The 135000-nt window shown below is 40.7% G+C and overlaps 7 protein-coding genes and 2 long non-coding RNA genes across 10 annotated transcripts in view; 2 read left to right on the forward strand and 7 right to left on the reverse strand.

Annotated features, from left to right (window-relative positions):
- Nucleotides 1-6396: 6396 nt before the first annotated feature.
- LOC134084577 (CMRF35-like molecule 1) lies at nucleotides 6397-65849 on the forward strand. Its single transcript, XM_062539886.1, has 7 exons — nucleotides 6397-6590; nucleotides 6834-7160; nucleotides 7479-7799; nucleotides 7920-7991; nucleotides 61665-61763; nucleotides 65008-65054; nucleotides 65356-65849. The coding sequence occupies exons 1-7, from the start codon at nucleotides 6464-6466 to the stop codon at nucleotides 65710-65712; spliced, it is 1350 nt and encodes a 449-aa protein (XP_062395870.1). The 5' UTR covers nucleotides 6397-6463; the 3' UTR covers nucleotides 65713-65849.
- On the reverse strand, nucleotides 44170-57183 carry LOC134084635 (uncharacterized). The gene is made up of 3 exons (XR_009939757.1): nucleotides 57049-57183; nucleotides 45545-45632; nucleotides 44170-44427 (listed from the first exon to the last, which is right to left on the reverse strand). It is a non-coding gene; the product is annotated as an uncharacterized LOC134084635 (long non-coding RNA).
- Nucleotides 65850-69766: 3917 nt separating the features above from the next.
- Nucleotides 69767-74238, forward strand: LOC134084609 (uncharacterized). Of its 2 annotated transcripts, XM_062539888.1 has the most exons (5): nucleotides 69767-70029; nucleotides 70152-70220; nucleotides 71451-71549; nucleotides 72468-72505; nucleotides 73933-74238. In XM_062539888.1, exons 1-5 carry the CDS (start codon nucleotides 69861-69863, stop codon nucleotides 74206-74208), a joined length of 651 nt encoding a protein of 216 aa, XP_062395872.1. In that variant the 5' UTR covers nucleotides 69767-69860; the 3' UTR covers nucleotides 74209-74238. The 2 variants fall into 2 exon arrangements, with proteins under 2 accessions (XP_062395872.1, XP_062395873.1); XM_062539889.1 differs by lacking the exon at nucleotides 70152-70220.
- A 910-nt stretch (nucleotides 74239-75148) lies between these two features.
- LOC134077200 (adhesion G protein-coupled receptor E3-like) lies at nucleotides 75149-85013 on the reverse strand. Its single transcript, XM_062532662.1, has 13 exons — nucleotides 84609-85013; nucleotides 84376-84410; nucleotides 84106-84171; nucleotides 83166-83322; nucleotides 82672-82791; nucleotides 81604-81785; nucleotides 80989-81150; nucleotides 79851-80045; nucleotides 79201-79433; nucleotides 78404-78470; nucleotides 76463-76542; nucleotides 75793-75955; nucleotides 75149-75289 (listed from the first exon to the last, which is right to left on the reverse strand). Exons 1-13 carry the CDS (start codon nucleotides 84871-84873, stop codon nucleotides 75149-75151), a joined length of 1866 nt encoding a protein of 621 aa, XP_062388646.1. The 5' UTR covers nucleotides 84874-85013.
- Nucleotides 85014-90909: 5896 nt separating this feature from the next.
- On the reverse strand, nucleotides 90910-100141 carry LOC134077206 (adhesion G protein-coupled receptor E1-like). Its single transcript, XM_062532675.1, has 11 exons — nucleotides 99874-100141; nucleotides 99533-99564; nucleotides 99068-99142; nucleotides 98204-98360; nucleotides 97776-97895; nucleotides 97363-97544; nucleotides 96709-96864; nucleotides 95367-95561; nucleotides 94960-95189; nucleotides 92829-92895; nucleotides 90910-91035 (listed from the first exon to the last, which is right to left on the reverse strand). Exons 1-11 carry the CDS (start codon nucleotides 100139-100141, stop codon nucleotides 90910-90912), a joined length of 1608 nt encoding a protein of 535 aa, XP_062388659.1.
- Nucleotides 100142-103545: 3404 nt separating this feature from the next.
- LOC134077215 (putative adhesion G protein-coupled receptor E4P) lies at nucleotides 103546-107117 on the reverse strand. The gene is made up of 6 exons (XM_062532687.1): nucleotides 107110-107117; nucleotides 106205-106319; nucleotides 105333-105539; nucleotides 104973-105205; nucleotides 104234-104300; nucleotides 103546-103641 (listed from the first exon to the last, which is right to left on the reverse strand). The coding sequence occupies exons 1-6, from the start codon at nucleotides 107115-107117 to the stop codon at nucleotides 103546-103548; spliced, it is 726 nt and encodes a 241-aa protein (XP_062388671.1).
- Nucleotides 107118-107119: 2 nt separating this feature from the next.
- On the reverse strand, nucleotides 107120-109020 carry LOC134084646 (uncharacterized). Its single transcript, XR_009939758.1, has 3 exons — nucleotides 108969-109020; nucleotides 108033-108146; nucleotides 107120-107291 (listed from the first exon to the last, which is right to left on the reverse strand). It is a non-coding gene; the product is annotated as an uncharacterized LOC134084646 (long non-coding RNA).
- A 9003-nt stretch (nucleotides 109021-118023) lies between these two features.
- LOC134077222 (adhesion G protein-coupled receptor E3-like) lies at nucleotides 118024-129082 on the reverse strand. The gene is made up of 14 exons (XM_062532700.1): nucleotides 129043-129082; nucleotides 128441-128752; nucleotides 128062-128099; nucleotides 127133-127213; nucleotides 125582-125738; nucleotides 125189-125302; nucleotides 124605-124786; nucleotides 124234-124395; nucleotides 121084-121290; nucleotides 120515-120747; nucleotides 120311-120377; nucleotides 119589-119680; nucleotides 118880-119042; nucleotides 118024-118233 (listed from the first exon to the last, which is right to left on the reverse strand). The coding sequence occupies exons 1-14, from the start codon at nucleotides 129080-129082 to the stop codon at nucleotides 118024-118026; spliced, it is 2058 nt and encodes a 685-aa protein (XP_062388684.1).
- Nucleotides 129083-134766: 5684 nt separating this feature from the next.
- LOC134069297 (adhesion G protein-coupled receptor E3-like) overlaps nucleotides 134767-135000 on the reverse strand; it is an 11162-nt gene continuing 10928 nt past the window's right edge. Inside the window, exon 16 of the mRNA XM_062525285.1 lies at nucleotides 134767-135000. This exon is cut by the window's right edge and continues 1192 nt beyond it. The gene's annotated coding sequence lies outside the window, so the exon portion shown is untranslated.

The following is a 135000-nucleotide window of genomic DNA, read 5'->3' on the forward strand; positions in this document are numbered from 1 at the left end:
AGGCTGTGCTTGAGAGGGACAATCTCACTGATGTATTTTCCTTCACAACATACAGTATCATACTCTCTTTCTATCTATCTGTAACTTCATTCCAAAATCAACTTCAGAGTGCAGCAGCACAATTCTTAATTTTCAGTTTGTTAGTTTTCGTTTTGTAAACAGTAACTTTCCAGAGATGTAGACATGATGTAGACATCTTGCTGACGTGCTGATAAAAGTGCAAAACCACAAACACGAAACGACTGAATGAGGAAGAGACATTAAACTGCAGCCATCAGAGACACGGACACACTGTACCGAAAACATCGACACAGAGAAGACGGTTCTGCAACACCTGAGCTCTACAGCTGAAGATGAGACTCCTTCTCTTCACCCTCTACCTGTTCACAGGTAACTGTCTGTTCTTATAAAACAGTGTCTGACATTAGAGCATGATCATGAGTAACTTAACAGGAAGCTATAATTTTACATTTGATTATATTACAAACAAATAATTTGGCCTCAACAATAACATAGTAAGCATCTTATATGTCTGCACGAAAAAGATGTAATATTCATCAGAAATGATAGTGTTGCCGTCTGCGTCACAATGTTTGCTTACGTTTGTGCACAGTAACTTTCCAGAGATGGAGACATGATGGAGACATCTTGTTGACGTGCTGATAAATGTGCTAAACCACAAACACGAAAAGAGTGAAAGAGGAAGAGACATTAAACAGCAGCCATCAGAGAAACGGACACACTGCACTGAAAACATCAACACAGAGAAGACGCATCTGGAACACCTGAGCTCAGGTACTACAGCTGAAGATGAGACTCCTTCTCTTCACCCTCTACCTGCTCACAGGTAACTCTCTGTTCTTATAAATCAGTGTCTGACACAAGAGCAAGATACTGACTAACTTAGCACTTTGCAGGAAGCTGTAATTTTATATTTGTTTATATTACAAACATCTCTTTTGGCCTCAACAATAACATATACACGTTTGATGTCTTCTGTCTGTAAGAAGATGACGTTATGGTGACAATATTTATAAGGAATTCATCCTGCATTGACAGCAACTCATGATAGAGTTGCAGTATACATCACAATGTACTTTGTCCTATTTCAGACATACACATACAGTAGCCTATATGACCACTCCTCTACTCAATATAACTTTCCAAACTGTTCTATTTAACATGGACACATAACAAAATAGACATGTATGTGAGTGCATACGTACAGATGGTACGGGTTGAGAATGCTCCTTTCTTTCCCGCACATCGGGACTCCCGAAGCATCGGGAAAACTGCAACCGCAAGGGGGCAACATAGACCGCCCTAATAATATGAAGGTTCGGCTCATGGAAAAACCCGAGGACACCGCGCTGGTGACGAGCGGAGAAAAGAGACATCACGCTCGGCATGTCAGATTGCAGTTTCAGAGTTTTCGAATGTTTTACAGCCTACCTCACAGCTGGCTCTCTCACTCGACGTAGCCTATAACTCAGTCAGTCCAGCAGAGATGCCAGAGCAACGTTTTGGTCAATGGAGAGGGAGAGAAATGCTCCGCATATCCGTCTCATTTAATCCGTCTCATTTAATCATTAAAATGAAGGTGATGACTGGCGAAATTATAATCAAACGACGTTTCAATAAACCATTGTTGAAATTAATGAAAATGGTTTTAGAAGCCTTCAATTCAACCTGAAAGACTCGATAGGCAACCTTAGATTAATTCATTAATTCATTACGGTTACAAACCGCATTTCCGTGAATAGGCTATTATTGTCAAGGCGAAGACGAAAGAGATGGTCAAGATGGACATTTAGGCTACATTTATGCTAGGAATACTTAGAAATGTGTAGGCCTATAGGCTATTTTAAAACGGAGGCATGTTCATTTTAACCGGCGACGCTGGGTAGCTTACCCAGCACTTTATCACAGATTTTGTCCCCACCACTTTTGACAACTGAAAATAAAATGTATTTAACAGAAATATCTTTAATAGGCATACATGCCTATCATGTCACTTTACTTATAACCGTAGGCTACATGCATGGAGAAGATCGCGCATTTTGTAACATTGTATGGATGGTCAGATATGCGATAGGGCAGTGAGGGTGATTCATTGTAACCATCGAGTAGTAGGCCTAGTTCCGCAAAAGAAGTTTCTAGCAACTTAGAATATATGGATCTCGTTATGCATGTTCATGTTGATTCAGAGATAGACATAGACTACTGTGGGCTACTGTGCGTCAATATAACAGCATTTTATCATGTGGTGAATTAATGACTAACGTCAGTTTAACATGTCAGAACTTTTGATCGGCGTTTCAAGTGCATGCTGCGAATAAATGAACTCGACTGACTGAATCCTTTATATTTCTTGGCTAAGTGCGAAGATATTGATACTCGAACGGTGGCGTAACTGCTGGATGAGGCATCTTAATCACACGTCAGCGACCGGGGTTCAAAACTTACTCTACGAACCTCCGGAACCCATTAAGACAAGAGGCATTATTTTATTAAAAAGTTTTGCGATTTTTTTTATGATTGCGATGTTTGCTGAAAAGAAAAGTTAATATGTGAATTCGTGGTTCAGCGCGCGCGCGCACACACACACACACACACACACACACACACACACACACACACACACACACACACACACATTTTTACATTTACATAATAGGGCTCGGGCACACGCCTTGAACTCTAGGAATATCGCCGCCATTTGGTAGCGCACTGAACGTAATATCCATTCATTCAGATGCACAAGACAAGAAGCAGAAATATAGTAGCGATTTATTATTTTCCTCTTGCGATCGTGGGTTGCACTGTTACACCCCACTACACAGCAACATACGACCAAGAAGGCAAAAACTAAGTAACAGGAACACACTAAAAGGCGGGAGTAAATCCATAGTAATCCATAGTAAACTAAGGAGTGAAGCTGCCAATGTGGCTGTGCCCGCGAAGTTTTGATGTCATGATCCCGAGCCCTAGTGTCAGGAAGTGTCTGTCGAGAGAGAGGGGGGAGGGAGGCAATCTATAATGTCTAGTGAACTGGTTAGACCAGTGTGGGGGAGGGGGAATGATCGCACAAGACAATTGCTCTTCATGAAATGGGTAGTCTCACAGACGTTTGTCGATGTTTAAACGTAGCCTACTACATCACTTGCGAAATCGGACGTGGCACATAGAATTATTAGGCTACTGGATTTAATATAGCAAGTCCATATTTGTTCATCCTATATTAAAATGTAATGTGCTGCGTGGAAGCATTGGGGAAGTCAGTTTAAGTTGTCCTGTAACAATTTGCCTCTTATTATAATCAAGAGTAACACGAAAAACACAAGTATCATGTATTGTGTCGTAAACAGTTAATGACTTCGTGGCCACTATGCGCAACTGCATCGCGCAGTGAGCTGAAGGATAGGAGGACCGACACTTATTAACACAAAGCTTTGTAAAGCACTAACAACCACCCCTCAAAGTTCATTGTCCATAAGTCCAAACAATAAGTATAAAAATTCGACAATCCAAAACGATAACGAGATCTCCCAGAAACGAAAAACAAGTTTGTTGAGTAGCCTAGTCCTTCCAACAATCTCAGCTTTTGCGTTTGTTAGATAAAAGGCATTCTGTCCTGCTGTATTCCAATGAGAAAAAATCATCCACAAGGTAGGCTAAGGGTCACGGTAATTCAGCATGCAGGAATCTATATACGCACAAAACGAATGAATGGGTTATATCGGCCAAAACGAATGAATGGGTTGGGAGAGTCGTCTGGCTGTGTCAGCAGACTGCAGTCGGTCTCGAGGGGTTAAATAACGCACGTACTTGAATTTTAATCTGAAGAAGACCACACGGTCGAAACGTCATTCCTTTGTGATAAAGAAAATAAAATAAAATCAAAAAAGAAGGATTTCAAGTGTGCGAACCTTTTTCCATTTTTTTATGATTTAGCCTACTCTTGTTCTGCACCTTGACCGGGGATGTGCACAAACTTTTTTACTACACTTGAATTTTAAACCAACCATCCTATAGCCATACTTTAATAATCAGATGTTATGCTCATTTTTGTAGGCTACACCTCACCGGCAAGCACGCACGCAAATGCTGCTTTTATTGCACATCTACAATATTGGCCAGGCTATATAGAATAGGCTTTTAGGACTGTATTTTGCCTTCGTGCAACTTTAGTTGTGCTCAATCTAAATTATTGTCAGTAAGAATAGGTCATATTACCAAATGGCGAACCTCGAAAATTATTTAGGATATAGAGCCGTGTCCATTACGCATGCAGTTATTTTTTAGGCTATTGTTTTATTTGAGTATTTTTGTCTACCATGGCAAACATAGTTGAAACGTTCGCTCTAAACTTATGTATTTCCAATCGGCTTTCACAATCAGCTACAGCTGCGCATGAAAACTTGCAATGTCTTTACAGAACTGCTTTCACTTCCCCGAGTCGCGAACGCAACATGCACAACAACCGATATTTAGCAAACACATGCATTTCCAGCTCTCAAAACCGATGAGGTCCAGATCTCAGTGGACTCAAAGCTGCCTACAGCCATGCATAGTAAGCCTAATGATAGCCTAATAGTTATGACATTAATAGCCTATTAATGACCTCATGTCGGAATGGCACGTTGTTTGAAAAAAAAAAAAAAAAAGTTAAATAGGCCTAGGCCTACCGCCGAGTGGGGATATGTCGGAATGAACAGCGGTTGTAAAACATTACTGTATTCGTTGATCTGCACCTGCAGCAGTGCTTATGGCAAGGCTATTAACACCTGTCACTGAGCTATGGACAAGCAGTTATGCTCGAAAATTATCATAATAACAGACACACCTAATTGTATGGCTCTATGTTTGAACACATCAAATTAGCAAGCATTTCCTCCCGATAGCAGCAACGTTTGCTTTTTTTTTTCTGTCGGTCCGCGGTTGCTTGGTCAATTGCGCAGCAAATTATCAGATGAAGCGGACCTAATTTCACTCCATGTCTCGCGGACCAGCAGCCGTCTCCACGTTTCGCGGCCCATAGTTTGAGAAACGCTGCATTAAAGTGTCATTAAGTTGTAGGCTATATGTTTAGTGTTTTCTTTGTGTGTTTTGCATTGTAGTGTGTTTGCATTGAGTAGTTCCTTAAAATACGGAACAAAGAGCGTCCCGTAGGCTATCTGTTCAATACAGAAGAAGACTTTTACTTATATATTTCTTATAACGAAACGCGAAGAAAAAATACGAGGACTGACCATCTCGCCTCTCCGCGTTTCCCCCAATATCATGGCGACAAAGAGAAATAAATATGATTGGACATTTTAATGTTTGTAGCGCGCCAGTTTACCCAGTGTGTGTGCATTGAGTAGTTCCTTAAAATACGGAACAAAGAGCGTCCCATAGGCTATCTGTTCAATAAAGAAAAATACTTTAACTATTACTTATATATTTCTTATAACGAAACGCGAAGAAAAAATACGAGGACTGACCATCTCGCCTCTCCGCGTTTCCCCCAATACCATGGCGACAAAGAGAAATAAATATGATTTGACATTTTAATGTTTGTAGCGCGCTAGTTTACCCAGTGTGTGTGCATTGAGTAGTTCCTTAAAATATGGATCAAAGAGCGTCCCGTAGGCTATCTGTTCAATACAGAAGAAGACTTTAACTATTACTTATATATTCCTTATAACGAAACGCTGCATTGAATAGTTCCTTAAAATAGCCTACGGAACGAGCGTCCCGTAGACTATCTGTTTAATACGGAAGAAGACTAACTATTACTTATATATTTCTTATAACGCTGGCTGTAGGCGATTTCTATAACCATTTTCATTCATTTCAACAATGGTTCATTGAAGTGTCGTTTGAATGATTTCGCCAGTCATCACCTTCATTTTAATGATTCAATGAGATTAAGGAGTCGACTATTGACGGATATGCGGTCTTCATCATTAAATGCAGTTGAAACTTTCTGCCACCTGGTGGTTGTTTGGGTACATTGCCTTAGCCTCGAAAAAAATCGGCTTGACGCACTGCGGGATCTCTTCGGGAGTCCCGCGGGAGAAGGTGCATTCTCAACCCGTACCCACTGTATGTGATGATTCCTGTAAAACATCCACCATTCAAAGTAAAATGCAACAGGTGTACACGAAAATGGCACTTCCAAGGCATTTATGGTTGTCAGATAAATGAATACTGTGCATGTAAATGTAACCAATCTTCACATTAATGTTGTATGTGATTATTGGATTTGTGATTTTAAGGTTGGGCAGCTCTGTGTGATGGGGAGTTGATCTCAGTGACTGGAGCTCTGGGAGGATCTGTGAACATGAGCTGTCAGTACCCTGAGTGGTATGAATACGAGAACAAGATCTTCTGTAAGGTGAAAGGTGACATCTGGGACAAAATTTTTTCCGGCTCATTCTTGACTGGTCGAATATCTCAGACAAAGGGAAGATTCACCATGACTTATGACAAAGAGAAAAGATCATTGGTTGTGAGCATCAGTGAGCTAACTGAGGAGGACACAGCTGTGTACTGGTGTGGAGTCCACTCTCCAATGAATATGATAACTCGAGTGGAAGCCTTGGGTATGTTTTGTAGCCAATGTCACGCTGTCACTCTCCGTATTCTGTGTTATCTATTGTTCTATCTCCAGTGGAAAGAGATATGATATATCAAATAGAAGCCTTTGGTATGCATTGTGGCCTATATGTCATTCTGTCATTTTGTCTTCTCTCTCTGTCCTCTGTGTGGTTTGTTGTGTACATCAGTGTCTGCTGTGTCTGTGCTTCATCATCTCTCTCCATCTCCACTCTCCTCTTCCTCTCCAGTGCTGCATGTGTCTCCTCTGATTGGTTATGAAGGAGGAGAACTGAGGGTCCGATGCCCTTATGATAAAGGGTATGAGAAGAATAGGAAGTATTTGAATAGAGTGGGATCACCTCACCATAGTGAATCAAAGACTCTCATTCAGACCTCCTGGTCCCAGACACAAGCTGCAGAAGGGAGATTCTCTCTGTCTGATGATGTCACTGCAACAGTCTTCACTGTGACCATCACTGGACTCACTGCTGAGGATTCTGGGAAGTATGAGTGTGGAGTTAAGAGATACGGTCATGACGATATCCGTAATGAGCTGCAGGTGTTGGTTAAACAATGTAAGTATTTAAGCATATTATTTTTCATAATGCCTTTGCCGAGTAATTTAAAGTACAGTATTTACTACATTTTGGTGCATTTGTTTTGACTAACAACTGACACTGGATATGAGAGTGAATGAGAAGTATCAGTGTGGAGTTAAGAGAACAAGTCATGATGTCATACATGATGTCCATAATGAGCTGTTATTGGATAAAGCATAAAAGTGCATTGAACAATATTATATTTGTCATACTTTACAAAGTGATTGAGAGAATGTTGACACTAATACAAAGTTAATATTTATTACATTTTTATACATTTGTCTTGACTAATAGTGGAGAATATTATTGGATATGAAAACAAAAATGCCTCCATCACCTGCAAGTATCAGAGGAAGGACACTGGAAGAGATGAGTACATGAAATATTTCTGCAAAGGACAATCACCTTCAGACTGTATAAATACCGGTGACAAAGTTCAATCCGGCATGACGCTAGAAGACAGATTCTCTCTGAGAGACGACCCAACATCTGGAATCTACACTGTGACCATCACTGACTTGAGAAAAGAGGATGCTGGGATATATTGGTGTGTGGAATTGTGTAACAAAGCAGGATACATCAACACCACTGCAGTGAAGGTGGAGGTAGAGCCAGGTGAGATCCAACTTCATTATACACATCCCTCATATCTCCCCTATTAAACTGAACCAGTAACATGTTATACTTTTTCACCATCATCATGATCCACAACAACAACAACAACAACATAATCAGATGGTTGGGAGACAACAACAACGCTGCCATCAGTATCGACAATTTCCGTTGACAATAAATTTCACTTTTCTGGTGAGAATTTATTTTACTTCGTTTTTTGTTTTCATTTAGTATTTGAACTAATTATTATGAAATTCTAGTTGAATGTGTGTGTGTCCACACATCTGCATGGCATTGTGAGTTGTCCCGTTCACTTTTTCCTTCATCATGTCATTGGCTGGGTGCTCATCTTAATACCATGACTTGGAGTTTGGTATGTCTATTTATATACATCCAATGAGTGACAATCAGCGCTCAAAATACCGTAATAAAACTTTACGGTATTCTCCTGATAACATTAGTGGAATGGATTTAATGAGAACTTATAGGCCTACATAAAAAGACGCAGAGTGGCTATATGATACAGCGCATGTTTGCGGTGAAAATGTTCCGTCTGTTTAAAGCAGGTGTAGCCTACACCGAATCGTGGTTAAATCCATAATTTAGACAACAGAATCAGTAGGGTACCATTTTTTTTTCATAGTAGCCTACCAGGCCTATGTCAAATGCAGGCTCGGGTGTAGCTGAATTTAACACACGGTTTCTACACTGTGTTTATCAACCGTGATAATAATATTTGAAATGAACACGGTAATTGTTATAGTCAGCATTTTGATCATGGTTTACCGTTACACTGGTAATCATTACATCCCTAGTCACCAACTGATTGCGAACAGATTAAGACAAAGAAGAATGGATTTGGAGTGACATTTCTTGCGTGTGCGTGAGAGCGCGAGGTTGATGCTGAAAGCGTGAGTGTCCAGCCAGGTGCGTAAGAGTTGTCGACTCTGAAATTTGTATACAGATGCGCGAAAATTTTACTATACTTTGATCCACTTTGTGTGCATTCATTTTAGGAGCAAAATGCGAATGTGTCAGATTCAGAGACTGGACCCAAGCGCAGATACAGTTCACTACTTTATTGTAGGCAGGGGGAACAGTTTGTGGCCGAGCCACAGGCAAATAAGGCAGTCAGTCAAAATCAGGCAATTCCAAAAAGGGCTAATTCCAACACAGGCAGATTCTAAAACAGGCAGTTTCCAAAAACGGGCAGATCCAAAAACAGGCAGATTCAAAAAACTGGCAGATCCAAAAACAGGCAGATTCAAAAATCAGATTCAAAGTCCAAACTTACAAACTTGCAGTTTCAGTCCACAGAGGCACAGGTACACACACCACTGGAGGAAGACAATCTGACAATGAGGCACCAGTAGAGCAGGGTATAAGTAGGGCAGGTAATACAAACAAATGAGAAACAGGTGAGAGCCAAAAAGTGGCGGGAAACAGAACAAAGGCAGGAGGCAGGGGCGTGGCTAGAGCACATGGTGGACAAAAACAAAAACAAGCAGTGATACAGGCAGACCAGCAGAGGGCTACAAATAAACAGAGTCCCAGGGCAGAATACTGACAGTACCCCCCATTCAACGTACGCCTCTTGGCGTCAGAGCGGGATGGTCGGGGTGCCGACGACGGAAGTCCTGAACAAGAGTCTTATCCAGCAGCTGACGAGTAGGCACCCAGGAGCGTTCCTCCGGACCGTATCCCTCCCAGTCAACAAGGAACTGGAGACCTCGCCCCCAGCGCCGGACATCCAACAGCCTCCGGACAGTGAAAGCAGGAGCCCCATCGATGACACGGGGGGGAGGGGGGGCAGCCACAGGTGGAGAGAGAGGGCTGCGACGGACCGGCTTGATCCGCGAGACGTGGAAAGTCGGATGCACCCGTCGGAGGGACAGGGGTAGCTGAAGCCGGACCGCCGAAGAACCGAGGACCCGCTCGATCAGGTAAGGGCCGATGAATCGAGGAGCCAGCTTCCGGGAGTCCACCTTCAGAGGCAGATCTTTGGTTGAGAGCCACACTCTCTGCCCTTTCCGGTAACGGGGTGCCTTGACTCTCCGTTGATCAGCCAACCGCTTCATCTGGGACCCTGAGTGCAGCAGGGCAGCACGAGCTCGCCTCCAGGTGGACTTGCAACGCCGGATGAAGGCCTGGACAGAAGGGACAGAAGCTTCTGCTGCCTGGGAATAGAACAGAGGAGGTTGGTAACCCAGGGAACATTGAAAAGGAGACAAACCAGTGGCGGCAACAGGCAAGGAGTTGTGGGCATACTCAGCCCACGCTAGGTGCCGACTCCAGGAAGTCCCAGAATAAGTCATGTTATTCTGGGAAGACAGACACCTCAGGACGCGCTCCAAGTCCTGGTTGGCACGCTCCGTCTGGCCATTGGTTTGTGGGTGGAATCCAGAGGAGAGACTAGCGGTGGCCCCAATGTTCTTACATAACTCCCTCCAAAAGGTCGAAACAAACTGAGGGCCTCGATCAGACACGACATCACACGGCAGTCCATGTATCCTAAACACATGATTGACCACCAGAACAGCAGTCTCTTTGGCAGAGGGAAGTTTAGACAGTGGCACAAAATGCACAGACTTGGAAAACCTGTCAACTATAGTGAGGACAGCGGTGTTACCATCAGAGGAGGGAAGTCCAGTCACAAAATCCAGGGCAATGTGTGACCATGGTCGGTTGGGGATATGGAGCGGCTGCAGGAGACCTGCAGAGGGTCGATTGGAGGCCTTGTTACGTGCACAGGTTGAACAGGCCCCAACGAACGAACGGACATCATCCACCATTTTGGGCCACCAGAAGCGCTGCCGGAGACAGGCCATAGTCCTTCTGACACCAGCATGACATGCCAAACCAGACGAGTGACCCCACTGCAAGACCTGGGAACGAACAGATCTGGGAACAAACAGACAGTTAGCAGGGCAGTTATCTGGACCAGGCTCCTTCTGCAGTGCCCTCTGGACCCTCTTCTCAATTCCCCAGGAGACAGCCCCCACCAAACACCTAGTGGGCAGAATAGTCTCCGCAGCAAGAGACACCCCAGGATCACTGAACTGCCGGGAGAGGGCGTCTGGCTTGACGTTCTTGGAGCCTGGACGGAAAGACAGGGTAAAGTCAAAACGACTGAAAAACAGGGACCACCTAGCCTGACGGGCATTAAGACGCTTAGCCATCTTCATGTACTCCAGGTTCCTGTGGTCTGTCCAGATGAGAAAGGGCTTCTCGTCTTTAATCAACTAACCACCTTCCTAACATCAAATGGGTATTTTGATTACTTTCAGTCTGGTTTTCGGGCAAATCACAGCACTGAAACAGCTCTCATTAAGGTTTTCAATGACATACGTCTCAACACAGATTCTGGTAAAACATCAGTCCTAGTGCTACTGGACCTTAGCGCAACATTTGACACTGTTGATCACAATATTTTACTACACAGACTAGAACACTGGGTTGGATTTACAGGCATAGTTCTAAACTGGCTCAAATCATATCTACAAGAAAGGAGCTTCTTTGTTGCCATCGGCAACTGTACCTCAACACCAACATCTCTGACCTGTGGTGTTCCCCAGGGGTCGATCTTGGGGCCACTATAATTCAACCTCTATATGCTCCCACTTGGACAAATCATCCAAAATAATTTGATTTCATATCATAGCTATGCAGATGACACACAAATTTACTTAGCTCTGTCACCAAAAGACTATGGTCCCCTTGAATCTCTATGTCAGTGTATAGAACAAATCAACACTTGGATGGCTCAAAATTTTCTTCAGCTGAACAAAGAAAAAACTGAAGCAATTATATTTGGTAAAAAGGAGGAAAGGATTAAGGTTGCCACTCTCCTTGAAACAAAAGGATTGAAATCAAAGGATACTGTTAAAAATCTCGGTGTATTAATCGACAGTGATCTAAATTTCAACAGTCACATGAAAATGATAACTAAATCAGCTTTTATCACCTCAAAAATATTGCCAAACTGAGAGGGCTAATGTCAAAACATGACTTAGAAAAACTCATTCATGCATTTATCTCTAGCAGGGTTGATTACTGCAATGGGCTTTTCACAGGCCTTCCTAAAAAGACTATCAAACAGCTTCAGATGATTCAAAATGCAGCTGCTAGGGTTCTCACAAAAACAAAAAGAACTGAGCACATTACTCCAATTCTTAAATCTCTGCACTGGCTTCCAGTATGTCACAGAGTTGACTTTAAAACACTACTAATTGTTTATAAATCAGTAAATGGAGCAGGACCTAAATACCTATCAGACATGTTTCAGCAGTACACACCTTCTCGTCCTCTGAGGTCTCAGGAGAAAAACCTCTTAGTAAAGCCTGCTGTTAGAACTAAACATGGCAAAGCAGCTTTTAGCTGCTATGCGGCTCAGCTTTGGAACCAACTTTCTGATGACATTAAAAAGGCCCCAACTGCAGCCTGTTTTAAATCTAGACTTAAGACCAAATTGTTCTCAGATGCTTTCTGCTAACTGTCTCTTAATTACTCCATCTGGAGTCTTTTATGTTAATTATTCCTTATTGATTTGATCTTGATTTATGCTTTGTTTTTATTTTCTATTATGATCTTTTTATTATTATTATTATTATTATTATTTGTATTACTATTACTCTTTGCCCATCTATGCTTTTATCTGCTATAATTACAGTGCATGAAAATGCACTGTACTGTTCTTCCTCGGTCTTCTTCTTCTTATTACAGTGCATGAAAATGCACTGTACTGTTCTTCCTATTCTTCTTATTACAGTGCATGAAAATGCACTGTACTGTTCTTCCTAGGCTTCTTCTTCTTATTCTTCTTCTAACGTATTTAATGCAGCTTCAACCGTTTGACGTAGAAACTTCATTCAAACTTTGTAACGTAGGTCTTGCTTAGGACACCCGTGCTATGAATGTTTCAACTTTGTAACTTTTATACTTTTTAAACTATTAGTTACAAACTATTACAATTTCCCCCATAGACTTAACATTGCTCATTATGACATCACGGCAGCAATTAGAATGTTACCCCAGCTGGTCAGCCACCTGGGCACCAACTGTCAGTTTCTCTCAGACTTTAAGCATACAATCTCTCTGAAGACTACATATCCTGTTAACTGTTTCCTCTGTCCACAACTGTTTCAAAATATAAGTCCTCACTGCAATAATACACTATTAAATCATTTAACCATTGAAACTACTCAACTATTTAACTGTTCAACCATTCCAACTGTCAGTTATCATCAACTATGCCTCCAGTCAACTACATGAAACCTCCATGTACCTAGCAACCAACATAGCAACCATTGAAATTAAGCGTTTATGACCGTTTCCATAGCAACCAACATGATTATACTGCAGTAACTTTTTGCTTCCTGATAGTGGCCACCATGGATAACCTAGCAACAAATGTTTCAAAATAAAAGTCCTCACTGGCAAGTTAGCAAGTTACCATGGTTAGCATAGTTAGCATTATTAGCATAGTTAGCATAGTTAGCATTTTTAGCATAACTGCAAAAAATCATCAACTAAGTCAGCTAATCAACCTGGTTAGCATTGTTAGCATAGTTAGCATGTTTAACATTATTGCTAGAAATCATCAGTTAAGTTAGCTAATCAAACTGGTTAGCATTGTTAATAAAGTTAGCATTGTTACCATAGTTAGCATTGCTAGCATAGTTAGCTTTTTTAGCATAACTGCTAGAAATCATTAGCTAAGTTAGCTAATCAACCTGGTTAGCACTGTGAGCATAGTTAGCATAGTTAACATTTTTACCATAACTGCAAGAAATCAGTAGCTAAGTTAACCAATCAACCTGGTTATCATTGTTGCCATAGTTAACATTTTAACAGGAATAGAAATCATTAGTTAAGTTAGAACTGGAATGTTTCAGCTTTAAACTGTCTACCTTCACACTATCAACTCTCTGTAAACTATGCAACCACCATGTTTACCCTAGCTACACCTTAATAACCATATCCACATTATCTATCTATTTTTGCATTTTCATGCACTGGTAATTCCTTGGAATTGCATTTCTAGTTATTATTTTTCTTCTTCTAACGCTCTTAATGCAGCTTCAACCGTTCAACCTAGAAACTTCATTCAAACTTTGATACGTAGGTCTTACTTAGGACATGGGTGCTATTTATTTTTCATCTTTGTAACTTTTATACTTTTTTAACTGTTAATTTAAAACTATTAACAATTTCCCCATAGACTTAACATTGCTCATTATGACATCACGGCAGCAATTAGAATGTTACGCCAGGTGGCCAGTCCAGGTGCAGCAGCTCTCTCTCAGGCTACATACACTGGCTCTCTTAAGACTAGCCAGTTAAATTGATTACACCTGTATCTGTATCCACTACTCTCAGTAGAGAGCTGTGTCTCTCCAGTCTACAAGAATATAAGGCACATTCCATCCAACTTTCTATCCATTCATCTTCTTCAGACCATTCACTCATCCACCCATTAAACTGTCTATCAACATCTATTAAACAATCTGCCTATCAACATCCATTAACCTCTCTGTCTATCAACATTAATTAGAGTATCTACATTCAACTTTTAAATGATTTACTCTGTCTCAGGCTTTAAGCACACTCTCTCTTAAGACTAGCCAGTTAAATTGATTACACCTGTATCAACTACTCTCAGAGAGCTGTATCAGTGTCTCTCTTAACAAGAATATAAGGCACATTCCATCCAACCTTCTATCCATTCATCTTCTTCAGACCATTCACTCATCCACCCATTAAACTGTCAATATCAAGATCAATATCTATTAAACAATCTGCCTATCAACATCCATTAAACATTCTGTCTATCAACATTAATTAGACTATCTACATACAACTTTCAAAGTATTTACTGTGGGTGCCTCTCAAGCAGCGTTTATATGTCCTCCCTCGCTCCTCGATCCTCAATGATCTACATAAAGAAAGATAGAAGAAGGGCTAGACTATCCCATTGTTGCCGCTCCATCATTCTTTATGTAGATCAGTGAGGATCGAGGAGCGAGAGAGGACGCGTAAACGCTATATGAGAGGAACCTTCTGTCTCAGGCTTTAAGCATACAATCTCATTTAGACTACAGATTCTGTTTCACTACTTCCTCTGTCCACAACTGTTTCAAAATAAAGGTCCTCACTGCAATAATACACTATTAAATCATTTAACCATTGTAACTACTCAACTATTTAACTGTTCAACCATTCCAACTGTCAGTTATCAACTATGCCTCCAGTCAACTACACGAAACCTCCATGTACCTAGCAATCAACATACCAACCATTAAAATTAAGCGTTTATGACCGTTTCCATAGCAACCAACATTATTATGCTGCAGTAACTTCTTGCTTCCTGATAGTGGCCACCATGGATACCCTAGCAACAAATGTTTCAAAATAAAAGTCCTCACTAGCAAGTTAGCTAGTTAGCATGGTTAGCATAGTTAACATTGTTAGCATAGTTAGCATTTTTAACATAACTGCAAAAAACATCTAACTAAGTTAGCTAATCAACCTGGTTAGCATTGTTAGCAATTTTAGCATAGTTAACATTTTTAGCATTATTGCTAGAAATCATCAGTTAAGTAAGCTAATCAACCTGGTTAGCATTGTTAGTTTAAGTTAGCATTGTTACCATAGTTAGCATTGCTAGCATAGTTAGCATTTTTAGCATAACTGCTAGAAATCATTAGCTAAGTTAGCTAATCAACCTGGTTAACACTGTGAGCATAGTTAGCATAGTTAACATTTTTACCATTACTGCATGAAATCAGTAGCTAAGTTAACCAATCAACCTGGTTATCATTGTTACCATAGTTAACATTTTAACATGAATAGAAATCAGCAAATCAAAATGTTTCAGCTTTAAACTGTCTACCTTCACACTATCAACTCTCTGTAAACTATGCAACCACCATATTTACCCTAGCTACACCTTAGTAACCATATCTACATTATCTATCTATTTTTGCATTTCATGCACTGGTAATTCCTTGGAATTGCATTTCTAGTTACAGTGCATGAAAATGCACTGTACTGTTCTTCCTAGGCTTTTTCCTATTATTATTAGAGTGCATGCAAATGCACTCTACTGTTATCCGACATCTTCTTATTATCGATATTATTATTCTTCTTCTAACGCTTTTTGTGCGTTCAATTCAGCTTCAACCGTTCAACGTAGAAACTTCATTCAAACTGCGCTGCGTAGGTCTTACTTAGGTGACTTCAGCTATGTAATTTTCAACTTTGTAACTTTTATACTTTTTGAACTATTAAATAAAAACTATTAAAATTTCCCCATAGACTTAACATTGGATTATGACATCATAGTAGGGCAATTAGAATGTTATGCCAGGTGGCCAGCCCCACCTGCAGCAGCTCTGTCTCTCTCAGGCTTTAAGCATACAATCTCTCTGTGAAGACTACATATCCTGTAAACTGTTTCCTCTGTCCACAACTGTTTCAAAATAAAAGTCCTCACTGCAATAATACACTATTAAATCATTTAACCATTATAACTACTCAACTCTTTAACTGTTCAACCATTCCAACTGTCAGTTATCTTCAACTATGCCTCCAGTCAACTACATGAAACCTCCATGTACCTAGCAACCAACATAGCAACCATTAAAATTAAGCATTTATGACAGTTTCCATAGCAACCAACATCATATACTGCAGTTACTTCTTTATTCCTGATAGTGGCCACCATGGATACCCTAGCAACAAATGTTTCAAAATAAAAGTCCTCACTAGCAAGTTAGCATGGTTAGCATTGTTAGCATAGTTAACATTTTTAACGTAACTGCTTGAAATCATTAGCTAATTTAGCTAGTCAACCTGGTTAGCATTGTTAGCATTTTTAGCATAACTGCTAGAAATCATCAACTAAGTTAGCTAATCAACCTGGTTAGCATTGGTTAACATATCTACATGATTTATCTGTACATTTTTGCATTTTCATGCACTCGTAATTTCCCTGGAATTACATTCTCTAGTTATTATTATTCTTCTTCTAACGCTCTTAATGGAGCTTCAACCGTTTAACGTAGAAACTTCATTCAAACTGCGCTGCGTAGGTCTTACTTAGGCCATGGGAGCTTTGTATTTTTCAACTTTGTAACTTTTATACTTTTTGAACTATTAATTAAAAACTATAAAAAATTCCCCATAGACTTAACATTGCGATTATGACATCATAATAGGGCAATTAGAATCTTATGCCAGGTGGCCAGGCCAGCTGCAGCAGCTCTCTCTCTCTCAGGCTTTAAGCATACAATCTCTCTGAAGACTACATATCCTGTTTCCTCTGTCCACAACTGTTTCAAAATAAAAGTCCTCACTGCAATAATACACTATTAAATCATTTAACCATTGAAACTACTCAACTATTGAACTGTTCAACCATTCCAACTGTCAGTTATCATCCACTATGCCTCCAGTCAACTACATGAAACCTCCATGTACCTAGCAACCAACATAGCAACCATTAAAATTAAGCATTTATGACCGTTTCCATAGCAACCCACATGATTATACTGCAGTAACTTCATGTTTCCTGATAGTGGCCACCATGGATACCCTAGCAACAAATGTTTCAAAATAAAAGTCCTCACTAGCAAGTTAGCTAGTTAGCATGGTTAGCATTGTTAGCATTTTTAGTATAACTGCAAAAAATCATCAACTAAGTTAGCTAATCAACCTGGTTAGCATTGTTAGCAAATTTAGCATTGTTAGCATAGTTAGCATTTTTAACATTACTGCTAGAAATCATCGGTTAAGTTAGCTAATCAACCTGGTTAGCACTGTTAGTAAAGTTAGCATTGCTAGCATAATAAGCATTTTTAGCGTAACTGCTAGAAATCATTAGCTAATCAACATTTTAACATGAATAGAAATCATATGCATGTTAAGTGTAACATGTAAGTTAGAACTGGAACGTTTCATCTTTAAAACGTCTACCTTCACACTATCAACTCTCTGTAAACTATGCAACCACCATGTTTACCCTAGCTACACCTTAGTAACCATATCTACATTATCTATCTATTTTTGCATTTTCATGCACTGGTAATTCCTTGGAATTGCATTTCTAGTTATTATTATTACAGTGCATGAAAATGCACTGTACTGTTCTTCCTATTCTTCTTATTATTACAGTGCATGAAAATGCACTGTACTGTTATTCCAAGTCTTCTTCCGCAACTTCTTCTTATTATTCTTCTTCTAACGCACGCAATTCAGCTTGAACCGTTTAACGTAAAAACTTCATTCAAACTTTGTTGCGTAGGTCTTGCTTATGCCATGTGTGCTTTGTATTTTTCAACTTTGTAACTTTTATACTTTTTAAACTATTAGTTAAAAAGTATTACAATTTCCCCCATAGACTTAACATTGCTCATTATGACATCACGGCAGCAATTAGAATCTTAGGCCAGGTGGCCGGCCACCTGGGCACCAACTGTCAGTTTCTCTGGCTTTAAGCATACAGTCTCTCAGAAGACTACATATCCTGTTAACTGTTTCCACTGTCCACAACTGTTTCAAAATAAAAGTCCTCACTGCAATAATACACTATTAAATCATTTAACCATTGAAACTACTCAACTATTGAACTGTTCAACCATTCCAACTGTCAGTTATCATCCACTATGCCTCCAGTCAACTACATGAAACCTCCATGTACCTAGCAACCAACATAGCAACCATTAAAATTAAGCGTTTATGACCGTTTCCATAGCAACCAACATGATTATACTGCAGTAACTTCTTGTTTCCTGATAGTGGCCACCATGGATACCCTAGCAACAAATGTTTCAAAATAAAAGTCCTCACCAGCAAGTTAGCTAGTTAGCATGGTTAGCATAGTTAGCATTGTTAGCATAGTTAGCATTTTTAGCATAACTGCAAAAAATCATCAACTAAGTTAGCTAATCAACCTGGTTAGCATTGTTAGCAAATTTAGCATTGTTAGCATAGTTAGCATTTTTAGCATTACTACTAGAAATCATCGGTTAAGTTAGCTAATCAACCTGGTTAGCATTGTTAGTAAAGTTAGCATTGCTAGCATAATTAGCATTTTTAGCAAAACTGCTAGAAATCAATAGCTAAGTTAGCTAATCAACATTTTAACATGAATAGAAATCATTAGTTAAGTTAGAACTGGAATGTTTCATCTTTAAACTGTCTACCTTCACACTATCAACTCTCTGTAAACTATGCAACCACTATGTTTACCCAAGCTACACCTTAGTGACCATATCTACATTATCTATCTATTTTTGCATTTTCATGCACTGGTAATTCCTTGGAATTGCATTTCTAGTTCCACTTCTTCTTCTAACGCACGCAATTGAGCTTGAACAATTTAACGTAGAAACTTCATTCAAACTTTGTTACGTAGGTCTTACTTAGGACAGGTGTGCTATGACTTTTCAACTTTGTCACTTTTATACTTTTTAAACTATAAATTAAAAACTATTAAAATTTCCCCATAGACTTAACATTGCTCATTATGACATCACGGCAGCAATTAGAATGTTACCCCAGCTGGTCAGCCACCTGGGCACCAACTGTCAGTTTCTCTCAGGCTTTACAATCTCTCTGAAGACTACATATTCTGTTCCCCTGTATCCTCTGCGCACAACAGTAGGCTATCAAAATAAGTCCTCCTAATTCCATTCAACTTTATATCCATTCATCTTCTTCAAACCATTCACTCATCCACCCATTCTAAACAGTCTGCCTATCAACATCAATTAGACGCTCTACATTCAACTTTTAAACAATCTACTCTGTCTCAGGCTGGCTCTCTTAAGACTAGCCAGTTAAATTGATTACACCTGTATCTGTATCCACTACTCTCAGTAGAGAGCTGTGTCTCTCCATTCTACAAGAATATAAGGCACATTCCATCCAACATTCTATCCATTCATCTTCTTCAGACCATTCACTCATCCACCCAACAATCTGTCTATCAACATCCATTAAACTCTCTGTCTATCAACATTAATTAGACTATCTAAGGCACATTCCATCCAACCTTCTATCCATTCATCTTCTTCAGACCATTCACTCATCCACCCATTAAACTGTCAATCAATATCTATTAAACAATCTGCCTATCAACATCCATTAAACATTCTGTCTATCAACATTAATTAGACTATCTACATACAACTTTTAAAGTATTTACTGTGGGTCCCTCTCAAGCAGCGTTTATATGTCCTCCCTCGCTCCTCGATCCTCAATGATCTACATAAGAAAGATAGAAGAAGAGCTAGACTATCCCATTGTTGCCGCTCCATCATTCTTTATGTAGATCAGTGAGGAGCGAGAGAGGACGCGTAAACGCTATATGAGAGGCACCTTCTGTCTCAGGCTTTAAGCATACAATCTCATTAAGACTACAGATCCTGTTTCACTACGTCCTCTGTCCACAACTGTTTCAAAATAAAGGTCCTCACTGCAATAATACACTATTAAATCATTTAACCATTGAAACTACTCAACTATTGAACTGTTCAACCATTCCAACTGTCAGTTATCATCCACTATGCCTCCAGTCAACTACATGAAACCTCCATGTACCTAGCAACCAACATAGCAACCATTAAAATTAAGTGTTTATGACCGTTTCCATAGCAACCAACATGATTATACTGCAGTAACTTCTTGTTTCCTGATAGTGGCCACCATGGATACCCTAGCAACAAATGTTTCAAAATAGAAGTCCTCACTAGCAAGTTAGCTAGTTAGCATGGTTAGCATAGTTAGCATTTTTAGCATAACTGCAAACAAATCATCAACTAAGTTAGCTAATCAACCTGGTTAGCATTGTTAGCAAATTTAGCATTGTTAGCATAGTTAACATTTTTAGCATTACTGCTAGAAATCATCGGTTAAGTTAGCTAATCAACCTGGTTAGCATTGTTAGTAAAGTTAGCATTGCTAGCATAATTAGCATTTCTAGCGTAACTGTTAGAAATCATTAGCTAAGTTAGCTAATCAACATTTTAACATGAATAGAAATCATTAGTTAAGTTAGAACTGGAATGTTTCATCTTTAAACTGTCTACCTTCACACTATCAACTCTCTGTAAACTATGCAATCACCATGTTTACCCTAGCTACACCTTAGTAACCATATCTACATTATCTATCTATTTTTGCATTTTCATGCACTGGTAATTCCTTGGAATTGCATTTCTAGTTATTAAACTTCTTCTTCTAACGCTCGCAATTCAGCTTCAACCGTTTAACGTAGAAACTTCATTCAAACTTTGTTGCGTAGGTCTTGCTTATGCCATATGTGCTTTGTATTTTTCAACTTTGTAACTTTTATACTTTTTAAACTATTAGTTAAAAACTATCACCATTTCCCCCATAGACTTAACATTGCTAACTAGAAATGCAATTCCAAGGAATTACCAGTGCATGAAAATGCAAAAATAGATAGATAATGTAGATATGGTTACTAAGATGTAGCTAGGGTAAATATAGTGGTTGCATAGTTTACAGAGAGTTGATAGTGTGAAGGTAGACAGTTTAAAGATGAAACGTTCCAGTTCTAACTTAACTAATGATTTCTATTCATGTTAAAATGTTGATTAGCTAACTTAACCGATGATTTCTGGCAGTAATGCTAAAAATGCTAACAATGCTAAATTTGCTAACAATGCTAACCAGGTTGATTAGCTAACTTAGTTGATGATTTTTTTGCAGTTATGCTAAAAATGCTAACTATGCTAACAATGCTAACTATGCTAACCATGCTAACTAGCTAACTTGCTAGTGAGGACTTTTATTTTGAAACATTTGTTGCTTGGGTATCCATGGTGGCCACTATCAGGAAACAAGAAGTTACTGCAGTATAATCATGTTGGTTGCTATGGAAACGGTCATAAACACTTAATTTTAATGGTTGCTATGTTGGTTGCTAGGTACATGGAGGTTTCATGTAGTTGACTGGAGGCATAGTGGATGATAACTGACAGTTGGAATGGTTGAACAGTTCAATAGTTGAGTAGTTTCAATGGTTAAATGATTTAATAGTGTATTATTGCAGTGAGGACCTTTATTTTGAAACAGTTGTGGACAGAGGAAGTAGTGAAACAGGATGTGTAGTCTTAATGAGATTGTATGCTTAAAGCCTGAGACAGAAGGTGCCTCTCATAGCGTTTACGCGTCCTCTCTCGCTCCTCACTGATCTACATAAAGAATGATGGAGCGGCAACAATGGGATAGTCTAGCCCTTCTTCTATCTTTCTTTATGTAGATCATTGAGGATCGAGGATCAAGGAGCGAGGGAGGACATATAAACGCTGCTTGAGAGGGACCCACAGTAAATACTTTAAAAGTTGTATGTAGATAGTCTAATTAATGTTGATAGATAGAATGTTTAATGGATGTTGATAGGCAGATTGTTTAATAGATATTGATTGACAGTTTAATGGGTGGATGAGTGAATGGTCTGAAGAAGATGAATGGATAGAAGGTTGGATGGAATGTGCCTTATATTCTTGTTAAGAGAGACACTGATACAGCTCTCTGAGAGTAGTTGACACAGGTGTAATCAATTTAACTGGCTAGTCTTAAGAGAGCCAGAATACTCTTAAAGCCTGAGACAGAGTAAATAATTTAAAAGTTGAATGTAGATAGTCTAATTAATGTTGATAGACAGAGAGTTTAATGGATGTTGATAGACAGATTGTTTAATAGATGTTGATAGACAGTTTAATGGGTGGATGAGTGAATGGTCTGAAGAAGATGAATGGATAGAATGTTGGATGGAATGTGCCTTATATTCTTGTAGAATGGAGAGACACAGCTCTCTACTGAGAGTAGTGGATACAGATACAGGTGTAATCAATTTAACTGGCTAGTCTTAAGAGAGCCAGCCTGAGACAGAGTAGATTGTTTAAAAGTTCAATGTAGAGCGTCTAATTGATGTTGTTGATAGGCAGACTGTTTAGAATGGGTGGATGAGTGAATGGTTTGAAGAAGATGAATGGATATAAAGTTGGATGGAATTAGGAGGACTTATTTTGATACTGTTGTGCGCAGAGGATACAGGGGAACAGAATATGTAGTCTTCAGAGAGGAGCCTGAGAGAAACTGACAGTTGGTGCCCAGGTGGCTGACCAGCTGGGGTAACATTCTAATTGCTGCCGTGATGTCATAATGAGCAATGTTAAGTCTATGGGGGAAATGGTGATAGTTTTTAACTAATAGTTTAAAAAGTATAAAAGTTACAAAGTTGAAAAATACAAAGCACATATGGCATAAGCAAGACCTACGCAACAAAGTTTGAATGAAGTTTCTACGTTAAACGGTTGAAGCTGAATTGCGAGCGTTAGAAGAAGAAGTTTAATAACTAGAAATGCAATTCCAAGGAATTACCAGTGCATGAAAATGCAAAAATAGATAGATAATGTAGATATGGTTACTAAGGTGTAGCTAGGGTAAACATGGTGGTTGCATAGTTTACAGAGAGTTGATAGTGTGAAGGTAGACAGTTTAAAGATGAAACATTCCAGCTCTAACTTAACTAATGATTTCTATTCATGTTAAAATGTTGATTAGCTAACTTAGGTAATGATTTCTAGCAGTTACGCTAAAAATGCTAATTATGCTAGCAATGCTAACTTTATTAACAATGCTAACCAGGTTGATTAGCTAACTGAACCGATGATTTCTAGCAGTAATGCTAAAAATGCTAACTATGCTAACAATGCTAAATTTGCTAATAATGCTAACCAGGTTGATTAGCTAACTTAGTTGATGATTTTTTGCAGTTATGCTAAAATGCTACCTATGCTAACAATGCTAACTATGCTAACCATGCTAACTTGCTAGTGAGGACTTTTATTTTGAAACATTTGTTGCTAGGGTATCCATGGTGGCCACTATCAAGAAACAAGAAGTTACTGCAGTATAATCATGTTGGTTGCTATGGAAACGGTCATAAACACTTAATTTTAATGGTTGCTATGTTGGTTGCTAGGTACATGGAGGTTTCATGTAGTTGACTGGAGGCATAGTGGATGATAACTGACAGTTGGAATGGTTGAACAGTTCAATAGTTGAGTAGTTTCAATGGTAAAATGATTTAATAGTGTATTATTGCGTTGAGGACTTTTATTTTGAAACAGTTGTGGACAGAGGAAACAGTTAACAGGATATGTAGTCTTCTGAGAGACTGTATGCTTAAAGCCAGAGAAACTGACAGTTGGTGCCCAGGTGGCCGGCCACCTGGCGTAAGATTCTAATTGCTGCCGTGATGTCATAATGAGCAATGTTAAGTCTATGGGGGAAATTGTAATAGTTTTTAACTAATAGTTTAAAAAGTATAAAAGTTACAAAGTTGAAAAATACAAAGCCCACATCGCGTGAGTAAGACCTACGCGACAAAATTTGAATGGAGTTTCTACGTTAAGCGGTTGAAGCTGAATTGCGTGCGTTAGAAGAAGAATAATAAGAAGAAGACCGAGGAAGAACAGTACAGTGCATTTTCATGCACTGTAATAATAATAAGAAGAATAGGAAGAACAGTACAGTGCATTTTCATGCACTGTAATTATGACATCACGGCAGCAATTAGAATGTTACCCCAGCTGGTCAGCCACCTGGGCACCAACTGTCAGTTTCTCTCAGGCTCCTCTCTGAAGACTACATATTCTGTTCCCCTGTATCCTCTGCGCACAACAGTATCAAATTAAGTCCTCCTAATTCCATCCAACTTTATATCCATTCATCTTCTTCAAACCATTCACTCATCCACCCATTCTAAACAGTCTGCCTATCAACAACATCAATTAGACGCTCTACATTGAACTTTTAAACAATCTACTCTGTCTCAGGCTGGCTCTCTTAAGACTAGCCAGTTAAATTGATTACACCTGTATCTGTATCCACTACTCTCAGTAGAGAGCTGTGTCTCTCCATTCTACAAGAATATAAGGCACATTCCATCCAACATTCTATCCATTCATCTTCTTCAGACCATTCACTCATCCACCCATTAAACTGTCTATCAACATCTATTAAACAATCTGTCTAACATCCATTAAACTCTCTGTCTATCAACATTAATTAGACTATCTACATTCAACTTTTAAATTATTTACTCTGTCTCAGGCTTTAAGATACTCTGGCTCTCTTAAGACTAGCCAGTTAAATTGATTACACCTGTGTCAACTACTCTCAGAGAGCTGTATCAGTGTCTCTCTTAACAAGAATATAAGGCACATTCCATCCAACCTTCTATCCATTCATCTTCTTCAGACCATTCACTCATCCACCCATTAAACTGTCAATCAATATCTATTAAACAATCTGCCTATCAACATCCATTAAACATTCTATCTATCAACATTAATTAGACTATCTACATACAACTTTTAAAGTATTTACTGTGGGTCCCTCTCAAGCAGCGTTTATATGTCCTCCCTCGATCCTCAAATATCTACATAAAGAAAGATAGAAGAAGGGCTAGACTATCCCATTGTTGCCGCTCCATCATTCTTTATGTAGATCAGTGAGGAGCGAGAGAGGACGCGTAAACGCTATGAGAAGCACCTTCTGTCTCAGGCTTTAAGCATACAATCTCATTAAGACTACAGATCCTGTTTCACTACTTCCTCTGTCCACAACTGTTTCAAAATAAAGGTCCTCACTGCAATAATACACTATTAAATCATTTAACCATTGAAACTACTCAACTATTGAACTGTTCAACCATTCCAACTGTCAGTTATCATCCACTATGCCTCCAGTCAACTACATGAAACCTCCATGTACCTAGCAACCAACATAGCAACCATTAAAAAGTGTTTATGACCGTTTCCATAGCAACCAACATGATTATACTGCAGTAACTTCTTGTTTCCTGATAGTGGCCACCATGGATACCCTAGCAACAAATGTTTCAAAATAAAAGTCCTCACTAGCAAGTTAGCTAGTTACCATGGTTAGCATAGTTAGCATTGTTAGCATAGTTAGCATTTTTAGCATAACTGCAAAAAATCATCAACTAAGTTAGCTAATCAACCTGGTTAGCATTGTTAGCAAATTTAGCATTGTTAGCATAGTTAGCATTTTTAGCATTACTGCTAGAAATCATCGGTTAAGTTAGCTAATCAACCTGGTTAGCATTGTTAGCATTGCTAGCATAGTAAGCATTTTTAGCGTAACTGCTAGAAATCATTAGCTAAGTTAGCTAATCAACATTTTAACATGAATAGAAATCATTAGTTAAGTTAGAACTGGAACGTTTCATCTTTAAACTGTCTACCTTCACACTATCAACTCTCTGTAAACTATGCAACCACCATGTTTACCCTAGCTACACCTTAGTAACCATATCTACATTATCTTTCTATTTTTGCATTTTCATGCACTGGTAATTCCTTGGAATTGCATTTCTAGTTACAGTGCATGAAAATGCACTGTACTGTTCTTCCTAGGCTTTTTATTCTTCTTCTAACGCACGCAATTCAGCTTGAACCGTTTAACGTAGAAACTTCATTCAAACTTTGTTGCGTTGGTCTCGCTTATGCCATGTGTGCTTTGTATTTTTCAACTTTGTAACTTTTATACTTTTTAAACTATGAATTAAAAAACGATTTCCCCATAGATTTAACATTGAGCTATTTCCCCATAGACTTAACATTGCTCATTATGACATCACGGCAGCAATTAGAATGTTACGCCAGGTGGCCAGTCCAGGTGCAGCAGCTCTCTCTCTCTCTCAGGCACACTGGGTCTCTTGAGACTACATTTTCTGTTCCCCTGTCAACTGTATCAACATAAGTCTTCCTAATTCCATCCAACTTTCTATCCATTCATCTTCTTCAAACCATTCACTCACCCACCCATTCTAAACAGTCTGCCTATCAACATCAATTATACGATCTACATTCAACTTTTAAACAATCTACTCTGTCTCAGGCTTTAAGGACACACTCTGGCTCTTAAGACTAGCCAGTTAAATTGATTACACCTGTATCTCTATCCACTACTCTCAGTAGAGAGCTGTGTCTCTCCACTCTACAAGAATATAAGACACATTCCATCCAACATTCTATCCATTCATCTTCTTCAGACCATTCACTCATCCACCCATTAAACTGTCTATCAACATCTATTAAACAATCTGTCTATCAACATCCATTAAACTCTCTGTCTATCAACATTAATTAGACTATCTACATTCAACTTTTAAATTATTTACTCTGTCTCAGGCTTTAAGAGTACACTCTGGCTCTCTTAAGACTAGCCAGTTAAATTGATTACACCTGTGTCAACTACTCTCAGAGAGCTGTATCAGTGTCTCTCTTAACAAGAATATAAGGCACATTCCATCCAACCTTCTATCCATTCATCTTCTTCAGACCATTCACTCATCCACCCATTAAACTGTCAATCAATATCTATTAAACAATCTGCCTATCAACATCCATTAAACATTCTGTCTATCAACATTAATTAGACTATCTACATACAACTTTTAAAGTATTTACTGTGGGTCCCTCTCAAGCAGCGTTTATATGTCCTCCCTCGCTCCTCGATCCTCAATGATCTACATAAAGAAAGATAGAAGAAGGGCTAGACTATCCCATTGTTGCCGCTCCATCATTCTTTATGTAGATCAGTGAGGAGCGAGAGAGGACGCATAAACGCTATATGAGAGGCTGTCTCAGGCTTTAAGCATACAATCTCGTTAAGACTACAGATCCTGTTTCACTACTTCCTCTGTCCACAACTGTTTCAAAATAAAGGTCTTCGCTGCTATAATACACTATTAAATCATTTAACCATTGTAACTACTCAACTATTTAACTGTTCAACCATTCCAACTGTCAGTTATCAACTATGCCTCCAGTCAACTACACGAAACCTCCATGTACCTAGCAACCAACATAGCAACCATTTAAATTAAGCGTTTATGACCGTTTCCATAGCAACCAACATGATTATACTGCAGTAACTTCTTGTTTCCTGATAGTGGCCACCATGGATACCCTAGCAACAAATGTTTCAAAATAAAAGTCCTCACTAGCAAGTTAGCTAGTTAGCATGGTTAGCATAGTTAGCATAGTTAGCATTTTTAGCATAACTGCAAAAAAACATCTAACTAAGTTAGCTAATCAACCTGGTTAGCATTGTTAGCATAGTAAGCATTTTTAGCATAACTGCAAGAAATCATTAGCTAAGTTAGCTAATCAACCTGGTTAACACTGTGAGCATAGTTAGCATAGTTAACATTTTTACCATTACTGCATGAAATCAGTAGCTAAGTTAACCAATCAACCTGGTTATCATTGTTACCATAGTTAACATTTTAACATGAATAGAAATCATTAGTTAAGTTAGAACTGGAATGTTTCAGCTTTAAACTGTCTACCTTCACACTATCAACTCTCTGTAAACTATGCAACCACCATATTTACCCTAGCTACACCTTAGTAACCATATCTACATTATCTATCTATTTTTGCATTTCATGCACTGGTAATTCCTTGGAATTGCATTTCTAGTTCTTCTTCTAACGCACGCAATTCAGCTTCAACCGCTTAACGTAGAAACTCCATTCAAATTTTGACGCGTAGGTCTTACTTACGCGATGTGGGCTTTGTATTTTTCAACTTTGTAACTTTTATACTTTTTAAACTATTAGTTAAAAACTATTACAATTTCCCCCATAGACTTAACATTGCTCATTATGACATCACGGCAGCAATTAGAATCTTACTCCAGCTGGTCAGCCACCTGGGCACCAACTGTCAGTTTCTCTCATACAATCTCTCTGAAGACTACAATCTGCCTATCAACATCCATTAAACTCTCTGTCTATCAACATTAACTAGAAATGCAATTCCAAGGAATTACCAGTGCATGAAAATGCAAAAATAGATAGATAATGTAGATATGGTTACTGAGGTGTAGCTAGGGTAAACATGGTGGTTGCATAGTTTACAGAGAGTTGATAGTGTGAAGGTAGACAGTTTAAAGATGAAACATTCCAGATCTAACTTAACTAATGATTTCTATTCATGTTAAAATGTTGATTAGCTAACTTAGCTAATGATTTCTAGCAGTTAAGCTAAAAATGCTAATTATGCTAGCAATGCTAACTTTACTAACAATGCTAACCAGGTTGATTAGCTAACTTAACCGATGATTTCTAGCAGTAATGTTAAAAATGCTAACTATGCTAACAATGCTAAATTTGCTGACAATGCTAACCAGGTTGATTAGCTAACTTAGTTGATGATTTTTTGCAGTTATGCTAAAAATGCTAACTATGTTAACAATGTTAACTATGCTAACCATGCTAACTAGCTAACTTGCTAGTGAGGACTTTTATTTTGAAACATTTGTTGCTAGGGTATCCATGGTGGCCACTATCAGGAAACAAGAAGTTACTGCAGTATAATCATGTTGGTTGCTATGGAAACGGTTATAAACACTTAATTTTAATGGTTGCTATGTTGGTTGCTAGGTACATGGAGGTTTCATGTAGTTGACTGGAGACATAGTGGATGATAACTGACCGTTGGAATGGTTGAACAGTTCAATAGTTGAGTAGTTTCAATGGTTAAATGATTTAATAGTGTATTATTGCAGTGAGGACCTTTATTTTGAAACAGTTGTAGACAGAGGAAGTAGTGAAACAGGATCTGTAGTCTTAATGAGATTGTATGCTTAAAGCCTGAGACAGAAGGTGCCTCTCATAGCGTTTACGCGTCCTCTCTCGCTCCTCACTGATCTACATAAAGAATGATGGAGCGGCAACAATGGGATAGTCTAGCCCTTCTTCTATCTTTCTTTATGTAGATCATTGAGGATCGAGGAGCGAGGGAGGACATATAAACGCTGCTTGAGAGGGACCCACAGTAAATACTTTAAAAGTTGTATGTAGATAGTCTAATTAATGTTGATAGACAGAATGTTTAATGGATGTTGATAGGCAGATTGTTTAATAGATATTGATTGACAGTTTAATGGGTGGATGAGTGAATGGTCTGAAGAAGATGAGTGGATAGAAGGTTGGATGGAATGTGCCTTATATTCTTGTTAAGAGAGACACTGATACAGCTCTCTGAGAGTAGTTGACACAGGTGTAATCAATTTAACTGGCTAGTCTTAAGAGTGCCAGAGTACTCTTAAAGCCTGAGACAGAGTAAATAATTTAAAAGTTGAATGTAGATAGTCTAATTAATGTTTAATTTAAAGTTTAATGGATGTTGATAGACAGTTTAATGGGTGGATGAGTGAATGGTCTGAAGAAGATGAATGGATAGAATGTTGGATGGAATGTGCCTTATATTCTTGTAGAATGGAGAGACACAGCTCTCTACTGAGAGTAGTGGATACAGATACAGGTGTAATCAATTTAACTGGCTAGTCTTAAGAGAGCCAGCCTGAGACAGAGTAGATTGTTTAAAAGTTCAATGTAGAGCGTCTAATTGATGTTGTTGATAGGCAGACTGTTTAGAATGGGTGGATGAGTGAATGGTTTGAAGAAGATGAATGGATATAAAGTTGGATGGAATTAGGAGGACTTATTTTGATACTGTTGTGCGCAGAGGATACAGGGGAACAGAATATGTAGTCTTCAGAGAGGAGCCTGAGAGAAACTGACAGTTGGTGCCCAGGTGGCTGACCAGCTGGGGTAACATTCTAATTGCTGCCGTGATGTCATAATGAGCAATGTTAAGTCTATGGGGGAAATGGTGATAGTTTTTAACTAATAGTTTAAAAAGTATAAAAGTTACAAAGTTGAAAAATATAAAGCACATATGGCATAAGCAAGACCTACGCAACAAAGTTTGAATGAAGTTTCTACGTTAAACGGTTGAAGCTGAATTGCGAGCGTTAGAAGAAGAAGTTTAATAATAACTAGAAATGCAATTCCAAGGAATTACCAGTGCATGAAAATGCAAAAATAGATAGATAATGTAGATATGGTTACTAAGGTGTAGCTAGGGTAAACATGGTGGTTGCATAGTTTACAGAGAGTTGATAGTGTGAAGGTAGACAGTTTAAAGATGAAACGTTCCAGTTCTAACTTAACTAATGATTTCTATTCATGTTAAAATGTTGATTAGCTAAATTAGCGAATGATTTCTAGCAGTTACGCTAAAAATGTTTATTATGCTAGCAATGCTAACTTTACTAACAATGCTAACCAGGTTGATTAGCTAACTTAACCGATGATTTCTAGCAGTAATGCTAAAAATGCCAACTATGCTAACAATGCTAAATTTGCTAACAATGCTAACCAGGTTGATTAGCTAACTTAGTTGATGATTTTTTGCAGTTATGTTAAAAATGCTAACTATGCTAACAATGCTAACCATGCTAACTAGCTAACTTGCTAGTGAGGACTTTTATTTTGAAACATTTGTTGCTAGGGTATCCATGGTGGCCACTATCAGGAAACAAGAAGTTACTGCAGTATAATCATGTTGGTTGCTATGGAAACGGTCATAAACACTTAATTTTAATGGTGGCTATGTTGGTTGCTAGGTACATGGAGGTTTCATGTAGTTGACTGGAGGCATAGTGGATGATAACTGACAATTGGAATGGTTGAACAGTTCAATAGTTGAGTAGTTTCAGTGGTTAAATGATTTAATAGTGTATTATTGCAGTGAGGACCTTTATTTTGAAACAGTTGTGGACAGAGGAAGTAGTGAAACAGGATCTGTAGTCTTAATGAGATTGTATGCTTAAAGCCTGAGACAGAAGGTGCCTCTCATATAGCGTTTACGCGTCCTCTCTCGCTCCTCACTGATCTACATAAAGAATGATGGAGCGGCAACAATGGGATAGTCTAGCCCTTCTTCTATCTTTCTTTATGTAGATCATTGAGGATCGAGGAGCGAGGGAGGACATATAAACGCTGCTTGAGAGGGACCCACAGTAAATACTTTAAAAGTTGTATGTAGATAGTCTAATTAATGTTGATAGACAGAATGTTTAATGGATGTTGATAGGCAGATTGTTTAATAGATATTGATTGACAGTTTAATGGGTGGATGAGTGAATGGTCTGAAGAAGATGAATGGATAGAAGGTTGGATGGAATGTGCCTTATATTCTTGTTAAGAGAGACACTGATACAGCTATCTGAGAGTAGTTGATACAGGTGTAATCAATTTAACTGGCTAGTCTTAAGAGAGCCAGAGTGTACTCTTAAAGCCTGAGACAGAGTAAATCATTTAAAAGTTGAATGTAGATAGTCTAATTAATGTTGATAGACAGAGAGTTTAATGGATGTTGATAGACAGATTGTTTAATAGATGTTGATAGACAGTTTAATGGGTGGATGAGTGAATGGTCTGAAGAAAATGAATGGATAGAATGTTGGATGGAATGTGCCTTATATTCTTGTAGAATGGAGAGACAGCTCTCTACTGAGAGTAGTGGATACAGATACAGGTGTAATCAATTTAACTGGCTAGTCTTAAGAGAGCCAGCCTGAGACAGAGTAGATTGTTTAAAAGTTGAATGTAGAGCGTCTAATTGATGTTGATAGGCAGACTGTTTAGAATGGGTGGATGAGTGAATGGTTTGAAGAAGTTGAATGGATATAAAGTTGGATGGAATTAGGAGGACTTATTTTGATACTGTTTTGCGCAGAGGATACAGGGGAACAGAATATGATTAATTTAAACAATGCTAACCATGCTAACTAGCTAACTTGCTAGTGAGGACTTTTATTTTGAAACATTTGTTGCTAGGGTATCCATGGTGGCCACTATCAGGAAACAAGAAGTTACTGCAGTATAATCATGTTGGTTGCTATGGAAACGGTCATAAACGCTTAATTTTAATGGTTGCTATGTTGGTTGCTAGGTACATGGAGGTTTCATGTAGTTGACTGGAGGCATAGTGGATGATAACTGACAGTTGGAATGGTTGAACAGTTCAATAGTTGAGTAGTTTCAATGGTTAAATGATTTAATAGTGTATTATTGCAGTGAGGACTTTTATTTTGAAACAGTTGTGGACAGTGGAAACAGTTAACAGGATATGTAGTCTTCTGAGAGACTGTATGCTTAAAGCCAGAGAAACTGACAGTTGGTGCCCAGGTGGCCGGCCACCTGGCCTAAGATTCTAATTGCTGCCGTGATGTCATAATGAGCAATGTTAAGTCTATGGGGGAAATTGTAATACTTTTTAACTAATAGTTTAAAAAGTATAAAAGTTACAAAGTTGAAAAATACAAAGCACACATGGCATAAGCAAGACCTACGCAACAAAGTTTGAATGAAGTTTTTACGTTAAACGGTTCAAGCTGAATTGCGTGCGTTAGAAGAAGAATAATAAGAAGAAGTTGCGGAAGAAGACTTGGAATAACAGTACAGTGCATTTTCATGCACTGTAATAATAAGAAGAATAGGAAGAACAGTACAGTGCATTTTCATGCACTGTAATTAGACTATCTACATTCAACTTTTAAATTATTTACTCTGTCTCAGGCTTTAAGATTACACTCTGGCTCTCTTAAGACTAGCCAGTTAAATTGATTACACCTGTGTCAACTACTCTCAGAGAGCTGTATCAGTGTCTCTCTTAACAAGAATATAAGGCACATTCCATCCAACCTTCTATCCATTCATCTTCTTCAGACCATTCACTCATCCACCATTAAACTGTCAATCAATATTTATTAAACAATCTGCCTATCAACATCCATTAAACATTCTGTCTATCAACATTAATTAGACTATCTGCATACAACTTTTAAAGTATTTACTGTGGGTCCCTCTCAAGCAGCGTTTATATGTCCTCCCTCGCTCCTCGATCCTCAATGATCTACATAAAGAAAGATAGAAGAAGGGCTAGACTATCCCATTGTTGCCGCTCCATCATTCTTTATGTAGATCAGTGAGGAGCGAGAGAGTACGCGTAAACGCTATATATGAGAGGCACCTTCTGTCTCAGGCTTTAAGCATACAATCTCATTAAGACTACAGATCCTGTTTCACTACTTCCTCTGTCCACAACTGTTTCAAAATAAAGGTCCTCACTGCAATAATACACTATTAAATCATTTAACCACTGAAACTACTCAACTATTGAACTGTTCAACCATTCCAACTGTCAGTTATCATCCACTATGCCTCCAGTCAACTACATGAAACCTCCATGTACCTAGCAACCAACATAGCAACCATTAAAATTAAGTGTTTATGACCATTTCCATAGCAACCAACATGATTATACTGCAGTAACTTCTTGTTTCCTGATAGTGGCCACCATGGATACCCTAGCAACAAATGTTTCAAAATAAAAGTCCTCACTAGCAAGTTAGCTAGTTAGCATGGTTAGCATAGTTAGCATTTTTAGCATTACTGCTAGAAATCATCGGTTAAGTTAGCTAATCAACCTGGTTAGCATTGTTAGTAAAGTTAGCATTGCTAGCATAATAAGCATTTTTAGCGTAACTGCTAGAAATCATTAGCTAAGTTAGCTAATCAACATTTTAACATGAATAGAAATCATTAGTTAAGTTAGAACTGGAACGTTTCATCTTTAAACTGTCTACCTTCACACTATCAACTCTCTGTAAACTATGCAACCACCATGTTTACCCTTGCTACACCTTAGTAACCATATCTACATTATCTATCTATTTTTGCATTTTCATGCACTGGTAATTCCTTGGAATTGCATTACTAGTTATTCTTCTTCTAACGCACGCAATTCAGCTTCAACCGCTTAACGTAGAAACTCCATTCAAATTTTGACGCGTAGGTCTTACTTACGCGATGTGGGCTTTGTATTTTTCAACTTTGTAACTTTTATACTTTTTAAACTATTAGTTAAAAACTATTACAATTTCCCCCATAGACTTAACATGGCTCATTATGACATCACGGCAGCAATTAGAATGTTACCCCAGCTGGTCAGCCACCTGGGCACCAACTGTCAGTTTCTCTCAGGCTTTACAATCTCTCTGAAGACTTCTGTTCTGTTCCCCTGTATCCTCTGCGCACAACAGTATCAAAATAAGTCCTCCTAATTCCATTCAACTTTATATCCATTCATCTTCTTCAAACCATTCACTCATCCACCCATTCTAAACAGTCTGCCTATCAACATCAATTAGACGCTCTACATTCAACTTTTAAACAATCTACTCTGTCTCAGGCTGACTAGCCAGTTAAATTGATTACACCTGTATCTGTATCCACTACTCTCAGTAGAGAGCTGTGTCTCTCCATTCTACAAGAATATAAGGCACATTCCATCCAACATTCTATCCATTCATCTTCTTCAGACCATTCACTCATCCACCCATTAAACTGTCTATCAACATCTATTAAACAATCTGTCTATCAACATCCATTAAACTCTCTGTCTATCAACATTAATTAGACTATCTACATTCAACTTTTAAATTATTTACTCTGTCTCAGGCTTTAAGAGTAGGCTACTCTGGCTCTCTTAAGACTAGCCAGTTAAATTGATTACACCTGTGTCAACTACTCTCAGAGAGCTGTATCAGTGTCTCTCTTAACAAGAATATAAGGCACATTCCATCCAACCTTCTATCCATTCATCTTCTTCAGACCATTCACTCATCCACCCATTAAACTGTCAATCAATATCTATTAAACAATCTGCCTATCAACATCCATTAAACATTCTGTCTATCAACATTAATTAGACTATCTACATACAACTTTTAAAGTATTTACTGTGGGTCCCTCTCAAGCAGCGTTTATATGTCCTCCCTCGCTCCTCGATCCTCAATGATCTACATAAAGAAAGATAGAAGAAGGGCTAGACTATCCCATTGTTGCCGCTCCATCATTCTTTATGTAGATCAGTGAGGAGCGAGAGAGGACGCGTAAACGCTATATGAGAGGCACCTTCTGTCTTAGGCTTTAAGCATACAATCTCGTTAAGACTACAGATCCTGTTTCACTACTTCCTCTGTCCACAACTGTTTCAAAATAAAGGTCTTCGCTGCTATAATACACTATTAAATCATTTAACCATTGTAACTACTCAACTATTGAACTGTTCAACCATTCCAACTGTCAGTTATCATCCACTATGCCTCCAGTCAACTACATGAAACCTCCATGTACCTAGCAACCAACATAGCAACCATTAAAATTAAGTGTTTATGACCGTTTCCATAGCAACCAACATGATTATACTGCAGTAACTTCTTGTTTCCTGATAGTGGCCACCATGGATACCCTAGCAACAAATGTTTCAAAATAAAAGTCCTCACTAGCAAGTTAGCTAGTTAGCATGGTTAGCATTGTTAGCATAGTTAACATTTTTAGTATAACTGCAAAAAATCATCAACTAAGTTAGCTAATCAACCTGGTTAGCATTGTTAGCAAATTTAGCATTGTTAGCATAGTTAGCATTTTTAGCATTACTGCTAGAAATCATCGGTTAAGTTAGCTAATCAACCTGGTTAGCATTGTTAGTAAAGTTTGCATTGCTAGCATAATAAGCATTTTTAGCGCAACTGCTAGAAATCATTAGCTAAGTTAGCTAATCAACATTTTAACATGAATAGAAATCATTACTTAAGTTAGAACTGGAACGTTTCATCTTTAAAACGTCTACCTTCACACTATCAACTCTCTGTAAACTATGCAACCACCATGTTTACCCTAGCTACACCTTAGTAACCATATCTACATTATCTATCTATTTTTGCATTTTCATGCACTGGTAATTCCTTGGAATTGCATTTCTAGTTACTGTTTGGTTTTTGTTTATGTAAAGCACATTGAATGACCTCTGTGTATGAAATGTGCTATATAAATAAACTTGACTTGACTTGACTTGACTTGACTTCTCGGCACCCTCCAGCCAGTGACGCCACTCCTGTAGAGCCATCTTGACAGCAAGGAGTTCCCGATCTCCCACGTCATAATTGCGCTCAGAAGGAGACAGTCTGTGTGAGTAAAAGGCACAGGGGTGTACCTTGTTATCCGAAGAGGACCTCTGAGACAGAACAGCCCCAACTCCAACATCAGAGGCATCCACTTCAACGATGAACTGACGGGAAGGTTCAGGCGTGGTCAAAATAGGAGCTGTGGTGAATCGCGACTTCAGTTCCTGAAAGGCCCTCTCTGCATCCCCATTCCAGAGGAACCTAGTAGAGGAAGACGTCAGAGCAGTCAGGGGAGCTGCTATGGAACTGTACACTGTAAAAAATAAAAAGTTAGGCTAACTAAAAAATGTAACGCAACCAGCTGCGAAGCATTTTCAAGTTTACTCAACTTTAGGCCTGTCTAGTTGTGCTGACCAGGTTTTCAGAGTTCATACAAAGCAGTGTTTTAAGTTTCTTCAACTTTGCTTTGCGAGTGCAAATAACATATACGTGTAACTAAGCTGAAATTGAAAAAATAAGTCAGGTAAACTACAGTATCACCTCAACTTTGAAAAGCAGGTTAGCACAACTAGATGGTAACTTAAGTTGAGAAAACTTAAAAATCCTTCGCAGCCGGTTGCGTTACATTTCTAAGTATATACAGCTTCCTTTTAATCTGAAGTTGAAACTATGCTCTTTAAGTTTATCGAACTACGTCAAGAAATAAAAGGCAATTGTCTATGCACATCTTATCACTCAGTTACAAAACAGACAGCAGAAACAATGAATTCTTAAGTAAAGAATACTTTTTATTTGAAACTTCTTTTAGAACACTGTCTTCTGTGCCAACAGTAATTAAAATAATCTTAAATTCTAAGAGCCAGTCAAATAAACTGATCTATATAAAAAATCTGCCAACACACACAAATATGTATCTTACTAAGGCAGTGCGAGGCTATAACAATGTATGCCCTAATCATTAGGCTACCAATATATCAAACAAGCCATATAAGGTCTTATGGTCTTAACATTGTGGTGAAAAATAAAGTACTTCAAGATTGCACATATGCTTCATTACACTGAAGCAGTTGAAAATAGAAAATAAAGAGAGAGTCAGGCAGGCTCAAATAAAAATGCATAATGAAAATGCAGAGCAAGTTTACCTAGTAAACTATCAAGCTTGACTTCCTTACAGAACCTTTACAATTGAAAACCGACTTGAACATAAAGTTGCCATTTTGACTGTGCACACACAAGCATTACAAAGGACCCTATAAAAAAAGTAAAAATATACCTAAATAACGTTACCTCTACCATAACTAGTGCTGCACAGTAATGTAAACAGCAACATCCATTATTTCCTTCCTGAGGATCACCTTTTGAATAGCCTGATCAAGAAGGACTATACATTACCACCCTTTGCAGTATAAAAATGTTTGCATAGGCTAAGAGCCAGGTACACTGCATAAATTAGTCAAGTACATATCAAACACTTTACCTTTCTCTGAGCACACCATGTGCTATGGTGATGGCATTAGGACAATGCCAAGGTATGGCAGTCACAGTCCCCTTTGGTCTGTTAAATGTGTGTGAAGGAGCCTGACTCTTGCTCCATCCATACTCTGTGTAATTGGGCTTTATTCAGAAGCCTTTGAATGTACATGGTGGTGAATCAAAAATGTTCACTGTCAGAGTCTTTGGGGGTGTTAATAACTACTAGGAGAACAAGCAAGATCCCTTGTTCTGTCAGCATGTGTTTACACTGAACCTTTACATTTGAACGTTATGACCTAAAAGAACCAACACTGCCCTTACTGAGTCTGCATACGCTCCCACTACACTCAAGCCTTGACAAAAAATTGCTGAGAGAAAAGGAGTAAAATGTCTCTTATTTGCACAGTCCATCATCTCAGCACCTCAGCATTTTGTTTCTGAACGATTGCACCCTTGCAGAAAGTTTGGTATCAAGGCGCAGGAAAACTTTTTGAATGGTTTCGAACATGTATTTCAGTTCCTTTGGATACTTCATATTCAAAGCATAAATCAATCCAAAAAGGATGGCCATAGCAGTTGGAAGGTCAGGGAGGTCATCAAGAACGATCTGCTCCTCAATAATCAAAGCAAAACACCTTACATTGGCATCTGTGTCAGTGGTAGCAGTGTCGTCCTCAGTAACCGTTAAAATCCCAATCTGGACTCCACGAGTGTTGACGCCATCGCCATCCACACAGTGGCGATTCTAGAGTCTGTGGGGGCCCTAATCAAAAAATCCTAGGGGGCCCTACTTACACAACCCCCCCCCCAACAAAAAAAACTTGTTTTTAACATGTTGCTAGCCCTATGCCAAGCATTTATCATTCGTTGCAAGTGCCATTCACACATGCTACATACTGGGGGTTTTTTTCAGCACAGTGTAGGCTACCCAGATCTGCCACAATATCATGCATAAATACTTGCATTGATTTATTTTAGATTTTTAAATAATACAAATTCAAAAAGCAGGCTACTATACAAATTCTTACATTTTGACGTGTATCTCACCACAGCAAGCAGCTCGACATGACTTGGTTGTATAGGCCTGACTGCTCTGTAAATGGCAAGAACCATGATGGAGGGATACTTTGGGTCTGAGCAATTTACAGAAATATGTGGTGTGTAGGCCTACCTTCCAGAAATAAGCTGATCTGACCTGACTTGTTTGCGTTGTAGCACACATGACGTGCACACATGATGATTCTCTATAATATTTATTTTACTGCATTGCAATGAACAAAGTAAAGGCAAAAAAAGTGTTTATTTGTCAAACAAATTTGGATGCAATATGAGTCTTGAATTGGATACCATACAGGAGTTTGCTATAGCCTATAGGATCTCAAAACCGTATGCTATTATGAACGTGCCTTGCCATAGAGAAACACATGATAACGTTGGATTATGAACAGCTATTATCGCACACAAAAACATAGGGTAAGTGGAGCTAAATGAAGTTATTATTTTGCTGTCACTTGGTCTGTTTTATAACTTAAAATGTTGTATTTGGTATCTGTGTGGATAGCTCTAGCTCTCCTCTTTCATCTGACATGCGTGTCATCTTTATGATCGCGATTTCACGAGTAAATCAAACGAGAGCTAGTATATGACATTATTATTTGTTTGTCACTTCGTCTGTTTTTATAACACAAAAGGATCGATGTATTTGGTATCAATGGAAAGCTCTGTTTCCCCTCTTTCATCTGATATGCGATGCCGGGTTTGCCAGTAATTCAAGCGAGACTGGATGTGCCGGTTTATGCAGAGCAATATAGACTGTAAATATGATATACTTTGATTTAACTTCATGACTTTCATACTTGATCGTACAGACAAGTGCCTAGTCTCGTTGGAAAGCCCCGCTTCTGTTCTTTCGTGCAATCTCATCTCGCTGCGACTAATAATTGCGGAGCAATGTAACAGTGAAGAATGGGTGTGTTTTTTGATGCACTTTGCGCTAGTCGGGCTCAGGATTGTTTGCACTCTTTTGGACACAGATCCACTGTTTATAAGCCGATAGCATACATGTAGGCTACTATTTGTAAGACAGGACAGGACAGGAGCACACAAAATCACGTAACCCACCATTCAATCTCTATTGACGAATTTCTCGCTTGTCGCACCAGTAAACGCTCTGAGGTCTCGGGGCCCCCTAACGGCTCGGGGCTCCAAGCAGTTGCTTGCCATGCCTGTCGGCAAGGTGCGCCCCTGCATCCACATCCACATCTGTATCCTGCAAGGCAAAGACATTTTGGTCCAATTTATATGGTCTCCTTATGTGGAAAGTTAGCAAAAACAGCTAAACCCTGAGGGCACAATTTTGTTTTGATCTTATGCTCAAAATGTCACCTGGCACTTTACAACACAGCACTGTAGTGTTACTCCAAATGATCAAACAGTGTAATGGAACTGTGTACTGAATTCTTATTGGCTAGAAGGGTGTGTGCCAATTCCTTATAATGCACACCTATGTAGATCTGGCGAAAAAGTCTATTATCAATGCTCTTTTGAATGATAACCATACCAAGGATAGTAAACACCAGTTGAACTTGCCGGCAACAATGGAATCAGCTGGTACTAGCGATAACCACAGCAACTGAACACGTTTCTTTATGAATGAGCTGCATGCTTTTCTGTAGCTTATCTTTTAAAGTGACGTTCATCCCTTAGATACGTTGTAACCGGGTGATCAGTGAGATAACAGCATTCAAGGTGTGTTGTTATAAAGAATTAATGAACTCTGCAGAGGCAAGACTAAAAAATAGCAAATCATCTCCGCCTTGTTCATCAATTTTGTATAACAGCACACCTCGTAGGCCGTTATCCCTTACTTAATAATAAAAGTTCCTTGATTATTACACTGGAAGAAGTGTAGTTCTATGTCATTAATTCCATTTATATTTATCTGAGGTATGCTGCTGATCTGGGACATGGTTATCATCACACCCCTAAATGGGTTAGATAGCAATTAAATTATGACTGTGCTTACATACCAAGCAAGATTTGAAGAAGGAATCTGTGCTCTCCCGCATAAACAATGGTAGGCCACGCAAAGCTGCTGTTTTCCTCTGCAACATGACATTGGTTATCTGGAAGATAGAGCAAAGCAGTAAACAAATATCCTTTGTATTGTATTTGTTTTCAAATTAATAATTTAAAGTGTGTAAATGATGTTAGAAAGATGTTTTGCTTTGGATAAAAGTGTTTACAATGCAGCCTGCCAATAAACATAAAAACTAGATGTACCGCAAAGCGATACACAATATGACCGCCGCTCAGTCCTGCACATTCTCTCCGCAAATATCAATCACGCTTGTTTCCATCGCCTACTCCATCCCTACTGCAACTTTTATGTATGTAAATGAGTGTGTGCATGTGTGCGCTTGCTTTTGTGTATGAGTGCTTCTCTAGTGTGAGTGTGTGTCTGCTTGTGTGTGTGTTTAATGTGTCTCTGAGTATATGTTCACTGTGTTCTCTGCCGTCACTGTCACTCCAATATCAGATAACACACACACACACACACTCACATGCGCGCGTGTGCACACACACACACACACAAACACACATACACAGGCACACACTCACACACACACACACACACACACACACACACACACACACACACACACACACACACACACACACACACACACACACACACACACACACACACACACACAAACACACACACACAGGCACACCCAGAGAGAGAGAAAGAGAGAACACACACAGAATACACACAGATAACACAGACATAGAGAGAGAGAGAGAGAGATAGAGAGAGAGAGAGAAAGAAAGAGAACACACACAGAACATGCACATACACACATATACACACATGCAAACACACAGATGGGCACACAGAAACGCACCCACACACACAGGCTATAGTACATCACACACACACTCACTTCTCAGCTCCGGTGGTCTCACAAAATGTACTCAAAGATGTGTGTGTGCATGTGTGTGTGTGTGTGTGTGTGTGTGTGTGTGTGTGTGTGTGTGTGTGTGTGTAGGTGTGTGTAGGTGTGTGTGTGTGTGTGTAAGGGTGTATGTGTGCATGCGTGTGGGCGTGTTTGTGCATGTGTTTGTATAATGTTTTATGTACATGTGTGTATGTAGTGGTGCGTGTGTGTGTAGGTATGCGTGTGTGTGTGTGTATTTATGTGTGTGTGTGTGTGTGTGCGTGTGTCTGTGTGTGTGTGTGTGTGTTCCTGCATGTTTGTTGCACCCAGAGCAACCATTCTCTTTTAAAACATATTTGGAAACTAGTTGATTAAAGGTTTCTAATGGTGTCACTTATATGTTTCTAGGACAAAAACTAGCAGAGATTGAGATGTTTGGAACAGTTTTTGAAACCCCCAGGGGGGGATTTAGACTCCAGATAATACCACCATCTACTGGCCGATGGGTATACAGTCCTGAATGTACACATAAATCCATTTATTTTATAGCCCCCCATGGATGAAATTCCACAAAACTTGGCATACTCCCAGAGGGTGTCAGGTTAATCATACACATGAAATTTGGTGCAGTTCATAACATCTCATCTGAAGATAGGGGCAATTAAAGCAATATTACATTGCATTTTCAATTTTTACGATGGGGGGGCAAATCACAAATGACTGGTTATAAGCTAAGTTGATGCAAGCTCTAGAGAACAACATACCATAAACATTTTGTCATCCTCGGTGCCACGGTTCAGGTAGTTAGGTAGGAAAAACTGTCATTTTTGGGCTTCGGGCGGGGGCAGCGCGGGGGTGGAGTGACCCCCGGGGACGAAACGAAAAATTTCCATAGAACTCTACTGGGGCTACATGCCCACCAAGTTTCATGCGCTCCGGTGTTACGGTGTCCCGGGAATCGTTGACGAAAAATGACGGGAAAAAAGAAAAAAAAAAAAAAAAAAAAACTTTGACAACAACTATATGACCGCTTCGCTAGCTACGCTAGCGGCGGTCATAATAAATACATGATAGAAGTTTACCTGGGCATCCATTTTGTTCAGTAGAGTCTTTAAGTCCTCTCCAAAGGCTCCACTACGTGACCTGTACAGTTGGATGATCTTTGGTGTATATTCGTCGAGTGAAGAGAAGAACGTCTCCTTGAGATTGACTCCAGTGATTCTGAAAAACTCCATGTGAACCTATTGGATCATATAATTTAGATGCATTTAGTCATACAAAATGAACATGCTTCAGAAAGGGCTTAAATCATTTCAATTCTATGCACTTACTTGCTCTTCCAAAAATAATGCCGGCCACTGTCTCATAATGTCAGCTACTGAAGGCTCTTCATCAACAATCTCTTTCCTTCGTAAGGCAAATGTCTGTTCCATTTTGGAATGAACAACTGCATGGTTGGAATATTTCTTTGTCATTTCTTCCTGCAAAGCAGCTTTTTCATTTTGAAGAGTTACATCAGTTTGCCCAGTTGGAAGGAAGTTCACTTCACATCGTCTGGCCTTCTTCAAGCGATTCCTGGAATCATCTCCAGTTCTTTTCTGGTTAACACGGACTTCACTGCAACCTGCTGCTCCGAGTTTATGGCGGTAATTTCCTACTTTGTAGTACAACCTTGTGGTCCAAGAATCATAGCATGTTCCCATGCTTGGATCTTTCAGACAGGGATGCTTGTTGACTAACCCAGCAGCCACGACTTCTAACTCTTTCCTTGTTTGGTATGTTTTATAAGAAAACATGGAACGACATAGAGCATTCAAAATGTCCATTTTCATATCTTTGGGAACATCAAGCAGTGTTCCATGTTCTCTGAACATCTCATTCCCTTTAGCTAGTCTCAATTCCACATCATATGAAAATGTAGGTATTGGGAAAGGAGAAGGCCACTGATCTGAATTTTCACGCTGTCTAAAAGGTATGCTAATGGGACTAACATTTGAGCTAGATGACGCAGAAGCTGCCGAACTGGAAGAGGAAGTTATACTAGCAGTGTCAAGGGATGATATAGAAGCATTATCTGACTCTTCAGATACTTTGGTGATTATTTTCAATATAGCTCTATCTGGTGGAAGTTCGGATATGTCAGTCAAATTACACAGCTGGTTGCCAAAGTCTGGATCCTCAAACTGAATCTCAAAGTCTTGCACAATCTGTAGACTATCTTGCAGAATATTTTTCAAGTGACTGACCGAGTTGAGGGCTTCAGTGACATTGATTCTTCTGGCATTATCAGGACCCAGCAACACGCGAAACAACATACTCTGTGACAACAAAAGAGAGACACAGATTAGCTGAAGCCAATGCTCTGCAATTACTTTACCTCAAAAACATCAACAAATCACAATAACTATGTACATCTCTAGGTCTGATCTTGCCTGTTCTATCAACTATTCATTAATGCATTGATAGAGAAATCAGTGCAGAAGAAACCTCTTCAGAGAAATCATAACCTTTCCTTGAACATTGTACGAGATAAGAGGGTAGTGATCAATAAGGTCCTCTGGTTCAATAATTTGAGTTGTGCATGTATCAGAAACCTCATAGCATCTGTAGTGTTCAACATACCACGATGACAGCTTTCTACAAATGAAAGACACTGTGTTGCCATTCACCAGTATACTGAGGATTCTGAAAAACTCTGGAAACCCACTCTGTTCTACAGAGGACAAAACCATACCATCACTATAGTGAGTACCATTCAGATGTACATCTGGTGTGAGGCTCACAATTCCTCTATCAGGGTACTTTTGCAGCACTGCAGTCATTTGTTGCACATCAAGGGTGCATGTTTTGACATGTTTAACCTTTTGCACAGATATAGCGGGAGGAAAGAGACTTGGGGCTTCAAGGTAATGGGCCATCATGAGCTGGTGTTTACTTGCCAAGGTGAGGAGAATATTCTTAAAATTGTGCACATCATGTACAATCCCTTTGAAGTAACTATATTTGGCCTCAAATCTCATTGTCCATAGCTCGATCAATGGGCCAAAGCACTGAACCAAGTAAGCGTAGTGTTCAATATAATGGTGCTTTGGTTTGAATTTGAAATCAGGGAATGTTTCCTTAATTAGCTGTCTGTGATCAAGAATTTTTCTGTGTAGCCAGGCTAGAGATGCTGATGATAATTCTGATGAAACAGCCAACTCAACTATCTCTTTCAGGTCCATTAAAATCTCCCATGATGGTTCCTGCTCTGGCACATAATGGCCAATCATTAATGGCAAAAGACGAAGCAATGCCCAGTTTTCATGTCCGTTCCCACCTACAGTTTTCTTTGCAAAGCTAGACTGAGCAATGACCTTGGGCTGGTTCACTTTATCTGAGTGCAAGTAAGGGAAGGACCTGATACAAGTATTAAGAACACTGAGTGTAAAATACCTCTTTGTAATGAGTTCCTTCAAGCAAACAGCCAACTCATAGGGTACAACTCCCTCCAAGAGGTCATGTAATAGATCCGGTGGAAACCCTGTTACAGGATGGAAAGAGGACAGGTGTTTACCAAGGACACACTCTTTTTTCACACCCAGCTTACAGCCAAGTTGATCATTGTCTCTCAGTTCTGCTAGGATGACATTATGCTGTTCAATGGTTCTTAATGGGAAAGAGCTGGCATCCGCTGTCTGTATTTCATCTTTAGAAGCTAGACAAAATCTGCAGGGATTTCCTGCATGAAAGTGTTCTTGGAAGCCAGCAAGACTGTGGGCTCCAAGATTGTCAGCACATACACAATACACAGTTCCCTTGAGGTTAGAATTGAGAAGTTTGACAAACACACCTTGCTGTTCTAGGCGACCTATGTCTTTCACCAGAGGATGAAAAAACTTCTCATAGCCAAAACTCTTCACATCACAGCTTTTCCCAAGCAGAGCAAGTTGTATTGAGGGAAGAGTGGAACGGAACTTCACGGGCAAATTCAGTAGTATTCAATACACAGCAGTGATCTTATGGACCTTCCGTGATGTTCCGAGCGGATTACAGACCTCAAATTCATCAATATAAATAGCAATCGAAATAGCATCACTCTGACAGCCTAATCGTGGATTTCCTTTGAAATACTGCCCACTACGTGTTGACTTGTACCATCCTGGCAACTCCTCCTCGAGGAAAACTGCTTTTTCCAAAACCTCTTCTCTGTTTAACAAAACCTCAATAACTCTTAGAACCGAGACATAGACAAAGCTATTTTGATGCAGTCCATCATAAAGATACTCAACTGGGTCAATCACTTGAACATTTCTTTTGAAATATGCTTCTCTTCTATGTTGTGTTGAAAGGATACCGTTCTCTGAAGTGCTGTGATATAAAGGATTTATATTGTACACAACTTCTGATATTTGTTCCTTTAGCTCCTCCCTTAATAAAGCATCAATGAATTCATACCTCCTTAAAACATCCTCAATAGCGCTCTTTGCAGTAAGTTTTGAGAAAGACAAAATAACATGAATTTTAGTTAATATTTCTTGGGCTGATGTTTTCGAAATGTGTTATATTGTCTGCATGTAAAGTAACAGTGAAGCAAACTTGATTTCAAGGCTGAAATAGTCCAGTGGCTCTGGGTAGGACGTGTAAGTAGGCCAAATATACGACAATATATTTCCCACTTTTATACGTGTTCTGTCTACGTCCGGCGCTTCGATGAGGTTGAATTGGACTGTAAAAATATCTGAGAAGTTAGATGGCAATTGTATTAGGAATTTCACCAAGAATCTGACTCCATAGATATATTGTACCTCTAATAAATTACCAAATAACTCGTTTGTTTAACTATGGCAGAGAATGGCATGGCACAACTAGACTTTAGAGATATGCAAACTGAGCGAGGAGAATTAACCATTTATTAGGCTCTGAGCCTTAGGTAAAAGTAAAGTATCAGTAATTATCCTTGAACAAAGGAACAAAGGAGGAAATGAACTTAACCTCAAAACAAAACAATAAACTTGGACTTAAACCTTAACAAGTTACCAAGTTACAATGCTACATATACCAGATAAAACAATATATCAAATAATGAAAATAACAAACCCCATAAAGAAATCAAAAGATAGATAGATAGAGAGAGAGAGAGAGAGAGAGGGAGAAAAGGCAGGGAGAGAGAGAGAGAGAGAGAGGGGCAGAGAGGTCAGTGTGACCTCTTGCCTAGACCAGAGCAGAGCAGGAAGAGAGAGAGTCACTGCAAGAACTTCTCTTTTTCATTCATCCAGCCACCCCCCACTCAGCAGGACCTCTTTACCTGAAAGTGGGTGTGGCGTCTAAAACTCTATAATATAGTTCTTAGTCCACAACTATGTACAGATACATTAGATTGCAATGACACCGTGATCAGGCTGTTGCCCACATTACAAGTATTAATTCAAGACCAAACATGGATGTATTATCATTTGTCATGAAACAGATACATTTCAGTTTCCAACATTAGTTCATCAGGCATGGAGAGGGGGAGAAGAGGTGTGTCCGAGGGCCTTTCACCAAATGGCCGGCCACACACACAATGGGAACAGTTCAAATGCAAATAGATCACCTGGACACAAAGGAGTCTAACTGTGAGGTCGTCTCCCCCGTTCTGAACTTTAGGGATGTTTCTCAGATGGAAAATTTACCAGCTTACAGTCGCCCCATTGACACTGTGAAGTCATTATCTCATAAGTGTCAAAAAATTAAAGCTGGTCATCCATATTCACATATTTGTCCATAGTGTCCGAAGGAATCTCTCAGAGTAGTTTTGACATTAGTTGACCGAGCTTCTCCGGTCTGAAACAAGTTCTCAGGATCAGGTGAGCATTGCTGTAGCGTGGAACATTCTTCTTTGTGTAAAAGCAATCTGGAGTTGAGCAGAATCGTGAGAGTATCGTCTGTCTGCTGTAACATTATACAGGGAAAAGACAGGAAAGAGAGAAAGAGCAAAACAAACAAACCAATATACAAATTTCAAAATAAATGGAATTAAACACATTCTGGTGTATCTCAAATTGAAAAAAAATGTTTCATAAGATAACTCATCTTTGTTACTGGCATTATTTGCACACTGAATACAAATTTATCAAGAAAATCAAATAAAATAATCAAAGAATGTATATAAATGATTGGTTAAAAGGAAAACAAATTAGTTCATCCCAGCAGTTAAAATTCGAAATTTAAATCATTAATCGAAATTTCACTTGTGTGTGACTGTGTGTATGTGCTTTATCACTTCTGACACTGTAAGAAGTCAATATTTTAGCTATAAGAATAATTGTACCACCAACATCTGTCTATGTGCTTTGAAGCAAAACATTTACAGAATCTATGCCCTTTTATATAAGCATACAACAAAGTCAGTATATAACATTTATCTTATACTTAAATGTGTAAATTATTTTTAGAGTGAGCATGAATGTTAGTACAACTGTCTACGTCCCCTTGGCAGAATTAATTTGGAAAAATGAAGTAAGCATGAGTCATCCCTGACTGTTAAGCTTCACAGCACAGAAGAGCTAGACGAGCTCAACCCAGCACCCCGCCCTATAAGGCCACAATCAAGGAGGACAAACATGACAAGATTTATCAGATTTCATTAATGAGTTCAAAATTGAGTTAGTATCTCAAATGTCGGTACATTGTATCTGCTACGCAGTCAACTGCACATGGGCGTCCCCTTTAGCAGATACATGGGTACAGGCATTCAAAATCCAACTCAATAGGGCTAAGTGTTAGTCAATAATCTGTAACATGCACACCTAAGGAATTATCTCTCTATCAGGGGCTTATCTGTAGTCATAAAAGATTTTACCTCATATCCATAACTCTTTGGCTCATGGACCGTTTAACGACAACAATTTGTTTATATCAGACTAGGCCTAGTTTTTCACGCAGAGGCTCTTTTGGCTTGGTGATAACAACACTGGTATAAAGCAAGGATTATTTTGTTTGGCTAGCCCTCAAAATGAGTACATATCAAAAAAAATGTAAAGAATAAGCATACTACTGGCATTGGTAGGTGTTTTCAAGCTGTCGCGGCCTTTTCTGGAGTTTTCCAAACGCTCAAGACCAGGCCGTGGGTGTAGTGGAAAGGTGGCCGTTTTGCACGCACTCTGACAACGAAAGTCTATTCCAAAAGTATTCCATTTATTGTCAAGTCCAACTTAATTCCAACGTTCCAAGATATCCACAGTTCGTTATCAGAAATGGTCAAAAAATTGTATTTTGCCACCTCGACTACAACCCAACATTTGCCAACCAATTCAAGCACCACGTGATGAGTTGCACCCGTGACATATATACAAAAAATGACGAAAGTGCAGCCAATCTGCCTAATTGCAATCTATTACCCAATCACCAATTACCATTACACGTGCAAATGAACTTAAAGAGATATACATAAGCAACCAAAAATAACAATAAATTAAGTAAACGTGATAAGATGTAAATAACATAAGTCAAAATAAAACAAGAACATAAAAAACTTGAGAAAGACAAAAATGGCTACAACATTCCGGCCCCTAATTCTTGTCATACAAGCAATTACCGTAATAGTAGCCATTCAATAATAAAGTTCACACATTAATTACATGCATTTTTTTGTTATTTTTTTGTTTTATAGAAAAATAGTCCATAGAAATCTTCAAATCTTCATAAAAAAGGTGACGAAAGTTCCAAAAATATGCTAATGTATGTACTGTATGTTTGTTCAAAAAGGTGTATGTTGCGTAATGAGATGTAGAGCAAGTCAGTAAGTGATTCAGTTTACATGCAGAGTCAGAGGTTCAAGCACATGACTCAGTTGAAGGTCAACTTTTACTGTTGCCTTTTACACTGCTTCCAGGAGGAAACAGAGTTTGCTGATGGGCTTTTCTAGTTCATTTGTTTGTGTCTTGACACGAACTTGACGAACAAATCCTTGGCAGACTGCCATCACCTCAGTGATGTGTCCGATGGGCCAAGAAGTTCTCGGTGCCGGTTCATCAATGATGAAGACCACGTCCCCAACAGCGAAGTTCCGGTGAGTCTTATTCTGTTTGAGCTGAGAGCATATTGTCCACACGCACAGCTAAGACTGCAGCTGCGAGTTCCATGCGTGGTATGGCGAGTTGTTTCAGTGGTGCCACTCTTGCCTTCCCAAAACACAAGCAACACACAAGTAAACAGGATACCACGACTGGTTAGTGGCTTGTGTTTCTTGGTGATGCTGTATGTGAAGACGTCTCTGTCCACATCCCACTGGACTCCCAGAGCTCTTTCCATAGGGAGCTGGTCACGGCTGAGTTCCAGTGTCTTTACTCCTTTGGCGTGGTTTTCTTTAGGGATCTGGGATAGGACAGAGCGTTCATTGCAGACCCACTTATAGAGTCTGAATCCTGCTTTGGCACACACCTCTATGAGCTGCTGGTAAAGAGAGATGGCCTGCTGTACAGAACAAAGGGACTCAAGACAGTCATAAACATAAAAATTATGCCTGATTGTATCAATCACTTCTTCTGAATACAGACTCTGATTGTCCTCAGCAGATTTTAAGAGGGCATATGTGGCACAGCTGGGAGAGGACACTGCCCCACTGATGTGGACCACCAACATTCTGTGCTTAACCAGATCTTTGGTGACGTCACCACCAGGCCACCAAAGGAAGCGCAGATAGTTGACATGTTCCTCAGCTACTCTTACCTGATGGAACATACCTTTTATGTCGATCATCAGGGCAATGGGACCTTGGCGTAAGCGATTGAGGACACCGCGCAAGGTGTTAGTCAAGTCTGGACCTTGTAAGAGTTCTTTATTCAAAGGAGTTCCAGCAAATGTAGCAGCACAATCAAACACGACACGCAATGTTTTCTCTTGGGGGTGGTAGACACCATGATGCGGTAGATGCCACACTTTTCCCACCTCCTGTTCCAGCTGGTCATGCGGGAGGATTTCTGAATGGTTTTCTTTACTGATGTTTGTTTGTTCATCACAATGATGCTCCACAAAATCTTGATTATATTGCATGACCATCTCCTCCAAGTCACTAATTGAAGTGCGGTTCACTGTAACAGAAGCAACCCCAAGTGCATCACCCTCTAAACTATGGCTGAGTGGACCGTTTAGGACCCACCCAAGGCGAGTTTGGACAGCATAGGGCCCACTACCCTCACTGTTAACAATTGTCCAAGGTTCCAGTGCCCTAGGGGCATTCACACCAATAAGAAGCCCAATACTTGCGTTGATTGGTGTCAATTCTACATTCCTTAAGTAAGGCCATTTTCTTATATGCTCTTCTTTAGGAATGTTTTCATGGGTGACGGGGATTGACTTTTGTGTGTAAACGTCAGGCAATTTCATGTAATCATCTTTGTTTAAGGCAGATATTTCTAGTCCAGAAAGCTTAAAACAACTTACAGGCTTTTCCTGTCCCATGGTCTTAAGCAGAATTTCCACATCTTTCCCGGTTCCATTAAGCTGATGCATCAACTCCTCAGTGCAAAATGTTGCAGTACTGCCTGGGTCGAGAAAGGCGTAGGTTTCCACGGTTTTGGTTCCTTTATCCAACTTCACTTTCACAGGAACGATAGACAGGGCACATTCTCTTTCTCCGGCCCCAGTATGCTTTCCAGCAGCTACAGACACTAAAGCATTCTGTATACTTTGGGACGGCTCTGAGGGTCCTTTTGGTTCTATGTGGAGAACAGTTGGATGGTTATTATGACAGGTCTCACATGACAAACGTTTGGTACAGCTCTTACTCATGTGTCCTTGTTCTAAGCATCCAAAACACAAACCTTTGGTCTTCACAAACTCTACCCTTTCCTTGTTTGGCTTCTGCTTGAATGAATCACACAGTTCAATAGAATGGGGCTTGTCACAAAAGAGACAACGAATTTGTGTTGCATTACCTTTTCCAGGCATTGACCGGCTGTAACTTGGCTGAGGTCTGTTGATCTGGTCTGGCTGAGGTACAACAGAAGTAGCAAAGTTGGCTTTAGATTTGTATATTGGGTTTGATGTTTTGACAGTTACCTGTTCTTTTGATTTCTGGGCTTCTCCAAAGACAGGATCCAATGCAGCTTTTGCTTGCTTTTCCAAAAACTCTAACAAGTCCTTCAGCTTTGGTCTGCGATCACGTTTTTCTCCAATGTTGAAGACTGTCACTCTCCATTTCTCTCGCAACCTGAAGGGCAACTTGGACACAATTATTCTCATGTTTGTAGCATTTTCCAGTTCATCAGTAAAACCAGCTTCACTCATGGTGTTGGAACAGTTTCTTAGGAATAATGCATAGGATCTTAATCCCAGAGAATCATCTGGCTTAATGACTGACCAATTCAGTGCTTTATCAACAAATGCAGAGGTGATGGTTACTCTGTTTCCAAAGTTCCATTCCAGTTGTTTCTTGGCTTCATCATATGCAGTTTGGGGATTCATGTGCATGCAACTTTGCACCAAGTTCTTGGGCTCACCATTTGTGAACTGCTCTAAGTAATAGAGTCTGTCTTGCGAGTTATCAGTTTTAGCTTCAATTCCTTGCTCAAATGCTTTAATAAAAGATCTAAAATGCAAAGGATCACCATCAAAAATGGGGATTTTCACAGCTGGAAGAGAAGACATTCTCTGCTGCTTTATGAGCACCTCAGTGATCTCATTTTGTTTTCTCAACATCTCTATTAGAGCATTGTTTCCCAAGTCCAAATGACCTTTGTGGGGATGCACTAGACACTGTTCAGTCTTAAAGCTTGGTGATTTATGCACATTACCTGTAGGCATTGACAAAGCAGAGGCTTTAAAACTAACAGGAGACACTTTCTGTTTTTCTGTTGATTTCATAGGTTTCTGAACAATCACAGGAGGAATGAATTCGGTAGAATTCGCCAAGCTAGCAGACGCAACCACAGACCGGTCTTGCATTGTTGTGTAAACTTTCACTTTTGCATCTGCAACAGCCAATTCAGTCTTTAACTCGAGCGCTTCTTTCCGTGCCCTTAGCTGAAGCTCTTCGAATTCGAGCGCATGTTTCTCTTGCAGAGACTGCGCCTTGGCGACCAAAGCAGCGCGATCCACTTCGGCCTGTACGTGCGCGGCGGAGACTCTGGAGGCTGCGCTCTTCCTACTAGCGGCAACCGATGCTGCTTTACTAGGCGCCCTGTTGCCGGATTCATCGACGACATCAGGAGGTTCGTCAGGGGGTTCGTCAGGGGGATCTCGGCCTACTTGGGAAACGCTGTCTTGCGGCTGTAGAGTTCCATTTAACTCGTCATCCTCTTTATTAATCCAGAATTCAGTCATCTCAATAAAGTCCTTCATACGCAACAATTTCGGCTCGTACCAGTCATTATGGTCCGCTTCCTGTTCATCGTCATTTAACATGCTTTGAACAGAAACTTGTAGCTCCATAAATTGTGCCAAATGATCGTTATAAATTGTCATATGTTCACGGACCGTGTCCTTTTGTTCTCGGTCATCAATAAACTTTTGAATTTCATTCTGTTTGCGAGTAAGAAAGCTAAGCTTTCCTCGGCGCGTGTTAATCAACTTACACAGCTCTCTTTCCTTCTTGCAAAAGATGACCGAGTCTTCTTCTTCCTCTTTGTCTGACATTGTAAACTCAAAGTAAATCCAATCTTCAAATGTCAAAATATCCAACTGAAAAGTGTATCGCTTTATCTGCGTCAAAAGTTCTTAAACAAAATACTCAGTCCAAGTTTGGCGTCTTCCCGACACTTCGGGTCATTAACAAACAATTCAATTCACCGCGTGTACTCACAAGCTTTGCGGGATGTGTGCGAATCCAAACCAAAAACAGAGTTCCGTAATCCAAAGTAGTCCAAAGGTAGTCCAAAGTCCAAACGTGCTTTCATGCAGTCCATACAATTTTTTGACTTAAATGTCGCGGCCTTTTCTGGAGTTTTCCAAACGCTCAAGACCAGGCCGTGGGTGTAGTGGAAAGGTGGCCGTTTTGCACGCACTCTGACAACGAAAGTCTATTCCAAAAGTATTCCATTTATTGTCAAGTCCAACTTAATTCCAACGTTCCAAGATATCCACAGTTCGTTATCAGAAATGGTCAAAAAATTGTATTTTGCCACCTCGACTACAACCCAACATTTGCCAACCAATTCAAGCACCACGTGATGAGTTGCACCCGTGACATATATACAAAAAATGACGAAAGTGCAGCCAATCTGCCTAATTGCAATCTATTACCCAATCACCAATTACCATTACACGTGCAAATGAACTTAAAGAGATATACATAAGCAACCAAAAATAACAATAAATTAAGTAAACGTGATAAGATGTAAATAACATAAGTCAAAATAAAACAAGAACATAAAAAACTTGAGAAAGACAAAAATGGCTACAACACAAGCAGAAACACTTAAAGGTCTATCCCTCTACAGGGGTATACAACAAAGCCAGTACATATCGTATCATCTTCAAATTAAATAAACAAAAACTCATTGTCTGGATATGTGACTAACAAATTTCTCATCAGAGAAAACAACCTCGAGAGGGCACTGTTACAGGTTATCATTAGCTGTGAGATGGCTATGCATTGAAAGGTGTTAAGACCCGGCTGAACAGTCTAATTATCCGTGATGTCTCATTTTTAACTGCAGATTTGATCATAGTGAGAAGTTCATCTTGCAAACCGTTTTGTTGTTTGTGAGGAGGCTTGTTTCGCTCGCGGCGCTTCAGGTAATATGGCGGAGGTTTCCCCAATCCGAGGGTCCAGCATTGTTGCTCGTCATGGCCCACTTTATGGCACGAATTGCAGAATCTGCTCGCTTTGGGTCCGCGTTTGTGGCCTTGTCGTTTCTTGCTTAGGTCTTGACTTTTGGTGTCCATGCGTTGGACGGCCGCCATTGCGTATTCATCAGGTCCAGGAGAGACAGACCTCCTGGTGTTTGGATTGTCTTGCAAAACAATGTCTGCAGGGACCTCATTAGAAACATCAGCATCTCTCACATCAGAACAAGATTGCAAAACATGATCAGAAACAGCATCGGTGTTCACAACATCTTTTGCATCAGTCATTTGCATTGAATTGCGAAGTGTTTCAAGTTCCTTCACTTTCTTTTGTAATAATAAAGACGCAAGGCCTTCCGCCATGTCCCCCTCATTGATCGTCCAGAAACGATATATTTCAAACTCGCTAGAGTGAATTGTGATCCCTCTACGTGCTAATTTGTCTAGTGTGAATTTTAATGTTGTTGTCCATGCAGATAATATCATCTTTTCAAGTTTTCCGTCCTTTATGAGGACCATAGCTGAGTGAGTTAGTTTTTCTGAATATTATGGTGAAATGTTAACATCAATAATGCGTGCGCTTTTGTCACACGTCTTCAAGAATGTTAAATTTACTCACCAAATTTCAGAGATCAAATCACTCACGATGACGATTCGCTGCTGTTGAGTAGAGACGTTTACATCTATTGTTTAAGGCGCGGACCGACGTAACTGGAATGCTTGTTCTAAAAGCAGTTTCAGATCACTAAAGGGATGTCACCAACTGTAAAGTAGGCCAAATATACGACAATATATTTCCCACTTTTATACGTGTTCTGTCTACGTCCGGCGCTTCGATGAGGTTGAATTGGACTGTAAAAATATCTGAGAAGTTAGATGGCAATTGTATTAGGAATTTCACCAAGAATCTGACTCCATAGATATATTGTACCTCTAATAAATTACCAAATAACTCGTTTGTTTAACTATGGCAGAGAATGGCATGGCACAACTAGACTTTAGAGATATGCAAACTGAGCGAGGAGAATTAACCATTTATTAGGCTCTGAGCCTTAGGTAAAAGTAAAGTATCAGTAATTATCCTTGAACAAAGGAACAAAGGAGGAAATGAACTTAACCTCAAAACAAAACAATAAACTTGGACTTAAACCTTAACAAGTTACCAAGTTACAATGCTACATATACCAGATAAAACAATATATCAAATAATGAAAATAACAAACCCCATAAAGAAATCAAAAGATAGATAGATAGAGAGAGAGAGAGAGAGGGAGAAAAGGCAGGGAGAGAGAGAGAGAGAGAGAGGGGCAGAGGTCAGTGTGACCTCTTGCCTAGACCAGAGCAGAGCAGGAAGAGAGAGAGTCACTGCAAGAACTTCTCTTTTTCATTCATCCAGCCACCCCCCACTCAGCAGGACCTCTTTACCTGAAAGTGGGTGTGGCGTCTAAAACTCTATAATATAGTTCTTAGTCCACAACTATGTACAGATACATTAGATTGCAATGACACCGTGATCAGGCTGTTGCCCACATTACAAGTATTAATTCAAGACCAAACATGGATGTATTATCATTTGTCATGAAACAGATACATTTCAGTTTCCAACATTAGTTCATCAGGCATGGAGAGGGGGAGAAGAGGTGTGTCCGAGGGCCTTTCACCAAATGGCCGGCCACACACACAATGGGAACAGTTCAAATGCAAATAGATCACCTGGACACAAAGGAGTCTAACTGTGAGGTCGTCTCCCCCGTTCTGAACTTTAGGGATGTTTCTCAGATGGAAAATTTACCAGCTTACAGACGTCTCAGACACAGGGCAAACTACTGGAATAGGGTCACTGGCTGTAGATTGTGGATCAGGTTGAGGATCATCTTCGACAGACAAGAGTGGTTCAATATTTAAAGACACATCTTGCTGAGATGTTACAGATAATCTAAAATCTGAAAGAGACTTGTGCTTCCTCGAAATGTGGCTCGTAAATGTTGAAAGAATATTTGTGCTAACCTGGCAGTTCCTAAAAGGACACTTCACAGCTTCTTGATTTCTCAAATGGCTTTTGATGTGATTTAAAAATGTTTTAGGTTGGCAAGTATCTCTAAAATCACAGGCTTCGCACACAAAATTAAAATTGGCTGCTTGTTGTGGAAATGGTCTGTGCACTCGTGACAAATGTGACTTCAACGCACCTGGAGTTCTGAAAGTGCAAACGCACTGAGGATGGAGACAGGGCAACGGACTAGTGCGTCCTTGATAGTGGCAGAACAGGTAGTGCTTGAGAAGACTGTCAAGACTGGGACTCTCAAAGCCACACAGCTTACATTGCATTCCAATCCTGCAAACAGACACAAAAAATATAGTTAAAATGTATTACATTCAATAATCCTGAAATAAGATAAAAGAAGAATTCAAGAATTCTTACTGAAAATCTATGTAAAGTAACTTGTGATTGAATGAAAATGCAGTGCTAGTATGTCCTGCTTACTATGCAATGGAATAATACAATTATAATGTAAGCAAGCATCTTTTGTAAAGTTAAGCTCCGTTTTTCTGGGACTGCTGCAAAATAGTCCACTAGCTATATGATCATAATACACGTACAGTGAAAGTACAATTTGATTTGTAAGAGAAATTACTTTCCTTCCTGGAGATTTGATGTTTGACCTGCTTAAGTCAGGCTAACAATACTGACACAACGTTTTGCAAACCTTCCTAATGTTAAATGTTGCTATAGAAATCGCAACCTCTCAGGAAACACATTCATTTAACAACTCGAATTATTTTAGTAGGCATACACTTAGTAAACACTTCATATACCGAATAACACCGCTATATTTCTAGAAAATTCTGAAATACAATGCTATCATTAGTTAGTTGACGTTAGCGTAAAGTTAACGTCATGCCTCCCGCCACTTTAAGGTCACTATACTAAGTTATTTAGCAACGTCGTTAAGGTAAACCAAACGTACACATGCTGTTACCAATGTCAATTAGTTCATTCTAAGAATACCTTTCACACCGACATTACTAAAATGCTTATATTTTCATTTGGTAGTGAGCTAAACGGGAAGCAACGACTGCAAGATGGCTAATATCTCATGGTAGATGTTAGCAAGCATGGGGCGTTTGACGCGAAACTCCGGTTAGGAAAATCTAATTTATTCTCTAACTGCAACTTTACATAGTAATAGTTTCTGTTCAAACTATCCAATATGAGGTAACATCAGTGGACAAAGTGCAAAAGTAGCGGTGTTTCTTACTTTACGCTTAACAAACATCCAATACTAATACCGGCACTGAAATTCGGCAGCCATTTCCATCCTTCGAATCGGGGAGAGGGAGAATGTTTGCGCATGCGCATTAACAGAAAGTACGGAATGTCAACTGTGTCAACGAAAACTGAAGAACGCAATTTAACAAAACTTACTTTCCCATTTCTCTTGAACATCAGATGAAGAACAATAGTTAAACCCATGTTTATAAGTGATATGAACTTTTCCTATGTATATTTGTTCATTCAACATTGCATCTTGATTTCAGTTTACAATTATGCAAGTTCTGTTTTTTACAGTGTAGTTGCGAATAAACCTCCTATAAAAATTGGCAAAGCCTAAGAACTTCTGGAGGTCTTTGCGAGATTGTGGAGTGGGCCATTCCACCACCGCCTTAACCTTCCCTGAATCCATCTCCAATCCACCCTTGGTGATGATGAACCCCAGGAAGGACGTAGTGTGCTGGTGGAAAACACATTTTTCCGCTTGAAAAATGTTGGTTCTCCAACAATCGCTGAAGCACTGACCGGACATGATTGACATGTTCTGGGAGAGATCTGGAAAAAAACAGGATGTCATCCAAATAAACAAACAAAAACTTGTTAACCATATCTCGTAAGACATCATTAACGAGAGCCTGGAAAACAGCTGGAGCATTAGTCAATCCAAATGGCATGACCAGGTACTCATAATGCCCCGTGGGAGTATTGAAGGCTGTCTTCCATTCATCCCCCTTCCTAATGCGTACCAAATGATACGCGTTACGCAGGTCCAGTTTTGTGAAGACAGTGGCTCCCTGCAACAACTCAAAGGCATCAGACATGAGAGGAAGAGGATATTTGTTCTTGACCGTTATGTCATTCAAGCCCCGATAATCAATGCAGGGTCTCAAAGAGCCATCCTTCTTTCCAACAAAAAAGAAGCCAGCACCTGCAGGGGAAGAGGAAGGGCGGATGATACCTGAAGTCAAGGAGTCATTGATGTAGTTCTCCATAGCTTGGCGTTCAGGGGGCGACAAGGAGTATATCCGGCCCCGAGGAGGACATGCTCCAGGGAGTAGGTCGATGGCACAGTCATAGGGTCGATGAGGTGGCAGAGAGGTGGCCCTTGACTAGCTGAACACCGGCCTCGGATCAAGATACTCCTCTGGAACACTGGACAGGTCAGGAAAATCTTCAGGTCCCTCAGGAACAACAGACGAAGGACTAAGAGCAGACTTCAGACAGTGAGACAAACAGAAAGGGCTCCAGCCCAAAATTACATTCTTTGCCCAACCGACATGAGGGTTATGTTTAACCAGCCACCGATGGCCGAGAACTATGGAGTTCTGAGGAGAGTCAATGAGATAAAACACAATTTCCTCATAGTGATTGCCTGAAAGCATTAAACTCACCGGCTCGGTGCGATGCGTGACTCTGGCGAAGCGGCTGCCGTCGAGGGCTGAAACGGCCAGTGGTACCCGGAGCTCTGAGACAGGGATTCCCCACTGGACTGCCAAACGGTTGTCAATAAAACTTTCCTCAGCACCAGAGTCGATGAGGGCTGCTGAGGTGTGTCGATGGCCCCTCCAGAATATAGTCGCAGGCAGGAGAGTTTGATGAAGTGGTAGGGAGGTCTTCAAAGGAATACTGCTCGCCAGAACTCCCCTCACTTCTGACGAGCTTTGTCTTTTACTGGACACGCATCAACAAAATGACCCACCTGACCACAGTAGAGACATGCCATGGCCAGCAACCGGCGCCGTCTCTCTGCTGGGGTCAAACGAGTGCGGTCAACTTGCATTGGCTCAGATGTGTCTGGAGGATCTGGATTGGCACCTGGAGTCAGCAGCGAGGCCTGGGACTCTTGACGAGGAAAGGTGAGTGGAGCCCTCATCTGGCGACGTTGACCCAGTCGAACATCCACACGGATTGCCATGTCCACCAGACCATCAAATGTTTGGGGTAACTCGTGGGGAATCAGATGGTCTTTGATCTCTTTAGATAGGCCATTAAGGAAGACATCATAAAAGGCCTCTTGGTTCCATCCAGAAGTTGAAGCCAGGGTACGGAACTGAATAGAATAGTCCGAAACTGACTGGGACCTCTGACGGAGCTGTAAAACCTCTCGAGCTGCCTCCCTGCCTTGCTTGGAACGGTCAAAAACTTTTTTCATTTCAGTCGAAAACAGGGATAAATCACCCTGAATGGCCGCGTTGTTACTCCAAATGGCCGTTCCCCAGTCACGGGCCCTACCAGACAGTAGGGTGATTATGTACGCTACCTTGGCACGATCTGTTGGGAAAGAGGAAGGTTGAAGGGCGAAAACCAGTCCACATTGGGTCAAAAAGGACTGGCAGGATCCAGGATCCCCGGAGTAAGTCTCTGGAGGCGGCAGGCGCGGTTCTCTAGCTGGCGGAGCAGCGGGTTGGGGTCCTTGAGACAAGGTGAGCTGGATCTGTTGTGTCTGAGCCGCTACCCCCGTGACCGTTGTTCCTATGGAATCCACATGTCTGGAAATGGACTCCAGTTGGGTCTGATGTTTTCCCAACATAGCCCCATGCTTGTCCAGGACTGATTTGAGCTGGGCTGGATCTGCTGGGTTCATAGCTGGTCAGATTGTACTGTCAGATTCAGAGACTGGACCCAAGCGCAGATACAGTTCACTACTTTATTGTAGGCAGGGGGAACAGTTTGTGGCCGAGCCACAGGCAAATAAGGCAGTCAGTCAAAATCAGGCAATTCCAAAAAGGGCTAATTCCAACACAGGCAGATTCTAAAACAGGCAGTTTCCAAAAACGGGCAGATCCAAAAACAGGCAGATTCAAAAAACTGGCAGATCCAAAAACAGGCAGATTCAAAAATCAGATTCAAAGTCCAAACTTACAAACTTGCAGTTTCAGTCCACAGAGGCACAGGTACACACACCACTGGAGGAAGACAATCTGACAATGAGGCACCAGTAGAGCAGGGTAGTACGGCAGGTAATACAAACAAATGAGAAACAGGTGAGATTCAAAAAGTGGCGGGAAACAGAACAAAGGCAGGAGGCAGGGGCGTGGCTAGAGCACATGGTGGACAAAAACAAAAACAAGCAGTGATACAGGCAGACCAGCAGAGGGCTACAAATAAACAGAGTCCCAGGGCAGAATACTGACAGAATGAAAGGGTTTTAATCCATACTCGCACCTGTGCGACCTTTTTAGTTTTTACTCGCACACTCTTTTTTTAGGCACATTTGTGACGGTACGCTTGCACTGTACAGCCCTGCCAGACAATGAGGAGTTCTAATGAATGTGATGCTGGCAGTAAAGGAATCTTAATACAAGTGGTCAGCAACATACAAACAACGGTTTCAAGTTCTCGCCAGAACACTTGTGACCAGACGCATTCTAAAAACAAATGTTTTACTGTCTGTGTTAGCGGCAATCGGTTTTCTGAACATTCAACATACTGTCACCGTCTGCTGCAGCCATCTTTATAATGTAGGGTTTAGTTGGCCATTGTCTGTGCAGTGTGCAAGCACTTTATCACCTCATTCATGTGTTCCCTCAGGTCCTCTTGTCATGTTGACTTTGTGTCTGACCATAGCAGCGCTGGTGCTTGGGATTGCTGTCCTCATATGCATCAAATACAGAAGAATGCGGACACAAGGTTGGTCTGTGTGTGTGTGTGTGTGTTATGCAGTCAAACCCATATAAATAGTGTGGTGCATAAGTCAACTCATGAGAACCATCAGCAAGCAGTACTACGCAGCTTTGTCAACCTCCCTATAAGGCTCACCATCCTCCCATCATCTGACAAGGTCTGAGGTATTTTAGGCCTGCAGTAAGATCCTGTTCACACACCAATCACTAAATATAAGATCATTATTTAGTGTAGAGATGTGTGCAAAACTGCAAGCTACTGTATGCTGCCTTTCCAAACAATTGTCACTTAGTAACAAAGAAAACACCGATTGTTCAACAGTGAGTCATGTGATGAGAGTCTACCACTGAATGTCTTGCAATGATTTGACCTTCGCATGTCACTGAATCATCTCATGTAACAATTAGACCTTCGCATACAGTAGTGCCACTGAATCTTGTCATGTATTGATTTGACATTCACATATTACCACTGAGTTATGTAATATATTGATTTGACCTTTACATAGTTACCATTTAGATGCAAAAGCACCTTGTAGTTAAAAAAACCCCTATATACTACCAATGTACCGTTTGTCTGTACCGCCCCATCACTTTGCATTAGGGGGAACAGGGAACGAGGAAGGCAGGGTAAAAAAGACGAATGAGAGAGGCCCAATGTCTTAGATCAAGTGCATGTTAGTGTCTTTACATCCAGCATGTGAGACAGGTAACTTGTGTAAATGTTCAGATGATGTGAACTATACCAAAGAATGCTCACATCATGTGAAGGTTTAGAAATGAATTAATGAATGAATAAATTAACCCTTAGATACATACAGTGAGGAGAAAATGTATTTGATACCATGCTAAAGTTGCCTAAAAAGAGGAATAGAAAATCGTCATTTGACAATTGATCTTAATGTCTTAATTCAAAAATTGAGTAAAAATAAAACCGCTAAGTACGCCAATTTTCTTTGTGATGGAAGAATGTTTCGTAAATAAATAAATGTTCTTCCTAAATGCTAGGGGGAAGTAAGTATTTGACCCCCAATGTAACCCTATGGGAATTCAACACATAGGGTTAACATAGGGGCGGGCAGATTTTTATTTTTTAAGGCCAGCTATTTTATGGATTCAGGATATTATGCATCCTGATAAAGTTCCCTTGGCCGTTGGAATTAAGATAGCCCCACATCATTACATACCTTTCACCATAGCTAGAGATTGGCATGGTGCTTTTTCCAGTAGGCCTATTAGCCTGTTTGATGCTCATTGAGCTCAATGCAAATCAAACAGGCTAATAGGCCTACTGGAAAAAGCACCATGCCAATCTCTAGCTATGGTGAAGGGTATGTGATGATGTGGGGCTATTTTAATTTCAAAGGCCAAGGGAAATTTATCGGGATGCATAATATCCTAGATCCATGAAATAGCTGGCCTTTAAAAATAAAAATCTGCCTGCCCCTATGTTAACCCTATGTGTTAAATTCCCATAGGGTTACATAGGGGGTCAAATACTTCCTTCCCCTAGCATTTAAGGAAAACATTTATCTATTTACGATACATTCTTCAATCACAAAGAAAATTGGTGTCCTTGGCGGTTTGATTTGTACTAATTTTTTGAGTTAAGGCATTAAGATCAATTGTCAAATGATGATTTTATATTCCTGTTTTAGCAGGGTATCAAATACATGTGCTCCTCACTGTAAGTGGGGTCAAAAATGACCCCAGAGGTTGTTTTCTTGCAGTATCTTCTTCATTTTAATTTTTTTTCATTTAACCTTCTATGTATTCCTCAAATAGGTTGTCTTTGACATGAGGCCATTTGGATTTGTGTCTAACTGTTATATTGTTAAAGTAATTTAATGTTTTGTATCAGTACCACCGATCCGCATAGGTGGGGTCAAAAATGACCCCAAGCATTTACTATGGAATTTCAAAAGTTAACCCTAGGATCTTTTTATTTTTATCAACTGTGGCAGTCAGGTATACATTTACTGTTGATTATCACATCTCATGTCAGCAGTTTCACCATCCTGAAGGCTATTTTTACACAACAACATAAATCTAAGTATCATCATATAATGTGGCGGCCAAGCGTTCATAGCGACGTCGCTTTTTGATCCTTCGATGTCCGCTCTTCCTATAATTGTGAAGCAGAATTCACCAAGCCATATTTACAGAGGGATTTGTTGATATAGCGTTCTTGGCCTGATTTGTATGACTTTTTATGCCTAAAAATAGGGCAAAAATCATTTTTTTTAAGCCAATTGGCAGTACCTTCTGATTTATTGGATAACAAAAGAAGATATTCATAATCACCTCTGTAAATGTTTTTTTATTTGATATATTAACACTACAAAAAAAATATTTTCAACCTGGCTTTTTCTAATGGTCAGATTCTTCGCATCAAAACATATATGCAAATTAGCGCATATTTAATTAGACATGACCTAATTAGCATATTTAAAAATAAATATAGAAAACTTGCAATACGTTTTTTTCTCCTATTTATGTGAGTATTCAACTGGTAAAGTTTCATGAAGATATCTCTAAGTTAAAAATTTTACCCTATTCACCTATGTTGAGATAATTTTAGGATGTTTACCTTTTTTGCCTATCTAAAAGCTGTTTTGTAATAAAATGTTAATAAAAAGTGATGCATCAATATGTCCAACATGAAATAAAAACATTTTAGATAAATATATAATACAAATCATCATCTTTAACCAAAATGAGAGACATTATTTGAGTTTACAGCAAAAAACGCATGCATTCTAATTGGGGTCATTTTTGACCCCACTCATGGAAGAGTGTAGGTATTGGTAGCCTATGCATCTAAGGGTTAACCAATAGTAGTTGTTCAACATGGTGCAGAATAAGTGTTTTACTAACAGATTAAACCATTGAATGATTCCGTTTTTATTTAGTGTTATTTTATCTTTATATTCATACTAGAGGATACTGTCCTTGCAAATACTCAATTACCCACAAACCCCTCTGATGGCCCCACCTACTGCACTCCGCTTCACGTCAGGGTCCGGTTCGCCCTGTCGGTCCTTATTTTCCCGATAATGACCAGCGTTCTATACATTATCCCTTACATATTAGAGAGGCAGAAACATTCAAAATCCCACAGACATATGACATTAACAGGTATTGATAATGCATTGGATTTCAATATTGATTCACAACTTCGTATTACTGATTAGACAACATTCAAAGACATATAAAACATAATGCAAAATGTGTGTGATTCTCTTCAACAGAACCTGCTACGTTTGTGTGCCCTATGAACAGACGTGACAATGCACAGGTGGGCTGTCATTGAGAGAGAAATGACGAGAGTGTTTGACTGTAATTTGATTAGATTCACTTAAATGATTCAATAAGAATTTATCTTCTCTAATGCTTTCAACTTAACATGTTTTTTTCTGGAACCCACAAACAAGGTTGCGCATCAACCAAAACAATGACAGATAGATAGATAGATAGAAAGATACTTTATTGATCCCCAAGGGGAAATTCAAGAATTCAGAGAGAGAGAGAGAGAGAGAGAGAGATCTAAGTCAATTACACATTTAGTGAAGTATATGCACTGTGTGATTGTGTTTTAGAGCATTCCAGATTATGAGAATGATACAGCAAGAGACGATGTAGCTCCTCCCAACATTGTGTCAAGCCCAGTCTACCAGAGCCTGAACCCCAAAACCATGCAACCAGACTCAGCCTATCAGAGCCTGAACCCCAACACCATGCAACAGGACCCAGCCTATCAGAGCCTGAACCCCAACACCATGCAACACGACTCAGCCTATCAGAGCCTGAACCCCTACACCATGCAACAGGACCCAGCCTATCAGAGCCTGAACCCCAACACCATGCAACAGGACCCAGCCTATCAGAGCCTGAACCCCAACACCATGCAACAGGACTCAGGCTATCAGAGCCTGAACACCAACACACAATTATAAGACTATTATTGTCTATCAATAACATACTAATGTGAATTAACAATATATTTGTTTATAAACAATTAAAGGCTACAGTCTTAAGCCAGAACTAACTGCATTAGTGTGTGAATCTCAGCCTCAGAACGGCTTTACCCAATCTAAACCCCACTGTAATACACCACTGCTTTTATCTTCCGCTGCCTTCCTCCTAGCTTGGGGCCCAGCACAGTGGAATTAGACCCAAGCCTACATTGTAATGCTGTAATGCCAATCTTGTTTTAAAATAAACCACTGAGTTATTAATGTGTGTGTGTGTGTGTGTGTGTGTATGTGTGTGCAGTTGTCTTAAATGTGTCTGTCTGACTGTCAATGTGTGTGAAAGAGAGAGGGTGTGAGCTCATTTCCCACCTCCCCTCGAGCAAAACAATCAATATTTACCTTGTTCCCATTCATCCAGCCATTCTGTGAGTCTGGCGATAGAACTTTTAGCTTCAGCCTAGCATAGATCATTGAATCGGATTAGACCAATAGCTTCTCACCTGCTAGCTTCATGTTTAAAAGTGATTTCTGGTAATTTTCCCATTTAAAATGTGTCTCCTCTCAAGAAACCTGGTGTCTTTCTAGGCTGATTTGACATGGAACTACACTCTCATCTGGCATAATAATCAAGGCAACTTGCAAACTACTGGCGCTACTAATTCTTGTTGTCTATGGGGACTATTTTCAGATGCTGCGTACGATATCACTGCATGCACCTGTATGGTACGTTTGCAAGTTGCCTTGATTATTATGCCAGATGAGAGTGAGAAGGTTCTGGAAATACTGGAATTGACTTCACTTTAGGCTCCTTATCTCCTGCTGTCTTTTAACACTTTTATTCACTATTGCTCACTATTAATCAGCTCCATTTACTTGTTTTGCTCTCATTTGAGCAACACACATGGAAGTGTCTCTGTAAAAAGTGCTACATAAATAACCTTTCTTGGCCTTGCTTTGCTTTCTGACCCTCTACCTGCACACAGGTGGCCATTTAGTGTGTCTCACAGAAGAGCTCAGTTGTGTCATCATCAAGGAACACTTTTGTGTTCATTCATAATTACTTTATTGGAGAGTTAATTCAGTATTTACTGTAATGCGTGCTACTGTCTCAGATAACATCAAACTGCATCCTTATTCAAGACCATCACAGCTCTCTTCTCAGCAACACACTCACAGGTCAGTTCTTGGAAATGGGCAGTTATTATGGGCTGTGGTTATGAGGTCAAAAATAGAACTATAGCAGTTTTGCAACTGTTCAACAAGAGGAAAACACAGTATATCCTCGTACTCTCTTTCTATACCTGCAACTTCAGAGTGCAGAAGCACAATTCTTCATTTTTAGTTTGTTAGTTTTTCGTTTTGTAAACAGTAACTTGCCATAGATGGAGAAGTGACAGATATTGTTGTCGTGCTGATAAATGTGCTAAACCACAAACACAAAAAGACTGAATGAGGAAGAGACATTGAACAGCACCCAACAGAGACACGGACACACTTCACCAAAAACATCGACACAGAGAAGAAGTTTCTGGAACACCTGCAGTTCAGGTACTACAGCTGAAGATGAGACTCCTTCTCATCACCCTCTACCTGCTCACAGGTAACTATCTGTTCTTATAAATCTGTGTCTGACACAAGAGCATGATCAAGAGTAACTTAACAGGAAGCTATAATTTTACATTTGATTATATTACAAACAAATAATTTGGCCTCAACTATAACATAGTAAGCATCTTATATGTCTGCACGAAAACTACATTATGTGTTTATATTGATTTAATATTCATCAGGAATGATAGTGTTGCCGTCTGCGTCACAATGTTTGTTTACGTCTGTGCACAGTAACTTTCCAGAGATGGAGACATGATGGAGACATCTTGTTGACGTGCTGATAAATGTGCTAAACCACAAACACGAAACGACTGAAAGAGGAAGAGGCATTAAACAGCAGCCATCAGAGACACGGACACACTTCACCGAAAACATCAACACAGAGAAGACGCATCTGGAACACCTGAGTTCAGGTACTACAGCTGAAGATGAGACTCCTTCTCTTCACCCTCTACCTGCTCACAGGTAACTCTCTGTTCTTATAAATCTGTGTCTGACATTAGAGCATGATCATGAGTAACTTAACAGGAAGCTATAATTAATTAAATTAATATATAATTCACCCTGCATTGACAGCAACTCATGATAGAGTTGCAGTATACATCACAATGTACTTTGTCCTATTTCAGACATACACATACAGTGGCCTATATGACCACTCCTCTACTCAATATAACTTTCCAAACTGTGAAAATGGCACTTCCAAGGCATTTATGGTTGTCAGATAAATGAATACTGTGCATGTAAATGTAACCAATCCTCACATTAATGTTGTATGTCATTACTGGCTTTGCCATTTGAATGTTTTGCAGCTCTGTGTGATGTGGAGTTGAGCTCAGTGACTGGAGCTCTGGGAGGATCTGTGAACATGAGATGTCAGTACCCTGAGTGGTATGAATACCAGAACAAGATCTTCTGTAAGGTGAAAGGAGACATCTGTGACAACATTTTTGACAGCTCATTCGTGACTGGTCCAATATCTCAGACAGAGGGAAGATTCACTATGGTGTACAACAGGAAGGAAAGATCATTGGTTGTGAGCATCAGTGTGCTAACTGAGGAAGACACAGCTGTGTACTGGTGTGGAGTCTACTCTCCAATGAATAAGATAACTCGAGTGGAAGCCTTTGGTATGTTTTGTAGCCAATGTCATGCTGTCACTCTGTCTTCTGTGTTATCTGTTGTCTTGTCTCCAGTGGAAAGAGATATGATATATCAAATAGAAGCCTTTGGTATTGTGGCCTATATGTCATGCTGTCACTCTGTCTTCTCTCTCTGTCTTCTGTGTGGTTTGTTGTGTGCATCAGTGACTGCTGTGTATGTGCTTCATCGTCTCTCTCCATCTCCACTCTACTTCCTCTCCAGTGTTGCATGTGTCTCCTCTGATTGGATATGAAGGAGGAGAACTGAGGGTCCAATGCCCTTATGAGAAATGGTTTCAGAAGTATGGGACGTATTTTAAAAGAGTGGGATCACCTCAGCATAGTGAACCAAAGACTCTCATTCAGACCTCCCCGTCCCAGACACAAGCTGCAGAAGGGAGATTCTCTCTGTATGATGATATCACTGCTGCATTCTTCACTGTGACCATCACTGGACTCACTGCTGAGGATTCTGGGAAGTATGAGTGTGGAGTTAAGATATATGGTCATGACGATATCCGTAATGAGCTGCAGGTGTTGGTTAAACAATGTAAGTATTTAAGCATATTATTTTACATAATGCCTTTGCCGAGTAATTTAAAGTATTTACTACATTTTGGTGCATTTGTTTTGACTGACAACTGACACTGGATATGAGAGTGAATGAGAAGTATCAGTGTGGAGTTAAAGGTATACTATGCAACGTTTTTCAGTGAATCAATTCGTTCCATACAGTTATATATGATTAAATGAGTCATTACCGGTCAAACGGTGTTTTTTTTGGCCGCTCTAGTGGTCTGTAGCGGTAAAACCACACTTGCAACTTCAGGAAACACCGGGCGCACCCATGCTCTACTCCAGGAAGTGTCATGTAAAGTCTCATGAAAAGGCACGGCAGACTGACCGATTGAGGAGTTTTGTCAAATATACACGCTAAAGCTGTAGGGGAAGCTCTGCAGAGAAATATGCAAGCATAAAACGAGCGAAAATGAAAAGTGAAAGCGAAACCGGCGATGAAATCGCCAATCCTGCATAGTATACCTTTAAGAGAACAAGTCATGATGTCATACATGATGTCCATAATGAGCTGCAGACATTGGATAAAGCATAAAAGTGCAATGAACAATATTATATTTGTCATACTTTACAAAGTGATTGAGAGAATGTTGACACTAATACATAATTAATATTTATTACATTTTTATACATTTGTCTTGACTAATAGTGGAGAATATCATTGGATATGAAAACAAAAATGCCTCCATCACCTGCAAGTATCAGAAGGAGGACACTGGAAGAGATGAGTACAGGAAATATTTCTGCAAAGGACAATCACCTTCAGACTGTATTAATACCGGTGTCAAAGTTCAATCCGGCATGACGCTAGAAGACAGATTCTCTCTGAGAGACGAGCCAACATCTGGAGCCTTCATCGTGACCATCACTGACTTGAGAGCAGAGGATGCTGGGATATATTGGTGTGTGGAATGGTGTAACAAAGCAGGATACATCAACACCACTGCAGTGAAGATGGAGGTAGAGCCAGGTGAGTTCCACCTTCATTATACACATCCTTCATACCTCCCCTCCCCTATTAAACTGAACTAGTAACATGCTATACTTTTTCACTATCATCATGATCCACAACAACAACAACAACATAATCAGATGGTTGGGAGACAACAACGCTGCCATCAGTATCGACAACTTCCGCTGACAATAAATCTCACTTTTCTGGTGAGAATTTCTTTTACTTCGTTTTTTGTTTTCATTTAGTATTTGAACTAATTATTATGAAATTCTAGTTGAAAGTGTGTGTGTCCACACATCTGCATGGCATTGTGAGTTGTCCCGTTCACTTTTTCCTTCATCATGTCATTGGCTGGGTGCTCATCTTAATACCATGACTTGGAGTTTGGTATGTCTATTTATATACATCCAATGAGTGACAATCAGTGCTCAAAATACCGTAATAAAACTACGGTATTCTCCTGATAACGTTAGTGGAATGGATTTAATGAGAACGTATAGGCCTACATAAAAAGACGCAGAGTGGCTATATGATACAGCGCACGTTTGCGGTGAAAATGTTCCGTCTGTTTAAAGCAGGTGTAGCCTACACCGAATCGTGGTTAAATCCATAATTTAGACAACAGAATCAGTAGGGTACCATTTTTGTTTCATAGTAGCCTACCAGGCCTATGTCAAATGCAGGCTCGGGTGTAGCTGGGAGGAATTTAACACACGGTTTCCACACCGTGTTTATCAACCGTGATAATAATATTGAAATGAACACGGTGATTGTTATAGTCAGCATTTTGATCATGGTTTACCGTTACACTGGTAATCGTTACATCCCTAGTCACCAACTGATTACGAACAGATTGAAGACAAAGAAGAATGGATTTGGAGTGACATTTCTTGCGTGTGCGTGAGAGCGCGAGGTTGATGCTGAAAGCGTGAGTGTCCAGCCAGGTGCGTAAGAGTTGTCGACTCTGAAATTTGTATACAGATGCGCGAAAATTTTACTATACTTTGATCCACTTTGTGTGCATTCATTTTAGGAGCAAAATGCGAATGAAAGGGTTTTAATCCATAGTTGCACGTGTGCGACCTTTTTAGTTTTTACTCGCACACTCTTTTTTTAGGCGCATTTGTGACGGTACGCTTGCACTGTACAGCCCTGCCAGACAATGAGGAGTTCTAATGAATGTGATGCTGGCAGTAAAGGAATCTTAATACAAGTGGTCAGCAACATACAAACAACGGTTTCAAGTTCTCGCCAGAACACTTGTGACCAGACGCATTCTAAAAACAAATGTTTTACTGTCTGTGTTAGCGGCAGTCGGTTTTCTGAACATTCAACATACTGTCACAGTCTGCTGCAGCCATCAGATGTAGGGTTTAGTTGGGCATTGTCTGTGCAGTGTGCAAGCACCTTATCACCCCATTCATGTGTTCCCTCAGGTCCTCCTGTGATGTTGACCGTATGTCTGACCATAGCAGCGCTGGTGCTTGGGATTGCTGTCCTCATATGCATCAAATACAGAAGAATGCGGACACAAGGTTGGTCTGTGTGTGTGTGTGTGTGTGTGTGTGTGTGTGTGTTATGCAGTCAAACCCATATAAATAGTTGTGGTGCATAAGTCAACTCATGAGAACCATCAGCAAGCAGTACTACGCAACTTTGTCAACTTCCCTATAAGGCTCACCATCCTCCCATCTGACAAGGTCTGAGGTATTTTAGGCCTGCAGTAAGATCCTGTTCACACACCAATCACTAACCATAAGATCATTATTTAGTGTAGAGATGTGTGCAAAACTGCAAGCTACTGTATGCTGCCTTTCCAAACAATTGTCACTTAGTAACAAAGAAAACACCGATTGTTCAACAGTGAGTCATGTGATGAGAGTCTACTGAATGTCTTGCAATGATTTGACCTTCGCATGTCACTGAATCATCTCATGTAACAATTAGACCTTCGCATACAGTAGTGCCAATGAATCTTGTCATGTATTGATTTGACATTCACATATTACCACTGAGTTATGTCATGTATTGATTTGACCTAGTTATCATTTAGATGCAAAAGCACCTTGTAGTTAAAAAAAACCCTATATACTACCAATGTACCGTTTGTCTGTGCCGTCCCATCACTTTTTATTAGTGGGAACAGGGACCGAGGAAGGAAGGCAGGGTAAAAAAGACAAATGAGAGAGGCCCAATGACTTAGATCAAGTGCACATGTTAGTGTCTTTACATCCAGCATGTCAGACAGGTAACTTATGTACATGTTCAGATGATGTGAGGCTTGTGAGCTATACCAAAGAATGCTCACATCATGTGAAGGTTTAGAAATGAATTAATGAATTAATAAATTAACCAATAGTAGTTGTTCAACATGGTGCAGAATAAGTGTTTTACTAACAGAACAAACCATTGAATGATTCAGTTTTTATTTAGTGTTATTTTATCTTTCACAGGCTTGGCCTCCACATCAGTCAACAGCAGCTCCAGAGGGGTGGGTGAAAACAAACACACCAATCAAACCACAACTTTTACAAATATAAAACAAAAAACTAGAAAATGTAATTCCATGGAAGGAATTACCATTGCATGTAAATGCAAAAAGGTTAGGCTTCTGACATCATTATAGGCCTATAGTTAAAAAGACAACTAGGCTACACAGACGAATAGATAAATAACAATAACCCAATTACAATTCCACTGAAATTACTTGGAAAGTCACATTTAAAAAGTGATTTATGAAAATGCATCAAAATTGTGGATATAGGCTGTTTTGGAAAATAACTCTTCATTTATTAGAATTTGAAAAGACTGAAATGAAGTTGCCAACTTCAAACGAGTTGCAAGAGCTGACACTTTATAGTGAAACGTCTGGTAGGATAGCTTATAGCCTTAATATACTAATGCAGGTTAAAAGTAGGCATGGAATACGGAATACAATCTCATTCTCAAACAACGCCAATCAACGATGATGCAGCAACAAGTAGGATATCTAGCAAATGTTACGTTAGCTTACAGTAGGATATTTTATGTAGGCTACACATTTTACAGGATGAGCTAGTAGGCCTATGTTCTTCGAAGTGTGTTCAGGTGCGTGATTGTCCTAATAGGAATGTACAATAAGCTTAGGTTTTTAATTTGTGAATGATACCGAAAGCTTTAAATGATTGCCTGGCTGGCACGACTAGCTTGCTAAACCCTGTTCGCCTTGCAGCCTACCCCGACGTTAAACGTTAGCCTGGAGGAAGTTTGGTTGTCGTTAGCTAAATACAGTGCTTACATTGACGTTAGGTTAGATTGTCTTTAGGTTAGATTGTCTTTAGCTGTTGATAACGTTACCGAGAGCAAACCGGTTAGGCTACTGTAACGATATAAACAAATCAAGTAAGGAGTAGCCTGACAGGAGACAAGACGACAACGTCCTGGATTACAGTGGCATGGTAGAATGTTTTGACAGCTGTAGACGTAACGTAACATTCACGTTTAGCCTGGTTTAGCGCAGAGGTGATGCCATGGCTTTGGATCAGACTCAGAGATCCTTGATTACTGACAGCTGAGCACTGACGTAACAATTAGTCTTTGCCGCCAAAGGGTCTCAATGTAAACTCTATGGGAATTTTAAACTCTTTTATCGTAAATATCTCAAAAAGTATAAAGTTCACAAATGTGAAAAATACATAGAACAAATCTCCGTTACAAGACCTGTGTATGAGTGTTTGAATGACGTCAAACGGTTCAGTGGTTTTAGAGCCTTTGATCGTTGATTTTGGTCGGAAGAAGAATAAAGAAGATAACGATAAGAAGAACAGGGATAATAGTACATTGCATTTACATGCAATGTAATAAAGCCTTCATCATTTGTATGTTTTGAACATGGTTGTATCTGTTTAGACTCTCGTTGTCTTCTTTTCATTCTGTCAGGATCGGCCAGTGGATTGTGTTTATGAAGAGGTGAAGGATACTAGCCACTCCAAGAACCCAGAGGATACTGTGCTTGCAAATACTCAATTACCCACAAACCCCTCTGATGGCCCCACCTACTCCACTGTCCAATTACCCACAAACCCCTCTGATGGCCCCACCTACTCCACTGTGAGCTTCCACAAGAACCAGGAGGCAGCAGCAGAGGCAGACGTCACCTTCAGTATGGAGCAGGACACCTGTGAATACTCTTCTGTTAAACATCCCACCAAGTAACCTGGTGTAGGCCTACTGCTTGATCCATCAATTCCTTTAAAATTTCAGTCCAATTTTACTGTATTGCTATTTACCACAGTATTTAGTACTAGAATGATACAATGTGTATTTTATACGGAGATACATTGTTAGAGCTGTTGCTTGGCTTGCTTTAGATATTTATACTCACTGAATTCATAATATTAGAACTAGAATGCTACAATTCATATTTGATATGGAGATGCATTAGAGCTGAATTATTGAATGCAATAGAGCTCTAATGTTGGTTTGCATGCTTTCTGGACCCCTGGAATAACTGTGCTCTAATATTGCATAATATATAAATAATAATTTGAATGGCATAATGTATGGACCTAATGAAGGAATATAGTGATATCAGGGATCTCTAATACCAACAAATGAGGCACTTAAAGGGCCTGTGTCCACCACCAATCACGTTTTTTTTTTTTTTTTTTGCGCTGATAGTGCTCTCAACCTCATTTCCAGATCGCCTCAGTCAAGTGTTTAATGGTGCTAGATTATGGTTGTCGAGAAAGAAAAATGACAGTGACTGTTTTAAAGTTGAACAGATTTCAACTTTCAGTGCTCTGAACACTGTGGAAATAACGGTCAGAGTCGAGGGTGTTTTTTTCCATTGAGTGCTTTGAACACTGAACTTTGTTGGATTTGTATAGAACATAGCCACCGCTGGCGCAAAAAGCTTGATTGGTAGACATTTTATTTGTCTAAAAACTTCAAATAAAACCTTTTTCTTATTCACAAACCTAAAAAACAAACATGTGGATTGTTTTCCTTTGCACCATTTTGCACACTACATCTTTATTGTTTATCAATCTGTGAAGCTGTGACACTTCTATTGTTATTGGAATTGTGGAACTAAGGTAAATGCTGCATGTCCCCCGCTGATCAATCAATCACTGCCTGAGCTTGAGGAAAGAGGTCATCGCTCACCAGAGAGGGCAAACCGCCTCTGTCGCCTGCCTGAAGCATCCTGCTCTGTATCCATGGCAATGCCATAGAAACCTGGCTCATCATCGGAGGGCCTGAACTTCTGACACCACTTGCTGTATTGCTTCCTCACCTGGTGACAGACACACCTGTGTATCAGGTAAACTAGAGTATGGCTAACCCTATAGGGCCGTACACACCGGTAATGTTAAACTAATATTGCTCCAGCTAATAGCATTGGACCAACACCACAGTTTTAAATGCTGCTCTGGTTCGTAGGCAACAGCTATCGTCCATAGATGTTGCACACGCAGGTCAGAGTGTGGACGCGCAATGGCATAATCATAATCACAGTCTTAGCTTGTATAAATGGAATGATGGTAGTTGGTGTGCGGTGCGCTGTTGGGGGGGGGGGGGGGGGGGGGGGGGTGAAAGGATTTCATGCAGTTTAAGTAAGTGCAACATAGAAAATCATTGTGTGGTGGTCAGTGTTGATATTGTGGTGGGCCGCCACAAATAAGTCAATGTAGGGGAAACACTGCGATACCTCCGTGTCAATGGCGTAATCATAATCACAGTCTTTTGTAAATGTAATGATGGTAGTTTGTGTGCGGTGCGCTGTTGGTGAGCGGATACCTCCGTGTTGAAGACACAGTGGACCAGGAAGAGGCCAAACGCCTGCTGGGAGTGGAGGAGAATGACCAGGACCTCCAGGCTTCTGTTGCCAGGCGCAGAAAGGCCAAGCAGCCAGGGCAGACCCAGCATGAAGCTCTGGAACAGGGCTCTCCACGCCAGGCCTCTGTTGTGGGCAGTAGGTTTTGTTTTTGTTTGCTTGTTTGTTTGTTTATTTGTTTGTTTTGGTAATGATGGTTTCACGTGTACAGTAGCTCTTCGAGTTCAAATGTTTAATATTATTTATTATATGGCTCTCTAGAATGTTGAGGGAGCTCCCATTCACTTTGAATGGGCCTCTCAACGTTCTACCGGTCCGTTATATCTGCATATTGACAACGGCAACGGGTTCACTCCGCTAGTTGTTGCGGAAGCCACGAAACCGTAGCCAAGTCATTGCTAAAGACACATTGAGATAAGTTGATTTTCTCGTTTTGGCAAGTAGCCATATAATAAGCGCGAAAATGTATAGAACGCCAGTCATTATCTGAAAATAATTCCCTTCAGTACGAAGCAAAACCCCTCCACTGCGCGTCGGGGTTCTGTCGGGAATTATTTTCCGATAATGACCGGCGTTCTATACATTATCCCTTACATATTGTTCCAACTATGGACTAAGGGTGCTCATTCTTACCTGACATATCTGACTTCCGACATGACACAGTCTGACAGCTGCAGGATGATGAAAATGGCAGTGAAGAGCAAAGTATTCACCTGTAAAGGAACATACAGACACAGTGTTTATCTCACCCTTCTGTAGGCTATCGCGCGCACGTGTATGTGTGTGTGTGTGTGTGTGTGTGTGTGTTATAACAAATGCATCCTAGCATTGAGTCATAACGAATTCCATGGTACAGTCTATAAACGTATATTATGATAAATGTTATCTTGGTCTGGTCAATGGGCAATGTTCATATCAAGATCAAGTACAGTTCAAGCGACTTACAGGGAGCGTAATGATGACTGCTAGTTACACAATTAGCACACAATTTAGTACTCATGTACTGTACTTTTAAAGGTGCTCTAAGTGAAGTTACAAGCTTTCTATGATAAAACATTTTTTGTCACATACTGCAAACATCACCTCACCACCTGCTAACTGACTGTGCCCTGAATACACTGCAAAAACAAAACCAACCAACCAACCAAACAAACAAACAAAAAAAACGTGCACTGTGGACAGCCCAGGCTACAAAAACGGCAACAAAAACAACTTGGTCCAGCGTGGACCATAAAAACATTTAACAAACTGTTCCAGCCAATCACAGACGAGATACACGTTTAGGAGAGTTTCATTTGCATGCCATGGAGGGGGAGGGTGTAGCTAGCTAGCTCTCTGTTTTGTTTGAACGTCAACAGAAGGGACATTACCCAATATCGATTAAAGCACCTTTAACCCTTAGATGCATAAGTGGGGTCAAAAATGACCCCAGAGGTTGTTTTCTTGCAGTATCTTCTTAATTTTACATTTTTTTCATTTAACCTTCCATGTATTCCTCAAATAGGTTGTTTTTGACATGAGGCCATTTGGATTTGTGTCTAATTGTTATATTTTTAAAGTAATTTCATGTTTTGTATCAGTACCACCGATCCGCATAGGTGGGGTCAAAAATGACCCCAAGCATTTTCTTTGGAATTTCAAAAGTTAACCCTAAGATCTTTTGATTTTTATCAACTGTGGCAGTCAGGTATACATTTACTGTTGATTATCACATCTCATGTCAGCAGTCTCACCATCCTGAAGGCTATTTTTACACAACAACATAAATCTAAGTATCATCATATAATGTGGCGGCCAAGCGTTCATAGCGACGTCGCTTTTTGATCCTTCGATGTCCGCTCTTCCTATCATTGTGAAGCAGAATTCACCAAGCGATATTTACAGAGGGATTTGTTGATATAGCGTTCTTGGCCTGAGTTGTATGACTTTTATGCCTAAAAATAGGGCGAAAATCAATTTTTTAAGCTAATTGGCAGTATTTTCTGATTTACTGGATAACAAAAGAAGATATTCATAATCACCTCAGTAAATGTTTTTTTTTTAATTTGATATATTAACACTACAAAAAAATATTTTCAACCTGGCTATTTCCAATGGTCAGATTCTTCGCATCAAAACATATATGCAAATTAGCGCATATTTAATTAGACATGACCTAATTAGCATATTTAAACATAAATACTGAAAACTTGCAATACATTTTTTTCTCCTATTTATGTGAGTATTCAACTGGTAAAGTTTCATGAAGATATCTCTAAGTTAAAAATGTTACCCTATTCACCTATGTTGAGATAATTTTAGGATGTTTACCTTTTTTGCCTTTCTAAAAGCTGTTTTGTAATAAAATGTTAATAAACAGTGATACATCAATATGTCAACATGAAATAATTATTCTAATAAATATATAATAAAAATCATCATCTTTAACCAAAATGAAAGACATTATTTGAGTTTACAGCAAAAAACGCATGCATTCTAATTGGGGTCATTTTTGACCCCACTCATGGAAGAGTGTAGGTATTGGTAGCCTATGCATCTAAGGGTTAAGGACACAGCATGTCGTAGTGTACTTACTGCGAGGAGGGCAAACAGAGGTCCTAGGAAGCTCCATATGAACCCGTCTGTTAGGCTCAACCAGCATCTGTGTGCACAACAGCCACACCACTTATTAGTGCAACAGTTGCACTTCTGAAGCACTTCTGATCTGCCGCACGTTGGACACTTAATGGGCAGGTACAGTATTTTCCTTTTCAACTGAATGGGGAGGCATACAAAAAGGGGCGGGGTATACAGTATGTAGACTACTACCATATTGGTATTACAAACTAACATCATGCATTTCTATGGGTGATTATTTGAGTGCTGCATTAGAACGTTTCCGATTGTAATTGATCTCTGGACTGATACGCCATATAAAAGTACTGCGTATTAGAGGGGAGATGATAACTCAATTGAAGATATCCTGGAGGCTAATGCTGACATGAACTTCTAAAGTTCACCTTAAAAAAAAGAACCAAAACTGCCATCTTTGCCCAAATAAGGATATCTGGGTGTTAATTGAAGCTAACTACCTATGGCAAGTTGCATTGCAAGTTAGCTCTGGAGTAGCAAAAATCTAAATTTGTCTATTTAACATACCGAAGATCACACTACTCACTCGAAGGCAGTTAACAAAAGTGTGTTAAGCAAAACGTCTGCATTTCAAACTTCTTTTTCCTCACAAAAGTTTTAACAGGTGCGGTAATTCAAAATCCCCATGTTATTTTCCCATTGGAAAAATCCCAAGACACCAGATCTGAAAGATGGCAGCTTTTTGTTTTTCAGGCGAACTTCAGAGGTCTATTACACAATGCAGCTTTAAAGCAACTTACTGCTGGCTCCCATATCCATCAGGCTTCATTCCGACGGACATGCCCACGATGACGAGGGGTACTCCATAGCCAATCACGTACATGTACTTCCAGGAGGCCAGCTGCTGTGTGTCTGGGGTGACCAGGTCCAGCCTCCTGGCGGTCAGGAGCAGTACTGCAGCCTCTATGGACGTCCAGAGGAAGCAGCACAAGTAGAAGTAATGCACAAAGACCGAGAGCACCCCGCACGGCACCTGAGGGGTCATCGGTATCTTTTACTATTCATTACTCATCATCATCATCATCATCATCATCATCACTACCATGATCATAATCATCATCATCATCATTACTACCATAATCATCATCATCATCACTATCATCATCATCATTATCACTATCATCACTAGCAGCATCAACTTCACCACCACCATCCTCTTCGTCATCGTTATCATCAGCAGCAGCAGCATGAACATGAACATCATCATCATCATCATCATCACTATCATCACAAACCCCATCACTATCATCATCATCACCACCACCACCACCATCCTCATCATCATCAACATCATCCTCACTATCATCACAAACCCCAACCACTATCATCACCACCACAAACACCACCACCACCATCATCATCATCATCATCCTCCTCCTCCTCCACTCACCTCCTGCATGCGGTGGTTGGTCTGGACGACCAGGAAGAAGGCGTGTGCCAGCAGCAGGCAGGCCGACAGGTGAAGGCGTGGCGGGCAGCTCACCTGTGGGTTCTTCCTGCAGAGGGCAAAGGTCACCACGGCCAGCGTGAGGATCAGCAGCCCCAGCGTCTCCAGCAGGATGCTCAGCAGCCTCAAGGCAGGGTCCTGGGGATCAGAGCAACGGACAACGCTGACCACCGTTAGTGTGAGAGGACGTCTTTGGAGCAGGCCAGCCACTATGAATTAACACAATCAGCCACAAAATTATACACTGTATACACACACACACAGACACACACTTTCCTGGTTCGAATAATAAAATAGCAGCGTTGATTTATCAGACCAGTACAAAGAATGCAGCAGTGGTTCCCAAGACTAGACATCAATTTACTGCACGTACAGACATCATGAATTGGGGACAGGGGTTCAGAATCTTTCCGATTCGGCCCCCCTCAACTACACACACCTCAGCACCAACAGGAGATCAGAGCTTTGCACTGGCATCTGTACCATTTGAGGTGTACACCTCTGACTGGCATCCCATTCTTTTACTGGGTATACAGTATGTCTTAAACATAATTTTTTATCAAGAATGAATACAGCACCTGGCATTCGAGGACTTTACCAATGACTATTTAATCACATTGGTGTGTAAGACGATTAAAGCATTTTTCAAGTATTTTATTCATTTTTACAAAAGCAACTCATCAATAGCTACGTTTACATGAACACTTCTATTCCGATTAGAAACGGAAAAACAGCTCAATCGGAATAAAGATCGTCACATAAACACCTCAATCGGAATAAAAATTCCTGATCCGATAAGTGTAATCAGAATGGAAGAGGTGGGGTAGTCCATTCCTATTCCGAATTAACACTCATGTACTGTATACGGTCATTCGGATTGACTGCTATATCTTCCCAGTGAAAAGTAGCAAACAACGGCTACTCCGATCAAAGACTCTAAAGCACCTGATCAGAATAGAAAGTAGCCCATGTAAACAGACGGCGCAAAATTGTAGTTTAATCGGAATGACAAAAAAAAAACTGTCCATGTAAACGTGGCTAATGTCTCATATTATATCGGTGTGCCTCTTCATTCCCCAACCTGGGCTCTGTCATCCGTCTGCATGATCAGGGAGAAGGTGGACAGGTGCACGCAGGTGCACACCGTGTGGGTCCTGTTGGTTTTGCTCACGGTGCAGCCGTCCTCGATCCAGGCACTCTCGTTCCAGTACACACAGTGCAGCTTACCCATTATGTTGGACATCTATTGAGGGAAGGCAAGGCAAGTTTGTTTATGTACTGTAGTATAGCAGCTTTGAAACACGGCAGTCATTCAGAGTGCAAATGATTCACACATGATGAAAACGCAAAACAAAACAAAAACACAGAGACAATTTTGAATCATATAAAAATAAAGCAACATGGGGGGGGGGGGGGACAAAGCAGGCACATTAGTGTTTTAATTATATGAATAAGCAAATGGGCAAATATCAGGAATTACCTTCTATTAATAAAGCCAATAACTATCCTTTTCGTTACATGTAAAATAACAGATAATAATGTGAAAGCGTGATTTAAGCAGCATGATTTTCTTTGTTTGCCATTGTGTGTTTTGATGTGTATGTGTATGTGTGTGTGTGTGTGTGTGTGTGTGTGTCTGTGTGTCTGTGTGTGTGTGTGTGTGTATTTGTGCTTACAGGGCATGTTGTGTACTGACGTTAATATGCCTGAGAGTGAAGTTGACTAAGTTGGAGAGCTCTGTGTTGGCGACGTCCTCTAGAGTGGCCGACACCACTTTAGAGATGATGGCCTTCGTGGTGTTCTCCGCAGTGGAGAACAGGTCCACCTCCAAAATGTCCTGCATGTCGCTATAGGCAACAAGGGCCACCGATGCTGATCCTAGAGGTGATGTAAACAAACAAACAAACATACAATTCATAAAGCTGGCTATGCTTAAAGAGACCCTATATGCAACTTTCTGCAGGAGACGATCACTCCTTGTTTACATCTGGAAGTCTGAGACGAAGAACCACGCTTGCAATTTATATATTTAAATATAGCCTATACATGTATAAATATACACGCTAAAGCTGTCGGGGAAGCTCTGCAGAGAAAATGCAAGCATAAAACGAGCGAAAACGAAAAACGAAACCGAAACCAGAGTTGAAATCGCCAATCCTGCATGGTTCCTCTTTAACCTTCTGATAGCAAGGTTAATCAAATCCAGACGGTATCTGAATGAAGTGAAGTTCAAATTTAAAAAAAAACACAATAATGTCTGCTGTCTAATGCATAGCATTAGCTGATGTGGTTTGATCGCATAGGGGCAATTGCTCTGTCGCTAGTTTGGAGTTTAACACGGTTTTAAACTCCAACTCCCAACTCCAACTCCAGTCTAAAATGGCGACAGTTCAAGTTCAGTTCAAACAAGCCACAGAGCAATTGCCCCGTACAATACAGTATAAATTAGTTTCTGCTTGATTGTTTTTCATGACCGAGTGCTTGTGAAGCCACATCAAAAATCCTCGATTACTATCTCTGTACTGAACCCTCTCTGGCCACATGGTTTGTCTGTGGTGTAAACAGACAAACCATTTTTTTGTTGTTGTTTTGAGCAACATACTATACAGTAGCTACAGTATATCACATACATTTCACTTCACTAGACTTGACCGTCATACTATTCAGTGCTGTATTGAATACAGTTGACTTGACTACACTACAACTGACCGACATACTACACAGTGCTGTGTCGAGTAGGCCTAGGCTACATTTGACTGCACACCGTTGTTCTTGTGGGCAACGCTCTCCAGGTCAATGTCCAGATAGACGTCGGCAGACGGAATCCTCAGCTGGGGAAAGCCAGTGAGAGAGGCGTTCGGTCCGATGCTCAGGATCTCCCCCTCTGAGAAAGAAACAACAACTACAATCAAACAAATAAACAAACAAATAAACTCAGCCCAATTCACTCCAAATATTCCAGACGCAACGAGAACGAGTTGCAGCGGTGTGAATTAAAGGTTGCAAGGAGTTGCAAGCTGCCGCAAGCCATCTCAAAGCATTAAACATGTTAAAGAGACGTATCGTCTCCTGTTTACATCTGGAAGTCTGAGATGCGTAAAGAACAAGAAGAACCACGCTTGCAATTTATATATTTATATATAGCCTATATGTATAAATATAAGCATTTACATTCGAGCCTCCATGTCTTCCTGTTGAGCCTTGACAACAAGAGTGACAATGAACGTCCGTGACATGGTCCTTACCTGTCCTCCTTACCTGTGGTCTTGGTGGAGAAGTTCCTGGAGGCGCGGGTGGAGGTGCGCTCCACCAGTTTGGACACCAGCTTGTTCTTGGACAGCAGCACCTCGTGCCTGTGCTTTACTGGACGCTCGCGCTCGTCATCGGCCAGCTCGTCCAGCAGCAGGGAGACGGTCTGCAGGAGGTACACATGTGGCATTATTCTATAGAAATAATAGTATAGAAAATGTGGCATTCTATAGAGATGTGTAATACACTGTATAGAAAATGACGTCTTCACAATACTGTATATGGTATTCTATAGAAATGTGTAATAAACTACAGATACAGAAAATGACATTGGTCTTCACAATTCTGTCACTTTCCCTGTAAAGCAGCAGGGAGACGGTGTGCAGAAAGTGCAAATGTGGTATTCTATAGAAATGTGTAACATACTGTATACAGAAAATTATGTCTTCACAATATGGTCACTTTCAAAGCAGCAGGGAGACAGTCTGCAGGAAGTACACATGTGGTATTCTATAGAAATGTATAATATATTACAGATACAGAAAATTACATTGGTCTTCAGTGCGGTCACTTTTAAAGCAGTGAGTGAATGGTTTTAATATTTACTAAACTACACTGGATATAAGGGTTTCCCCTACCTGCCAGATCCCACTTTAACCTATAATTAACGTAAGCGAAGGTATGCAGCGTATTACAGACTGTTGTCCCTGTATGCTGGTGTGGTGTGTACTGTGCATAGTCTAGTAGGTTCAATAACATAGTGTTCCCAAATATAATCCTCCCATCTGACACCAAATTGAATGCATCCATTCAACTGTAGTATGTAGCAAGATTACACGATTACAAGTTTCAGTGTGACATCTAGTATAGAGTTCAGTGAGATACAGTGGCTACACACAGTTAAACGCGGTAAGCCACCACTAGTCATGTAGCCTACACACAGACACACCTTCAGAGGTAATCCACCGCTAGTCATGTTTCTGACCATCTCCAGCACCTTATCCACTCTGAAGCGCTACAAATATACAAATATGTTATTAAATTGATAAACTTTCTGACTCATGAAAATCATCATCATCATCATCATCATCAACAACAACAACAACTGTTTTGCTAGACTCAGGGTCCATTCAGGCCACTTTACTGTACATACAGTAGCTACATGAAAAATGAGTCTGTCTAGCCATATACTTCAAGTATATATGCTTTTAGCTCTTACCTTATTTTTCTTGGTGGGCAATATAGAATCCAATGCTGTGTACAGGGAGAACAGAGGAGAGATTTGCTTTTCAACACTCACAAAATCGTAATGTTACAGGGTAGGCCTAATCAAACTAACTTCTTCAAGATACGTTGGCTCAGTAGCAACTAGCAAACCACCCCATGAAGTGCTGAACGATTTGGCTACTGAAAACACTTTGCATTTCGATTCATTAAGAGCGTCCCTCATACCTGCACAGACGGTGACGTTGATTTTCCAGTTTATGCCAGGTGAAGGTAAGTAACCGTCCGGGCATTCGCAGTGGAAGCCTCGGCGCATGTTCGTACAGATGGCCAACTGATCGCCACAGATGTCGGGATCCAAAGCGCACTCGTCAACATCCCCTTTCACGGGCACACAGCCTTGAGGAAAGCCCGCGCAGTCCGGCTTACCAGCATAGGCGCACAATGGAAGGATGGAACACCATGTTGCCACAAGCAGTGTAATTAGACGCATGTCTTACGCACTCGAGATATTCACTTTTGGGAAATCTTCCAAACATCGTCTTTCGGTAGTCCCAAGGCAGACAACGCAACTCATCGATTCATTTTGCACATCGTTCCATTGTTAGAACAGACCCAGTTAGTATGACGAGACAGTTAGTGATTACCAACGCTCTAGAATGCAGTTTGGTAAGCTACAAGCAGAGCCATCTATCAGAGAGGGTTGAAGAGAGGCTTCAGAATCAAATAGCCTAGCCATGGCTGGATAAAAGCAACTTCTTTGTCCATTCTCTAAAGTGAAATTCGAGTAGGCGATGTGACTCCAGAAACTACAGTCAATCAAAGCACATCGACTTTCAAAATACTAACATTTGATTGCATTACCATAACTGCATTAGTTTGTGTCAGTGCAGGTACTGCACACAGGCAGTTTGATTTTACTATAAGCAACAGTGTTGAGTGTTGAATGTCTGCATTGGAAACCATTATACAGTTTGCAATAAACAAATGTGTTCCAAATGAAGACAACACAAAACAATAGGGGGGGAAAACACCCACAAAAATGAAGTCCCGTCGGGCAACATGCCTTCATCATCACATGATGGCAGATCATCATCATCAACCGTTTTTTATTCAGGAAAAATTGACTGAGCATCAAGTTCTTTTACAGCAATGCTGTATTTACAAAAATTACAAAACATATTACAACAATAATCAAAATAATAAAACAAGAACAAAAAAAAGATACAAAAAGAGTGAACTGTGGTAAACTGTGGTAAACTGCAACAAGCGATTTCAGAGTGGAGGGAGCTGCATGCATACACAATGTCACCATAGTCTAGGACTGCCTAATAGTTGCTTGAATAATGGTCATTCTGTCTTCTTAAGAGAAACTGGACCTAATCCTGTAATGTGTAAAACCTAATTAAATTTTTACTTTTTTTGTGAGATCAAGCACATGAGTTCTAAATGAAAGTTTATTGTCTAGCCAAATGCCAAGATATTTGTATTGAGAAACATGCTCAATGTGTGTCCCATTTAGGGAACAAATGTTATAGCCTAGGCATCAAGGTCACACTTTCTCGATCTAGTAAAGATCATACATTTAGTTTTAGCTTCATTTAGAACCAGTTTAAGATCATTCAAAGACACGTGCGTGTGAGAGTGTGTGTGTGTGTGTGTGTGTGTGTGTGTGTGTGTGTGTGTGTGTGTTATTGGACGTATTGGACGTAATTGGTCATACTCTCATCGTACGCTCATCGACATAGAAAAGTTTACTTATATCTGAAAGGAAAACTTTTTTTTTGTTTTTGCTTCTTTGTTTTATTTGTGCTTGAAAAGGAGAATGGTACTCCTCCATCTGTTTAAAGGAACTCTTCCATGGGGAGGGCTGTGGCGATGTCCTCTTCTGAGTGCCCATCTGTGTTAACATTAGCAGGACCTGCTGCAGATGAACTGTTCCCACAAGGGAACCAGTGGGTCTGTATCTAAAACGTACATAGACAGCAGGTGTCAATGTGATAGATAGATAGATAGATAGATAGATAGATACTTTATTGATCCCCAAGGGGAAATTCACGACAATTATGTGTCAATAAACAGAAACACAACGCATCCATTCAGTCTGTACACAAACATAAGCCCTTTTTCCATGAAATTTCCAAGTGAATTAACTCATAATTCAATTTAATTTTGAGAGATATTAGAAGCACCAAAAGGGTTTTCCATTCAACAGACCGATTATAGCGAATGAAATATCCCTGTTAATGCACTTTTTTTTTTTTTTGCGCTGGACTGTTTTCATCAACAGATGTAGCAAATGGAACACTATTGTGTGAGGTGAACGTTTTTGGTATGCGAGAGCGAAAATTCAGATTTTCGCGCTAACTTTTGTGAGCAGGCGTCACAGTAACTTACATCGCTCCAACCCTTTTCCATCACTTTAATGTTGAATTCACTCTCGTCAATCCCACTCTGACAAGCAAATTAACATAGAACGACAAAACCAGTGTTACAGCGATATAGGTCTTTTTCCATCACATGTCACACAAACCTTTTGATGCTCATTGTTTTTAAGCGAATTATCTTTTTAATATGAAAAGGGAGACACAATGGCTCCATTTGATATCGGTAAAATGGCTCCCCTACGTGAATACATGAGTTCAATTTACTACCGATATTGTCCGGGTTTCCCAGACTCGTTAAGAAGCTCTTAAGTGCTAAGAACTTCTAGGAGCTCTCTAAGAACGCTCTGAGAACGCTCATAAGAAGTTCTTAGCACTTCAGAGCTTCTTAACAAATCTGGGAAACTCTGCCATTTTCTCTCCACTTGAAATAGCCTATGCGTTATGATTATGTGATTTATATGTGATTATGCAACTGTTGTGATTATGTGAGTTATAGTGATTACTGTATGTAACTACTATACATTACATAAGGGATAACGGCCACCAAGGTGGCCCAATAGATGGAACCAATGGACTTGGACTTTTTTTTTTTTTTTTTTTTTTAAGCCCTGATGATGGCCACTGCAGGCCGAAACATGTTGGCAGTTTGTTCTACTATGAACTAGCTCGGATTCAATTAAAAGCTTTATAATGAAGACGAAGAGTGCCTTGGATTTCTTCAAAACATCTCAACAAAGTTACCTGTAACCAAAGAGCACCTTCGCACTACTAAACAGAACGCCAAAGCCCTCTGACCTACATCTTTTTCGTCAAGGTCACCGGACTTGGACTCGGCTTTGTGTCGTCTATTTCAAGTGGATTTTCTCTCCACTTGAAATAGCCTATGCGTTCTGAACACAGCGGTTGGTGTCTCTTGTGTGTAGAGTGTGCTATCATTGACTCTTGTAGGGATGTGACGAGAGCAAATGTCCAGGGTTTCTTGCATACCTGTTTGTGTGTGTGTGTGTTTGTGTGTCTGTGAGTGTGAGTGTGTGTATGTGTGGGTTTCTTGCATACCTCCTCATTGAGAAGGCACAGGACCAGAAACAGGAGTGTGCCTTGTTGGCCAAAGAGCAACCTTCCGTAGTACTCGGCATCCATATCCATGGTCAAGTTTGCAAAGAAGCTCAGGATCCAGGGAAAGCACACGGCATACGTTTGGAACAGTCCAACGAACGCTGGGGCCCTGGAAGAAATAGGTGGTTTAATCTCACAGAAAGGAGTGTGACTAGATGAACCGCATAGCGATACAAAATGTGACCGCCGCTCCTATTTGTGCAATTTATCTCCTACTCTTACTCATGTGTATATAAATGATGTATGTGCATGTCTGAGTTTGCTTTTGTGTGTAACAGTATGTGTTTGTGTGCATGTATGTATGTGTGTGTGTGTGTGGCTGTGTGTGTGTGTGTGTGTGTGTGTGTGTGTGTGTGTGTGTGTCTGTGCATGTGTGTGTATGTGTGCGTGCATACGTGTGTGTGTGTGTGTGTGTGTGTGTGTGACAGTATCATCCTCAACCAGCAATCCCTCACTCAATAGCACCATCTACAGGCCGATGGGTGTACAGTCACTAAATGTAAACATACATTCACTTATTTTATAGCCTCCCATGAGTGAAATTCCACAAAACTTGGCATACTCCCAGAGGATGTCAGGTTAATTATACACATGAAATGTGGTGCAGTTCATAACATTTCATCTGAAGATAGAGGTGATTAAAGGAATATTTCGGTATTTTACACTGTAAGTCCATTTTCTGTATTGCCTAGCATGAAAACGAGTGTTTGAGACCGAAATCTTGACGATTGAGCGCGTTTGTGGAATTTGGCAGATTTAGAATGGAGCTCTGTATGGCTTTAACATTGCTCGCTTTGTGCATGCTCTATTCTGCCCTTAAAACACCCCTAAACTTTCGTTTTTACAAGTGTGCAGCTCACCGAGTGGTTACTGGTCTTCAACGATCATCTATAGCAAGTTTAGCAGCGAAATACAGCTTCTGTCATCTGTTATCAGGGATTTTTGAAATCCCGGAAGTACTTTTTCAACCGTGTGTGCCTAATATAACACAACATAATTTTAATTTCACTGCGAAACTTGCTATAGAAGATCATTGAAGACCAGTAACCACTCGGTGAGCTGCATACTTTTAAAAACGAACGTTTAGGGGTGTTTCAAGGACAGAATAGAGCACAAAGCGAGCAATGTTAAAGCCATAAAGAGCTCCATTCTAAATCTGTCAAATTCCACAAATAGGCTCAATCGTCAAAATGTCGGTGTCTAACACTCGTTTTCATGCTAGGCAATACAGAAAACGGGCTTAAAGTGTAAAATACCAAAATATTCCTTTAAAGTAGTATAATATTGCATTTTCATTTTCAACCATAGGGGTGCAAAATAATCATAAATGATTAGTTATAAGCTAAGTTGATGTGGGCTCTCCAAAATACCATAAACAGGTGATATTTCATCTCACAGAAAGGAGTGTGGTTATCGTTATAATTGCTCCTATCTCCTATACTGTATCTCTCTGCAGAAATTAAATAAGCTATAACGGGGGTTATGAACTCACTCAAGGTTGATAAATAGTGTTCTGACCAGCAATACTGCTTTAACAACCTAACATGTTAATCCCACAGGACCACAGCTGTTCACAACTCCTCCTGTGAGAAGAAGGATGGGCTTTGTAATCAGCATTTCAACATTCACATTTTCTTGAGTGCCCGTTAACATATTTATGAATGTGGTGCAGATAAAGCCTACCTTACATTGACAGACTTTGCAAAGATTTGGAAAAGATTTTTGAAAGACTACTGTCTCAGACCCTCTCACATCTAAAGACAATTCATTGAGTTTGTAGTCACAGTCTAGTCACAGGTCAGTCTCAGATTAGGATTTTGCAAAGACTGTGGGTCACTATTTACAAGACTGCTGCTAGATTCCTTCAAATTATTTCCATCGTGCACTAGGCTACACGTCATCATCAACAGGAACTCACGTGATAGCCTACTCATATCAAAGTCATTTTTTCGTTTCTGCAGCATTGTTTCATGTGTGACATCCCTAACAGATATAGAGCTGTTCTGTCACGTAAAGTTATTGTCGTAACGGAAAAACTAGAAAAAGACGGACTCCGACGGACTTAAAACCGCTAAGATTGGCACCTTACACTAAACGATTTAGATGACGGGAGCGCGCCGAGATTCTAGTACAACTCCCAAGATTTCAGATTCCGATTTTGGAAATGTAGTCGCCGACTGTTAAAACAGACCAAAATCGTGCAATGTAAGCCAGCCTTAAGCAAGCTAGTTGCAGTGGAGCGGCAATAACGTCAACGACGGACAATCATGCATCCTGGCCTGGTTTGATTCATTGCAAGTCTGTCAGTCAGTCTAGTCTGGTTTTCACCATACTAAGCTCAATCTTTTAAGATTGAACATTATATAGATTATATAGTTGGTAAATTAATCTTTTACCAAAGCCGGTTAGTAGAATCGCAAACAAGTCCTTCCTCTGTACTGAACTGTTCCGGAGAGTTCATGTTCTGTATTCAAAGAAAACTTGCCTTTAAAATCTTCCAAAACAGAGAGTAGCCTTGAAAACAGAAGCGACAGCGGCTGCTGCTTCGCGTCCATTAAGTTTCGTTATCGTCACGTCATCGGCCAATAGCGTGCCAGGACTAAAGTATGGCTGTTTCTGATTGGAGCCAAATGTTCTGGCAGTAAACAGAGGAGATAGATCTGCTGGTTTCCAGCCTGAGCTGCCGGGAGAAATTCAAATTCCCCGGAAGTTCAGGCAACGTACACCCAGCCTAAGTCAGTCAACTTCATAGGCTAATGCAAATGAGTTGAATGACATACCAATAATTATGGTATGTTAGTTATTTTGGAGGAGTTACACCACACTCACAATAAAGAAGGTGCCAGACAAACAAAAACGGTCTGCACACTTCAGTCCTTTATGCAAGTTTTAAAACGACCATCTTCATGCCCTGAGGCTGCCTATTAAAACTTGCATAAAGGACTGAAGTGTGCACACAGTTTATTTTGAAGATTCATGGTGTGTTAGTTCTGAAAATAATAACAAATAGCCTACACAGCTAGCTCTTACTCAATGGCGTTGCGCCTTCTGCGTGTTGGTGTCCTTTCACTTGTTGGTGTCCTTATGAAGTCTGTGTGTTTTAAAGTCGGGAGGAGGATGATGAAGATTCTGCCGTAGAGTACACTATTCGCCTGTTGTGGAAACAGAGAGCCGCAGTCATGTTCTGTTCTCTCTTGCTAGCACAGGAGAAAGCTGTTCAATATACTGTGTCATTCCCTCTCTCTCTCCTTCTCCCCCTCTCCTTTCCTCACACCCCTCTCTCTTTCCCTCTCTCTCTCTCTCCACATGCAGTGGACCCCTCGGTCACTATGTGTTCTGTTCTCTCTTGCTAGCACAGGAGAAAGCTGTTCAACATACTGTGTCATTCCCTGTAGAAAAGACAGTTGAAAATACGATCTATTCTTCAGTAGTAAGACAAAGACAGGACATTACCAAGCAGCAATTCTAATTGTATATGATAGGATACATAACTAGAAAAGCACTCAGAGAGTGCAGCTACCTCCGCCTGCATTGTTCTTCCTAGGTCGTCATACATTTGAAACTATGCCGATGGAATCCCGACGGAATTACGGATCACTCCCAAAATGTAATCGTTTCTTCCTTGGGTCATGTCCGACCTTCCCTAAAAATCTCATCGAAATCCATCCATCACTTGTTGAGTTATCTTGCTAACAAACAGACAGACAGACAAACAAACAGACAGACAGACAAACGCTGGCCGGTCCCCGATGAAAACATATACCTCCTTGGCAGAGGTAAATAACATAATATGGCATGAAATTACATGACATGATATGAAAAGTAAGGCATATGGCCAAAAAAAAGGGGAAAAAAAAGAAAGAAAAGATCTATTTTTTTGTCTAGCCCAAAGCGGACTTCACATTGCATGTGGAATGTGCTGCGCTCGCTCGCTGCTAGTTTGCTCTTGGTTGAAGTAATGTCTCAAAGATTTTATAATGTGCTCGCCACCGGGCTCAGCGCAAAATTCCTCTGATTTACAGCACATGGTTGAACTTCAATCAAGCAGCAAAATGCCTTTTTAAGTCTTTTTCACGGCCAAGATGGGATTTTTTCATGAACCCCTCCAAAAAATAAAATAAAAAAACATCTGAATGCAATTGAAAACTTCAGAGGAATAGAGAAGATATTTAGGGGGGAAATAAACTACTGGAGTGCATCTTTAAAATCTTAAAATATTCCTTTGATATTGTGCTTTTGCACAAAGAGGTCAAAGTTTAATTTCTGTAGTAAGACTAAGACAGGACATTACCAAGCATCAATTCTAATTGTATATGATAGCATACATAATAACATATGACATGGAGCCAGCAGAAAATTAAGGCATTTGGCAAAACAAACCGACTTACAGTGGAAACACTGTTTCGATTTCAGAATCAGAATCAGAATCAGGATCAGCTTTATTGGCCAGATTTGCGTAACAAGGAATTTGACTCCTTTGCACATCAAGTACAACACTCAACAATAACATAAAAAAACAGTAAGTTGTGTAGAAGAATAAGGCCTTGTGTCCACCAAACGCGTTTTTTGCGCCGACGGTGACCATTTTCAATATAAAGTCTATGTAGCCCAGCGTTCACAGCGCTGAGCGCCCTTGGCGGAAAAAAGCTCTCGGCGCTGACCGTTTTTTACCGCAGCGCTCAGAGCGCTTAAAGTTGAAATCCGTTCAACTTTTAGAACAGCGCTGGGCTTGTCAATGTCACTTCTCTTTATAAACCGTCTCCGGTTTTGGTAACTCAGCAACAATAAAAACTTCTCGAAGAAAAAGCGAGAAAAGCGTTTTTTTTTTTTTATGCTCTCAGCCTAAAAAACGCGATTGGTGGACACAGCACCTAAAGGAATAAATACATATGTACATTTACAAATGAATTTGATAATGAACGACATCCCAGCCCAGCACACTCACAACTAGGACAAGAAAGGTGGGGCCAAGGAAAACCCAGTTGAAACCATCTTCACTGCTCAACCAGCACCTACGGTACACACACACGCACACGCACACGCACACGCACACGCACACGCACACGCACACGCACACGCACACACACACACACACACAAAACAAGACATTACAGCTTCCTCCATCCGCCTACCTCAGGGGCGTCACTAGGAATTAAGGTTTACTGGGGCACTGCCCCCGCCACAAGCCCCCCCCACCCCCCCACCCCCACCCCCACCCCATAATAATAATATTTGTAAAAAAAAAATAGCGCATTCCTACGTCCATTGGTATAGTTGTTAATGAAGCTGTTTATTCAAGCTAAAAAAGTAATACCATTTTAGTCCATACTAGGATAATGGATTTACATGTAAAATGTTGTTAGTTTTTCCAGAAACTTTGTGCTACCTTACCTCTCTAGAAGCCAAAAGTGCAAAAAACTTGATGCATTGCATGTTCCACCCAGAACAATCAAAAGTTAACCCTAGGCCTAGGCTGTTTTAAGGGCATTTTCACTACCTTCAGTTAGAAACATTTATTAATATTAAGTGCCATTCACAAATATTACATATTGTCAGCACAGTCTGGGCTACCCAGATCTGCCACAATATCATGTATTATTACTTGCATTGATTTTGATTTTTAAATAATAAAAATGCAAAAAGCATACAATATACAAATTCTTACATTTTGACATGTATCTCACCACAGCAAGCTGACAGCTCGACATGACTTTCATGTTTGTGTAGGCCTGACTGTCCTGAAAATGGCAATATAAAAACCATGGTGGATGGGATACTTTGGGGCTGAGCAATTTACAGAAATATGTAGTGTGTGCCTTACAGAAATAAATGGCAATTTTTATTTAGTGATGAAAAATGACTTTTTGACACTTTTTGTGCTCCATACTTGTGAGAGCTGATCTGACCTGACTTGTTTGTAGCACACATGACGTGCACACATGATGATTTCTAATAACTTTTTACTACATTGCAATGAAAAAAGTAAAGGCAACAAAAAAAGTGTTTATTTGTCAAACAAATTTGGATGCAATATGTGTCTCGAATTGGATGCCATACAGGAGTTTGCTAGATCTCAAAATCGGATTATGAACGTGCCTTGCCATAGAGAAACACATGATAACGTTGGATTATGAACAGGCTACTATGCCACAAAAAACCCCCCACAAAAACATGGGGTAAGTGGAGCTAAAGTTATTATTTAGCTGTCACTTCTGTTTTATAACCTAGAAGGCTGTATTTGGTAGCTCCGTGTCTCCTTTTTCATCTTACATGCGTACACATGTCTAATCGCGGGTCCATTAGTAAATCAAACGAGAGTAACGGTAGCCCTATATGACATTATTATTTGTTTGTCACTTCATCTGTTTGTATAACACCGAAAGATCGATGTATTTGGTATCAATGGAAAGCTCTGTTTCCCCTCTTTCATCTGATATGCGTGACATGCCTCTGCGATCCCGGTTGCGCTGCAAAGGGCCGTCGCCGTTGTTTTCTGCATCGTTTGTGTACATGTAAGACATGCAGCAGCACTTTCTTTAACATTTTTTTTTTACTGGGGCACAGCTTATTCTTACTGGGGCACGTGCCCCAGTAAAACATGCCTAGTGACGCCCCTGCCGCTGCGGTCATAATAATTGGAACCCATAATTCCTCACTGCAAATGTACACTTTCTGCTGGAAAGTAGGAGTGTAACAGTAGGCTATGCACAAATCATGATTTGTTATGTAGTGTACAGTCGTGGAATGTAACAAAGTACAAATACTTGAGTATATTTTCCATGTATCTGTACTTTTCACCTTTACTCGTTTTACAGCAATTATCTATACACTATGTTTCTACAATACGTTCCGTTACATTTTATGGTCAGTTTCTTTCTTTGGAAAAAAAAGGGGGACATCCGCATATCATGATTTGTTGTAGAGTAGTGGAATGTAAGTACAAATACTTAAGTATATTTTCCATGTATCTATACTTCACATGCGTCTATACACTGCGTTTCTACAATAAGTTCTGTTACATGTTATGGTCAGTTTCTTTCTCTCTTTCTTTCTTTTTTTAAAACCATTACACTCACTGTGGCCCTCCATATAAACCGGACATTGTCCCGGCAGACACAGCCGTGATCAAAAGGGGCATCCCATAGGCAAGGCAATACATTCTGCTCCAGGTGGGCAGGTCCTCCACGTTTGCTGTGGCGACTCGATGCTTCTTGGTCGAGCTGAGGAGCAGGAAGGCCTCGATGGTCGTCCACATGAAACAGCACAGGTAGAAGTAGGTGGAGACCCCCGGAAGAACAATGCACAGCTGAGGAAAGAGAGCTTGTTTTAGCATAGCAAGCAACGTAGAGAGAGCATGGCAACAGAGTTTTTTGGCCAACAGTTTTTTAGCCTTTTTAGCGACAGTGCAGTTCATGTATGGATGCTATAGGTATATATATTTTTAATATTGGTAGAGATGACACACACTGTCTAGTGCACACACCTTGTCGGAGAGGTATATATTTTGGGTTGTCAGGTAGATGGGGTTTGCCACCAGCAGACAGGCGGCGACGTGGAAGCGTGGTACGGTCGTCACCTGTCGGTTATTTCTGTAGAGGGCCAACGTCAGGACGGTCAGCAACAGCAGCACTGGTCCACTCACCAGGGCCGCGGTGTCCAAGACCATCGCAAAAAAACTCTGCGGGGGTCAGTGATTATGCAACTGTTATGATTATGTGAATTACATGTGATTATGCAACTGTTATGACTGTGAATTATAGTGATTATTGTATGTCACGACTATACATTGCATAAGGGATAACGGCCACCAAGGTGTCCCAATACACCGAACCGATGGACTTGGACTCGGCTTTGAGTCGTGGAGTTCTTATTCTCCGCCTCGTCGATTAATTCTGTATATTGAGACACCTCGAAAATCGCGTTTCCACTTATCCTCCTCACATATGTATGTAATAGTAATGTATTTACAGCACACAAAGGAATCATGCAGTACAGTTAAAAAAGAAGCCGACGTGTTCAGTTTGTCGTACTACTTCCTTTGGTAACTGACAGTGATAACGGTGGCTTTCATGCAATTGATTCCAATGTTCCAAGGTTGCTTTGTGTCTCAACTGTCGTTTACTATGGCGGTTAACCACCTTGCCAGTCAATCAGGAAATTGTATTTCTTGAGTGGAGATAATATACAGTAACCATACTGTACAATGGAGTAAAATGTATTGTATAACATGGGGGGAAATTTAGCTGATTTATCAATGATTGTGATTAAGGTCACGAGGTTAAATGAACACGTTCATTTTTTTTATTAAATTAGCTTTCTTTAGATTTAAAACTTTACAACATAAACATCAGGCCAATGTATCCTAATTCATTCATAATGACTGCCTTACTGATATTGCAACAAGACTGCAACCATAATAACACTGACGTATGACTGTACAAACCAAAGATTCTAGAACAGAGCAAGATGGATCAGTTGCGTTAAAAGAATGAAGTACGCTCCGAGTCCGACAGGGCGCCATTGTGGTAAGCTCAGCGCAACATTTCAGACACAGTTCCAATCATATAAACCCACCTAAACAGCTGTTTTTGCCGTTGCCAGCTGTTTTTTGTTTTGTTTTGTTACTAGGTAATGATCTGGCCGTGTGAAAGGCACGATTTATTATTTTTCAGCTTAATGGCGCCCATGGAGCGTTAGAATGTACTTCAACATATCCAAAGTATTCTCCGGCCAGTGATCCATCTTGCTCTGTTCTAGAATCTTTGGTACAAACTATGTGACATAATCCAACAGGGTGCTTCAATGTTTTTGTTTTTTTTCCTGACCTTTCCATATCTTTCCGAGATGAGGGAGAATGTGGAAAGATGCTCACAGGCACAGACCGTGTGCGTGGCGTTGGTGCGGCTGACACGGCAGCCGTTCGCCTCCCAACCGTAGCCGTTCCAGTACACACACGAGAGAACGCCCTTGTATTTCTGCGGCTAGATAGATAAGAAATTTCCAGAATTGAGTCGAGATGGTCAACACAAAAACTCAAATTCAGGTATGACACAAACGGGCCACCTTGATTAGGCTACATATTGAATTACATTTATTCATTTAGCAGACACTTTTATCCAAGACATTTTGATAATATTACAACAGAGAACACACACAGAGCAACTCAGGGCTAAGGGCACAATGATGTACAGTAATTGAAGGAAATTGCTGCTTGTGTTAATTAAGGTGCTTGCCCTTTTCCCACATTAAAAAAGAGACCTACTTCTGTTCACATATTTGGAATATATATACTTCTTTATGAATGTATGATTATGGACAAAACTTAATTTACTTAATTCGGACTGTCAAATGTTGAAGAATACAGTACGTCATAATTCCCCACGTTTCCGTACTTTACAGATCTGCGCAGGCACCCTGTCAATACTGCTTGGCAATCAGTTCGGTTGCATGTGGAACACGGGTGCAAGAGAACCACTCACATAGTTGTGCAAGAGAGTGAATTTGATTAAATCGGTAAGGTTTGCATCCTCGACGTCCTCTATTGTAGCTGACACCACTCTTGATATGATCTCCTTCGTGGTGTTCCTCTTTGAGTGGAACAAGGAAGCCTCGAGAATGTCCTCCATGTCACGGTACGCAACAAGAATGACAGATGCTGAGCCTAAGGAACAGGTATGGAAATATAGTGAAGACAACAACAACAATTAATGCAATAATAGTAATAATTGAAATAATAATAATAATAATAATAATAACAACAACAATAATAACAGTTGTCATTGATATACAGTATATATATACCATTTCATGATAGTACATATTTGAAAGACAACAGCAATAACTGACATTGATTAGTTGTTGTTATGGCTTGTTGAGTGTGGGTTGGACTCACCATTGTTTTTTTTAGCGATCCCCAGAAGATCAATGTCCAGGAACACCCTACCAGAGGGAATCCTAAGCCGGGGAAATCCGGATAAGGAGGTGTTTGGTCCAATACTCAGAATCTCGCCCTCTGAGGGGGAAAAAAAACATGTGTAAGTGTGTGTGTGTAAGTGTGTGTATGTTGAGACAGGTACTTAACCCTGAGTTGCTCCTACAATTGGTCTTTTATATATACTTTTTAATTCAAAAAGTACACGCACGCTAGATGGTAAAGTAAGTAATATATACTGTATATATATATATATATATATATATATATTTGCTTACTGTATATAAATATATACACAGTATACTGTATATATTGCTTATTTTAGCATCTAGCTTGCGCGTCTATTCATGTAGCCTGTATGTAAAACATGGCGGCGGTCAGGCCCTCACCGGTGCTGTTGGTGGTGAAGTTCATGGAGTCTTGGGTGGAGGTGCGCTCCACCAGCTTGGCCACCAGCTTCTTCCTGGACCGGAGGACGTCGTCGCGATGCTTCACTGGGCGCTGCTTATCGTCGTCTCCCAACATGTCCAGCAGCAAAGAGACCGTCTGCGCATCAGAAGGAGTTTGGAACAGAGAGAAGACTAAGTATCTCCACTTTGGTGACAACAAAATGTTTTTTTTTTATCTATATATACTTTTTTGATCCCGTGAGGGAAATTAGTTTCTCTGCATTTAACCCAATTTAACCGAATTAGTGAACACAGCACACACAGTGAGGTGAATCACACACTAACCCAGAGCAGTGAGCTGCCTGCCCAACCAGCGGCGCTCGGGGAGCAGTGAGGGGTTAGGTGCCTTGCTCAAGGGCACTTCAGCCGTGATGGACCAGTACACCACGGCTGCCCACAAAAACGTTGTATCCCACCTATGGATGTATATCTAGACTCTAGAGATGGTGAAATATGTCAATTGCAACACAACCTATGGACACAATGTATCCCTTACCTATTTGGGTACATAAATGCATCAGTTAATGTATTTAGATTTTACCAAAAGAACCCTACAGCCCATAGTCTGGATTAAGAGTGTGTATAAAGGCACAACATAGCAGCCAGGAGGAGGAACCTTCAGCTTTTTTCTGTAATTACATCACCACCCGCCCGCACTCCAGCATTCTCAAGTCTGCGGAGCACACTGAGGCTGTGAGATCTAAGGTCAACGGGGAATTAATGGAGGTCTGAACTTTGGCGTCACTTGACGCGCCGCAGATGCCGCCAGTGGGCGTTGGACTTTAGGCTGCCCTATAGACCAACCTTCAGCGGTAGTCTCTCCTCAGTTGTTATGTTCCTGACCATGGCAAGCACTTTATCAACTCGCTGCTTCTTATCCTGCAGTGGTGGAGGAAACACAGAACATGACTTGACATGACTAAACTACTTTTCAAACAACACTTTTTGAATAAATTGATAAATAAATAAATAAAAAATACTGTATATGATATAAATTGCAGACATATCATACATACTGTAGTCACACTGAATAGGATACACCACACTAGGATACATACAATATGAATGAACCCTTAAATGACATACGCAGAGATTTTCTGCAGTTGGACTGTTACTTTTTTTCTGAATGCATTACCATAATGTCATAAATTCATGTCTTGAATATTGCATTTGGGCAATAAAGAGCATTCTCTTGCAATTCCGTTTTTTTCATGTCCAAAATTAGCCTATTGCATTTCCTGCATATGAACTGCAAATAATTTAGCCTACCTTTTCTCTTCCAGGTATGACCTTGTCCAATTCTATGAAAGAGAAAACACATCAATAGAAATTAAAACCATCTTCGTGATTTTTACATTTTTGTAGGGATGCTGACACTTTGCTCAAAAACTAATCGTGTCGGTTAGACTGAGAACATTTCAAATATTACATCAGAAACATTATTTTATCCTACAGACGTTTTCTGAAATCTAGGAGCATGTTAAAAAATCGTTGGACTAATGGTGTGGTCTACGTTAGACTTCCCGTTCTCCATTAGGCTACTGAAACTAGGCCTACATGTCAGTGTACATTTTAAACTTTATTTTGTGAGTGTCCTCGATTTAGCCTACCTTTGCAGACGGTAACGTCGACTCTCCAATTTATACTAGGTGACGGGAGGAAACCTTCCGGACACTCACAAAGATAACCTCTGCGTCTGTTCGTGCAGATGGCGTGCTCGTCCCCGCAAATGCGAGGATTCAGTGCGCACTCGTCCACATCGTCCTCAGGGGGCCAACACTTCTTAGGGACGACAGAGTACTTGCAGTCATCGCGAGCACCCGCACTCCGTAAGATGGAGTACCATGCTGACACAACTATAATGAGACTCACTCGCATCTTTGGAAAAGAACCCGAAACACCTTGAGGAGTTTTCAGCAGAGTTCCATCCCTTCCCCAGCCTACAGGATGACATCACAATCTCTATTGCTTTAGCAACAAGTTGACAGAATGCAACGCACAGTGCCTTTACCAAAGACCTTCTAGAATCAGTGTAAACTACGGCCAGAGACGGTTTATAAAGTAACTTTGCTACGGCCTCTCAGGGCTTATTGCTGAGCAACTTCTTACACCTCCCAACCCATAATCAAACAGTCCAAGAGTAGAATTAGATCCCAAACCAAACGAAAAATCTTCTGCTTTTGACAGTAGGCCTTTGCCTCTCCAGACAAAACGTATGTCTCACAAAAAAAAAAAAAAACACGTGTAGGCAGAGCCTAATTCGCCTAAATAAAAGGCATAATTTGTGGAGTTACAGGTAGGCAACGTCCTGTCAACCTAGCCTATATTCTTGTCTCTGTTGAAGTTTCATGTGTTTACAACATTGAAATGTTCCGTGTGTGGACATAGCCTGGAAGCCTCTACCCTATCAGAACTTTTTTTTTTTTTTTTTTTTTACCATTTCTGTGCATCGGTGCAGCATATGATACAAACTGACAGAGCTTGTCACGATAAACGTATGCGCCTGTCTCTAAATAGGTATAGAGGCTAGACCTAGGCTACTTGCAAAGTCACTTGATTTTCTGTAATACATATGCAGCCTTGAACCTGGACTCGGACTCGGACTCGAGGCATAGTGACTTGACTACAACACTGCATCATTCCATAACTCTATGATGATCATAATCATATGAGGAACTCTTTTTCCAAACACTATGTTATTTAATTCAATAGCATGACTTGAATGGACAAAAATGGATTCATAGCATTTTGGAATGAGCATAATGGGGTCTCTCTGTGTCCTGATAGGCCTTTCTTCTTTTACGTTTTCTTCAAAACAATAATAATGACAAAATCAACCCATTAATGCATCAGTCAACAAGACGAGGACATTTTATTTTCCATTTAATGAAGCTCTAAATGAATGAAAGTAAAATAAGATTCAAATACATACAGTATGTAATATCACATGATTTCACAGCAAATGTAGGCATGATGTGAGGCAGATAGATAGATAGATAGATAGATAGATAGATAGATAGATAGGGGAGGAAGGAGAGAGAGAGAGCGTGTGTGTGTGTGAGATAGAGAGAGAGAGAGAGAGAGAGAGAGAGAGAGAGAGAGAGAGAGAGAGAGAGAGGCATGGCCGTGTCTTGTTTTCATCTAGTTCCTGTTTCTGTCTGTTCCCTGTCTATGTGGGAGTGTCTTGGTCGCCGGACGCTCGTTCCTCTCTGGAGGATGGAGACACAGTGGTGGAGGCGGTGGCGCTGGACAACTTCCTGTGGGGGAGGAAGCCCTGCAACCAGCTCCGGTACTGGAGCCGCACCTGGACACAGGCGGACGGATGGACACACGCACACACACACACGCGCACGCGCACACACACACACACACACACACACGCGCACACGCACACGCACACGCACACGCACACACACACACAGTAGCAGACACACACGCACGCACGCACGCGCACACGCACACGCACACGCACACACACACACACACACACACACACACACACAGTAGCAGACACACACACACACACAGTAACAGACACACACACACACACACACACACACACACACACACAGTAGCAGACACACACACACACACACACACACACACACAGTAGCAGACACACACACACACACACACACACACACACACACACACAGTAGCAGACACACACACACACACATACACACACACACACATTTGTAATGAAATGTGGTTATGTCTGTATTTCAATCACAAGAATATTGTACAAACTTCCATCTAGGTCTATCCAGAGCGGTAGATAAAACAGCGTGGCGACACTCCCAGGCTATTTCCTCATTATGGGACTTTTGGAACTATTTACAGCCAATCTCTTGGTCAGTAGTCAATGAGTTAATTGATTACACCTTTCAGCCTCCAGAAGTATATCCCACCCTCCTGGGATTCAGCCATTCAGCACAGGTTTATTGGAACTTTTGATTGTGTGGCGGCAACATCAAAGAGTGTCACAACTCTCTCTTTCTATGGCTCTGGGTCTATCTACCCCAGAAATCCACCCAACACTTGAGTTCCGGTTCTCACCTCGTTGTTGAGGGCACAATGGATCAGAAAGATGAAGGTTCCCTGCTGGGAGTTCAACAGCACAAAGAGAACCTCCACTGCTGGGCCCGACCTCACGAAGAACCCCAACACCCATGGACAGCCCAGCACGAAAAACTGGAACAGCAGTTTGATCGCCAAGATCCTGCATTGACACAAAACATTTCTTTTTTTTTTTTTACCTTTTTTACCATGCTGATTGCTGTGTGACCTAGCATATGTTTAATGTGTACAGTACATGAGCCACTTGACCTTTTCACTTTTCGTCGTGTCAAAAAGCGTCATGTGTGTAATGAAATCAATTTGTACTGTTTCTCCTCTCTTTTACATAGATATTGGTTTGATCAGCACTCTAAGAAACTTAACAAGAGACTGAGGGAACCATATTAGTTTTGGATCGTTCAAGAGGGGTCTAAAGGCATATCTGTGCAACTTAGTTTATTATAACTAACACTTAGTTTATTATAAGCGCTTCTTATAGGTTATGGTTTGTATATTATAGTATTGTTTATTTTCACTAGGCCGTTGATTGAATTGACATGTTTAGTATATATTCTTCTTAATGTAGCCTTACCATGCCATTGTTATTGTTATCATATTATGGATTGAATGGAACTTATTATTTATTTGCTATTCTCCTTTATTTGCAAAGTTTATTTTCATTAGGCTATTGATTAAATTGACATAGTTGTTTATTATTGCTATTCTCCCTGATGTAGTCTGACCAACTTTTAAAATGTTACTGTTAAATTAATTATTGTATTGTTTATATTTGTATGTCCTTTTGGACAAATGCTTCTGAGTAGCATAGTACCATAACCATAACCTTAACCATAGAACAACACATCTGCTACTTTTTGCTAGCAGTCACTACCGGAATGAAAAGTGCTTGACTGTTTGGCTTGTGGCCATGTGCTTAAATGCTTGTCTGCTTATCAAAGGTTCATTTTTAATGGAAGTCAGCATTATTTTTCAGCACCCATTCAGTGTTGTCTCAACTGTCTCTGTAGGTGCTTCTCGACCTGCTTTCTCGATCCTCGATGCTCGATCCTCGAGGGGCATTCCCAAAACTAACATTGGATAGACTATCCCATTGTTTTCGCCCCATCAGTGAGGATCGAGGCCCGAGGAGCGAGGGAGGACGTATAAAAGCCCAAATGAGAGGCATCCTGTGTGTGTAGTGTACAGGTGTGGTTGATCGTATCTCACCTGTTGTATTTGACCTTTGACACCGCACTCTGCGCCCCCCTGAGAGTGAAGAACAGGATGAGGACGATGACAAAGAAGAGCACGATATTTCCCTGAAGAGGTAAAAAAAAATCAGAAGTATCTTACTGTTGTACTGTTTCCATGGATTCAACAGCAATAACAAGGAATGGTAAATGGTAAATGGACTGCATTTATATAGTGCTTTTTTTATCGGCTTCTACAAGCACCCAAAGCGCTTTACCTATCATGCCTCACATTCACCCATTCACACACTGATGGCGGAATCACAATATGATGAAATCCTCAAAATAAATGACAGATAGACCCTAGCATTGCCTAGCGGTGGCACCGATAAAATACATAAAACACCAACAAAAAAACAAGTTTTTAAAGTCATAAACATATTGTAGAGCATTGCGCTAAAATCCAACTAATTTTAATTTCAAAGTATCTGCGTTGGTTTTGAACTTTACACCTGGAACATTACAACTGAAAGCCTAAACCCATAAGCCTGATGACCATTCTGAGTTAATACAGTGGATCTGGGTGTACTCATACTCTTTTATATGGCCTATACCAACGTAAGGGAGCATGGAGAGCATCTTTGTTAAAATCGCTGGGTCTTAAAAGGAGGGTAAAGGAGGAGTATGTTGTTGTCCAAACCCCTTCGCATGTCCTACTTACGGTGAGAATGAAGGCCACAGGTCCAAGGAAACTCCAGATGAAGCCTGCCTTAGTGCTCAGCCAACACCTGCACACACAACCAGTCAAATTGACAAAGGTATAGCTGTTTATTCCCCCCAACTGTTTGGGACGACATAAGCTCCCATAATATTCCATATAATATGGAAGCTTGGAAGCACACAAACAGACAAATTGACAAAGCTTCCACATCATATTATATAAATCTCATGGTCTGATCAATGGTGCTCTGTCTTTGTTAGTGTGCCTCCTACCTTCAGAATGATGGCATTACAGTCTACATAGCTATGACACAATGTTTTTGTTCAGAATCCCAGGCTGTGTCTGAAACATCAGTATGCACGCTGGGCAGTGTGCATTTTCTGAAAATTACGTCAGAATAGACTGTCCGAAAGTCAAGCGCACTCACTAGTTGGGTACTTCGTTTGGTGTGATTTCCAAGCGTGCATCGATGCATCTTTTTTTGCCCTCAGGTATCCCATAATCCATTGCGCAGCGCAGGTCAAGCTCCACACGTCATGCAAATTGTCAACACACCCCCCTCTCCGAGTCAGGTGACGCCAACTAGTTAGTGCTGTCCAAATGTAGGTAGGGACGCATACTGAGGAGCAAGCTAACTAAGACGCTACTGGAAAGAAGGTACTATCCAGCGTGCACGCTTGACTTCTGGACACAGCCACAGAGTCTATTCATTTGTAAACCCACATGCCAAGCTACTTACTGCATGCTTCCATATCCCTCTGGCATTACACCTGCAGACACAGCCACAATGAGCAGGGGAACCCCATAGCCAATCAGGAAGAGAGATGCAAAGTGTGGCCCCGCCCGCTCGTTAGGTTTGATCTGCTTGAGCTTCCGTACAGACAGGAAGAGCAGCACAGCCTCTATGGACATCCACACGAAACAGCACAGGAAGAGAAAATGCAGGACTCCTGAAAGCAGCTTACACAACACCTAGAGATAGATAGATAGACAGAGAGAGAGAGAGAGAGAGAGAGAGAGAGAGTAACACTCAATTCACACTAGTTAACCCTACAACAATCTTATGATTGTTAAGTGAAGGTTGCAGTAAGAAATGCACCTCATGGGACCAGATGAGGTGGAGGAAGCTCTGTGTGAGCAGGAAGAGGGGTTGAGCCAGCAGCAGACACACACACAGGTTCAGACGAGCCACGTTGGACACCCTGGGGTTCCAGCGACAGAGGGCAAAGGTCATCACAGCCAGGGCCAGGAACACCAGGCCAATCAGCACCAAGATGGTGTTCAGAACATCCAAGATTGGATCATTCTGGGGGGGGGGGGGGGGGGGGGGGGGGATCAGATACCATAGTCAACCTACAGATCCCGAAGGGAGAAATATGGATTTCAATGAAACCCATGAATGATGATTTTTACATCATTGAAAGCAGGAAGTCCAACATTGAAATCCGTATTTCTCCCATCTCAAGGCAGACAGAGGGAATGATGCATGACCATTCAACAACATGACTTGTTTGCTAAAGATACAAAGCTTAATGCTAATCGGTGAAGTGTCCCTTTAAAATAGGCTTTACCCTTTATGGACCTGCAGCAGGGATGCTACACCAGGCGTGTAACTGAAGCGCTCCGTTCGGGTGGCATCATCTGAAACAATTAACTTCCAATATAATCAATGGAAGTAGCTACATCTAAAGCCTACCTTACACTGACAAGATTTGGGAAAGATTCTTGAAAGATTGTAGTCTTTGAACTAATGCCCATCATTCAAGCTTTACTCAAAAGACTACAATCTTTCAAGAATCTTTCCAAAATCTTGTCAGTGTAAGGTAGGCTTTAGGTGACAGCGGCGCGTACATTGGAAAAAAATAGACCAGTCTTCTCAAATGGATTTTATGCATCCCGAACGTAACGCTTCAGTCACGTGCCTGGTGTAGCTTCCTTGTTATAAACATGGTGGATAACATTTTGTCTCACCAGGAATGTGTCGGCTGTCTGCATGATCAGGGCGAAGGTGGAGAGGTGTAGACAGGAGCAGACTGTGTGTGTGGAGTTGGTCTCACTGACGTAGCAGCCGTCCTCGATCCAGGCGCTGACGTTCCAGAACACACAGGAGAGCTTTCCTCTATGTTCTAAGGCCTGTTGTCAACCAGGCCAAAGTAGAGACGTCCTCTAAATACCAGTCAACTTCACTTTTTTCAATAGGAGAGTTTACATAGACACTTTTACTCCGATTAGATTCGGAATAATGACTCAATCGAAAATAGGAATGACACATATACTGTAAACGTCTTGATCAGTTCGATTTCCGCCCCGTGGTCCTTTCCGGATCCCACCCCTACTCTCTCTCCCACTCGTTTCCTGTCATACTCTCTACTGTCCTGTCCAATTAAAGGCAAAAAAAGCCCAAAAAAATTATCTATAAAAAAAAAGAATTAAAACTGGCAATCCAATGACAATTTTAATTGGAATGAAAGAGGTGGTGTATTCCATTCTTACTCTGATTGAATAACCATGTGCTGAATCTGATTGCCTGCTGTAGAAGCAAAGCTGCAATGGCTATTCTGACCAAATATTCTAAAGTGAGAGTGATCGAGTGAGCTTCAATCTTTTTTTGATGCTACACTGACTTACAATAAGGACGGAGGATGGTTGATATTTAAATAAAAACAACAATAACAAAACCTACATGTATCTCCTTTAAAACAGAATATACCAAGACATGTGCACAGAGGTTTGCAATTGGCCTATTTATCTATCTCTAATTATATTTCTGCTTTCTGATTTACTCTTAAACTCCTGAAGTATGTTTTTTTTATTATTTTTCTATAAAATAAAAAATAAATAAAATGCTTATTGAGGAAAATAACCGGTGCACTCACGGTGACATGCTGAAACGTGAACTGGACAGGACTGGGCAGTGTGGTGTTCGCAGTACCAGGCAGTGTGGCAGACACCACTCGGGACATCATGGTCTTAGTGGTGTCCCTCTTCGTGCGGAAGAAGCTGGCATCCAGGACGTCCATCATGTGGCTGTATGTCATAAACGCCACAGTCGCCACTTCTAAAACATTACACAGAATAAATGTTTGAGATGCATAATTTCTCTTTTAAAACAACTCATAGATATATGACAAATCTACAATATGATAGATGTTTAAGGGGTATGACTAGACAATAAAAAGGTTCATACTGTACATTTAAAACACATCCATCAGCTGTTTGAGCCTCTCAAGTTTTGCCAGATTAAGTTAAGCAAGCCACATTGCTTCACATCAAAGCGCCCCTTTCTTTGCTATATGAATACATACTGTGCCCTCTATAAGTACTGGAACACAGTAAAGTTGACTATGAAGAGGAATATAAAATCATCTTTAAGTACTGGAACACATGCTAAAGGTGACAAAGAAAAGGAATATAAAATCATCTTTTTCCTTAAAATACCGGGGTCATAAGCAGAGGTGGAGAACTCCAGCTTCAGAAAGTAAATCATGTTTTGGTTCTACCTGTGCACTTACTGTAACACAGGTGATCTCATCAATTAGCTGCACACCCTGGCTGAAGAGTTGTGCTAATTAGAATCTTTTCCACCTCTGATCATAAGTATTGGAACCCCTATGTTAACTCCATAGCATGTCAACTTTAGCATGTGTTCCAATACGTATGGAGGGCACTGTATCTATACCGTATTTGTGACACACATTTGACACATTTAAAGAATGAATTTGTGGTATAATTGATGTAATATAGCGACAATGTGGCGTCGAGACATTGAGTCAATTCCATTGATTTAGGAGATCAGTACTATCATTGTTCTTGGCTATTCCCAGGAGGTTGATGTTCATTGAAACTCCTGATGCTCTCAGTACAGATGGTCCTTTCAGATCGTCATGTGGGTCGACAGAGAGTATCTGCACCTCTGAAATAACAAAGAGGGAACAGGGAGAACAGGTTGATACTAAATGTGTGTAGCCTACACATCATGGAGATATCATAACAAAAGTTTTCAGAAATAATAGTTTTCAGCGATAAAACCTCATAAAACTTGTAAATGGAGGGCAAAACTGCATGAAAATATATGAGTTTTCCTACATGTAAATGCAGTCTCAGAGACCCAAGCCTTTGATTACCGTAGGCCTACTCATTAGAGTGCACATCTAAGCTAACATACTGATTAGGATGCACCCCTTAGCTAACATACTCCTTAGGGTGCACACCTTATCTAACATACTCATTAGGGTGCACATCTTAGCTAGCACACTGATTGGGGTGCACACCTTAGCTAGCACACTGATCGGGATGCACACCTTAGCTAGTACACTGATTGGGGTGCACACCTTAGCTAGCACACTGATTGGGGTGCACACCTTAGCTAGCACACTGATCGGGATGCACACCTTAGCTAGCACACTGATTGGGGTGCACACCTTAGCTAACATAATGATTGGGGTGCACACTTAGCTAGCACACTGATTGGGGTGCACGTACCTTAGCTAACATAATGATCGGGGTGCACACATTAGCTAGCACACTGATTGGGGTGCACACCTTAGCTAACATTATGATTGGGGTGCACACTTAGCTAGCACACTGATTGAGGTGCACAGCACACTTAGCTAGAATTCTGATTGGGGTGCACACCTTAGCTAGCATACTGCACACTTAGCTAGAATTCTGATTGGGGTGCACACTTTAGCTAGCCTACTGCACACTTAGCTAGCATACTCATTGGGGTGCACACCTGAGGTGTTGCTGGTGAAGCTGGTGTTCTTCCAGGCGAGCGGGCCGGTCACCAGCTGGGACACCAGCCTCTTCATGGAGTCCAGCACGCTGTTCCAGTGGAGCACTGGGCGGCTGTGGTGCTCATCGTCGGCCAACCGGTCCAGCAGTAAGGTGACCGTCTGTTGGGAATAAGGGGAAAGGTGACCAGAGGAAAACCAATTCTCTCACTCTCTCTCTCCACCACTCTCTCTCTCACTATCCCCTGGTCCCCTATATATGAGATAGGGGACCAATCACAGAACAGGGGGGAAAGCAAGACCATGATGAGCTATGCACAGACGCATTTGATAGACATCCGTGGCACCCAATGAACGGATCTGGGCATTTTTTCCAAATACGAGAAAATTAACGTCTGGTTGCCAGACCACGTCTCATTTGAGAAGTGGTAGGCGCTAGCCAGGCTAATGCGCTCACATGTCTAGGCTAATCTTTTAGCAAAACATGACCTTAAGGAGAATTCCGACTGCATCCAACAGCTACAGCTACAGCTGCCTGCAGCTGTAATCGTTGGCTGCAGCAACTTGACCTAGGTAATGAATTGTGAATTACAAGTGTGAACTGCAGTATGTGAAAAATCACCAGAATCCTCCTGTGATATAGTAATCAGCTTCACCACAAGATGTAGATTTGTCTCTGTGTGTGTGTGTGTGTGTGTGTGTGTGTGTGTGTGTGTGTGTGTGTGTGTGTGTGTGTTGGCTTATGTTTACCTGAACCGGCAGTTTATCTGATGTCATATTCTCTATCATCCCAAGCAGGTGATCCACTCCCTTCGCCTTCCCCTTCAAATACAGAACAGATCATGTCAGATCAACACCCTAACTCTAGCCCAAACACAGAGCAGACCTACAGGCTCATCCGATCCCATGTCAGGTCATTTTGGGACATTCATTCTGATGTCTGATATATTTTACCTATGAATGTATCAGCATGAAAAGTCTAACCCTGCCAAGTAGTTTCCAAGTCTCCTCCCCTCACTGAGCTGACTATATTTTGGACAGTGTTGGTCTGATTCACACTTGGCTGACATGCTCTTTTCTTCTGTTATATTCATTTGATATAATGGGAGTGTATGTAATGAAATACAGTATATACATTAAGTAGCCCACCATGCATTTGCATTCTCTTTCTTTAAATTGAAATCCTTGGTAAATATGCAAAATAGCACGTACAATGCTAATTTTTTAACAACATCATGTACCCTACCTTCTCTATGGGTATGTACAAGTTCAACTCTGATACAAATCAGCAACAACATCATGTAGCCTACCTTCTCTATGGGTATGTAGAGGTTCAGCACTGGAAATAAGGAGACATACAAGAAGGGGTTTCAGAAAACAATGTTGCTGTTGTTTTTAAAATGTGCTTTATAATTGACATTGACTTAACGTGCTGAGAAAACCACAGCAACCTCTGGCCAAAGACAAGTCATGTCGCTATAGAGCTGAGGCTAGATCTGGGCCAAGGATGGTTTGATGCAGGCCATGAGTGCATCTCTTCCTGTTTAGTGCAACCTGCTATATATTCCAGTTGCACATACCAGATATTCATTTTCTTTTTATATGTCACTCTTTGATGTGTTTTGTCATATTGGATTATTTTACATTATGCTACATTGTAGCAGCAACAATATGATATTTATATGTTGTTATGTTCTTATATTGTGCTATGTTATGTTGTTTTGTTCTAAGTTAAAGAGAAACTATGCAGGATTGGCGATTTCATCTCAAGTTTCTGTTTTCATTTTCGCTCGTTTTATGCTTGCATATTTCTCTGCAGAGCTTACCCGACTGCTTTAGCGTGTGTATTTATACATATATAGGCTATATATAAATATATAAATTGCAAGTGTGGTTCTTCTTGTTCCTTATGCGTCTCAGCCTTCCAGATGTAAACAGGGAGCGATCGTCTCCTGAACAAACTGCAAGGTTGCAATAGCGGATAGGGACACTGGGGGCGGGAGGAAATATTACTGTTTAAGATAAAACTGGTCAGTCAAGCAAAACAACGATTTCTAAGCGATTTTATGACTATGAAAAAGTTGCATAGGGTCTCTTTAAGATGTGCTGAGTTATGTTGTGTTGTACTGTATTATGATGTGTTGTGTTATGTTATGTTGTACTGTGTCATATTGTGCTGTGTTATGCTGTGTTGTACATGTGACATAATGTGCTATGTTATGTTGTATTGCTCTAAGTTCTGATATGCTGTGGTATGTGGTATTGTTCTAAGTTGTGATGTGCTGTGTTATGTTGTATAGTTCTAAGTTCTGATATGCTGTGTTATGTGGTATTGTTCTAAGTTGTGATGTGCTGTGTTATGTTGTATAGTTCTAAGTTCTGATATGCTGTGGTATGTGGTATTGCTCTAAATTCTGATATGCTGTGTTATGTGGTATTGTTCTAAGTTGTGATGTGCTGTGTTATGTTGTATAGTTCTAAGTTCTGATATGCTGTGTTATGCTGTGTTGTACATGTGACATAATGTGCTATGTTATGTTGTATTGCTCTAAGTTATGATGTGCTGTGTTATGTTGTATTGTTCTAAATTCTGATATGCTGTGTTATGTGGTATTGTTCTAAGTTCTGATATGCTGTGGTATGTGGTATTGTTCTAAGTTGTGATGTGCTGTGTTATGTTGTATTGTTCTCAGTTCTGATATGCTGTGGTATGTGGTATTGTTCTAAATTGTGATGTGCTGTGTTGTGTTGTACTAACTGCGGTTCCAGTGTCCTTCTCACCTTTGCACACAGTGACATTTATCCTCCAGTCGAGGTCGGGGGTGGGGATGTATCCACTGGGACACTCGCAGTGGAAGCCGCCAAGTGTGTTGATGCACGACGCTAATCTATCACGACCACAGATTTCAGGGCTCTCAGCACACTCGTTCGCATCTAAAGAGATTAGGATTACAATCGTTTATAATCCTACAAGCACTTCAACTGATTTGATAACCTACAATTAACAATCAATCAATTTGAGTTAACTTGTGCTGATAATTTAGATAGATAGATAGATAGATAGATAGATAGATAGATAGATACTTTATTGATCCCCAAGGGGAAATTCAAGAATTTCACACAAATTTGCACTTGATGATGATGTGAACTCCATGATTACAAAAGGCAACTCTTAGATATGCTTAGGTGGAATAGGTGAAGTTAGAGTGAAGAAACGTATGGGTGACGTTATTTTGTTGCTCACCTGTGCAGGTGAAAGTGCCCGACGTAGATTCTCTAAATCCAGAATCACATGAGCACTTGAATTGGTCTAGGATGTACTGGCATTGAGCGTTGGCTCCACAGAGCTGTGGGCATGACGATGCCAGAACTAAATAGACAAACAAACAAACAAACAAGAACATGATTAATATTTTCTTGCTGCTATAGATTGTATGTAGTCTGGCTATCACCATCGGCTTGTTCCGATATTCGTACTTCCACAAGTACACTTCAAGGAAGTACACTGTCCGCACTTGCTAAGTGCACAGGTTCTACAGGTAAGTGTTGTTCCAAATCGCCTATTCCGTGGTGCACATACCGAAAATTACGATCATGACTGCCGCCGCAGTTCGTATAACATGTTTAAAGCAGCCGGCCAAAGAACCCCCCTTAGTCGGGCTATCACTATACTAAGCTCAATCTTTTAAGCTCAATCTTTTGCGCTTTGTTTCTGCACAAGAGGTGTAATCAATGGGTATTGTTCAAATGACTCTGTACGCTTGGATAGTCCTTCAACCAATCAGACCAACGATCCAGTGCGTCTTTTGGATAAGCTAGATTCTGATTGGAGCCAAAGGTTCTGGGCTGGAGAGGCCTTTTGAAAGACAACCGTTTATCCCACCCCTCTGATTGAGCCCTGACTATGGTGAGTTCCTAGACCCTCCATCTTGATGTGGGTCTAGCTCGTTAGGCTATAGGCCTCACCTTTACATCCATAAGAGTCTCCCGTGGGGAGGAAGTGGGAGGGAATACCAAAGCCATGCCGACAGACACAGCCGACCGAGTCACACACGGCGTTCTCACCACAAGAGGACACGTCACAGGAACTGTGACCTGAAAATGAAAATAATAATTATTCAGTGACAGAAGTACAAACATGGGAAAATACAACTGGAGAGATGAAAATACTTCTTTTTTTGTAAGCTTAACATTGTTGAGAACTTAACCTTTGCAGAGATTTCAGGTTTCTGGCAAACAGGCGCGGTTGCCTTTTGACAATTTTGCAGCAAATTTGCAGCAATGTCATATTATGCAAATTGGTTTCATCACCCGAAGTTCCCTGGAAGTTTGCTGTTATTGGCAAAGTGTGGTGGCAAATCACTGGCGAACACAATTTTGTCACTATGGCAAACTAGTGGCAAAGTTCTCGCAAAACTCATTGTTGCCAGAACTTTACTGTTAATTTAGCCCTTTCCCTTTGTTTTCAAAGCTAATTTAAATATTTATCCTTTAAATAAATAAAACCTAGCACACAACACACTGCTGTAATGGAAGTAGTGATTTCTTACTTGTGACGAACACACCATCTGTGCGGAAGAGCTGATAGAGATAGAACCCGCCAATGCACGCAGTGACGTTTATGGAGAGGCTGCAGGTCTCGGACACACGGTTGCAAAGACTCATGGCTTTCCCACCCTCGCCCACTCGGGGGTAGCTATGACCCTCGCACAAAGAAAGGGGGTTGGATGACCCCCCCACACTGAGGGTGCTCTTGTAGGAGCAGGTTTGGGTCAGGACGTTCCCACCGATGCCGATGAAGCGGTACCAGCCTGGGGTCATGTCCGAGTCGGACTTGGGATAGCCTGGGAAGCTGTCGGAGGAGAAGGCGTAGTTCCGCCACGGGTCCGAGAGGTTGCGGTAGGACCTGCAAATGTCTGAGGGCAACCCTGTGTATTGAGTTTCTAGAAGAACGCTGTCATGTCAACATACAGGCAATTAACTCTGATCTGTCTGGCTATCCATCCATTTTGTATTGATCTAAATGTTGTCACATTTTAGTCACATTGACGCACAACAACATAGTATAGCATAATGTCAAGGTAGAGCGGTAAGGGAAAGTAACAGAAAAAGTTGAAAAGGTTCAACTTCATTTGATGCATCTATCTATCTATCTATGTACCTATTATATTGTTATATCCATTGCTGAATATTATTGAAACCTCGTGGGAAAGTGATCTGTGACGGTTTCCTATTTCCTCACCAAGTTCAGTAGAAAGGGTGACTCTTCCGACTGTTAGCAGAAGCATGACACCCCCTGTAAGACAGGAAGCACAGTTACGATAATACATGTCTTGTCCGTATGCCCCAGTTAGGGGGGTTACATTGGCCCCCGCTCCATTGTTTTTGGCTTATAAATGCTTATATAAACTTATGTCAGCCACTTGGCATTTCTCTCCCAACTGTTATTTTACTCTATTTTATTGGTCCATTAACTTGACTTTATTTCTCATGTTGAATCACTCTTGAATACGTTGTGGACACGAGTAAATGTCCTTTTTTTCCTTTTGTACAATGACATGCAGGCAAGGTAATATTGCATTAAAATAAACAAACTCGGAATTAAGCACAAGTACCACGTTTTATAAGATCACACAAACAAATCCTGCAAACCAAGACATTCACATTTATTATTTCTGTTCCATTTTTTCATTGTTTTACATTCTGATTTACTATAATGAAATGGCTTCACGTATTTGATGAAAAGTTACTTACAGAAGAGGTGAATGGTTGGCATTCCCCCAGCATTGAGACAAACCAGCATCCCTGAACCTGCCTTCTCTCGCTCAGCAAACACTCTTGATTAAGAGGTTATGACACAGAGAAGTAGACACAAAGGATGACAAATGTTGTTTTGACCTTTACAGGATATACGCATCAGTCATCAGCCAATGGAGAAACGCACCATCACTGCTGCTGTTATGCTCGTCAGTGACAAGTTCCTGAATAGTGTTACGGCCAGCTACGTTAAGGGAACATTTGACCATTACTGAGAAATGCTGTGTACGTCTCTATGTTGAAAAATCAATAAACATTGCATTACAAAAAAAAGAAGAAAAAAAAAAGAATTTATTTTTTTAGTATTTTTTATACATTTTATTTTAATGAATAGCGTGGGAAAGGAATTTAAAAAGTATTCAGTGCAAACTAAATTCTATGACATCTCATTGAGTCAGGAGTAGACTGCAGCTGGAGTGTCCAGGTTTTTCTGCCTTTTCCAGCTCCTCCTTGCTGAGGCTGGCAGTTGGCTATGTTGGATTGTTGCGTTGTGTTAGTTCTTCTAATAGACCTCTGAAGTTCGCCTACAAAAAGGATCCAAAGCTGCCGTCTTCCAATCATCCAGAGTTGAACAGGTGCGATAATTGAAAACCCCCTTGCCAAATGCTTTGTGAAACACTTGAACTACATGAAGCCATTGAAACCTCACTTTAATGCCCATGTTTATCTGGATTAAAATGTCTAATCAACTGCACCTGAACAAGAGAGAAAGAGGAACTAATGTTGTCTTGTCATCTACAGATATTCTGCTGAAACCAGATATGGCAAAGAAACGACAAGTTACAAACACACACACACACACACACACACACACACACACACACATAATACTATACTATACTAATAACAAGCAACATAACTGAATAAGAGTGAAAGAGCCAGAAAGTTTAGCAATAATATATACAGTAGATGGATAAGAGAGAAAGAGAGAAAAGACAAACATTGTTGACAGATGGCACACACACAGTCACTCTTTCTCTCAATGAGGGAAAGAGAGAGAGAGAGAACCATCTGTCAATGCATGATTGTCATCTTTGCTTTGTAATAACCTCATCATGTCTCACCCACATCTTAAGATCGGTTTTGAGGCTCAAAATAGGGGAATGGAAGGAGGCTGTATATGTATGGTGTGGTGTGTACGATCACAGCCGAGAAGTCAGATTTCATTCCACTACCAATCTAGTTATCCCTTATTTGTCATACATCTGAACACGATCTAGAATTAGTCACGAAGTTAGAAAAAAAAACATCCCCCTCACACTTGTCAAGCACTCGGAAACTACCGAAAAATACAATGAAAGTCCATGGGGCCAACCTGTAAAAACATGAATTTACGGTGTGAAAACGGACATTTTAACATTGGGGTCTCTGGACATTAGCTATCTTCACCCCTAGCAGATGTTTGTTATTTTGCAGCTTTTCAAACTTCCGGGTTGGCTTCATTGTGCTGATTAGAATGTTGCTGCTTGGTCTTGCCCAACCCCCTCTAAGCCAGATTCCTAGAAGCGATAGCATCATACTCTTTGGTCACACACTCATCTGTTCCCACCATCAACACTGTGTGGTGGTGTCTTTTGAGTGATTGTACGTTTCCACACAACGAAATATGCTTTGCTCTGACACAGATGCACTGCAGATCCACTTTTGCAAAACGACTGAAACGTGCTGACATGGTGCCTCCCCTCATTCAGCCATGAAGAATGTCAATCAACATAGCAACCAACATAATTACCCTAGCAACCAGCATAGCAGCAGCTGTATTTGGAATAGCATCCACCATACAGTATGTACCCTAGCAACACCCTAGTAACAATCTTTATTACCCTAGCAACAACCTAGCAACCAAACTATGATGTAAACCTAGCAGCCATCATAGCAACCAACAAGTTTACCCTGGAAACCATCATAGCTACCACTTTATTTGGCATAGCAACCATCATATGTACCCTAGCCACACCATTATAAGTATCTCTATATTATCTGCTTTTACTCAGTGTAATAAACATAATAGTTTTTGCATTTTCATAATTCCTTAGCATTTCTAGTGACAGATTTACATATTCACATGAATTGTTGGATCCATTTCATCCATCATGGATAATCATTATAATGTGCATTGTTTTGTCCTATAACTTTCAGATTTTTTATAATATTGTGAGATTTTTACTATTATTCAGTAATGTTTTGTTGCAATGTGTATGTGTGTGTGTGTGTGTGTGTGTGTGTGTGTGTGTGTGTAAGTGTATGCGTGCATGTGGGTGTGCGTGTGTGCTAGTCGATCTTGTCCCATGACACCGTGCCGTCTTTAGCAGGTCTGAGTGAAGTGAGTGTGTGGTGTGTGTGTGTGTGTGTGTGTGTGTGTGCTATAGTCCATCTTGTCCCATGACACCGTGCCGTCTTTAGCATGTCTGAGTGAGGTGAGTGTGGTGAGTGTGTGTGTGTGTGTGTGTGTGTGTGTGTGCTAGTCCATCTTGTCCCATGACACCGTGCCGTCTTTAGCAGGTCTGAGTGAGGTGAGTGTAGTGTGTGTGTGTGTGTGTGTGTGTGTGTGTGTGTGTGTGCTAGTCCATCTTGTCCCATGACACCGTGCCATCTTTAGCAGGTCTGAGTGAGGTGAGTGTGGTGTGTGTGTGTGTGTGTGTGTGTGTGTGTGTGTGTGTGTGTGTGTGTGTGTGTGTGTGCTAGTCCATCTTGTCCCATGACACCGTGCCGTCTTTAGCAGGTGTGAGTGAGGTGAGTGTGGTGTGTGTGTGTGTGTGTGTGTGTGTGTGTGTGTGTGTGCTAGTCCATCTTGTCCCATGACACCGTGCCGTCTTTAGCAGGTCTGAGTGAGGTGAGAGTGGTGTGTGTGTGTGTGTGTGTGTGTGTGTTTGTGTGTGTGCTAGTCCATCTTGTCCCATGACACCGTGCCGTCTTTAGCAGGTCTGAGTGAGGTGAGAGTGGTGTGTGTGTGTGTGTGTGTGTGTGTGTGTGTGTGTGTGTGTGTGTGTGTGTGTGTGTGTGTGTGCTAGTCCATCTTGTCCCATGACACCGTGCCGTCTTTAGCAGGTCTGAGTGAGGTGAGTGTGGTGTGTGTGTGTGTGTGTGTGTGTGTGTGTGTGTGTGTGTGTGTGTGTGTGTGTGTGTGTGTGTTTGTGTGTGTGCTAGTCGATCTTGTCCCATGACACCGTGCCATCTTTAGTAGGTCTGAGTGAGGTGAGTGTGTGTGTGTGTGTGTGTGTGTGTGTGTTTGTGTGTGTGCTAGTCGATCTTGTCCCATGACACCGTGCCGTCTTTAGCAGGTCTGAGTGTGGTGAGTGTAGTGAGCGTGACGGAGGGTGTGCTGGACACTGTGTCTCCTCCGGTCTGCTGCTGCTTCAGGTCCACAGACACTGAAGTCCCACTGCAGGAGCCTGTCTGTTTAACGGCTGGACCAAACCTCTTCCACCACGTCCTGTACTGGCTACGCACCTGAACACACACACACACACACACACACACACACACACACACACACACACACACACACACACACACACACACACACACACACACACACACTTCAACTTCATGCTAGATTATGTGCTAAGGTTATAAAATATAGTGCCCAAAGTTCAGTTTATAACATGATGAACACAAAATCAATGGTTTTATTATGACCGCCGCTAGTGATCATGATTTTCAACATTTTTTTTCTTTTTTCTCCGTCATCTACTTCCTGATTTTTTGATCAATGATTCCCGAGACAACACCGGGGCAGATAAAAATTGGTGGTGTAGCCCCAGTAGACTTTTCCAGAAATGTTTCATTTGGTCCCTGGGGGCCACTCCACCCCCATACTGCCAGCTAACCAGTCGTTTGTGATGTGCACCCCCATGGTAAAAAATGAAAATCTTCAAATTAAATGATATGAACTGCACCAAATTTCATGTATATGATCAACCTGACATCCTCTGGAAGTATGCACAGTTTTGTGGAATTTCATCCATGGGGGGGGGGGGGGGGGGCATAAAATAAATGAGTTTATGTGTGCATTTAGTGACTGTACACCCATTGGCCTGTAGATGGTGCTGTAGATGGTGGCACATTTCTTCATGTCCCCATACTTGTACTGTACCTCTGTATTGAGAAGGCAGTGGATCACAAAGATGGCGGTTCCTTGCTGTGAGGTGAGCAACAGGAAGAGAACCTCTAGAACCTGGCTGTGGGACGCTAACAGGCCTAGTGTCCAGGGGCAACCGAAGATGATGAACTGCATCATGATTTTAAACAGCAGGACTCTGCAGGAGAGAGGAATATGTACGAATGAAATTAGTCTTTGAGTGTGTGTGTGTGTGTGTGTGTGTGTGTGTGTGTGTGTGTGTGTGTGTGTGTGTGTGTGTGTGTGTGTGTGTGTGTCCTGCAGGACTCTTCAGGAGAGAGGAATATGTACGAATGAAATTAGCCTTTGAGTGTGTGTGTGTGTGTGTGTGTGTGTGTGTGTGTGTGTGTGTGTGTGTGTGTGTGTGTGTGTGTGTGTGTGTGTGTGTGTCCTGCAGGACTCTTCAGGAGAGAGGAATATGTACGAATGAAATTAGCCTTTGAGTGTGTGTGTGTGTGTGTGTGTGTCCTGCAGGACTCTTCAGGAGAGAGGAGTATGTACGAATGAAATTAGCCTTTGAGTGTGTGTGTGTGTGTGTGCGCGCGTTTGTGTGTGTTTGTGTCCGTCTGTTCGACTCTGCAGGACAGAGGAATATGTACGAATGAAAGGTGACAAATTAATCTTTGAAGGTCTTGTATGTGTGTGTGATTGTGTACATGTGTTTTGATAGGTAGCACCTTGTTACCTGTTGTATTTCACTGTTGACGCCTCACTGCGTGCCTCCTTCAGGGTGGAGTAGATAGTGAGGAAGATTATGAGGAAGAGTATGATGTTGCCCTAGAATGACATCCCAGGAGAGAGAGAGAGAGACTACATTACATTACATTTAGCAGAGACCTTTTTTTGTCGGGAGTGACAGACATACGTCAACTATATTGCAAGGGATAACATTGTCCCCGGAGCAATTTGGGGTTAAGTGCCTTACTCAGTTAGGCTGGGTGAACTCTTCCTGAACTTCTGGGGAATTTAAATTTCGCCTGGCAGCTCAGGCTGGAAACCAGCAGATCTATCTCCTCTGTTTACTGCCAGAACCTTTGGCTCCAATCAGAAACTAGCTCATCCAAAAGGAGCACCGGATCATTGGTCTGATTGGTTGAAGGACTATCCAAGCGTACAACGATGCTCATTGATCACACCTCTTGTGCTATAGAATCAAAGTGCAGCCTACCCAGACTAATGTTCAATCTTAAAAGATTGAGGTTAAGTACAGTATGGTGAAAACCAGACTATTACTCAGTGGCACAATGGTGGGCGCTGGGAATAGTGCACGCTAGCCCAGCTCCTTAACTACTACACTACCACACCTACAGCTTCAGAAACACTCCACTCACCTCCTCGTAATATACTAATTGTTTTGTTTTGTACCCTGGTTAATGGTTAAATCATTGTTTTAAATTTGATACCCACAACAAGGATGAAGCACACAGGGCCAAGAAAACTCCATTTGAACCCATCCACTGTCTTGAGCCAGCATCTATGTGAAACACAATTACAAATGTACAATTTAAATTTAGTGCATAATGGTGATTTAATTGAATTGTGATATAAAACATGTTTTTAGAATGTTAAGCTCCTGTCAATCACTGCAAACCCCGCCCTCCTCTTACTTACTCCTCACTGCCATATCCATCAGGTCTTACTCCAGCAGACACACCCACTATGACCAGCGGGATCCCATAGCCAATGAGGATGCTGAGTTTCCAATGTAGACCCGCCCGCTCGTTAGGTTTGACCTGCCTGAGCTTCCTTACAGACAGGAAGAGCAGCACAGCCTCTATGGACATCCACACGAAACAGCACAGGAAGAGGAAATGCAGGACTCCTGACAACAGCTTACACAACACCTAGAGATAGAGAGATCAACAGAGAGAGAGAGAGAGAGGTAGAGAGAGAGGTGATCATATTTTCCAGGACTTTGTCAACAATAACAACAGCAAAATCTGAATAATCAATATCAATAATAATAATAATAATAATAATGATGTTTCTGAACAAGGTGCTGAGGTATGTCTGTGCCTTGATGCCTGTGACTGTCCCCAGACTGTAAACCTATATTATTTAGTGCCAAAATTCAGACACAACCCTGTAAGACAACATCTACATAAGTGAGAGAGGGAGAGGTCTTCAGTTCATTGCCTATGAGACCATCTAGAATCCAGGGGGGTTGAGAGAGACAGCACCTCATGGGACCAGATGAGGTGGAGGAAGCTCTGGGTGAGCAGGAAGAGGGGTTGAGCCAGCAGCAGACACACACACAGGTTCAGACGAGCCACGTTGGACACCCTGGGGTTCCAGCGACAGAGGGCAAAGGTCATCACAGCCAGGGCCAGGAACACCAGGCCAATCAGCACCAAGATGGTGTTCAGAACGTCCACCACAGGGTGTCTCTGGGAAAGAAGAACACGAGGCATCGGTCACTATTAACCCGACTACGTCATCCTCAAAATTCTGGTCAGAATGTCTGAAACTAATCAATTCAGCTGTGGTTATGGGGTGTGTTACAACTAATGCAGGGCGGCTCTGCACTCATTGGATAGACCTAAACAAACAGAGCAACGAAATAGCCAATAACGTATGCTGTATCTTCTAGTCTTTTTTGAAAGTTATTGGGTCAGTATCTGTCTTGTACAACACCTGATAACGAAATGGCCTATAGCAGGGTAGGTAGGCTATTTGGAAAACATTTCCCCTCCCTTGTTTTTTAAAAACAATTCCTTCAAACTGTACAAATATGTAATGAACAGCTGGGGAAGGGTGTAGCAGTACGCATTTTTTCACAAAGTTGGATATCTGGACCACACTCTATTTCTACAGTCAATTTTTTTTTAAATTCACTGACATTATAGTATACCAAACAGTACAGATAATGCAGAGAGCAAAAAGTAATAGCTCCCAGGGAATATTCAGAAATGGTTCATTATTCAAGAGGGTATTATGATTTAAGGGGAGAATCTAATTTTAAAAGGTTCAGTAATAGAACAACTATGTTCGGTTTCAGTATTTTAGAACAACTATGTTCGGTTTCAGTATTTTAATTTGTGGGGTAAGGCTATGGAATGGGTTTAAAGACATGAAAACGTTTTAAAAAAGGGTTCAACAGTCGATTTGGTGAAAATGAAAGTGAAACCAAAGTCTTCCCACATATCTACGTCGTGTTCAGAAATAGTTGTGTGAATCTGTGATAACACCTCCGTTTTCATGTAAGCTAAATGAAAGGCCAAACTGCATGGAATGCATTCATAGCCATAGCGTTTCTGTTGCAATCAAAATCAACCTAAGCCCGAACGTCACTGTTGTTTACAGCATCTGGTCATCATTGCGTAATGCGATAAGACAAATTGATTGGTATGATAACGGAGCAATGCCAGACCGAACTTCCCGCTGGAAAATGATGTAGGCGTATGTATGATGTAGTTCAGCTGCCCCCAGGCTAGGTCACTGTACCAGATATGTAGTAAAATGTTGCATTCATCTAGTCTGGTAATCACCATAGTAAGCTCAATCTTTCAAGTTCAACACAGTTAATCTGTGGAGTCTGCACTTCTACTGCACACGAGGTGTGATCAACGGACATACTGTAGTTCAAATGACTTTTGAATAGTCCTCCAACCAATCAGACCAACGATCGGGGTGCGACTTTTGGATTTACAGTTTTTGCCCGTTGCTTGAACACTATAGACCCATGCTTAGACTAAAGTATCACAACTTGAAGTTTTGTTGCAATATCTCAAACACATGTACCTATACCTTAAACAAAAGTGCTGCTTTGCACTCTAGTTTCAATTCTGCAACACACTTACTCCTTTAAGGAACACACTTGGTCCTGCATACTACTCTCTATGTCATACATAGACACTTCGTTCAAAAATGAAATCTCAGAGTACCATTTGTTAAACACATATATCCAAAATACAAAACACATCGGGTAATTGCAACCTCTCAAATACACACCTGAACGCACTTACTTGCAAAACAGAACACCAATCAGCCATCTACAAAAAGCCCTCAGTTTTGCCATTGGAAATGGTGATGTGAATGGTAGGCTATATTTCCCAGTGTTGTGTCATGTTTACGTGTGTTTAGAGTTTTGGCACAATGATCGAAGTTTTGCAACAGGGATTCAAGCAAATATGTTTTATATAAAGTAGACTAGCGTGTTCCTCCCGATCTGAAAATGTATGCATATGATGCAAGTGTGTTTCATTTTGTCACCAGAGTTATATTTTGACAAGGGATTGTTAGGTTTTGATAGCAGAGTTTAGGTACTGATAGTAGAGTTTCAATTTGACATAGATGTGAAAGGTATATTTCCTAGTGTTGTGTTATGTTTACTTGTGTGTAGAGTTTTGGCACAGTGAGCGAAGTTTTGCAAAATGTGTTCAAGCAACGGGCAAAAACTGTAATAAGCTAGTTTTTGATGGGACCCAGCAAACGTGGACAGGAAGCAAGAAAGATAGATGTGCAGATTTCCATCCTGAAGTGCAGGGCAAAATCCAAATCCCTGGCACATCAAGCAGTGTTGGGTTAAATACTGTAGTGATGTTGATTATTTACACCCAGGTGTAAATAATGTTGTCCATTATAGACACCCAGGTGTAAATAGTGTTGTTGATTATAGACACCCGGGTGTAAATAGTATTTTTGATTACACCCGGGTGACACCCGGGTGTAAAAAGTGCTGTCGATAGACATCCGGGTGTAAATAGAATTGCCTATTTACAACCGGGTGTAAATATCAGCATTTCTATTTGCACCCGGGTTTAAATAATGTCTGCCTAAATTGATTCTAAAGTGCAGTACCTGCGTCTTGATGTTGCTTGGCAACCGTTCTGATAGAGGAAATGTATTTCTTGGCGGAATAATGATAATCTATGAATGAATTGTTACATTTCTCATTGCTGTGCCTTTATTTTATCAAATTTGACCAGGTAAATGTAGTAACCGTTCAAAAAAATCAATAAGCCACTCGAGTCCGTGGGTTAAACTGATTTCAGAAGAGCTACAGTAAGGGTGGTTTACTCCACTTGCACACTGTGCAACGCCCCGCTCTGTTCTTAAATCAGTGAACCCTGCGGCTAGCCTAGAAATCTAGACGCCCCTAGCGTAACCCTAAGAAGTTAAGATGGTAACGCATCCTTCTACTTGAAAACAAGACGATGATTCGTTTAGCGTTATCCTGTTGCGGAGAGGGAATTTGAAAGACAACTGTTTATCCCACCCCTCTGATTGAGCCCTGCCTATGGTGAGTTGCCAGACCCTACATCTTGATGTGGGTCTGGCTGGTCGGGCTACCCTACGGCCTCTCGGGGTTTATTGTTAAAACATATTACCTCCAGGGTCTGATCAACTGTCATGATCAGGGCGAAGGTGGAGAGGTGTAGACAGGAGCAGACTGTGTGTGTGGAGTTGCTCTCACTGACGTGGCAGCCGTCCTCAATCCAAGCACTGACATTCCAGTAGACACAGGAGAGCTTCTCCTTGGGGTGTGTCCGCTGACAAAAACAACCCCAACATATTTGTAACAAACAAGGTACATTTTTACTCTAACAATGAAAATACATTTCACAACATAATTTGATCTTTGATTCCATTTTCTTTCATTCTTCACAAATGAAACAAAATGTAAATCAATCCTGAGGTGTCCAAGGCTTTAGCAGTGAGTATTGGTTATAAAGAAAAACATTATGTTTTAAAAACCAACTCTGAGATGTATGGTGAGGTTCACTGGACTCAGGAGAGTCTTGTTGAGTATATGGGGCAAGACGACAGAGACCACATTAGACATTATTGCAGATGCACTGTGGCCATGCCCTGTGTTGAAGAAGCTGGTATTCAGGACCTCCTGCATGTCCTTGTAGACCATGAAGACCACAGATGCAGCACCTGAAGGCCAGAATCAAAACAAAATGAACTCTTTTGATCAGGCATAATATATTCAAGGGACACACACTCGCAATGGCCACTTCAAGAATCGAGCCCTCAGGTTGACCGATCAGTCGGTCAGGCTATGACGTTACCTCGACTGCTGAGAATAAGCCGCTGTATATGCGATTTGTCTCAGAGGACCTAGCTGTGTAGTCCTGTCAACAGCAGTGTGGAAATATGTGTACAGTAGGTGGTGTAGTCCAGTCAACAGCAGTGTGGAGAAGTGTGGAGGTGGTGTAGTCCTGTCAACAGATGTGCGTAGGTGGTGTAGTTGATGTGTGGAGGTGGTGTAGTCGATGTCCTGTCAACAGCAGTGTGGAGATGTGTGTAGTACAGTAGGTGGTGTAGTCACTGGCGTACCATTGTTGTTCTGGGCGATTCTGAGGAGGTCGATATCCAGAGAGACGTTAGTCGTGATCAGAGGATGCAGTGTCGTCAGGGTGGTGTTTGTCCCGATGCTCAGGATCTCCATCTCTGTTATGTGAGAATAGCAGGAAAAGTCAACGTGCTCAGCGGCTTCGCAATCAATTGATTCCCGACGCAGTATTGGGCAAACAGGCCACTTTGAATAAAAGCATTTGCTGAATCCCTGTCAACTTGAACTAACTTGAACTGACTTTTTAAAAAGTCCAACAAAATCCACTGGATATGCTCAATGCAAATCCTCCAAGTTCTTTTAAGGCTGAGCAAGTTGATCAACAATGTTTAGGAAGTGTAGCATCAGTTAACTAATGGCCTCCCACCTTCCAGTACCTGTGGTGTTGGTGCTGAGGTTTCTGCGGGACTGAGTATGTGTGGGCTCCACCAATCTTGACACCAGCTTCTCAGTGGACTGGAGCACATCCTCTCCCCTCGAGGCCAGACTCTCTTGGGGAGCCTCCAGCAAAACGTCCAGCAGACTGGACACCTCCTATTACAGGGAGGAAAGAGGGAAGGAATTGGCAGTTACAAAAAAAACTTTATGATGCATTGTAGAAATTCAAAACTGTAAGGCTTAACAACATCATAAACAGCCTTATCACAGCAAACTATGACAGCATGTCTAAATGTATATCAGTGAATGTAATACATTATAGTTACTTTTTAACAATGTACCGTATTTTCCGCACTATAAGGCACCCTTAAGCTTTACGACACTGCGCCATATAATCCAGAGCGCCTTACAGTATACTGGATTCATTCTGGGACTTATTGTGACGCTCATTAAAGTTTGAGCAATGTTGAGAGTTATTGTGACTATGCTAACGTTTGATTTAGAGGTATCAGACTGTGTTTTTGAACGTGTTACAATTGAACAAGGTTTGGTGTTATTGTAAATACGCTCACTAACGTTTGAACAATGTTGAGAGTTATTATCAACACGTTTGAAAAAGTTTGACTTAATGACTTATCTGACTGTTTTGTTTTGCTTACAGGAAAACTCCACCATTTTTTCATATTAAACTATGCTATTCCGTTAACTACTGTAGGACAAGTTGATACATACCTCTTGCATTTCTAAACAGGTACGAGGGTTAACTATATTGTGTGGCGGAATAATACTTGGGAGCACTTCGACTCGGCGCAGTAATGACCTCACTCCAAAGTGAAACTGAAAGTGCAAGAGTGAAGATATTACTGCGCCGAGTCAAAGTGCTCCCAAGTGTTATTCCGCCACACAACATAGTTATCCCTCTTACCCGGTCAGAAATGCACCCAGGTTTTATTTTGTCTGACCATACTTGATTGTGTAGCTACCCGTGTAACTGTATTTTCATACGAGAAAACATGGAGGTGTTTGGCCCCTGCTAACTTCATCTCTGTTTGAATCCAGATGAATGAAGTGGGCTAGCTAAGTGCTATCAAAGAAGCGCCACACGCCAGAGCCACTGAGTGCACGCATTGAAACATGAGAGGTATGTTATCAATGGTCTAGTTCGAAGATAGACCATTCATTGACAGTGCGCCTTATAATCCAGTATCCTATAATCCTATAGTGCGGAAAATAAAGTATACATATTTACCATGCTTTAATGAATATCGATTCACTACATTATTACTGAAATGAGGATAAGGCATAAGGGAATATAAAAACGAAAAAGAAGCATTATGAATCCTTCATGATAATTAAGATGACAAATCATATGGCCCACCCTGTTACTAAAAGCTCAATCCGGCCTAGTTTAGCCTGACACTGCTCACTTTGTGCATCTTACTGCTAGTGTCCACATTCACTGTTTGCAAAATACGCTGTCAAACTCGTACCCTTTGAATAAGTGCATCTTATGCTGACTACCTGAGGCATCATTTGTAGGTGGGCCTTACCTTTAATGGAAGAGTTGCTGTTTCATAAGCCTCCTGCTCCATTTCATCCAGAAATTTCAGTATGCATTCCACGTCTGCCTCCTACAACAAGGGTAACACAAGTCACTGAAGGTCACTGGGCTAGATGTGTTTGTATATGTTCCGTCCTAATGTTCTGTAGCGGAACCGGTATGCCACAGCGGGACACCAAATGACTATATGCCACGGAACGCTGTTGCAGCCAGCACATTTAGATAGATAGATAGATAGATAGATAGATAGATAGATAGATACTATCTAAATGTGCTGGCTGCATTTAGATAGCTCATTTATTTCAGGTGGAGCACATACTGTAGCAATGGCATCTTCGGTCATATTCTGCGTCTATTCATATTCATACTCCCTCCATGTTCACTCTGACACCAAACATCTTGTGCTTTCCCCAACAGTGCAATTCTTTATTTAAGCAATGAGCCCGAGAGGCCATTCCATATCGTCTAGCTGTGCAATATTCACGGGACTAGCTTTGCTATTTTCTCAGGGCTTACTGCTTAACTAGAGGTATCGCAAAGTGGTACAAAATATGACCGCCACACAGTGCCGCAAAAATAAATCTCTCAAATAAAATTTCTCAGTGTGAAACTGACCTTGTCCTGCGCTGCAAATATAACATGTCTCTAGTTACACATTAAAAACATCGCTGCAATGGTTATTTGTGCAAAAGAATACAGAATATTTGGGGGCGCTGTGGCGCAACAGGCTACAGCGCTCGTGCCATACACGGGTCTGAGTGCCCATGAGGACCCAGGTTCGAGTCTGACCTGCGGTCATTTCCTCTCCACTGTCCTATACAAATAAAGGCAAAAAGCCCAAAAAATTTTCTTAAAAAAAAAAAAAGAATACAGAATATTTATATTTGTGAAAAAATATGAGTCCACCCTCATCTTTACCTTGCACCTCTTTCTCAAGTCTCTGGCCTTTTCTGCAACTGAAACAAACAACACAAACAATAACACATATTTTGATAATATAAATGCACTGGCCAGTCAAATTTCTTGTAAACGTCGATATTATAAATAAAGAACAATATTGCGTAACAGTAGGTTACGCCATCCCATGAATTAGGCTACATTGCAATGAGTAGTTGTCAGTAACATTTCACAACCATGCAAGTTGTAATGGTGGTTGATGCTGATTAGTTTCATATCATAATATAATATAGTTAGATATAAATACATATACATATAATATAATATAAATACATATTTTATCAAAGCTTCAGAAAAAAACACAGTTTCTCAAAGCTGATTTATAAAAAATCAAACCTACCATGTAGGTTTATCTCAGTGTACTGATCTAATTCGTTCTTAATATCCACAGCACACTGGTACATCCCGCTGTCTTGCAGGCTGAGGTCAGTCATCTGAACGGTGAAGTGACCCATATGGCTGTCGTTGAGGGAAAACCTGCCATGCTCGTGCAATGTCTCTTGAGCAGAAGTCTTGACTAGGTCCGTACAGCTAAGGCCATTTTGGCCCTTACAAAAGTACTTCTTGTAGCTTGAGTACATCATGTCGTATTCACACTTGATCCTGATGGTTCCTCCAACAAAACCTTTCACATCGATGCAGCTCACCACAGCTGTTGATGACATGCACCGTCATGTTGTTGTCTCTCTTTTTTTGTCAGATGGAATGTTTACCAACAAATAAAACTTTTCACATTGAAACGGTACACCACAGTTTTCAGATGTCATGTTTACAATCCCCCCGGTCAAATAGCTGCTTACATAGCTGTTATAGCTGCTGTATAATTATGTTATTTGATAATTAATTATTATATGCACCATGATGAGGTAATTATGGGAGAAAAGACTCCACTGAGAGAAATTGTGAGGGCTGCATTCTCTTGTGTCTATGCATCAATCTTACCTGCAATCAGGCAGAGCGTGAGAATTTGAAGGCCCGTCATTCTGACCAGAGAGTCGTCCTTACTTCTCCTTTTGTGTCTGTCAAGTGAGCCTCTGGTTTGCTTCTGGTGTGTTGTGTGTCCACTGAGCAAATAATGTGGGAAATCGTTGCATACTCTTGCAAAAAAAATGTTTTAGCTTAGAAACCACTTAACATTGCTTAGTGCACCTCTAAAGTCTTTTACAATGTGAATACAATGTGTGTCAGCTGTAGCTTTTGTCTGTATGAAACTGCCTGCCAATTTAAGATTGTACACTATACTTGGATGATTAAGCAACTTTCAGAGAAAGTTTTATATATACAATATTAATAATGCACAGACTCCCAATGACTACACAGAAGCATGAACATTTTTACCGCTGAAGCTGTGTTAATATAAGGGGGCTTTTCCACTGCATGGTATCAGCTCAACTCTACCGGCTTTCTTTGGTTTTCCATTAGTAAAAACGGGTACCTGGTACTATTATTGGGATCACCTTCGTTGAGGTTCCAAGTGGTACTTTGTTGCAGTGGAAAACAAACACCGGTACCAAAATCGAGCAGAGAAGATTCAAGTCCAATTAAGCTGATACCATGCAATGGACAAGACCCATAAGAGGATAGATACCCTTCTGTTCTCTGAGTGTGTGCATAACCCAGTCTGACACTGTTAGCTTAGCATAGCATAATTGGAACCGGAGGTAGCCTACTGTAGGTTAGAACAGCTAGCCATATAGCTCCATTTTAACCTAACCCAGTGGTATGTTTCTTCAACTCTGGCTTCTGAGCACAGTGTTAACTTCAATGCATTACGAGTCTCCCCCACAACATAACTTTCTATCTGAAAGCGAAACTTTACAACTTTACAAACACTTTCAAATGTTTTTGTATATTTGCCCATCTTTGCCCCATACATCTAAGCAATGATGTTCTTATGTGTTTACTTAATATGGTACTTTTATCCAAAGTGTCTGACAGACTCCATTTGCAGGGGCAAATCTCCCTGAAGCAACTCAGTGTTAAGTGCCTTGCTCAGGGGCACAACCGTGGCTACTCCATACTATAGCCAAGCTGCTTAACCACTACACTACCACTGCCCTCAATGTATTGTGACATCTCCACCCATGTCCACTATGATGTGTCTGCATGTAAAAGCCTTGTTTGCTTACCTTGTTTTTTTCTTTTCTTTTAAGCTTGTGCCTGTTGGTCAACAGGCCGAATCTATGTCACTGCTGCAATATCAGTAACGCCTCGGCTTCGCCCTGGTCAACATGTTCTGACTGCGTTGAGTTCGCTCTCACGCTCTTATCTCACACCTCCTCCTGATGTCTTTAAAGCACACATACTGTGTCAAGTCGCACACACACTTCCTCTTCTGGTGGTGATGACCACCAAACCCCCAAAAACAGAACTTATATGGCTGTCAGTGTACGGTGCTATTCGCTTGAGGATAAAAAAAAAAAACACATCGACTTGCTTTTAATTATGCAACGGCTTGGCCAGTTCAACATGAGTTAGCAAACATCATTGACATCATTTTTCACACCTGCCACTTCTCCTCCCTTCTTCTGTGTTATCGGTCCGTCAGTGCCAGTAGATCAAGTGGCCATGCAAGTTCCCTATTTTACTTCAGAGAAAATACAACTATCTGTCTGCTTGTCTGGCCTTCTCTGGAAACATGTCAAAATGTCAAAAAGTTCAAATGTTTTTGTCTGTGTCTGTATGTCTACTAGGCCAGTGTTATTAGTAAAAGTGTGTTCTTGTATATAAGTTTGGAAGGCTGCTGTATGTTCGTCTGTTTGCTAGATTGCCTGTCCGCTTGTCTATCTGGTAGATTGCTGTATGTCTCTCTGTCTATCTAGTTCAATCTAAAATGTATATCTTTGGGTCTGTCTGTCCATTCATCTATCTCGGTGGGAACTGACTAATTAATTTCAACTGTGTCATAGTATGTCAGTCTCAAAGGCAACGGTCTGTTAGTCAGCTTTACTTTTTTTTTTTGCTATCTACGTAGACGACACATTAACATGCAGATCAAACAGTCTTTCCTAAACTATGCTGTCTATATTTCTTTCTTAAGGTCTGATGTCAAGGTTAAAAGTCAAAATGAGTCATCCACTACAAACTGTGTCCAGATGACAACATTTCTGCATCCAGCTGTGTGTGCTTTTGATGCTTACACACACACACACACACACACACACACACACACACACACACACACACACACACACATACACACACACACACACACTCACTCTCTCTCTCTCTCACACACACACTTGCTCGCTCGCTCGCTCGCACGCACACACACACACACACACACACACACACACACACACACACACACACACACACACACACTCACTCACTCACTCTCTCTCTCTCTCTCACACACACACTCGCTCGCACGCACGCACGCACGCACGCACGCTCGCTCGCTCGCTTGCTCACTCACTCTCTTTCTCTCTCTCTCTCTCACACACACACACACACACACACACACACACACACACACGTGGACACCACTGCTGCTCCTGTTGCTCCCTACTTACACTACACAGTCTGCTGTCTGCTGAACAGAGTGTGTGTTGTGAGTACTGTTATGTAGTCATAGTTTCACATGCAAATGCTTCTGTTGGCTTTTCTGAGAACGCGAACTGACTGATCAGATTAGATATTTACATTTCCCTGCCCTAGTTAAACATATCAAAGTAAATATAAGCTTTAAAATTAGGCACACTATTAAACATCCTTATTATGACCGCCACTAGTGTAGCTAGCGTAGCAGTCATATAGTGATTGTCAAAAGTTTTTTTAAATTATTATTATTATTTTTCCCTGTCATCTACCTCCTCAATTTTTGGTCAACGATTGCCAGGACACCGCAACACCAGGGGCCTATTGCACAAAACTAGGATAAGGGATTAACCCGGGATATCTTGGTTATCCTGGCTCAATTTATCCGTGATCCAGTTGCACAAAAGCGGGATAGGGGGCAGCAGGATATGTTATGGTATAAGTTACCATGGCGATTTATTCTGTGGAGCTAGCCTGCTCCTGACCAGGCTAACATCCAAGATAAATTGATTCTAATGGTAATTACATTATCTGATTGGTTCAGCTAGCTGTCATTCAAATGAGACCTCCACGTGATTTTTTTTAAAGAGCTGTAGATTCCATTTATATATTATTTGCTACGTGCATTTACTCGCAAAACACAGCAGAATGTCTGCCTAATACCATATGGATGTCATTTAAATTATGGTGGCCTTATAATTAATAACATAGCCTACTCGTTGTTTGCTTCTTTTTTGACAGATGTTTGATGAATAGGCTGCTGTAGGCTAGTAGTTGATTGGAAGTGGAGGGGACATTTTTCGAAGGTGTTTTCAACTAATTCGGCTTTTAAGACAAATTAAGATACTTTGTGCATCTTTGCGGTGGCAAAGCGCTTCCTTAATGACGTTGCGTGCCGAGACAAGGAAGCTCTCACACGTGGGTGCATACGTAAATTTGCATTCAGTTGATCTGCCACACCTACTCCCGCTATGTAACAGAAATAATCATGATCCCCCATCCAAAAAAGTAAAACTTTACCTCGTTGTTAGTCTATATCAAAAGCGATTGTTTACTTTGTGTGCAAGACGCTATTTTTCGCGTCTTTTTTATTCCAACCGCGAGTTATTTGGGGAAAAACGAGAACGCGCACATACACCGAATAACTTACACCTGGTTTGATGAATCCGTGTCTGCTCATCCTGGATTGGTCTTTGTGCAACCAATTCAGCCGGTATGCTCTTGTTTAGGATTCAGTGATCGCGGCTCAGTAACTTATCCCGGATATCTTAATTCTGCTTTTGTGCAACGGGCCCCTGGGCACATGAAATTGGGAGGGCATGTAGTCCCAGTAGACGTTTACGAAAACATTTTGTTTGGTCCAGTGGGGCACTCCACCCCCACTCTGGCCCCCCGCAACCCCAAAAATTCAGTTTTTCCTAATTAACTACCTGAACCGTGGCACAGAGGAAGACAAAATATTTATGGTATGTTGGTCTGAAAAGCCCGCATCAACTTATAACCAGACATTGCTGATTTGCACCCCCATGGTAAAAAAATTAAAACGCAATATAATATTGCTTCAATTGCCCCTATCTTTAGATGAGATGTTATGAACTGCACCAAATGTCATGTGTATTATTATCCTGACATTCTCTGGGAGTATGGCAAGTTTTGTGGAATTTCATCTATGGGGGGCTATAAAACAATTTAATTTATGTGTGCATTTACTGACTACACCCATCTGCGGTCATATTGTGTACCGTTTAGCAGTACATCTAGTATTTTCATGGAGTTTAAAAATTAATGCTGCATAGAACATGCCATAGATTGGTAGCTGTTAAAGCTAACTATAACCCTAATCCAATACACCTGGCCATGTGGCACATGATTGGATACAGCTGGGCTGTCTACAGGTGTACGGCCATAGAGAGAGACTTGCTTTTTTAAAGGCCTATTCGGACGGGATTAGTTTTATGGGGTGACATCAGGTAAAGTAATAATTACCAGGTAATGTAGTCCCGTCCGGACGCGCCATGTCAGTAAACATAACGGAGTATGTCGGTGACATTTACAGACACTTTTATCTTCCGTAAAACGGTCCGGAAAAATTACCTTAGGTAATATTAATCCCGTGCGAACGCAACCCTCTGTAAAGATGTCTGTAATATTTCGTCACATCCTGATTTGAAAACAATTCCACCATAGTCTGAATGAAAACATAACATGCTGTGCAGCTCCTAATAGGACGTTAGCTAGTTTGCCTAATAGCTTGATATTGTTAGCCATTTCAAACTACGTATGGCATAACATAAAGCTAACGTTTGCTAGTTTAACCAACTTGTGTAGTCTTTCAAATCTGAAAATGCCACACGTACCTGACGCAAAGTATCACGTGCACGGCGACGAAGATGTGACGGCAGAACGTAAACATAGTTACTCCTCCCATGTCAAGTAAAATGACAGCGATATCTAGTCCCGTCCGAATTGGACATTTATATTACAGAGGTCATATGATAAACCTGCATTACTCTACGTCCCCCTATAAAACTAATCCCGTCCGAATAGGCCTTTAGTGTGCATGTGTGTTCCTGGTGCAAGACCAACAAACCCGATTAGTGAACACTTTCCCTGGGCGCAATTCACTTCAAATTGGGCCCTCCATAATTTCCCCATTATTAACTGACATACAGTATTAGGCTATTTCATGTGTTTTCATAAAAACAAACCTTTCTCAACTTTTGTAGATTTGTAAGTGTGGTGAATATTTGTAATATTGACAATTGTCAAATCATGATATGGTATGAGTCAATTTTGATTCCATAAAACAACATGTTGTTACACATGTTACCGGGCCAGTCACTGTTTGTTAGCATGCATCTGATACCCACTGTACAGTACTGTAGCTAGAGCAGACATTAGCTAATTCACTAAGGCTAGACTTTGTTTAGTTTTGTTTTTTATTTTTCCATACAGGCACAAGTGAGAAGGTTGATAAAGTTATCTTAAGAGGAAGTTTAAAAACATGTTGACATGAAAGGAGCTACCTCACCATGATGAACAAACCACAAAGCTAAACTAATGTCTTCAAAGAACACACAGAGTATCGAGTCACACACACAGTAGTGCTTCCTTCATTGACAAATGTAACTCTCATTGGTTTTATTTATGCAATATACAAATGGCAGATTCACAATACTCTTCGAGTCTAAAGCATGTCAAATTGAGATGCTTGGTGCTATGATAGAAACAAAGGACAAAGGACGCGTGTAAATGTAACAGTATGAAATGTACATTCTTTTCACCATGATTGACTATTTATGAATGTTTTTCTCTTACAGGAAGTCAAAGGGACTGTACACACATAATAAAATATCACTG

This window comes from Sardina pilchardus, chromosome 1, assembly GCF_963854185.1.
Source record: "Sardina pilchardus chromosome 1, fSarPil1.1, whole genome shotgun sequence".
Lineage (NCBI taxonomy): Eukaryota > Metazoa > Chordata > Actinopteri > Clupeiformes > Clupeidae > Sardina > Sardina pilchardus.

What these genes read in the sequence shown, in the direction of transcription:
- LOC134084577 (XM_062539886.1), top strand. Translation starts at nt 6,464, where the DNA reads ATGACTTATGACAAAGAGAAAAGATCATTGGTTGTGAGCATCAGTGAG. An exon ending in CAATAAATTTCACTTTTCTG is followed by an intron (nt 7,992 to 61,664) that starts GTGAGAATTTAT and finishes GTGTTCCCTCAG; the next exon opens with GTCCTCTTGTCATGTTGACT. An exon ending in CAGAAGAATGCGGACACAAG is followed by an intron (nt 61,764 to 65,007) that starts GTTGGTCTGTGT and finishes TCTCTTCAACAG; the next exon opens with AACCTGCTACGTTTGTGTGC.
- LOC134084609 (XM_062539888.1), top strand. Translation starts at nt 69,861, where the DNA reads ATGACGCTAGAAGACAGATTCTCTCTGAGAGACGAGCCAACATCTGGA. An exon ending in GAAGATGGAGGTAGAGCCAG is followed by an intron (nt 70,030 to 70,151) that starts GTGAGTTCCACC and finishes CAACATAATCAG; the next exon opens with ATGGTTGGGAGACAACAACG. An exon ending in TCAACAGCAGCTCCAGAGGG is followed by an intron (nt 72,506 to 73,932) that starts GTGGGTGAAAAC and finishes TCATTCTGTCAG; the next exon opens with GATCGGCCAGTGGATTGTGT.
- LOC134077200 (XM_062532662.1), bottom strand. Translation starts at nt 84,873, where the DNA reads ATGCGTCTAATTACACTGCTTGTGGCAACATGGTGTTCCATCCTTCCA. An exon ending in CAACGTCACCGTCTGTGCAG is followed by an intron (nt 84,411 to 84,608) that starts GTATGAGGGACG and finishes CCCTGTACACAG; the next exon opens with CATTGGATTCTATATTGCCC. An exon ending in AGACGGATGACAGAGCCCAG is followed by an intron (nt 80,046 to 80,988) that starts GTTGGGGAATGA and finishes TCTGATCCCCAG; the next exon opens with GACCCTGCCTTGAGGCTGCT.
- LOC134077206 (XM_062532675.1), bottom strand. Translation starts at nt 100,141, where the DNA reads ATGCGAGTGAGTCTCATTATAGTTGTGTCAGCATGGTACTCCATCTTA. An exon ending in AGGAGAGACTACCGCTGAAG is followed by an intron (nt 98,361 to 99,067) that starts GTTGGTCTATAG and finishes TCTGATGCGCAG; the next exon opens with ACGGTCTCTTTGCTGCTGGA. An exon ending in TCTCGGAAAGATATGGAAAG is followed by an intron (nt 95,562 to 96,708) that starts GTCAGGAAAAAA and finishes TGACCCCCGCAG; the next exon opens with AGTTTTTTTGCGATGGTCTT.
- LOC134077215 (XM_062532687.1), bottom strand. An exon ending in AGACAGCCGACACATTCCTG is followed by an intron (nt 105,540 to 106,204) that starts GTGAGACAAAAT and finishes CCCCCCCCCCAG; the next exon opens with AATGATCCAATCTTGGATGT. An exon ending in CTGTGGCCTTCATTCTCACC is followed by an intron (nt 103,642 to 104,233) that starts GTAAGTAGGACA and finishes TTACCTCTTCAG; the next exon opens with GGAAATATCGTGCTCTTCTT.
- LOC134077222 (XM_062532700.1), bottom strand. Translation starts at nt 129,082, where the DNA reads ATGACGGGCCTTCAAATTCTCACGCTCTGCCTGATTGCAG. An exon ending in CACTGAGATAAACCTACATG is followed by an intron (nt 128,100 to 128,440) that starts GTAGGTTTGATT and finishes TGTTTGTTTCAG; the next exon opens with TTGCAGAAAAGGCCAGAGAC. An exon ending in TCAACAGTGAAATACAACAG is followed by an intron (nt 119,043 to 119,588) that starts GTAACAAGGTGC and finishes TCTCTCCTGCAG; the next exon opens with AGTCCTGCTGTTTAAAATCA.